Source organism: Cetorhinus maximus, chromosome 13, assembly GCF_964194155.1.
Source record: "Cetorhinus maximus chromosome 13, sCetMax3.hap1.1, whole genome shotgun sequence".
Taxonomy (NCBI): domain Eukaryota; kingdom Metazoa; phylum Chordata; class Chondrichthyes; order Lamniformes; family Cetorhinidae; genus Cetorhinus; species Cetorhinus maximus.
The window spans coordinates 58,479,845-58,624,023 of NC_135891.1; the positions used below are offsets into that span (position 1 = coordinate 58,479,845).

Sequence of the window (144,179 nt, forward strand, 5' to 3'; positions counted from 1 at the left end):
ATGAAAACTGTGGCTACAAGAGCAGTTCAGAGGCTATGAATCCTGCAGTGAGTAACTCACCTCCTGACTCATCAAAGCCTGTCCACCATTTACAAGGCACAAGTCAGGCAGCCAAAGCCAACGAGGGGGAAGCAGAAGAAATGCTTCGTGTCACTACTACCAAGGACACTTGCAACACTCCAATCACCATGGCCCCCAGTGAGAACAACGGGACAAAGGAGGACACAGAGAGAGACAAGGTGGAGGAAAAGATTGAGGCAGCAGACAGCCAATCAACAGCACTGCCCCCTGAACCTCCCACTCCTCAGGAGAGCGAATCAATGGAGGAGGAGGAAGCAGCAGAAAATCAGCAGGGGGAGTGGCAGCTGGTGAAGAGAGCCAAAAGGAAGAAGGGGCTAAGAAGGGACCAAGCCACTTCTCAGACAAGTAGCAAGAGGCGTCTCCCATCCGACACGGATGACAAGGGCAGCTGCTCTTCTGACGAAGAAGTGCAAGGGCGGCACCTACAGAAGAAGCGGCAAAGATCTAGGGAGTTGGAGGACGAGACACCCGAGCTCCAGAACATTGGAGACAATGAGGAGAGCAGCACACCCCAACTTTGCCCACAACTGGAAGAGGCCAGCGCACCCCAGCCCCAGGAATCTGGGAGCAGTGAGGCGCTCAGTGTACTCCAGCTCCGGGAAGCCGGAAGCAGCAACGCCCCAGAGGGGGAGAGGATTGGAGAAGCTTCTCCAACAGAGGACATTTCAAATCCTGTTCTCTGCACGAACCCCCAGATGCTACCTGAGCAGAACATTGCCAATGGGGACGTTCAGGACAGTTTCCTCAGCCCATCCAAAGTGAGGTAATTTGTGAACACTATGGGTATGCAGGAGCAGACCAAAGGTCTGGGACTCTCAGAGCTAATAGGTTTGGTAAGAGACTAAATGCTTTAAAATGGATGTAAAGATTGTATCCATAAATGTGCGTAACATTAAATCTACTACGTGATGTGTTGTGACCTTGGACTACCTTGCCAAGATCAAAGCTGACCTGTTGTTTCTGCATGAGTGTGTGATTCTGCACCTCAGCTCCTACAGGCAATGGTCACAATGGTGGTCCCATGGGCCATCGATCTGGTCGGGAGGAAATGACTCTCGTTCCTCTGGCCTGGGTATTCTGCTGCAGTGAGGCAACTTCACCGTCTCCGAGGTTAAGGAGGTGGTGGGCGGGCGCCTTGTAGCGGACGTAATGTACAAGAATGCTCCACTCCGGTTAATTAACGTGTACGCCCCAGTACGAAAGGCTTTTCAGCAGCTCCCACTGCTGCTGGCGACCTGCAGGCCGGTCATTCTGGGCGGTGACTTCAACTGCATCATCGATGTGGCTGGACGATCCGGCAGGGCCGACAGCAGATTGGATGCTACATCCAGATCCCTGATGGAAACAGTTAAGGATGCCAAGCTGCGCGACGTCTTCAGCAATCCTGCAGACGGAGCGCAACGTAGATACACCTGGTCGCGGCCAGACGGGTCCATCCGTTCCAGGATAGACTTCCTGTTTGTGTCCCGTGCATTCGCAGTCAGATCCACCGACGTCAAGCCGGTGTTCTTCTCTGACCACTGCCTCCTACTGGCTGACTGTCACTTAGAGAAAGACCAGAGGGTGGGCAGGGGGGCATGGAAGCTAAACGTGCAACTGCTGACCCCAGAGAACATTGAGGAGCTCAAGAAGGATACAAAGGTTGGAGAACCGTGAAACCCCTCTTTGAGTCCCTAACACACTGGTGGGAAGCGATCAAGGGAAACATCAAGAGGTTTTCCATCCTGAAAGGCGCCCAGAAAGCTAGAAAGGAACAGAGGGAAATGTCCCGACTCCAGAAAAACATGCAGAATCTGCTCCGGCTGCAGTTGATGGGTGTCGATGTCAAGGAGGAACTCCAAGAGATGAAGAGCCCGCAAGCCTTGCTCTTTGCCTCGGAGGCCTCCAAGATCATCTTCCGGTCCAGAGTCCGCTCCGTGGAGCAGGATGAGACGTGCTCACGTTTCTTCTCCCAAAAGGAACACAGAGAGAGCTCTGTGATCAGCAGCCTGAAGGAAGAAGACGGCTCAGTGAAGTCATCACAGTCCGACATTTTGAGGATCAACAAATGCTTTTATGCTGGATTGTAAAACGTGAAGCCCACAGACAGCACGGCCTCCAGTCCTTCCTGTCCTCTATCACGGAGGTCTTAGACGTCAGTACGCGGGAGAACCTGGACAAACCGCTAACTCCTGATGAACTGACTAAGGCCTTTGAGTCCTTCGAGAAGAGTAAAACTCCCGGAAGCGACGGCTTTCTGGCGGAGTTGTACTTGGCTCTGTGGGACTGGATGGGCCCAGACCTGCTAGAAGTGTATGAGAGTATGCTTTTGGCCGGCAGCATGTCAGAATCCATGAGGAAAGGCATCATCACCCTCATCTACAAGCACAAGGGGGAAAGGGAGGAAATTAGAAATTGGCGACCCATTTCACTGTTGAATGTGGACTATAAGATTCTGTCCAAGGTCATTGCCAATCGGGTCAAGTCCGCTCTGGAATTGGTGATCCACCCTGACCAGACCTGTGCTGTGCCCGGCAGGAAGATCTCTGACAGCCTCGCGCTGCCCAGGGATACGATTGCCTATGTGCACGATAGGGGTGTGGACACCTGCCTCATCAGCCTAGATCAGGAGAAGGCCTTTGACAGAATATTGCACACCTACATGGTGGATGTGCTCTCCAAAATGGGGTTTGGGGAGGGAATTCGCAATTGGATCCAACTGCTCGCCACTAGCATCAGTAGCACAGTCTCAATCAATGGGTGGGAATCAGATAGCTTTCCTATTAAATCTGGAGTCAGGCAGAGCTGCCCTATCTCCCCTGTCCTTTTTGTGTGTAGCATAGACCCTTTGCTGAGTCCATCAGGAAGGATCCAGGCATAAGAGGAGTGACAATCCCAGGCAGTGGAGGCATTCAGGTCAAAGCCTCCCTGTACATGGACGATGTCGCCGTCTTCTGCTTGGATCCGCTGTCGGTGCGCAGACTGATCCACATCTGCGACCAGTTCGAAGTGGCCTCGGGAGCCAAGGTAAATCGTGGGAAGAGCGAGGCCATGTTCTTTGGGAACTGGGCTGACCGATCCTTTGTCCCCTTCACGGTCAGGGCTGACGGCCTGAAGGTGCTGGGAATATGGTTCGGAGGGACCGGGGCATGCGTTAGAAACTGGAAGGAGCGAGTGTCTATGGTGAAAAGAAAACTGGGCATGTGGGAGCGACACTCCCTCTCCATTGCGGGTAAGAACCTGGTCATCAGGTGTGAGGCACTCTCGCTGTTGCTGTACGTGGCACAGGTCTGGCCCATTCCAGACTCCTGAGCGATGGCGATCACCTGAGCCATCTTTCACTTTATCTGGAGGTCGAAAATGGATCATGTCCGCAGGGACGCGATGTACAAGCCTCTAGATAAAGGGGAAAAAACGTGCCCAACATCGCCCTCATACTGATGGCCACTTTTGTGTGCGGCTGCATCAAGCTGTGCGTAGACCCTCGGTACGCAAACACCAAGTGTCAATATGTGCTGAGGTTCTACCTGTCCCTGGTGTTGCGAAGGATGGGTCTGGCCACGCTGCCGCGGAACGCTCCAAGTAGTTGGACCGTGGCATATCACCTGTCCCTTGTGGAAAAATTTATGCAGAGAAACACCTTTGACCACAAGTCCATCAGGCAGTGGTCGGCACGTAACATCTTGGAGACCCTGCGGGAAAAGGAGAGGGTGGATCCTGTGGGAAGGTTCCTCGAGCAGACTGTCAGTCATTTGGCAGAATGCCTCATCACCAGAACTTTCCAACAAGCACCAAGACGTAGCTTGGCTGGTGGTGAGAAAGGGCCTCCCCGTCAGATCCTTCGACACGCCAGGAGTCTCACCCCCTCGGCACGTTGCCCTCGAGGTGGCTGTGGTGGGGACGAGACCGTTGTTCACCTCCTTGTGGATTGTGCCTTTGCAAAGAAGGTCTGGAGAGAGATGCAGTGGTTTCTGTCGAGGTTCATCCCGAGCAGTTCTGTGACACAGAACTCTGTGCTCTACGGGCTGTTCCCAGGGACACACACCGAGACAAACATCAACTGCAGCTCGAGGATCATCAACTCAGTGAAAGACGCTGTTTGGTCTGCCCGAAACTTGTTGGTCTTCCAGCGCAGAGTTGTCCCAGACCGTGTGTTGCGGACTGGCACATTCCAAAGTCCAGGACTACGTGCTGAGGGACGCACTAAAGCTTGGGGCAGCCGCCGCAAAGGCGCAATGGGGAAAGGACACTGTCTAAGACCTTTCTGCCACAGTGCACCAAGGGACTGGGAACTGTTGAGAGGCCCTCGGGCTGTACAGCTCAAAATGAATGTATGCAGTGAATACTAAGTGTATTATAAATGTATTGCAGCACCTCAGAGTGCAACATGATGTATGTTGATAACTGCAATACCTTTGTCTGATTGTCTGCATTGACCATATTGAAATGATTGTAATATTCATTGATTGTATTGATGCACCTTTTGATACATGTGTAATAGTTGAATCTGATTGTACCTATGTGATGGTGATTTTGAAATGGTTTGGAATGTTCTTCCAGATATTTTATGAATAAAGTATATTTTTCCAAAAAAAAAGTCAGGTGTGTGATGAAATACTCTCCACTTGCCTGGATGAGAGCAGCTCCTACAACACTCAAGAAGCTCGACACCATCCAGAACAAAACAGCCCGCCTTAGCCAGTACCTTCCAAAGCCCACGGCCACTACAATCTAGAAGGACAAGGGCAGCAGATAGATGGGAACATCACCACCTGGAAGTTCCTCTCCAAGTCACTCATCAACCTGACTTGGAAATATATCACCGTCCCCTCACTGTCGTTGAGTCAAAATCCTTGAACTCCCTCCCTAACAGCACTGTGGGTGTACGGACGCCACATGGACAGCAGCGGTTCAAGAACAAAAACAGAATTACCTGGAAAAACTCAGTAGGTCTGGCAGCATCGGTGGAGAAGAAAACAGTTGACGTTTCGAATCCTCATGATCCTTCGGCAGAACTGAAGTATAGTTAGGAGAGAGGTGAAATTTTTTCTTCTCCGCCGATGCTGCCAGACCTGCTGAGTTTTTCCAGGTAATTCTGTTTTTGTTTTGGATTTCCAGCATCCGCAGTAGCTTTTTGTTTTTATCGGCGGTTCAAGAAGACAGCTCACCACCACCCTTCTCAAAGGCAATTCGGGATGGGCAATAAACGCTGGTCCAGCCAGCGATTCCCACATCCCATGAATGAATAATTAAAAACATCAACCGCCGACCTACAGAACTATTATCCAATCATATTGGAGTACTGGCAAGTCCCGCGGCCAAAATTGTTCCCACTGGTTGTCCTGTCCTCAGTCCCGCCCCAAGTAGGCGGAACTCCTCCCAATGGACCCGCCTTCGCATGACTCTGATTGGGTGGAAGAAGAATTATTGTGATGACTTCGCGTTTCTATTTCTGATTTGTTAATATGGATGTCACTCAGAAGGTCCCTGTTCCGGTTGGTCAAACCGTTGTGCAGACGAAATGGCGGCTGTGGGCCCAGTTGAAGGGCCGGAGGAGCAGAGTGGCCAGTTCAACAGCCCGGCCTCGGGGCCCAGGGGAGCAGGGCCGGGGAGACCACCCGGACAGCCTGACCCCGGGGAGCAGGGGCCGCTGTGTGAGTTCGCCCTTTCCCAGTGCGGATTTGCGTAGTGTGTTGGTTACCAGTGTCCTGAACTTGGAGAAACTGGAGCTGGATCTGTACAGGTGGGTCAGGCGGTGAGTGTGATCATGAATAACCTGTGAAAGGCTCTTCATCAACTGGTTACTGTCTGTGACATGGCACTGCCCAGCTTAGTGCAACCTCTCACTGGCTATGAGGTGAACTGCCATCTAACCAGATTGAGATGATGTCTAAATGGGGTCTCTTCTACAGTGGGGAGACTAAAGGCAGACTGGGTGACTGCTTTGCGGAAAACCTTTGCTTTGCAAGCATGACTGAGACCTTCCTGTAACTTGCCGTTGCAGCACCCCATCCTGCTCTCCTGTCCACATGTCCATCCTTGGCCTGCTGCAATGTTCTGGTGAAGCCCAATGCAAACTGGAGGAACAGCACCTCCATCTTCCGATTAGGCACCTTACTGCCTTCCAGACTTAACACTGAGTTCAACAACTTCAGACCATGAACTATCTCTTCCATCTTGACCTCTTTTTTTAAATCTAATTTTTATTTATTTTATTTTAATTTTAATCTTATTTTATTCTTTATCTATTTCATTTTTTAAAATCCTTTTTCCCAAACCCACCTTCTCCCACAGAACCATCTGCCACTTGTGTTTGCTTTCACAGACTGCTAAAATGAATGAATTAACGGCACAAATAGAGGTTGATGGGTATGATCTTATAGCCATTATGGAGACATGGTTACAAGGGGATCAAGGCTGGGAACTAAATATTCAGGGGTATGTTGTTATGAAGCTATTAGTGTATATAATATCATTGGAAAATATTTTTCATTTAAAGTAGAGGTTTAGTCTGTGGGTGTCTTAATTCGATTAAAGCCAGCTCGCCTGGGTGCTTTGATATGTACTAGTTTTAAGATGTAAACAGAGAGATAGAGTGCATTTGCATTTTTTGAATAGCGTATTCAAGAAGTGGAGTGAAAACTGACACCTATGTAGCAGCTACCAATCAATATGTTTATGCTACTAATAAAATTGGTACTATGAAAGGGGTTTCATTGTTAAAAGGTAGAGTTCAAAGAGGCTAGAGATACAGTGAGAGGTTGCATTCAATTGGTGGTGGAAGGTATAACTTTAGCAGTTTTCAGGTGTGCGGAGCAGAGGCAAAGAAAGATCAAAAGGCAGCTGCAAGCCTCCAACTGGCTCCACAGGAACCAAAGTGAAAAGAACCTCACTTTGAATCCCTATGGTGAAAATGCTTTGTCTGGTGTCTGGTTAAGTCTATGTGTTGCTGTTACCTTAATGGAGATTACTTTGGGAATTTGTTAGAAGTTATGATAGTAGTAATTTGAATCCATGTGTGCATGTATTTTAACCTGTGTAAATTAATGAAGTGTTTCATTTAGTTTAAAGTTAAGCCTCAAGAACTGGTGGTCTGATTCCTGAATTTAGAGTTGCGTCTCAAACATAACCCTTAAAATTATAGGTTATGACGTTTGTTTAAAGTTTCCCTCTGGAAATTTTAAATAACTCAGCTTTACCAACTGCACCAGTCATAACAATGTGACTTTTCGAAAGGACAAGCTGGAAGAAAAGGGTGTGGGGTAGCTTTGTTAGTACGAGATGGAATAAGTACGATAGCAATAAATGATCTTGGATCAGAAGATGTAGAATCCATATGGGTGGAGGTAAGAAATAACAAAGGGAAGAAGACACTGGTGGGAGTAGTCTATAGGCCCCCTAATAGTATTTATACTGTAGGACAGAGAATAAATCAGGAGATAATGAGGGCATGTAAAAAAGGTGGTACATTAATCATGGGTGACTTTAATCTTAATGTAGATTGGGAAAATCAAATTGGCAGAGGTAGCCACGAGGAAGAATTCATAGAGTGTATTTGGGACAGTTTCCTAGAACAATATGTTGTGGATCTAACCAAGGATCAGGCTATTTTGGATCTGGTAATGTGTAATGAAGCAGTTTAATAAATGATCTCAAGAGTAAAAGATCCCCTAGGAAACAGTGACCATAACACGGTAGAGTTTAGCATTCAGTTTGAGAGTGAGAAACTTGGGTCGGAAACAACTGTGCTAAACTTAAATAAGGGTAATTACAGAGGAATAAGGGCAGCATTGGCTGGAGTGGATTGGGAAAGGAGTTTAGCAGAAAAGATGATTGATGAACGTTTAAAAAAAATAGTTCATGACTCACAACTAAGATATATCCCAGTGAGGAAGAAGGATTCTAGGAAGGGGATAAACCAACCATGGTTAACCAAGGAAGTTAAGGATAGTATCAAATTGAAAGAAAAAACACACAATGTGGCAAAGATTAGTGGTAAACCAAAGGATTTGGAAAGTTTTAAAAACCAACGAAAGATGACCAAAAAATAATAAAGAGGGAGAAAATAAACTTTGAGGATAAACTAGCAAGTAATATAAAATACAGTGAGAGCTTCTTTAAATATATAAAAAGGATGAGAGTCCAAAGTGAACATAGGCCCCTTAGAAAATGAAGTTGGGGAAATAATGGGGAACCAGGAAATGGCTGAGGAGTTGAATGAATACTTTGCATCAGTCTTCACGGTAGAAGACACTAATAAAATTCCAAAAATACCAAATAATCAAGGGGCAAAGGGGGGAGGAAATAAATACAATAGCTATCACTAGAGGAAAAAATACTAGACAAACTAATGGGCCTAAAGGCCGATAAGTGCCCTGGACCTGATGGGTTACACCCTAGAATATTAAAGGAAGTAGCTACAGAGATAGTGGATGCACTGCCAGTAATCTTCCAAGAATCCTTAGATTCTGGAAAAGTCCCAAGGATTGGAAAACTGGCAATGTAACACCCTTATTCAAAAAGGGAGGGAGACAAAAAACAGGTAACTATAGGCCAGTTAGTTTAACATCTGTCTTTGGGAAAATGTTAGAGTCTATTATAAAGGATTTAATAGCAAAGCATTTCGAAATACATTAGTATAATCAAGCAGAGTCAGCATCGCTTCATGAAGGGGAAATCATACCTGACAAATTTATTAGAATTCTTTGAGGAGGTAACAAGCAGGATAGATAAAGGGGAACCAGTAGATGTAATATATTTGGATTTCCAAATGGCGTTCGATAAGGTAGCACAAATAAGGCGACTTAATAAGATAAGAGCCCGTGGTGTTGGGGGTAGTATATTAGCATGGATGGAGGATTGGCTAACTAATAGAGACAGAGAGTTGGGATAATGGAGCATTTTCAGGATGGCAGCCTGTAATTAGTGGAGTGCTGCAGGGATCAGTGCTGGGGCCATAATTATTTACAATATATATTAATGCCTTGGATGAGGGAAGTGAATGTACGATCGCCAAGTTTTTGGATGACACCAAAATAGGTGGGAGGGCAAGTGGTGTGGATGACACAATCTATGGAGGGATATAGACAGGTTAAGTGAATGGTCAAAAACTTGGCAAATGGAATATAGTGTGGTAAAATGTGAGGTTATGTACTTTGGCAGGAAGAATAGAGGAGCTGAATATTATTTAAATGGAGAAAGATTGCAGAAAGCTGCAGCACAGTGGGATTTGGGAGTCCTTCTGCATGAATCACAAAGAGCTAGCAAACAAGGTCATCAGGTAATAGGGAAGGCAAATGGAATGTTGGCCTTTATTTCAAAGGGAATGGAGTATAAAAATAGGGAAGTCACAAGGCACTAGTTAGACCACGCCTAGAATACTGTGAATAGTTTTGGTCCCCGTATCTAAGGAAAGATATACTGGCATTGGAGGCAGCCTAGAGAAGGTTCTCGGGGTTGATCCTGGGTATGGAGGGATTTTCTTATGAGGAGAGGTTGATTAGGTTAGGCCTGTACTCACTGGAGTTTAGAGGAATACAAGACAACCTTATTGAAACATATAAGATTCTTAAGGGGCTTGACAATGTAGATGCTGAGAGGTTGTTTCCCCTTGTGGGAGAGTCTAGGACCAGAGGGCATAATCTCAGAGTAAGGGGTCACCCATTTAAGACAAAGATAAGGAGGAATTTCTCCTCTCAGAGGGTAGTGAAGCTGTGGAATTCTCTACCAAAGACGGCTGTAGAGGCTGGGTCGTTAAGTATATTCAAGGCTGAGACAGATTTTTAATCAGTAAGGGAGTCAAGGGTTTTGGGGGAAAAGGTAGGAAAGTGGAGTTGAGGATTATCAGAACAGCCATGATTTCATTGAATGGCAGAGCAGACTCGATGGGCTGATTGGCCTACTTCTGCTCCTACGTCTTATGGTCTTGTTCTGCTATCTTTATGCCACTATCAGCACCTTCTTAGTTCTTATCACTATCGTTAACACTCTGTCTTATGTCCATGACATCTTTGTCAATCTCTCCTGAGCTCCCACCTATCCCTGACATTCTGTGTTGCTCCACCTGCTCCACCCCCTCTTAAATAGTATAAAATCCATCACATTTCCACATCTCTTCAGCTCTGAAGAAGAGTCATATGTGAATCGTTAACTCTATTTCTTTTGCCACAGATGCTGCCAGACCTCCTGAGATTTCCCAGCGTTTTCTGTTTTTATGTCTAAATGGGGGCGTATAGTCGGATGTGTCATCTTTTGAATTTCTGTATGCCAAAATAGAGATTAATTAGTAGTCTAAAGGAATGAAATTTTGGTGAAATGACTGAATAAAGTGACAGGTACATTGCTTATTATCAATTCTCCAGAAATTGTTTTTATTAATCAAATGTTAACCGATGTACGAGGATAAGTACCTGTTGAATTTTTGTTGTCAAACCAAAATTGTTATCCATAAGTAGAAGTATTGGAATTTGCAGGCACATTTGTTTATGTTGAGCTGGCAAATTACTACCAAGAAGGTGATGTTTTCAAGCTGCCCTCCCTGTCAGCTTTCTGTCTTGTGAAATTATAGTTTGTGCCTTGGCGGTTAACTATTCAGCAAAACTGGACTGTCTTGTCCAGGGCACAAGCCATGGATTGCCCAAATATCAGGGTCCCCCTCTTGACCTCCCTGGTTGGATCTAAAGGAATGCAGAGCACTACATTTGGCACTGGCTCGGTTGCAGGAGTTTCTAGAAAGATGACCAAACTTGAAGTAGGGCTTCAAACCAGGGTTGCAATTTTTGCCATCCTCTGGTCCCTTTTGGGTGGAGCATTTATGATGTTTATCACTGTTGAACACCAGCTGAAACTTGCCATGAAGGGTTATATATAAAGAATGGCCACTTGGTTAGGGTATGAGTGAGTGCTAGCACTAGTGTATTCTAGGCCCAAGCAAGACAGTATATTCAAGAAAGGAGGAGGGAAAAACACAAGTTGAATTGGGCAGATGAGTTTTTGAAATACAATAGGTATAAAAACAAGGATAACTTTAAAAACTGGGGAAGCTTAGCAATATTAAAATCAGTGGTGAATGAAGGTGAAGAATCCAGTAAAGGAAATTACAATTGATGTTGATAGTATTGTATTTTGTTTTGCGTAGCTCTGTACTGGTCTCAAACTATGTTTGAGGCTGGTAGCTTCATGAAGTTTGAGCGATGATTGAATTTCCAAATCATTTGAAAATAGTCTATGGAAACATCTTTAATCCCACAATGAAGACCACAAGGTAGAATATGTAGAAAATTGTACCATGATGTTACTGAATGAATGTGTTTGTGGTAAGCAATTTAAAAATGAGGTATTCTGTGATCCTTTCAAAAACAAAAAGTTTCAAGGTTTTATATTTTAAATTCTGATTGCATCACCCACTCTGTTTGCTGTTTTATTTCAGAGGGACACATCACTGGATCCCAAGGAGTCGCATGTTATTTGGTGGGCAGATTGTTGGCCAATCACTAGTAGCTGCTGCAATGTCTGTATCTGAGAATGTTTTTGCTCATTCATTACACTGTTACTTTTTGCGAGCAGGTAAGACATAAACCTCTCCACTGGTTAGTTTCTTTTCCTCCTTCAGCTGCTGTGAAAATTGAAGCCGACATTGCATCAGAAATTCAGTGCTAATGTAGAAATTCTCCGTCAGGATAAGGGATAGAGAGCAATAAGCCGCTAGCCCTAGGGCTCTCCTGATTGATTGCCGTAATTTTGGAAGATCCAATACAACCCCATATAGATGCAGATAGACCTGTTCTCCCCCATCCCCACCCCAGGAAATTCCAGGCAAAGGTGCTTAAAGGTGATGTAATCCACAGTGCAAACTGTCCTGGCACACACGAACGTTGCTCAATTTGTGGCCGGACTTGTAATTTCCCTATTCACTTTGAATTAATACTGTATATTCTGTGATGACTCCTTCAACTAATTCTGTCTGTCTGAAGTATTGAGTTTGCCAGTGTGCACATGTACTGGTGCCCACATAGCATATGGTGATCACCCATTTTTCCTTCTTAAAGCTCACCTCTTTAACTAACATCCCTGCTCCTGGCACTATGTCCATTTTCCATAAACTTCCAGTCCTGTGCTTTAGGGTATCTTTACATTAAAATCACAATGTAAATGGAAGCAGTTGCTGATCCCAGAAATAAATCGGGAGTAGTAAAGATGGAGAGCCAGGACAGTTGGCACTGTGGATTACATCACCTTTAAGCACCTTTGCCTGAAATTTCCTGGGGTGGGGACATGGGATGGGGGAGAACAGTTCTATCTGCATCTATGTGGGGTTGTATTGGATCTTCCCTTATCTGACAGATTTGAGAGCACTAGGAAAGCATTCATGACCTCTGTCTGACATGGAAAGATTTGTTAGTTAACTAATGTTTGATCTGTTGGGTCAGTTAACGTAGTTGCTGTTTATTCACTGAGCGTCAAAAATAATAAAATTTATGCTGTTTCATTTCAATTTACATTTAAAAAAAACACCAGGAATATCCTCTCGCTCCCAAAAGAAGAATGCCTGTTCTCCCTTCTTTTCCTGTGCCCATTCCCCACCACCATCAACAAGGATGTCAGCTTTGTTTGCAATTTGCAAGTTTTGTGTATTCTTGGAAGTAGTGCCATCCAATGGTGTTCTGCAGCTCAAAATCCATTAGAGAACTTGCTAAAATTGAACCTTTATATTTTGTGACATGAAAAATGAAATCGCTACATATCTTGGTCATTATGTATTACATACTGGCCCTTTTAAAGAAGGGATTTACATGTAGTGGCAAGCAGCTTACAAGGCAAAATACTAGATAGGGGAAAGATACGTATTTTTCACCTTACAGCTTTGCATGTGATAGCTATGCCATCTAGCAATTGAAATTACCATTAGTTGTCTAAGATGTGCTCTCTGCGGCCAGTGCTAGTTTTCTTCTGAGCATTTAGATTGGCTGTTCTGAATCTTATTTGTTGCAAATTATAATTACTTTCATGGTTAGTTCAAGAAGGATGAAATGTGCTTTACATATTTCCAAGCTGGTGTAGGAGACCCTATCCTTGTTTGTCCAGTCCATTAAGAATATTTTAAGCAGTTTGCAGTTGTAAGTAGCTTTTGGTGGTGAAAAGTGACTAAATAACACCCCACGTTCCATTTGACGTCTTTGTTATTAAATATTATGTGGTAAAATAAGAACAGATTTTGGTAGTACTCAGCAAGTCTGTCAGTAGCTGAAAGGGAAAACACAGACTAAAGTTTGTGGGACTGTTTCACAAGTGCCTGCATGTTCTCTCAAAACACTCCCTTCTTTTAGTATATACAATTCTTTAACTGCCAGTAATAAAGGAACTAAATTTTACACATCTCAAGGGGAGACGGTAGCGTAGTGGTAATGTCACTGGACTAGTGATTCAGAGATCCAGGCTAATGTCCTGGGAACATGGGTTCAAAGCTAGTCTCAGTAATGGTGACCATGAAACTATTATCGATTGTCATAAATGTTCACGAGGGAAGGAAATCTGCCATCCTTACCTGGTGTGGCCTGCATGTGACTCCAGACCCACAGCAATGTTGTTGACTCTTAATTGGCCTCTGCAATGGCCTAGCAAGCCACTAAGTTCAAGGGTAGTTAGTGATGGGCAAAAATGCTGACCTTGCCAGCGATGCCCACAACCCAAGAAAGAATAAAGAAAAAAATGTTATCCAACAATCCACTCATGACAAATCGCTCCTAAATGTGAAAATCACAGAATTATGTTAAAAGGATTGTCCTTTATTAAACCAGTTTTGCTGTAGTGCATAATTACATTTAGGCCTTTAGGCCTTGACACTGTTTTGATCTTACTGCAGGTGATCCCAATGTGCCAGTTGTATACAGAGTGGATCGTACTCGGGATGGTAAGAGCTTTTCTGTTCGTTCGGTGAAGGCCATCCAGCATGGGTACCCGATCCTAATTTGCCAAGCCTCTTTCCAGAAGAAAATGGAGAGCCCAATTCAGCACCAGTTTACCATGCCTGTGGTTCCTGCCCCTGAAAACATATTGACCCGAGGGGAACTCATTGAAAAATACTTGAGGTATAGCAGTTAACTAGCACTGAGATAAGATATGTTATTTTTAACTTCATGTACTAATGCTTCAGAATATTGTGTAATACACTTAGTATACTCTAAAAGACAGTGGTCTAAAGAGAAATTGCTATATTCTTAAGTAGTTAACATTAGCTTTTCCTTAACCATTATCTGTGCAGAAAATGGTTCCAAAAGTAATTTTATTTTCTGAATAGATTGTAATTGTAGTTTCACTTATAATGCCAATTTAATGCAAATATATTCCCTTAGTTAGGAAAGGTTTATTAGCTAGGCATTGTAATTTGTTTTACAACAAATTTTTACAAATCTTTTTTTATTCATGGGAAATGGGCGTCGCTGGCAAGGCCAACATTTATTGCCCGTCCATAATTGCCCTTGAGAAGGTGGTGGTGGTGAGCTGTCTTCTTGAACCGCTGCAGTCCACGTGGTGTAGGTACACCCACAGTGCTGTTAGGGAGGGAGTTCCAGGGTTTTGACCCAGCGACAGTGAAGGAATGGCAATATATTTCCAAGTCAGGATGGTGAGTGACTTGGAGGGGAACTTCCCAGGTGGAGGTATTCCCATCTATCTGCCGCCCTTGTCCTTCTAGATGGTAGCAGTCTTAGGTTTGGAAGGTGCTGTCTAAGGAGCCTTGATGAGTTCCTGCAATGCATCTTGTAGATGGTACATACTGCTGCCACTATCCATCGGTGGTGGAGGGAGTGAATGTTTGTGGATGTGGTGCCAATCAAGTGGGCTGCTTTGTCCTGGATGGTGTCAAGCTCCTTGTGTTGTTGGAGCTGCACTCATCCAGGCAAGTGGAGAGTGTTCCATCACACTTCTGACTTGTGCCTTGAAGATGGTGGACAGGCTTTGAGGAGTCAGGAGATGAGTTACTCACCGCAGGATTCCTAGCCTAGGACACTACCCTGAGGAATTGCTGCAGTGTGTCCTGGATTGAGATGATTGACCTCCAACAACCACAACCATCTTCCTTTGTGCTATGTATGACTCCAACCAGCAAAGAGTTTTCCCCCTGATTCCCATTGACTCCAGTTTTGCTAGGGCTCCCTGATACTATACTCAGTCAAATGCTGCCGGATGTCAAGGGCCTTGGAGTTCAGCTCTTTTGTCCCATGTTTGAACCAAGGCTGTAATAAGTCCAGGAGCTGAGTGGCCCTGGTGGAACTCGAACTGAACATCAGTAAGCAGGTTATTTCTAAGAACTGTTGATAACCCTTTCCATCACTTTACTGATGATCAAGAGTAGACTATGGGGCGCTAATTGGTTGAGTTGGATTTGCTCTGCTTTTTGTGGACAGGACATACCTAGGCATTTTTCCACATTGCTGGGTAGATGCCAGTTTGTAGCTGTACTGGAACAACTTGGCTAGGGGCGTGGCAAAATGAGTTATGAGTTAGCTCCTCTGATCCTCAATGAATAGACGTTGCTGCTATAGTACAACAGTAGGCAGACTGACGGGTTCCATGTTCAACTCCTGGTCTGTGTTGAGCTAACTGATGTCAGCTGGTAAAGCAACTGGATGTGTTCTCAACTGGCCTCAAAGCTGTGGCCTAAGGAGGGGTAAAAGTATCTAAGGTGCTTTCTCCTGATTTCTCTTCAGTTATTTCTGCTAGAAAGTATGTTTGCATGAACGTCTGGCAAGGCCAAAACCACGCTTGATTGCAAGCCCCTGCATACTCGAATAGGTTTCCAATACTTTTTACCTGGGGACTCACAAAGAAGGCTGCTCACTTGATGAGATACTTTGAGTATTGGCATCATAGAACCATACCTCATTTGTTCCAGTCCACACTGTGTCTCTCTGATGTTGCTGAGGTGGTTTTCATAAGTGGGTTGATTTTTCATGTGAACTGAAACTTACTTTTCCTTCTCGAGACTTTTGCTCATAATCTAGTGCACTACTGTATTATTGGAGGTGCTAGCCTTGTGAAGCCCTGTCTTCCTTTGTAGTTTTACTAAGGCACGGTAATCAGATTTCCTGATATCCTGGTCAACATTTGGCTACCACCACCAATAACCAGTCATCTCAATTATTAATGAGATCCTGTTCTACATAAACTAGCTACCATATTTTCCAATGTGACTCACTGTAATTCAGAAGTAATTCACTGTATGCATAAATATGATTGCATTGTTCCATGATTTTATTTATTTTTTTTGTTTTGGTTTCTTCCTTATTTTTAGAGATCCAGATTTAACGGAGAACTATAAAATGGGTCTGACCAAAATATTAGCTGACGAGGTTCCAATTGAAATCAAACCCATAAATCCACCAGATTGCTACATACGTGTACCCATGGAGCCTGTACAGCGGTTTTGGGTCTGAGCACGTGGTTACATAGGTAAGATTCAGAATTTGCTTGCAGGATTATTTCTGATTACGTGAGTAAGCAGAGTAAAATTAGATCCCTTTTGAAATTTGCTCATATTCAGCCTGTTTCCAGAGAAAAGTCTAATCTGCTGGACAGCACCAGGTTTGAGGGCAGACTAGGTGATGAGATTGTGTGATGCCTGTCACTATATCATGAAGCCTACCTGTATGAGGCGCAGGGAAGTTTCATGAAAAAAAAAGTGAACAATATTGGGCAGAGCATCAATCAGTCAATATACATGATTCTTCCTTAAAAGTTATCCATGGAAAGACAAGGTACAGTTAGAAACCATGATTTGATCGTAATTCGCTCAAATCTATATGCTCCTTGTAAATGTGTCAGTTTCCAATTCCTGATCTGCTTCTTCTGTATTCATACGAAAAATCTAAAGTTGGTAAGGCTTAATACAAAATAATGAATCAAACGAAGAGAAATCGTACTTAAAACAGCTTGTGACGTGCATTGAAGTCTTGTTTGCTCTGCTGCATTGGCATTAGTGTCAAAAATTTCAAAGCTGCATCTTGCTATTGCTGTGCGCAAACTTTGTCTTCGTAACAGGCTAGTCTTAATGCTAGGTTGCTCTTGACATCTTTCCTGATTGGTGCCTTGCCCTGGGCACAGTTGCCAGTATCAAGGACTAGGGGCATGCGAAAGACTATAACCACATTTGGTTGTAATATGCCTGAGGTTTGAGAATCATCTCTCGAGATGTACATAGAGTGTTTCCTTTTGCCTAGACCAAAGCCTTGGCTTTCTAATTGGTTTACTGTCGAATTATAACTTATTTGTCTGCTGAGTCAGCATTTCCACTGTTTCTCTAGGACTTTTTTTTCACTAATATGCAGTTACCCAGTTCAATATGATAGTTGAGCAAAGATATATAAGTCTCAAATTGCTTCTAACATCTTCTTGCTCCTCTAACTATCCATATTGCTTGTTCTTGTGGCCTCCTGATCACTGGATCTCCACCCTGTCTTACTCCTAGACCTCAATACTACCATCATTTATCTGGCTTCACCCTTGACTTGTGGGAGAATAGATACTTGTGATACTTGGAAAAACCAGAAGTATGTAGTGTTGAGCAGAACTATGTGATCATTGCAAAACTGATGCTGCCATGAGAAGGAGCCATAGTTCTAGGCTTATTAAAGTATGCTCATTGTGGAAACAGGCACTGTAACTTAAGTACACCAGATGGAACAGCTTGATGTTATAAGTTCATGGACCTAAGCTTTGTTTTAATTGTATCACGTAATAGATTTGTGAGCAAAATTAATGCCTATGGGATTAAAGGGACTGTGGCAGAATGGATACAACATTGGTTAGGGGGCAGAATGCAGAACGCAGTGTCAATCAGTTATTTTTCTGATTGCAGGGAAGTATATGGCAATACAAAAATAAAAATACCTGGAAAAACTCAGCAGGTCTGGCAGCATCTGCGGAGAGGAACACGGCTAACGTTTCAAGTCTGTATGACTCTTCGACAGAACTAAGAAAAAATAGAAAAGAGGTGAAATGTAAGCTGGTTTGGGGGGCGGGGGGTGTGGGTGGGACATGTAGAGCTGGATAGAGGGCCAGTGATAGGTGGAGATAGCCAAAAGATGTCATAGACAAAAGGACAAAGAGGTGTTGAAGGTGGTGATATTATCTAAGGAATGTGCTAATAAGTGACATTAAGGGTAGAAAGCAGGACAAGCAAGGTACAGATAGCCCTAATGGGGGTGGGGTGGGGTGAAGGGATCGAATTAGGCTAAAAGGTAGAGATAAAACAATGGATGGAAATACATTTAAAAATAATGGAAATAGGTGGGAAGAGAAAAATCTATATAAATTATTGGGGGGGAAAAATAAAGGGGGGGATTGGAAAGCGGGTGGGGATGGAGGAGAGAGTTCATGATCTAAAATTATTGAACTCAGTATTCAGTCCGGAAGGCTGTAAAGTGCCTAGTCGGAAGATGAACTGCTGTTCCTCCAGTTTGCGTTGAGCTTCACTGGAACAGTGCAGCAGGCCAAGGATGGACATGTGGGCATGAGAGCAGGGTGGAGTGTTGAAATGGCAAGTGACAGGGAGATGCGGGTCATGCTTGTGGACAGACCAAAGGTGTTCCGCAAGGCGGTCACCCAGTCTGCGTTTGGTCTCTCCAATGTAGAGGAAACCGCATTGGGAGCAGCGAATGCAGTAGACTAAATTGACGGAAGTGCAAGTGAAATGCTGCTTCACTTGAAAGGAGTGTTTGGGCCCTTGGACGGTGAGGAAAGGAGAAGTAAAGGGGCAGGTGTTGCACCTTCTGCGGTTGCATGGGAAGGTGCCGTGGGGGGGGGTTGAGGTGTAGGGGGTGATGGAGGAGTGGACCAGGGTGTCCCGGAGGGAACGATCCCTGTGGAATGCCTCCAGGAGGGGTGATGGGAAGATGTGTTTGGTGGTGGCATCATGCTGGAGTTGGCGGAAATGGCGGAGGATGATCCTTTGAATGCGGAGGCTGGTGGGGTGCTAAGTGAGGACAAGGGGGACCCTATCATGGTTCTGGGAGGGAGAGGAAGGTGTGAGGGCGGATGCGCGGGAGATGGGCCGGACATGGTTGAGGGCCCTGTCAACCACCGTAGGTGGAAAACCTCAGTTAAGGAAGAAGGAAGACATGCCAGAGGAACTGTTTTTGAAAGTGGCATCATCAGAACAGATGCGACGGAGGCGAAGGAACTGAGAGAATGGGATGGAGTCCTTACAGGAAGTAGGGTGTGAGGAGCTGTAGTCGAGGTAGCTGTGGGAGTTGGTAGGCTTGTAATGAATATTGGTGGACAGTCTATCACCAGAAATTGAGACAGAGAGGTCAAGGAAGGGAAGGGAAGTGTCAGAGATGGACCATACGAAAATGATGGAGGGGTGGAAATTGGAAGCAAAATTAATACATTTTTCCAGGTCCAGACGAGAGCATGAAGCAGCACCGAAGCAATCATCGATGTACCGGAGAAAGAGTTGTGGGAGGGGGCCGGAGTAGGACTGGAGCAAGGAATGTTCCATGTACCCCATAAAGAGACAGGCATAACTGGGGCCCATGCAGGTACCCATAGCCACACCTTTTATTTGGAGGAAGTGAGAGGAGCTTAAGGAGAAATTGTTTAGTGAAAGAACAAGTTCAGCCAGACGGAGGAGAGTAGTGGTGGATGATGATTATTCGGGCCTCTGTTCGAGGAAGAAGCGGAGAGCCATCAAACCATCCCGGTGGGGGATGGAGGTGTAGAGGGATTGGACGTCAATGGTGAAGAGGAGGCAGTTGGGGCCAGGGAACTGGAAATTGTTGATATGATGTAGGGTGTCAGAGGAATCATGGATGTAGGTGGGAAGGGACTGGACAAGGGGAGAGAGAATGGAGTCAAGATGGCTAGAAATGATTTCCGTGGGGCAGGAACAGGCTGACACGATCGGTCTGCCGGGACAATTATGTTTGTGGATTTTGGGTAGGAGGTAGAAGCGGGCCATCCGAGGTTGGGAGACTGAGGTTGGAAGCTGTGGAAGGAAGATCTCCAGAGGAGATGAAGTCAGTAAAAGTCTTGGAAACAACGGCTTGATGTTCAGTGGTGGGGTCATGGTCCAGGGGGAGGTAGGAGGAAGTGTCTGCGAGTTGAGTGTCAGCATCCGCAGTTTTTTGCTTTTATCTAAGTATATGGCAATGTTCCCCAGAAGTTGACGTTAGGATAACTGATCATTTTCATTTATATAAATAACCTGGATTTGGGTGCAGGACAGAATTTCAAAGTTTGCAGGTGGCTAAACTCCAAAAAGTAACGAACGATGAGTAAGATAGTAATACACTGCAGAAGGACATAAAATTGGTAAAATGTCAGACACATGGCAGCTCCCAGAAACTCTTTGTATCTTATCACACAGGCAAGGTAGCAATGTTTTGGGTGTTGCAGTCATTGACAGAAAATCAATCAGTGATTTGCACTGGGTCTTGCACACAAGGGAGTCCTTTTCCCAGTGCGCTCTTGCACCCAGCAGGTTTACTTTGAGCTGGTTGTGAATGGTGGTACTGTATTTTCAAACACTTGTGTTGGTCCCATTTAACTTCACATTAAGTAAATAAAAATAATAAATATGCATTTGATAATACAGAAAAATATTTGTTAGATTGTTTGTAGAATCTTTGTAATGTGGGAGAGGAGCCTTAGAAGCAGAAAGATTGAGAACCCCTTTTTAACCTTAGCTGTAGTATTGTTTGATTCTGGGCACCACACTTCAAAAAAGATTTACTAGAATGGTACCAAAGATGAAAGACTTCAGTTATTTGGAGACTGGAGAAGCTGTGTTTGTTCCCCTTTGAGCGGATATTTAGAGGAGGTTTGGTAGAGGTGTTCAAAATCATGAATTGTTTTGATAGAGTAAATAAGGAGATTGGTTACTGACCCTTCTGCCACTGAAAATAAAGGACACAATGACATAGGAAACAGTTTGAACACAGTGAGTTGTTGTGATCTGGAATGTACTTCCTGAGAGGTATATAGAAGGAGGTTCAGTAACGGATTTCAAAGGGAACTGGATAAATGCTTGAAGAAAAAATATTTACAGAGCTGTGAGGAAAGAGCAGGGGTGTGTCACTAATTGCATAGCTTTAAGAACCAGAACAAGCATCATGGACCAAATAGCCTCTTTCTGTTTTCATCATATTTTGAATAGTTTTAAACTGTCAATCAACATTTTCTTGCACAATTACAGTGACCGCATTCAAACTTGTTGTGGTTATCTCTTTGGAATCATTGCAGTAAACAGAAATTATAGTAGAAAACTTGGATAAACATTTCAAATGGAAAGATTCAGGGTTAGAATGAAAATAATCTTGTTTGTAGTGTGGAGTATTATATAATTATACAAGTTAACTTTTCTCCACTAAGTTTTTTTTACAGATTGCTTCTATAAACATTGTAAACCAAATTGTCTTAATGGACTGAACAAATAAGGACAGGGCCTCCCACACCAGCTTGGAAACATGTAACACATATTTGATCTTTCCTGCACCTTTCACAGATTCAGGACATCCCAAAATGCCTTACAGGCAATGAAGTAATTTTTGAGATATAATTATTGTTGCAATTTGGAGAAACATGGCAGCCAATTCATGCAGAGCAAGGTTCCACAAAGGTAGAAATTATTAGATGATCTATTTTGATGTTTGTTGAGAGATAAATGTTAGGACACTGGAATCACTTCTGATCATCTTCACTAGTGTCATGGAATCTTTTACATCATCTGAGAGCAGACGGGGCCACGGTTTAATGTCTCATCAAAGATGGCACCTCCACATATAGCATTCCTCAAGCCCCAAACCAGAAATTTGAGTCGCTAATCTAGGCTAGTGAGGGAGTGCTGCTTTCTAGAGGTGCCCCCTTTTCAATAAGATGTTAAATTGAAACCTTAGGTCGGATTTCCATGGAGGAGGCAGGAAGGCCAAGCCAGGAAACTTCCTGACCCGGCAGACCCATTCCCTTTAAAAGGGCACCCCTGCCAGCTGTATTATCATGTCTAGGAAGGCCTCCACCTGCTATAGTTTTGTCAGGTTTGCCACCTCCAGGGACAAGCCCGAGGCAGCAAAGGAATTGGGTGGATAGCAAGACCAGCAGGTTAGAATGCCCACCTACATTTACTGGGACATTGGTCCAATTTTAACAATGAACGTCAGGACTTCAAACCCTGTCCCACACATCCGCCCTGGCCCCACCCCCCATGGATCCTCTCATCGCTCCCTCATGCCCCGTTACCCCTCTCACTGCCCTTATACTTTGTCACCATAATTTTAACATTAAGATGCCAACCTCCTGATACAACAGTACAGAATTTTCTTTTCAATTGTTTTGTAGGTGATAGGAACATGAAATTGCATTGCTGTGTTGCTGCCTACATCTCCGATTACTGCTTCCTGAAAACTGCATTACTGCCTCACTTGCAGTACAGGGTAAAATTCACAGCATCCCTCAACCACTCCATGTGGTTCCATGCCCCTTTCAGGTCGGATGAATGGATGTTATATGAATGTGAGTCCCTGGTCTGGTGAGTTTTCTACATTGTATTTTATAGTTCAGTTTGCATAGAACTGGACAGGTATGAGTTATTAACTATTGGAAGTTGATTGGGGGGGGGAAAAGTCAGTGAGTACACTGCACATCTGTGCTAGGATACTTTCTGCTTTAGCACGGTGGGACCAGCTTTTTGCGCACCGTTCCCTACAGGATTAGTTCTTGATCTTACTTAGCTATGCTATTCAGAAAAGTGCTAGACAGAGGCCAGATGTGTTCCCTTGCCACTTAAAAATTAAAACCTGAGCAATTCTCATGCTTCTGCTAGCAGTGAATAGCATTGACAATACGCAGGGGCAGGTGTTTGCCCATCCTGTTAGCTGGGTAGTTTGTATGTATGGCTGTGATTTTCCAGCTTTTGTTTGTTCTGAGAGTCACAAGGACACCTGCAAATATGGAAATACACTCAGGGAGTCCTGTCCTCACTTGTGATTATCAGTGTTGACTGCCCAATGAATAATGTAGTATGTTGCAGCAAAAAAACAGTCAATCAACACAAAATTGCACAAATTTGATGCTTTATAATCCGCCTGGGCTCCCTTGGGAAGATTCTAGGATCCTGGAGAGAAAAGGTGGAGGAAGAGAAGGATTTGTCTCTTTGTGCTCAGAAATTCTAATAACAGTAGCACCAGGTGATTTCTGCCTAGCTCATGATCTTCTCACTTTTGTGTGTAGGTGGCTGCCGGGGCCTGGTACAAGGTCGTCTCTGGAAGCAAAATGGAGTCTTAGCAGTTTCTTGTGCTCAAGAAGGAGTATTTTATGTGAAACCAACACCCAACAAAAGCAAGTTGTGACCAAATAGGTTAATTGCTAATTAACCTACTTCATGCATTTGTAGCATGTCTTCAATCTAATGTACTGTGTAATTTGTCAAGAGGTAATATAACATCTGTAGTATATTAAAAATCTTGTGTGTACACTTTCTGGAAAACTTTTCCATTAATTCCTGTGCTCACATTTACAATGAAAAGTGCCTATGTAAAATAGTTATATTGTAATTACATCCTTTTTGCCAGTGGTGACAATTTGTCCCTTCCAGCTCTTCAGCCTGTACAGCAGATAAACTCCTCTGAGTCCCAAATGTTTAACCGTGATATAAATATTTAACTGTGATTTAAAATTGAAGTACTACATAAAGGGTTCAAAAATGTGTGGGACTTCTGGTGTTGGGGTGCAGCTGAAGGCACATGAATTAAGCCATGACTCAATATGCCAGATCCTGCCATCCGTTGTATCGTTCCTGGAGAGCCTGTTTGAAGAAGAACTTCTGTCTACCCCAAAGATGGTCCCATGCACCTGAAGTATCATAGCCAGGGCAGGGGGATTGAGTGACTGGAATTTTTTGGCTCCAACCTGTGTTACGTTAGTGGTCAGTACACTGAAAGGCAATCTGGCCTCCCTGCTGACCGATACAGGGCCCAGTAGGGATCTTGCCATAGTTTCCCAAAGACTTGTGCCTGCTTTTGTATCCAGTCAGGCCCTGTTACCTGCTACCAACTGAGCTTCAGTTACCTAGGCCCCAAGCTCTAGAATTCCCTCCTTACACCTGGCTGCACCTCTACCTCACCATCCTCCTTTAAGAAAGTCCTTAAAATTACCTCTTTGACCAAGCTTTTGGTCATTTGTCCCAATATCTCATACGTGGTTTGGTACTATATTTTGTTTTATAATATTCTTGTGAAGCATCTCTGGGTGTTTTATTATGTTAAAGGTGCTATATAAGTTGTTATAAGGGGCTGATCAGCCTTGCAGCTTTCCATTACATCTCGAGTAGCTGTAGACTTCGAGTCAAAACCAGAAACAGAAATGTTACTTAAACTTCCCCCTCCTTAATCTTCTGTGTTCTGCACAGGAGTGGGGGTGGGGTGGAGAAATAATTTATTTTTTGTTTTCTTAACTATAACCTCATTAATTTCTTTCCATGCCCCTAATGTTTTTAAGTGTATCTTTTAGGTGTATGAAGTGTTTGAGTATTTTCTATTAAATTCTTGCCTCCTAACCTGTGTTCCTGGGGCTGGATGGGTTTTGAACATCATCCTCAGCTCCATTATCATACAGAGCAGGAAGGGGCCATTTGGCCCGTTGTGCCTGTGCCGGCTCTTTGAAAGAGCTGACTAATTAGTTATAGTCCTCTGCTCTTTCCTCATAGCACTGCAGACTTTTTCTTTATATAACCAATACTGTTTTGAAAGTACTAATCTGTCTCCGTCACATTTTTGTTCAGAGCGGATTAGTGCTGAACGTGCATCTTTTTTGGTTATATTACAGCTCTGGCACAACCTTTGGCTCATCAGTTGCTGTTGATAAATCTGCTTCCCTAACATTTTGTTTTCCTTTGGAGTAAGAAGGTAGAATTTCAGCACTGCATTATTTGCTATATCTCTACTCTCTCTAACCCAAAATATCAACATTTACATTTTTCTCTCTCATTCAATCAGAGATTACAGGTTGATTGAATAGAAATGTTTTAAAATTGAGAATGGGACAAGATTTAATAATTGTGATGCTAGGGAAACCACCAAATTCAGCATAACAGCTGGAACAAAATTCTCTGATTTTTACCTTGACTTTTCTGCATTATCGAGTCAATCAGTCAAATTTAAATTAAATATTCATGTATCAAATAACTACTTGGAACTTTTTTCATCTATTTTTGCCACCTTTTATACATCAAGCACCATACAGGTGTTGAATAGTATATAAATCCATTTATACAAAATATAGAGACAATGATTTGTGGAAACAGAAAACTCCAAGTCGACTGAGACATACAGAAAATACTGGATACAGGGTATTTAGTAACAGAAAAGACTAAACAAAAAAGTTAACACTGAGGAGCAGATCAGCACACTGCTATGAGGCATTTTCAATATGTACCTTAGTTCAACTCTGTTTCCACTTACCTTTTCTAAAGTGTTTTAATAAGCTCGCAGACAAACATAATTCTTTATATTTAATAAAAAGAATTGAAAATATGTTAATGACAAAGTTATTCAATGTCTTGTGTAATTTGCAAAGTATTTAATTGAGACCTTTTGTATAAATCATTAAAGTCTACTACATTTGAGACTTAATAAAACTCATTAATGTGCCTGTTAAACATAGTTCCCAATATTATCATTTTTCCTTAACATACAGAAATTGACGTGACAAGACCTAGCATGACTTTGGTTTAAAATGTTTGGAAAAAGCTAAAGGCAGACAGGAGAACATCTGTGTTTAAAAGTCAATTGCTAGGAAAATCCAAAATATGTCTGAGTATAGAAAGAAAGAAATTGCACCTCTTGTCCACACAGGATGTCCCAAACTTTTGAAAGTTTTAGGGAAACGCAACAGTGAATTTGCAAACAGTAAGGTCCCACAAACAATGACATAAATGACCATCATCTATTGTTGGTTGAGGGACAAATGTTAGCCAGGAGAATTCCCCTGTTAACTGCAATTTTGCTGAATGTTTGCATTTTTGTTTGATGCAGCAGTGAGTTTCCAGAAACAAAAAGATCATAGCTGCTGTTAATGTCACATTCCTTGCTGACACTAGAAGTGGGCATTGTATATGGAGTCTGATCTTAAACAGGAAAATGCATCCAGGTGGCATGAAACTAGCAGCACAGAAAATGTAGTTAGCACATAAAGTAGAATTATAGGGGGAAAAAAATCTTTGGGAGAGCAAAAATGTGTCAATATTCTTTAAAGGAACAGTAAGTTTGCGAAGATAAAAATAAAAATGAATCAAATAATTTAAACAATGAACAGGAAAGTAGAACGCGGCTCTACCCTCCTGTGACTAGCAGTTTTAAATTTAAATGGTCATTAAAATAACAGCAGCAACACATTAGTGTGTATTAACGTCAAATGCAACCACGTATGAAAATTTGATCTCTTATTTCTAATTAGGATGGTAGCTATTTGAATGGCCTGTATACTGAGTGTAGTTATACAACTAGTTTTGCATTTATGAAAAGTGGTGTGGGTGCACTTCAAAACAAAAGTGACTTGTGAAAGCATGAAAGACAAAATTTGTGTGACCCTCTCCAGGAAGCTAACTCAGTACTTTGAATTCACATCAGTTAGAGCATAATTGCAACTCAGTGCAAAGCAATGTTTAAAAAACGCGCAGGTGGTTTGTTTATCCTTGTGGGAAGTTTGAAAAGCATATTGGTAATCATTTTGAACTTTGTGCACTTCTGGAATGAAAAGTTAGCCACTTGATATGTGAAAAACTACACATTCATTTAAACATGTATAAGAGATGCATTGTAACTGACCTGAAATGGCCAGTTAATTATACCTCTTATCTGCTGCCTGAGTAATACACTCTACAAACAATGTCAGAGAAAAGTAGTTGTACTATAACTTAGTTTTAACATATTTTGAAGTAAATGACTACTGGCCATGGATCGTTTAAAAAGTGCTGTCTTTTTAAAAATAATTTACATAATTGCAATGTGTCATTTTTAAGGACTGGGTTAAAAGTGAGATACCTGCCTCTGATACATTTACTGAATCTAGTCTAACTCAAATACAAGAAAGGAGGCATTGTAAAAGGGCCAAGGAAACAAATTGGGTGCAATTCTGCAGTTAATCCAAATGTAAATCACTGGACCCTATATCAAGGCATTAATTCACAATCTTGATATATTTCAAAACTCATCCCACTGACCCTCTTTAATAAATTTCACTAATTGATCAATCAGGCTATTGGAACAATGGTGACAAGGGAGTAAAAATCAAAAATCACTTTTTAAATCTATAACTCATTAGAAACTTGATTGGAATAGATATCTGGAACTGTGTTACAAGAGGGTAAGACAGCCAAGGATTTAATGTTGGTATAAACTGCATGATACTATCCAACTTTACTGTTAAGTTTTTATGATTGCAGACAGTACATTGTTACTGCCATTAAGGGAGAATTTTCTCTTGTGGCTTTGTGCAAGTTTAAATGAAATGCAAGATTAGAATTACAAACTAATGGGACTTTATTAGGAGATGTATAGTGTTTCGCTAGGAAGTGACAAACCCTGGCTTGTGACAGATTTTTTAGTTCAGTGCAGTGGCAGCTAGATCTCTGATAACTCAACTACACTGACTTCAGAGATAAAAACAAAAAACCACTGCGGATGCTGGAAATCCAAAACAAAAACAAAATTACCTGGAAAAACTCAGCAGGTCTGGCAGCATCGGCGGAGAAGAAAAGAATTGACGTTTCGAGTCCTTACGACCCTTCAACAGAACTGAGTATAGTTAGGAGAGGGGTGAAATATAAGCTGGTTTAAGGTTGTGGGGGGCAGGGGGGAGGTGGTTGTAGGGACAAGCAAGCAGTGATAGGAGCAGATAATCAAAAGATGGCACAGACAAAAGGATCAAAGAGGTGTTGAAGGTGGTGATATTATCTAAGAAAATGTGCTAATTAAGAATGGATGGCAGGACACTCAAGGTCCACGTGGGGTGAGACGGAGACAGTCACTGAGGAAGGAAATATGGCTGAGAAAGCAGGTTTTAGTAAACACCTTGTCAAACACCAGGAGAGAAATGGAAAGCAATGAAGGTGAACAAGGCAGAAGAGACAGACGGAAATCCTGTCGGAGAACAGAGCATTAGTTCTTCGAGGTAGGCATTTCTTGAAGAGGAATGGCAGTCAATTAAACACAGAGATAAAAACAAAAAACTACTGCGGATGCTGGAAATCCAAAACAAAAACAAAATTACCTTGAAAAACTCAGCAGGTCTGGCAGCATTGGCGGAGAAGTAAAGAGTTGACGTTTCGAGTCCTCACGACCCTTCAACAGAACTGAGTATAGCTAGGAGAGGGGTGAAATATAAGCTGGTTTAAGGTTGTTGGGGGGGGGGCAGGGGCGGTGGTTGTAGGGACAAGCAAGCAGTGATAGGAGCAGATAATCAAAAGATGACACAGACAAAAGGATCAAAGAGGTGTTGAAGGTGGTGATATTATAAACCCCCCCCCTCAACTTCTCTCTCCCCACCCCCCACACAACCTTAAACCAGCTTATATTTCACCCCTCTCCTAACTATACTCAGTTCTGTTGAAGGGTCATGAGGACTCGAAACGTCAACTCTTTTCTTCTCCGCTGATGCTGCCAGACCTGATTTTTTCCAGGTAATTTTGTTTTTGTGTTGTACACTGACTTCAGGCTGCATTTGGACCACTTGTGCAAATTAGTCTGATAATACAGTACAGTAGAAAAGCACTAACTTTTAAATTTATTATTGCACAGCCTTCTTTCAGGGTACATTTAATTGGCTTTTACTGCAAACTCATGGCTAATCTAGCGCTTTGTAGTATCAGGTCCTGAATGATCTTGACAAGCTGAGTGAGTCCAGAACTGGGGGGCACTGTTTTAAAATTAGGGGGTTGCCTTTATAGCACAGAGATGAGGAGAAATCTTTCTCTTGGGGTTGAGCGACTTTGGAACTCTCTGCCTCAGAAGGCGTATATTTTTAAGGCAGAGGTAGATAGATTCTTGTTAGGCAAGGGATCAAAGGCTATCAGGGGCAGATGGGAATGTGGAACTTGAAACACAAACAGATCAGCCGTGATCTCATTAAATGTCAGAGTGGTTCAAAGGGCTGAATGGCCTACTGCTGCTCCTACTTCGTATGTTTATAATGATAGAGTTGGCTGATACTATTCTCCCGGAAGTTTAGCAGCGATTTATTAAGCAGCAGCCCAAGTTTTGAATATATTCAGTAAAGGAAGTCAATTTCAGAACCGCACAATCTATTGCTTATTGATTAGCAATCTTCCACACAATGGAGCTCTATATCCAAGGTTCCCCATGCAGTGACCTCCAGGTTGCTGATTTATCATGGATAGGTTCTGCTCAGGGGGGTCAAGCACTTCTGTTCCAGGAAAGGAAAGTAACTTCCCAAATTGCTGCATGCAAATGAATGACCCAATTCACTACTAAAATATATGGACCAATTGCTGGTCTGCATTGATTTAACTGCTTTCAGTCAGTGCAGCAGGTTGGGAATTACAAATTAGTCATAGTGGCATGGGATGGGGAGTAGTTAAAAATAAGCCAGCTCTTCTCCCTACTTCTGATTACTACCTCATGGCTTCTGTTAAAAAGCATCACCTGTGGAGGATGGAATCAGGCTTGGTTCTGATGCCACCTATTATTAAATAGCTTTCTGACAGTCACTGAATTATAACCGTTTAGCTGAGTAAGTCACCAGCATAATTGAATTTTACAGAAGCACTGGACACATGTCCACCACTGCACCCCCCACCCCCAACCCCAGCTGCTGAAAGATCAGGGGATGAGCCTACGACTGTGGGGCTGGGAACTCCAGAGCTGACTCTTCAGCCGTTGGGCCATTAATTGGCTCAGGACAAAACTTCCATTCCCATCTGGGGATATGTCCCACCTCCTGGAGCTAGCAGCCAATCAAAACAGCCAGCAGCCCTGAGTTTCAGCAATGCCACCGGGAACAGTGGCCACCAATTGGATTGCCGTCAGTCCACAACAAACAGCATCACTGGAACAAGGTGAGTGGGGGGCTTTCCACCACAGCCATTAATTGGCTACGTAAGGGCCTCAATTGGTCCGAGTGTGAGAGCTGTCCAATACCTTCCCTGCCACTCATAAAATTCCAGCAGAAGTGGCTAGGTGACAGGCCTGCACCGCCCCACCCGCCATGCCAGCCAACTTTATACCCCACTTAACAGCCTATTCTCAGGATGGAGGGGCCGGGTGCTAAAATTCTGGCCAGTCTTTCAGACATGCAGGGTGAACATCAAATGGGAGGAAAAAAAAGTGCAGAGAATGATTAGGATCATACACTTCTTACACAGAATGCCGCAAGCAACACTGGCACAGGACTGAGAGTAGCTTGCCTGTCCCCCACTTAATTCCTGACAATCAGGAAGGGCTGAAGAAAGTCCAGTTATATCAGTCCTGAATCCTATCTGTCAAGAATAAGCAATTTTAATTCTTAACTGTCTTGAGCCCTACTTGTACATTAAAAATTGCAAAAAAATGGGCACCACTGCAGTTTAATGATGCATCAGCAATAAAAGGAAACTAGAATACAGATAGAAATAGTTAACATAGAAATATTTACAAGCTCTTTTTCATCATTCAATTGACTGGCCTCTCACTATAAACACTGGTATATTGTAATATCTCCAATATAAAAATGCCATATGTTGCATGATGCAAAGAAAACATCCTCTTCCTTATACTCTGTTGATAGAAAGTTCAGGTTCAGCAGTCAAATACATGGTGTCCAAGTGGAGCAGGTCTTTTTTACAGTCACTGTTAGCCCTTCCATTGTGAAGTTTTTCCACTTTCTTTCTGCCTCGACAGCTGCAAATATTTAAACATGCATGAGGCTGTCTTCACTTCGCAGGTTGTAACTTATATTTGTCAGGGTCAACTGAAACAAGCTCCAAAAGCACATGTCTGCCTTCCACTCAATTTCCCTTGAAGGCCAACATCTCATGTTGGGCTATAGCTCCACAGGCCAGCAGGTTTTCATTACTTCACTCAAGGGGCAACTTTACATGTGAGCCTAACTACTGAGTGTTTTCAGGCTATTCAGCAATGACGGTATTAACAGTGTCCAACCCTATCCTTATCCAATGTCTAAAGCTGACACTATGGCCAATTATGGCCCCAGCTGTGACTAGCTACTTCCATGCAGATGGAAGATGAAACCTGGTGCCATCTGGTCAATTTAGCTCAGTACCAGTACTTGCCTTTACTTCCTTCCTCTGGAAATAACAGCCTCAAATGTAGCAGTATCCTAACATATTGCACTCTCTGTCCCCACTGCCCAACCAGCCAAATTACACTCTACAAAAGTTATACTCAAGTAGTTTTGCTCACTGTGAAGAGCAAAGAATGTACAACAACTACTGAGAATTAGAAGCAAAGTTTAGACAGTAGGCACATCAATAAATTGACTGTGACCTCCAAATCATTGAAAGAGATTGAATACATGTTACTGAACAGCTCCTAAGACTAATATTTCTATCAGGAATTCACCCAGTATTGCAACCTTAACCTGTTTGGTTTTGAAAGAACATAGAAATCATGCTACACCTACAACAGCCTGGGGTGCACTGCCAAATGTGTTCTTTGAATCATCTGAGATTAAGATTAGAACCACAATATTATAGGGTGAATCACCAGTAAATCTTCCTGTTAGGGTGCACTGTGCACTGTTTTACATCACCTACATTATGTCATAACTCTCCTGATACTAGGAAATGTGCAACTATTTTCTGTAACATTATTCAGAGGTGCTGCATACAATACACAGGAACGTGGAGCTTGTTTGACTAAAATTTGGTTCCTTTTAAAGTTCTTGCAGATATGAAACTATACGTTTTAATAAAAACTGAAATTTGCCCAGAGAAGCCCCTCCATCCCTCATGTAGCATCAAGCTGTGTCTAATTCACTCTAAAAAATCTTTAATAAGATGTTCTTTAAGACTAGGTTGATTTAAAACATCTATCCCTGCTTCTTGGACTTGCTGGAGTTTGGCTTCGGACTGACGTTTGTCTTTAGCTATTTTCCAGGAGAGTCTGATGTTGGAATGAAGTAAAGGCACTAATAGTGGATGATTTTCCTGGTTGTCTATTGTCTGTAAGGCCCGTTCACAGTAGGCCTGGGCCTCTTCCAAGCGATCCAGTTCTTGGTAACAAAGAGAAATAGAAGCTTGAGTGAAAAGTAAGTGCTCAGTATCCCAGGAGCACAGCTTCTGCTGCAAATGAAGAGCATTGACCAGCATCTCCATAGCATCCTCACGCATACCCCCACGCAATAATCCCTGACCTGCTTTTAAATCTCGGAGATAAAAGAACTCCAGGAATACTTTGGACCTGCGAATGTCCATGATTGAGTGGATGTGCTGGAGATACTGTTCAAAAGCCCGGCTGCGTTTGGCTATGGTTTCGTGTGTGAAGTTTTTCCGGATTACCTTCTTTGGAAACACCACATTGCCCATCTCCTCTTTGAAATATTTGTGGAGTTTCTCATTCAATTTTGCAAAATCTGTGTAACGCCGAACAATAAGTGCCTTGTCATCATCGAAGCTGCCCGACTTTATTACATGTATGGTGTAGGCCTGTGGGAAAGGGAGGAAAGCTGTTAACTGTATTCTTAAAAGGCACTCACTGCAATCTTTAACAATGTATAAACTATGTTTGCAATATATGAGGCAGTTTTGCAATGTATATGATACGTTTGCAATGTGTAAGGTACATTTGCAATACCTGTCCTCAGCACACAGGCACTATGATCACTCCTCAACCCTATTGGTGGCACTCTTGCCTCTGAGTTTAAAGTTGTGAGTTCAAGTCCACTCCACGGACTTGCCCTCAAAATCTATGCTGATATTGCAATGCAGCACTGAGTATCATGTGTGTGTAGTTTTGCAGGTGAGGCGTAAAGCCAAGACCTCTTAGAACCATAGAAATGCTACATCACAGAAAGAGGCCATTCAGCCCATTTTGTCTGCACTGGCCAAAAAAGGAAAAATGAAAAAACTAGCTGCCCATTTTAATCCCACCTTCCAGCACATGGGGCAGAATTTTCTGCCTGACGTGCAGGGGGTGGGCCCCGCACGTCAGCGTGTAAAATGACGCGCTGTGACATCAGGCAGGTGTCCCATCACTGCGCGCCATCGCGATATTTTGCTGGGCGGGCACGCAATGAAGTTTGACGCGCGCCCGCCATTAATTAACGGGTTAGTTAAGGCCCTTAAATCGTCAATCGACAGTGATTTTCAGCCACCTATGCAATCTTTGGGTCAGCGCATGGGTACAACAGGCAGACGGGTAAGGGACTTTTTAATGAAACTCATCCACGGGTGGGATAAGAGGGCTCAGTGGGGTCATCAATCTGGTCTGTGAGTCTTTATCGCAGAAAGTTTTTTAAAATTGCCTGTGTGATCTGTAGCAGTTCAGGATGAATTCCAGCAGCTTTCTGTGTATTTTGAACCTTCAGGTCAGCACTCTGCAGTCAGTAATCTTTATCGGGCCCGCAGCTTTCTGGAGGCCTCCCTTTGGCCTGGGTATGGGTTCTGAAATGTCCACTGGAGGCAGCTCCTTTGAGGAGGAAGGGAGGACTAGAAAAAGGAGGAGGCCAGGAGTGCACAATCAGCCTCCAGGGGAGCCACCTTTGGGAGTACAGGCGCATGCACAAGGGGCGCAGGGCCAAGAGGTAGTCTAAGGTGGAAGGGGCTGCAGAAGACGCCGCTATCCTGCTGCCAGGGTATACAGGTGGCGAAGCAGCTACCTCAATATGACTGAGCTGCAGTGCCGAAGGAGGCTCTGACTGTCAAGGGAGACAGTCAACTACATCTGTCTGATGATTGGCCCTGAGATTTCTCTTAACTGTGTGGGCGGACACTCCATGCCAGTGGCTCTGAAGGTCACAGTTGCCCTCAACTTCTATGCCTCTGGTTCCTTCCAGGGCTCAGTGGGTGATCTTTGCGGTGTCTCCCAATCAGCTGTCCACACTTGTGTCAAGCAGGTTACAGACGCTCTGTTCAGGCGTGCATTGACCTTCATCAATTTCCGCTGGGACCAGGTATGCCAGGCACAGCGAGCCAGAGGTTTCACGGCCATTGCTGGCTTCCCCCGCATTCAGGGTGCAATAGACTGTACACATGTGGCCACCAAGGCGCCAGCAGGTGAGCCCGGTGCCTTTGTCAACAGGAAGGGCTTCCACTCCATGAACGTACAGATAGTGTGTGATTACAGGATGCTGATTCTACAAGTCTGTGCCAGGCACCAAGGCAGCTCCAATGATGACTACATCCTCAGACACTCCCAGGTGCCGGGGATCTTCAGTGTTCTGGCTCGGCTTGATGGATGGCTGCTGGGTGACAAGGGCTATCCCCATAGAAGGTGGCTCATGACTCCTCTCTGCCATCCAAGATCAGAAGCTGAGCAGCGGTACAATAGGAGCCATGCCTCCACAAGGGCTGTTGTGCAGGGAGCCACGGGTCTTCTCAAGATGCGCTTCCAATGCCTGGACCGCTCAGGGGGCGCACTCCAGTACTCCCAGATCGTGTGTTGGTGATAGTGGTTGCATGTTGCGCTCTCTAAAATCTTGCACTGGAAAGGGGGGATGCATTGGACGATGAAGACGTTGACGCAGTGGATGCGGCTGCACACGATGAGTCCAGCACTGATTCTGAGGATGAGGAAGCACAGGGGGATGCTGAGGGACTAAATGCTAACCCGGGACTACACCAAGGAGGCAGGGACACCTGGGACACTTTAATCCAATGAACCTTCAGCTGGCTCCACACAAATAGATCAGCAGGACCAGCCTTGTCTGGCGCTTCCACACTCGGCACTCAAGTGCTAAATCTGCCAGGTCATCAGCTGCAACTAAGGGTTTTGGACATAAACTTCAATGTTGACTCAAACACTCATGACATGTATCTAAAACATACAAATGCAGAACAAAGGAGCCACCCTCAGCCATGGTAACACATCTGGTTTTAATTTTCACCATCAGAAGTTCTCACAAATTCAAAGCAAAACTTTAATCAAGCAGAAACAAATAATAAGGACCTAATCCAGGGCCAAAACAAAAGCACTAGTAAGAAACCCATGGTGTGCCTAAGGTGCCTCTTGCTTACGTTTACGGGTGCTATGTTTTGATGTCGCCCCATCGCAAGGAGTGGCATCTGAGACAGCCTGCTGACTCTGCTGTCCTGTTGGCCTCGATGACCTTGGCGATTGTCCTCTGGCCTTTGGAGCCTATGCTGGGCCTGCCTGGGAGGGATCTACCAGTTCCACAGCTGGCATCACCCCAGTTATCGCAGCCTCACCTGATGAAGCGGTCACTGGAAGAGGGGTGGAGCAGCTGGTGCCCTCATCCAGAGCGCCGTGAGAGGAGCCTGCAGATATGACAGGCAGCTGCTGCACTAACGTGAGGTCGCCCCGGACCTCCCTGCTCACCGTCAATGGATGGGCAACGAGCTGGGAAGCTTGAAGCCCACACCATCTCCCACATTGGCAATGACCAGCTGTGGCCACTGGTTCGGTGAGGGATTACAGGTCCAAGCGTAATCCCAGGAGAACCTGATTGTTCTCCTGGAGAGGTCTCTCCATGAGAGTCGCCACTCTCTCCATGGAGGAAGCATGACACTCTGCCATTGCATTAGTGATGCTCTGTGTGAATTCCTCCACCACGGATACCAAGCGAAGCATAGTCTCACGTAACACTCCCAGATGGTCCCGCACACCCAGCCACATTCCCTACAGCTGCTGTGTCGCGGACGACTCCAGAGGCACATCATCACGCACCGACTGAGCATGTGCCTGGTCCCCTGCAGTCCTCTGACTGCTGGCACCATTGGCACTCTCTGTCTCTGCCAGCTCCTCCAGCGATTGTGAAGTGCCCTCTCCACTGTGCCCCAGGACACTAGCCAATGTAGCAATGCCCGAGGTGCTAGTATCTGCGCTGGTGCCTGCCTCGCAGAAATGGTGTGATGCAGGTGACGCTTGAGGGCCCTCAGGTGTGGGAGGAGGCATCTGCAATTCCTCCTGGCGGCCAGGCTCTGATGATGCTGAAATGAACAACAAGGACAGTGGATCAGTTAGCGTGTGCACAGTGACCACTTCATCCTTTTCCCCCAACTAATTATGTGCTCACTCTTCCAGAACCTATGGAGACGAATATTGGTGGGGTGGCAAATAATGAGGATGATACCCTTACATTACGGCGGATATAGATGGGCTGGTCAGATGGCCTAAGGAATGCCAAATGGAATGATATGTGGATAAGTGTGAAGTGATGCACTTGGGCAGGACAAACAAGGCACGGGAATACACGACGAATGGTAGGACTGTGAAAACTAAGGACGATCAGACGGACCTTGCTGTGCATGTCGACAGGCCCGCTAATGTAGCGGGACACGTACATAAAGTGTTGAAAAAGGTAAATGCCATACTTGCCTTTATTAGCCGAGGAATAGAATATAGGAACAGGGAGGTCATGTTCCAAGTGCAGAAAACGCTGCATAGGCCACAGCTATAGTTCTGCGTGCAATTCTGAAATGCGCTTCACGGGAGGGATGTAATTGGAGTGGAGAGAGTGCAGAGGTCACTGGCTGGCCTGGAGAGTTTGACTTATGAGGAGACATAGCATAGACTAGGGTTAAATCCCCTGGAGCAGAGGAGATTGAGGGTGACATTATTGAGGTTTATAACATTATGAGAGGCATAGGTAGGATGGACAGAAAGGAACTTTTCCCCTTGGAGGAGGGATGAGTAACCAGGTGGCATAGATTTAAGGTAAGGGGCATGAGGTTGACAGGTGATGTGATGAGCAACTTTTGCACACAGAGGGTGTTGGGAATGTGGAACGTACTGCCTGAAAGGATGGTGGATGCAGAAACCCTCCCAACATGTAATAAGTTTTTGGATGTGCAGTTGCGATGCCATGGCATACAAGGCCATGGGCATAGTGCTGGGAAATGGGATAAGGTGACTTTTGAAAGTGTTTGACGCGCACATCTTCGAAGGGCTGAAGGATCTTTTTCGATAATCCACACCTCTGACTCTATCACTCTGTGACCGAGCAATGTTGCAACAATAACAAATCAAACAATCATCAGTGCTATGGATGTTGGGAGGACATAGCGGATCTCACTATTGGTCTCAAATACCTGGCTGTTCCACCCCAGCCTCACCAACGCCAGTTGACCTCCTCCCATCCTGGGGGACCAACACCTCCCACCATGCTGCCACCTCCTCGAGGAGGGCAGCAAGGCGGTCATCAGAAAAGCGAGGGTCGCATTGGCCCCCCACTGGCCTACCCTGCTCCTGCGGCAGACCCTGCAGCCTGTCTTCCTCCTCTGCCCTTCCCTCCAGCATGCCCTGCTCAGCCGACTCCCTGCGGTATGACCTGGAAGTGGCCATTGTGAGCAGCCTACAGGAGGCTGTCAGGTCTTCTTTTAAACAGACTGCCAGATCGCCATTGGACTCAGCTCTTCACGGGAGTCGGGAAATGCACTGGGTGGGTGCAAAATGGTGGCGCGGACCCGATCGTGGGCATCGATCGGGTCCGTGCCCACCCGCGCCCGCTTCTGCTCCGCCCGCCCAGTGAAAAATTCTGCCCCTGGTCCGTAGCCTTGAAGGTTACAGCACTTTAGGTACAGATTGCCCCTTCAGGTAAATGGAAGAGATTCCAAAGTACTACTTTGAAGGGGAGTTCTCCCTGGTGTCTTGTCCAATATTGATCCCTCAATCAATAGCTCAAACAGATTATTTGGTCAATATTGTACTGCTGTATATAGAGCCTTGCTGTGTGAAAAATGGCTACATTTCACACCAAACATAACACACTATAAAAATACTTCATTAGTTGTTAAGCATTTTGGAACGTTATGAAGTCGAGAAAGTACTTCATAAATACAAGCCTTTCTTCCTTTTCATCAGTGCAGCTGGACTCCAATTAGTTCCCTCAAGTATTTGATACTATCAAGTGTAACCAGATACTTAAAGCACAGAAAAAGGCCCTTTGGCCCATCAAGTCTGCGTCGGTCAAACAGGTACCTTGTTTGGTACCTAATCCCATTTTCCAGCACTAGGCCCATAGCCTTGTATGCCATGGCATTGCAAGTGCATATCCAAATACTTCTTAAATGTTATGAGGATTTCTGCCTCTACCACCCTTTCATGCAGTGAGTTCCAGATTTCCACCACCATCTGGGTGAAAAAATTCTTCCTCACATCCCCTTTAAACATCCTGCCCCTTACCTTAAATCTATGCCCCCTGGTTATTGATCCCTCCACCAAGGGGAAAAGTTCCTTCCTGTCTACCCTATCTATGCCCCTCATAATTTTATACACCTCAATCATGTCCCCCCTCAATCTCCTCTGCTCCAGGTAAAAAACCCAGTCTATCCAATCTCTCTTCATAATTAAAACTCTCCAACCCAGGCAACATCCTAGTAAATCTCCTCTGCACTCTCCCTAGTGCAATCACATCCTTCCTATAATGCAGATTCCAGAACTGCATGCAATACTCTAGCTATGGCCTAACCAGCATTACCTCCCTGCTTTTATATTCTATGCCTTGTCTAATAAAGGCAAGTATCCCATATGCCTTCTTAAGCACCTTATCTACCTGTCCCGCTACCTTAAGGGACCGGTGGACATGCACACTAAGGTCCCTCTGATCCTTGGTACTTCCCAGGGTCCTACCATTCATCATGTATTCCCGTGCCTTGTTTGTCCTGCCCAAGTGCATCACCTCATACTTATCCGGATTAAATTCCATTTGCCACTGATCAGCCCATCTATATCCTCCTGTAATCTAAGGCTATCCTCTTCACTATTTACCACCCCAACAATTTTCGTGTCATCCGCGAACTTACTGATCAACCCACCTACATTCAAGTCTAAATCGTTTATATATACCACAAACAGCAAGGGACCCAACAGCGATCCTTGTGGAACCCCACTGGACACAAGCATCCAGTCACAAAAACACCCCTCGACCATCACCTTCTGCTTCCTGCCACTCAGCCAATTCTGGGTCCAATTTACCAAACTGCCTTGGATCCCATGGGCTCTTACCTTCATTATCAGTCTCCCATGCAGGACCTTATCATAAGCCTTGCTGAAGTCCAGCGAGACTACGTCAAATGCACTGCCCTCATCTACACACCAGGTCACCTCTTCGAAAAATTCAATCAAATTGGTCAGACATGACCTCCCCTTAACAAAACCATGCTGACTGTCCTTGATTAATCCCTGCCTCTCCAAGTGTAGATTAATTATGTCCCTCAGAATTGCTTCCAATAGTTTTCCCACTACGGAGGTTAGACTGACTGGCCTGTAGTTCCCTGGCTTATCTCTGCCTCCCCTCATGAATAACGGTACCACATTGGCTGTCCTCCAGTCCTCTAGCCCTCTCCAGTGGCCAGAGAGGTATTGAAAATTATTTCCAACGCCCCTGCTATCTCCTCCCTTGCCTCACTCAACAGCCTGGGATACATTTCAGGGTCTTCTTTCCCCGCTGATTCTGCCAAGCCCATTCCCTTGGCTGTGGTTTCACTAGATAGTAGGTAGGGACAGTGGGAATCTCGTTTATCCATTCATGCAGGTCACTAATTAGATGACGAGGCATTTGTAGCCATAACCTAATACATTTTAAATGTAATTCAGTGTGTAAACCACCATTGGTTCAGGGAAAAGCAGTTTATGCTGTTTACAATCAAAATTTCCAATTTCAGACAAAAAGGAAAAAGGTTTGATTGTTACATAATGGTTGGTAAACACTGGGAGGTACCAGTAGACTGGATACAGGCTACAGTGTAATGCCCATTTTCAAAAAGGGGAAAAAAGGAGATGTGAGGAACACAGGTCCATTAGTTTTACTTTCATCCCATGTAAAATAATGGAACTGATCAGGAATGAACAACTGTGAGCATGGCTTCTGAAAGGAAGGATTCTGCCTGAACAACTTCTAATTCCATTGAGAAAGTGATAACCCAAGTCAACTGTGCTAAATTCTACAAAACTGTTGACTCAGCCTTCCAGAAGACATTTCATCAACTTCCATGAGCAAGGTTACCAGTTCAGCAGAAAAGAAAATTTACTGAAGAATGGAAAACAACAGGTACTGTTTAGAAGACTAATGTCAGGTCAGGAGTGTCAGTGGGAACAGTACTAAGTGGGATGCCCCAAAGATTGGTGTTTGAGCTAATACTGCTTTCAAGCTATATCAATAACTTAGGGAAAGCTTTACATAACTGCACCCCCCACCCCCAACCAAACCGCCCGGCATGTTTTCAGTGAGAGGCATGTGAAATAGGGAATGTGGGTAGCCTACTACTTCCCCGCCTTCCCGTCCATCCCTGACCCAGTCTCCCACAATATAGAGTGGGGAGGGGAGGAGGAGTGGATAAGGTACCACTAGGCTGCCCACCCTTAGGCCAGTCAGGCCCTTAACTGCCCAATTAAGGACCTCAATCCACCTCCACTGCCATAATATTCTAGGCAGTGAAAGTCACTTTTTTCACTGAAGTTGGTGAGAGAGCAGGAAGTGGGTGGTACCTTAATGAGTGCTCTGTGCACATTGGGGGCATTCCCCCTAAGACTATAACTATCTCGCCCCCTTTGTGTCTCCCCACCTGGCCTCCAAAACCCAGCCCCCTCCCGTCCCCCATCCAAGAAACTCCAGACTCACATTGTGTGGTGTCTGTTGGATCCTGGTCACCAGTTTGTTGGGACTTATGGATCCAGGTTGCAGGCTTGTTTTGGGATGGCTGAGTTGGTACAATAGACAGAGTTGATCAGCAGACAGTTCTTAGGCGGAGCACATTCTGTTTATTTACGAAGGTACTCAGCAGCTACACTTGTGCGCTTTCAACTCAAACCCCGTCTCCATACTATTCCTTACTAACTCAGAATACTGACTACAGGGGTAGTCCACGCTACTCCTCAATTGGTTACACAAGATCATGTGATCTTCCTTTATAACATCCTTCTTAAAGGTATACTACACATTACATAAAACCATAATTACCAGTGTCCATGACACTTCTGCGTGGGCCTCCTTGCAGTCCCAGCAGCACCCACTACTCTGCCCTGGCACTGCAGGGACTGCAAGAGCTGCCGGCCAATCAAATTGACTGGCAACTCTTGAGGGCAGGACTTCCTTCTATTAAGGGGCGGAGGTCTCATTTTCTGCTTGTTAAGACCATCCGCAACTTGTCATCGCTGTGGGGTGGCCTATTTTAAAGTCAGCCAGTCTGCACCTGACTTTTCTTCTGGGAGGTGGTGAGCAGTACCCTCCCCCAAAAAATATTCGAGTGGTGACCCCGACACCAGGGTAAAAAGTGGGAACCAAGCCCTGCACCTGCTGGCGGCGGAACGCATTCAGCAATCTTACCGCAGGCAGCCTCCTAATTGGTTGCCCAGTCATGAGGTAGTCAGCTTTGAAGCCTCAGCAGCGCCGCCGAGAGATATGGTCGCTGCTGAGAAATGCAGGAGACCTTGGAATCACAGACAGGTAAGAAATAAAAAAATAAAATTCACGGGGCCAAGGGTTAGAAGGGAAACCCCTCCAGGGAAATCACTGGAGCCACGCAGACTGCCTTCCCTTCTTTGGCCCCGGCCTGGTGCTGGGAATCTGCCTCCTTTTAGCTGGAAATCGCCCTGCCATCGGCAAAATGCTGACAGCATGGTAAAATATCCTTTAGAAGGGCCTTTGATTATGGAAATTGGCTACCAATCTTCTTGGGATGGGACCGTGTCGGGGAGCCAATCCAACCTGGCACCTCCGTGATTTTACCGGCCTTGCGGGGGCTGGTAGAATTCAATGAAGATCGGTCCAATTTGCAGAAGACACCAACCTAAGAGAAAAAGTGAAATACGAGGATACGATTGGTCAAAACATGGGCAGAACATAAGGAAAAAATGTTGAAAAATGGGAAATGGGTTGGAATAGCTGAGGACGAGATTGAAAAAGACCCAGGAGTCTTAGTGGGCTCAATACTTTGCAGAGTGGCAATCAACAAAGGCAATAGAATGTTGAATTGCATAGTCAAAAATGTAGAATACAAGTGACAGGAAGTCTAAATCAAAATGTACACTGCTTTGGTTAGATCAGACCGAGCACTGTGCCTAATTCTGAGAAAAAGGGAAGCAAGTGCTGATAGAGAGCAGAGCCATAGGGAGAGCTATTAGCATACCTACCACCACTCTGTCCCAGCCTGTTTCTCCTTATGAATTTAACCCCTTTATGAGCTAAATTTTAACTTGACAGTAGCACATTAGGAATATTCCTATCAAGATCCTTTTGTGGTGTATTTGAGAGAAATCCTGAAGCATGACAGAGTTCTGAATGTTCCATGTCCTAATAGTGCTGGTAAAGTATGCACTGTGTAGAAAGTATCAATGAAAGGAATATCTTTTTGAAGTGGTACTCCAGCTGTATTAGAGATGTACACTTTGTACGTGTGATATTTATGAGGCTGAGAAAAATAACTACAGGCTCTGCCGTCACCAGCACAGTCTGTACTCCTGTCGAATAACAGCCTTTCTACTTAAGACAGAGTCATTATGTGCCAGATATTGGTGACATGTGCTTTCCCTTTGTTCAGATCTCTTATAATCTCAAGGCAGATCGCAATCAAGAGTACATGAATAGATCTGCTCCCTAGTGAGCATGCAAGATGAAGCACCTACTATTGTTTCTCTTTAACTCAGTGAAGTACTGTCAGGTTTCCACTCAGCATCTTCTCTGATACCACAGCCATGATCAGGAACAAGAGGAAGCAAAGGACCAAAGTACATATCCTGCCATTCCTGTAATATGTTGAAGCTGGATGAACCAAACTTCTTCTCGTGCACCAAATACTTACTTTTAGTTTTTTTCCCTAAAGGTTGAAGGTTATCACATGATTTCTATCCCCTTGCATTCTAGTCTTCTAGCGATGAAAGCCAACATTCCAGTAGCTTTCTTGATTATTTTTTGAACCTGTCTATGATATTTTAATAATCTATTACATGGACCCATAAGCTTCTGTGGACTAGCACTGATTTTAGCCTTTCATCATTAAGAAAGTACTCTGGTCTCAAGTGGATAACCTCACACTTACATTGAAATCCATTCATCGCAATTTTGCTCATTCCATTACTATCTCTAATTTTACACTTCCATCTACACAGCTTACCATGCCTACCTATCTTTGTGTCATTTGCAAAGTTGGAAATATGGATCTCTATTCCATCATCCATTAATAAATACAGTGAATAGTTTGGGGCCCATCACACATACCACTTATCACATCCTGCCGCTCAGCCAATTTCCTAACCAGGTCAATAATCTGCCTAAATTTCAATGGTTTCAACTTTAACTGTCTCTTATGAGGTCTTCAGGTAATCCATAGAATAACATCCATAGATATTCTCATTTCCACTACTTTAGTCACCTCTTCAAAAAGCTCAATCAGGTCCATCAGGCATGACCTACCTGCTACAAATCTATGCTGGCTGTCTCTGGGCAGCTGAAGATTTCACTTACTCTATTTTTACAAGTATTCTTGCGAGTGTCCTGATAAGTACAAGATGAAAAGCTTAGACATGTCTCTTTTATCAGCAATACTCAAGTCACTCTATTGTTAATTATAGACACGAGTAATTTCCCAACAACAGATAATAGGCTAACTGTCCAATAATTCCCTGGTTTCCCTCTCTAACCTTTAAGTAGCAGAGTGGCATGTGCAATTTTCTAATCTAAAGGAATGGTTCATGAACAGAAAGAATTTTAGAAGATTATAATTAGGGCATCTGCAATGTCCTCAATTACTTCCTTTAATGCCTTAGGTTAAAAACTCAGTCCTGGAGCTTTCTCATTTTCTAGTACCATTATATCATTACAACATCACTATTGTCAGTTTTTAACAAGTGTAAATTGCTCTTGACCATCCTCTTTTTCCCAATAGAATTTTAAAACCATTGTATTAATTTTGATATCCCTTGCAAGTTTCTATTCATGTCGCTCTTACAGTTTGTTTTGTCACATTTTGCTGTTCTTTGCGCACACCCTTTCACCAAGTTTTGTAATATTTTGTGCATTTTTTCTGCTTTTTCTGAAATTTATGTTGTCCCTTACCTCTTTAGTTGTCATTGACTGCTTTTTCCTTCACAAGTAGAGCTCTTGCCCCTTAGGGGTATAAATTGGTCCTGTATCACTTCAAAATCTTTTTTGAACACTTCCCACTGATTTGTCATTTTATCTATTAATAGATTTGTCCAGTTTACTATAAATAGCCTCTGTGTCATCCTGTAAAAGTCAGTCTTACTATATCTGGAATCTTGGAAGTCCTAATGACTGGTATCAGTCATCCTTCTTTAAGCTGCTCCTGGCTCAGTACTGCAGATTGACAGTGAATCATCAGTAATACAGTATAGCCACTCCCTGGGGTTTTTCTTTCTGCCTTAATGAACAACTCTAGCACTGTTAGAAACTGCTGGAAGCCCATTTGTAAAGGGGAGGCTAAATTGATACAGCATTATGTAATGAGTCATTTGTGAGCCAACCAACAATTAAAACTAAGATAAAAACAAAAAACTACTGCGGATGCTGGAAATCCAAAACAAAAACAAAAACAGAATTACCTGGAAAAACTCAGCAGGTCTGGCAGCATCGGTGGAGAAGAAAAGAGTTGACATTTCGAGTCCAATGACCCTTCAACAGAACTGAGTGTAGTTAGGAGAGGGGTGAAATATAAGCTGGTTTAAGGTGGGGGTGGGATGGGGGGAGAGAAGTTGAGGGTGGGATGGTTGTAGGGACAAGCAAGCAGTGATAGGAGCAGAGAATCAAAAGATGTCACAGACAAAAGGATCAAAGAGGTGTTGAAGGTGGTGATATTATCTATGAGAATGTGCCAATTAAGAATGGATGGCAGGACACTCAAGGTACAGCTCTAGTGGGGGTGGGGTGGAAAGATTGACAAGGTATTAGTTGTAGATTTAAAAATAATGGAAATAGGTGGGACAAGAAAAATCTATATAAATTATTGAAAAATACAAAAGGGAGGGGGAAGAAACGGGGTGGGGATGGGGGGAGGGAGTTTAAGATCTAAAGTTGTTGAATTCAATATTCAGCCCGGAAGGCTGTAAAGTGCCTAGTCGGAAGATGAGGTGCTGTTCCTCCAGTTTGCGTTGGGCTTCACTGGAACAATGCAGCAAACCAAGGACAGACATGTGGGCAAGAGAACAGGGTGGAGTGTTAAAATGGCAAGCGACAGGGAGGTTTGGTTCTTTCTTGCGGACAGACTGCAGGTGTTCTGCAAAGCGGTCGCCCAGTTTACGTTTGGTCTCTCCAATGTAGAGGAGACCGCATTGGGAGCAACGAATGCAGTAGACTAAGTTAGGGGAAATGCAAGTGAAATGCTGCTTCACTTGAAAGGAGTGTTTGGGCCCTTGGACGGTGAGGAGAGAGTAAGTGAAGGGGCAGGTGTTGCAGCTTCTGCGTGGGCATGGGGAGGTGCCATAGGTGGGGGTTGAGGAGTAGGGGGTGATGGAGGAGTGGACCAGGGTGTCCCGGAGGGAACGATCCCTACGGAATGCCGCCAGGGGGGGTGAAGGGAAGATGTGTTTGGTGGTGGCATCATGCTGGAGTTGGCGGAAATGGCGGAGGATAATCCTTTGAATGCGGAGGCTGGTGGGGTGATAAGTGAGGACAAGGGGGACCCTATCATGTTTCTGGGAGGGAGGAGAAGGCGTGAGGGTGGATGCGCGGGAGATGGGCCGGACACCCACAGCTACCTCGACTACAGCTCCTCACACCCCGCTTCCTGTAAGGACTCCATCCCATTCTCTCAGTTCCTTCGCCTCCGTCGCATCTGTTCTGATGACGCTACCTTCAAAAACAGTTCCTCTGACATGTCCTCCTTCTTCTTTAACCGAGGTTTTCCACCCACGATCGCTGACAGGGCCCTCAACCGTGTCCGGCCCATCTTCCGCGCATCCGCCCTCACACCTTCTCCTCCCTCCCAGAAACATGATAGGGTCCCCCTTGTCCTCACTTGTCAACAATTAATACTGTTGCCTAGACCTCTAGAGAACATGACAAAAATTTTGGCACAGGAAACTGCTTAGAGAATGACAGGTACTCCATATATAATTACCAGATACTAATAATCAAATGTGTTTGAGTATGTGTGTGAGAATTACCATTATAATGAGCAGCAGCAGCAAAGTGAACACACACCACATGTAAATGGGTTCCATTCCAATGTAAATGAATGCCCAACCGTTCGTTCATTTAGATTCAGACCGAACCCCAAATGAGTTTGCAAAAACATGTTTCAGGTTTTATCCAATCAGGTTAAGAAATTAAGCCACAATGATTCAAGTGGACAGAACAGCAAACTATCCCTAGCTGCTGATTCCCAGTTCCAAGATACCTGAGATGGGGTGTCTTGGTCTGTTTGCCACTTAACAAGTTAAAAAATAATTCAGATGCTCTGCATTCTTCGAGCTTTCATTGGTGGGTTCTAGATTGAACATCGAATGATTTGCAGTGATGTCAAATTTAAGGTTTTGGGGGAGGGTTAAGGAGAAAATAAAACTACATTTTATTTTACAGAACAGGAACAGGCCATTCAGCCCAACTACTCTATGCGGTGTTAAGTCTCTACATGAGCCTCAACGCACCATACTTCAACTCAATCTTTTAACAACTCCTTCTATTCCTTTGTCTCCCATGTTTTCCTAGTTTTCCTTTAAATGTATCTATGTTATTCACCTCAACTACTAGAATATAATAATAAGTGCAATTTTTGAGACACAAGTGCTTCCCACCCAAGAAAATAATAAGATGTATCTCTTCAAAATAGACAGACCTCCACAATGATAAACACTCACCACGTATTTAGAGGATGAGTCATGGACCACATTGGCACTAGTGACCTCAAAAATCAGCTTCTCGATGATGAGGTTCCCTCTAGATTTCTTCCAATTTTCCTGCAGCTGTTTAGTGAGCATGTTGCATGGTTTCAACTCACCCAAGAGATTCTCTATAAAACAGATAAGGTGAATGGTATAGTGCAGTCCCTACAAAATTATTACAGTAGATGATGCAGTTATAGTCAGTAATAGCTCTGGGCACAGGTGCACAACATGGCCGTCGCCTGTTTCTATCTGTATTGTGGCCTCAATGCAGAAATGTCTTTCTTCACTAATACATGGATGGGTGGGAAACTGCACAACTGCGTGGTTAGCTCCTAGTGGTTAACTAAAGAGCTCCATTGACCTGGATACAGGTTGCCTGTTCTGGCTTCTTGAACTTTGAAGTACAAGGCTTGGAGAGGTATCAAGAGGTGATTCAGTAAGTGAGGAGCTGAAGATAAAGAATTCTACACTCGAGAACAGATATAACAAATAAACAAAAAAGATCGGTAGTAACCTCAAAACAAACATTTTTAAAGAACCTTTATTGCTCTAATTAAAGCCTTTTTTAAATTAAATGGCAAAGCATTCAGAGATTAGTACTCAGTGCTCCCATACCATAATCAGAATGTTCCTTTGTTTCTGTTTTATTCTGTTTATATGTTTAATAATCAAGGATGGAAATAATGAATCATAAGATCATAAGAAATAGGAACAGGAGTTGGCAATTCGAGCCTGCTTCACATTCAGTGAGATCATGGCTGATCTGATTGTGGCTTTAATTCCACTTTTCTGCCTGTCCCCATAATAAATCAAAAATCTGTTTAACTCACTTTTGGATATATTCAAGGACCAAGCCTCCACTACTCCCTGTGGAAGAGAATTCCAAGGACTAACGACCCTCAGAGATTTCTCCTCATCTCCATCTTAAATGGGAGACCCATTATTTTTAAACTGCGCTCCCTAGTTCTAGATTCCCCACCAGGGAAAACATCCTCTCAGCATCTACCTTTAATGTAGCGACTGCAAATCTAAATACACTACATTTATTCATACCCTTTTATCTACCCTGCTTGTTACACCCTTGAAGGACTCCACTAAATTTGTCTAAAACAATTCCCCTTTTACAAAACCATGTTGATTCTGCCTGACTGCTTTATGATTTTCTAAATGCACTGTTACTACCTCCTTAAAAATGAATTCTTGCGTTTTTCCAATGACAGATATTAAGCTAACCGGCCTATAGTTTCCTGCTTTCTGACTCGCTCCTTTCTTGAATAGAGATGCTATATTTGTGGTTTTCCAATTCACTGGATCCTTTCCAGAATCTAGGGAATTTTGGAAGATTACAACCAATGCATCCACCATCTCTGCAGCCACTTCTCTTAAGACCCTAGGATGCAGGCCATCACTCCAGGGGACTTGTCCCATTAGTGTTCTTAGAATATTTTCTCCATTAATAATGATTGTTTTAACTTCCTCCCTCCCTTTTGCCTCTTGATTTTCTACTATTCTTGGGATGCTTTTTGTGTCTTCTAATGTGAAGGCAGATACAAAATATTGCTGAAAAAGACAAATGTTGTCAAAGCTTTTCATCTTGCACTCATCAAGGTAATTCACAAGGATAACAAATGTAAAGGGAACGACAATTTATACCTGAAATATAAATTGTTCCCTTTACATTTGGTATTCTTGCAAGTTGTCCTGATGAGTTCAAGATGAAAAGCTTTGACAAAGTGTTCTTTTTTTTTTAGCAATTATCAAGTTCTGTAATACCAAACAACTATCTGTATACCTGAGACAGAGGTACAACAAAGATACAAAATATTTGTTCAAAGTCCCTGCCATTTCTGTTTCTCATTATTAACTCCCCAGTCTCACCCTCTCAGGATCCAAGACACACTTTAGCTACTCTTCTGCTTTTTATATACTTGTAGCAGCTTTTATGTCTGTTTTTAATTTTCTTTCCCATTTTCTCTCATACTCCAATTTCTCCCTCATTATTATTCTTTTAGTCATCCTTTGCTGGTTTCTAAAATGTTCCCAATCTTCTGCTTTACCATTAATTGTAATTAGTTTCTAAGCATTCAGCAGAATATCTCATCTGTTATATGTGTCCCAAACATTTCCTAATAGTCAGACCTCTGTCCCACTTTGGCCTCTTAAGATGAAAGGGCCTAGATTATGCTGTGAAAGAGAGGTGGGAAGTTCCAGCAGAAATTTTGTATTTACAGCACCGTCCACTGAAATCTTTAACGGGACGAGTCCCAAATTATGGCTAGTCCCTCAATGGTCACTTATCAAATGTGAACCTAACAGTGAATATCTGAATGTCCTCACTGGATGTCTGCACCCAAGCACTTCCAGCAGAGGTTGTTGGTTAGTGATCAGGAGCTGAACTCTGTGCAATATACCTGTACCTAACCTGGATTCTGAAGCCAATTGTCAATCCAATCTTGCCACCCTGACTGAGATCTGGTAACTCAACATGGACCAAAGAGATTCAATCTGGGGCCGTCTTGGACTTTTTTTTGCACAGCAAGACAGTGCAGTGCAATGCAAGTGTAAGAATTACTATTGGTAATGTTAGCAGATGAACAGTTAACAGGTTTATGCAACATTTACCTGTCCACAACTGAGGTAACAAATCCAGTTAAGTGAACATGGAAAGTTAATGCTACCTTTAAAACAATGGACGAAGGAAGATCATGAATGCACTGAAGCATATGCTACCTAATCTTATCCATGTGTTGTTCACTGAGCCTTCTTGGGAGAGAGAGAGCCATAGCAAGACAAAAAGCTGGAAATGGACTGAGCAAGAAGCACCATCATCCCTTTCCTCATTTAATCACTCTGGCCCTTCACTCTATCATAGACCTTCATATTTGTTTTCTTTTCAACTCTGTTCACTCCTCCTACTCTCTCCTCCCCTCCGAACCTAACTTGTCCCAGCCACCTCATTTTCCCTGGCTCTGTATTTGCTTAAAAGTTGTAAAATCTGTAACATTTTTAGTTCTGTTGAAATATCACCATCCTGAAATGTTAACTCGGTTTCTCCCTCAACACATATTACCTGCTGAATGTTTTCCATTCAGATTCCAACATCTCCAGCATTTTGCTTTTGTTTCAAAAGTATTTCATTGGCCGTGAAGCGCTTTTGGGACATCCTTAGGTCATGTAAATGAAAGTCTTTCTTTTAATGAATACTTAATTTTCACCACAGTACATAAAATTACAAAATATGGACTAAAAGTGATTGCCAAATCTATATAATTTCACAGAAACACAGAATCGTTACAGAACAGGAGACCATTCAGTCCATCATGTCTGCACTGGCTCTCCGAATAAATAATTCGGTTAGTGCCATTCCCTTGCCTTCTTTCCATAATTCTGAAGATTCTTCCTTTTCAGGTAACAATCTACTTCCCTTTTGAGTGCTTCAATTGAATCTGCCTCCGTCACACACACAGTCAGTGCATTCCAGACCCCAAACACTGGCTGCGTGAACAAGTTTTTCCACGTCACTTTTGCTTCTTTTGCCAATTACTTTAAATCTGTGCTCTCTCATTCTTGACCCTTCATGAGTGGGACAGTTTCTCCTTTTCTACCCTGTCCAGACTCCTCTTCGTTTTGAACACCTCTATCAAACTTCCTCTTAGCCTTCTCTCCTTCAAGGAGTTGATGCACTGGTTTTAATTTTCCAAAATTCCTAGATTCGGGGAAGGTTCCAATAGATTGGAAAATAGCAAATATAACTCCTTTATTCAGAAAGGGAGGGAGACAGAAAACTGAAAAATATAGGCCAGTTAGCCTAACATCTGTCATAGGGAAAATGTTAGAAGCGATTATTAAATATGTTATAGCAGGGCACTTAGAAAAATTCAAGGCAATCAGCCAAAGTCAACATGGTTTTATAAAAGGGAAATCATGTTTAACCAATTTACTGGAGTTCTTTGAAGGAGTCACATGTGCTGTGGATAAAGGGAAACCGGTGGATGTACTGGACTTAGATTTCCAGAACGCATTTGATAAAATGCCACATCAAAGGTTATTGCAGAAAATAAAAGCTCATGGTGTAGGGGGTAACATATTGGCATGGATAGAAGATTGGCTAGCTAACAGGAAGCAAAGAGTTGGCATAAATGGGTCTTTTTCTGGTTGGCAGGATGTGACGAGTGGTGTGCCACTGGGATCAGTGCTGGAGCCTCAACATTTTACAATTTATATAATGACTTGGGTGAAAGGACCGAAGGAATGGTTGTCAAATTTGCTGACGACACAAAGATAGGTAGGAAAGTAAATTGTGAAGAGGATGTAAGGAGGCTACAAAGTGACATAGATAGGTTAAATGAGTGGGCAAATATTTGACAAACGGAGTATAATGTGGGCAAATGTGAAATTGTTCATTTTGGCAGGAAGAATAAAAAAGAAGTTTATCATCTAAATGATGAGAGATTGCAGAGCTCTGTGATTCAGAGGGATCTGTGTGTTCTGGTGCATGAATCACAAAAGGTTAGTATGCAGGTACAGCAGGTAATTGGGAAAGCTAATAGAATGTTATCATTTATTGTGAGGGGAATTGATTACAAAAGTAGGGAGGTTATGCTTCAGTTGTACAAGGCATTGGTGAGACCACATCTGGAGTATTATGCATAGTACTGGTCTCCTTATTTAAAGATGTAAATGCATTAGAAGCAGTTCAGAGAAGGTTTACTAGACTAATACCAGGAATAGGCTGGACAGGTTGGGCTTGTAGCCACTTGAATTTAGAAGAATAAGAGGCAACTTAATTGAAACTTATAAGATCCTGAGAAGTCTTGACAGCGTGGATGTGGAGAGGATGTTTCCTCTTGTGGGAGAATCCAGAACTAGGGGTCATTGTTTAAAAATAAGGAGTTGCTCATTTAATTCAGAGATGAGGAGAAACTTTTTCTCTCAGATGGTTGAGAGTCTTTGGAACTCTCTTCCTCAAAAGGCCGTGGAAGCAGAGTCTTTGAATATTTTTAAGGCAGAGCTAGATAGATTCTTAATTAGTAAGGGGGTGAAAGGTTATCGGGGGTAGGCAGGAATGTGGGATTGAGGCTACATTCAGATCAGCCATGATCTTATTGAATGGCAGAGCAGGCTCGAGGGGCCAAGTGACCTACTCCTTCTAATTCTTATTTCCATAAGGAAAACAACCCCAATTCTCCAATCCATCTTCAAAACTGAAGTTCCTGGAGCCGCTCTCATGAATCTTTTCTGCAGTCTTTCCAATGCCTTCACATCTTTCCTAAAGCACCCAGAACTGGACACAATATCCCAGCTGAGTCCGAATCAGTGTCTTATACGAGTTAAACATAACCTCCTTGCTCTTATGTTGTATGCCCCTATTAATTAAGCGCAGGATACTTTATGTTTTATTAACTGCTCTCTCAACTTGTCTTGCCATCTTCCATGACTTATGCACACATACAACAAGGTCCCTCTGCTCCTGCACTCCCTTTAGAATTGTGCCCTTTGTTTTAGATTGTCTCCCTATGTTCTTCCTACAAAATGAATCGCTTCACATTTCTCTGCATTGTACTTCATCTGCCCCGTCTGCCCATTCCACCAACTTGTCTATGTCCTTTTGACATTCTACACTATCTTCCTCACAGTTCACAATACTTCCGACTTTCGTACCATCCACAAACTTTGAAATTGTGCTCTGTACACCAAGGTCCAGGTTATTAATATATATCAGGAAAAGTGTCCCAACACTGACCCCTGGGGAACTCCACTACAAACCTGCCTCCAGCCCGAAAAACATCCATTAACCACTAAACTCTGTTTCTTGTTACTCAACCAATTCTGTATCCATTTTGCTACTGTCCCTTTTATTTAATTCATAGAGAATGAGAGGGGAGGGGAAAAGTGCATCTATTAACATTTATAATGCAGCAAGAGTTAGAACTTTTGTGGAAATCATTATGTCTCAGTTGGATATTTGAATAATCATGAATTTAATGTTATTCAGAGCTCTGAGTCAATTTCTGTTTTGTTAACAAACTGAAACCACAACTCTGGGATTTTATTTTTCTTAAATTTTTGTTCCTGTATAGTGATGCGAATCAAAAATGGAAAAAAAACAAGAATTGATTGAAAATTTTAAAAAAACTTTATACTAGAAAAGTGACTACATTGTCTAAAAAAGGGAATATTCTTTCATGTAACAGAATAAATGCTCTCTGTTTCAGTTTATTAAAAATCAAGAGAAAAGAAATGGTTCCTGAGATAGCAGAGAATTTACTGGCCAATATATCAGCATATCATGCCCTTTGATCAGAGCCCTGTAACACATTCTCCTTTAGCCTACGTGCAGGATTGGAAAGGATGTTGATCTGTACTTGCACAGTAAGTGATTCATCAGCCACAAATGACGACTGAGAGCATTTTCCTCAGCTTGGAAATCAACATGACAAGCCACTGGCAGGCTTCAATTCAATCAATAAGCTTCTGCTTATCTGTAGAACAAATGTTTTCCCTTTCAATAAACTACTGATGGACCTCCTGTAGCGTAGCTGATGCGTTGTCTGCAATCTGGAAAACAGTCGTCATGTTTGCTGCTTATATAGTCTGCTCCTTTCAAGGCTACTGCCTGAACATTCCTTGTAAGAATCCAGGTAATTATAGTTCCTTATAAATTCCTGACGTCAATTAAATTAAATTAAATTTCAAGCTCCAGATCATTAGAGGTCTGGGTGAAATGGCTGGCCTTCTATTTTATTCCCAAGATAAAAAACATTGCTTATTCTTCATCATAGCCTTATCTGTATCACCTTTTAATTCCTTGAAGACTGTTTTCTCTGCAAGGTCTGTCCTTGGCATCCTGATTTTTCATTTATCCCCTTTTCTATTCCTTACCCAGCAGCCCAAATTCTTTTCCGGAAGAATACTTCTCTACACCTTTTCCACCTACCACTCTATTACTTCATGACCCCCTCCCAACTCTTTACCACCTCCCTGATTCCAGCCCCACCTGCCTGAATCCTTCTTCTTCATGTATCATTACTCATTCACTCTGTCATTCCACACCAACAAGCATCCCAGATCATTGTCTCTTCTCTCAATTCCAACATTACTCACCCGCACAGATAGAGACTCCGACCTTGCCCAATATTACAATGCACCCCTGCCCTCGGCCACAGGTAACACTTCACTCCTCAACTCTGCCTCTAAATTCATCTAGGAAACCAGAACTTTTCAATGAATGTCTTGGTTCCTTTCAATATTTCAGTCATCTTTCTTGCTGTTCCATTTAACAGAGATATTCAGGTTAAAACAGGTTAAATAAGTTAAACATATTAAAAACTAAGATCTGCATCAGACACACCCACAAACACACAACTCTACAGATCAATCTCAGACACTCTGGCAGAGAGGTTAAAATGAAAAAAACCTGGAACAGAGCCAATGCCACCTGAACCAGCACACTTCCTGTTTGTACAAAGGTGGGACGAAGGATGGGGAACTATTCTACTTGTGAGAAGAAGAGTGGTCAATTAAATATTACAATGAGGCTCTGTGCCTTCATTTTAATAGCTATTCTATTATTAACCACAGGCAGCTGAGTTTCCCAGGACTTGGGGAAACGCAGCAGCTGAATCCATGAGGCAAGTGCCTTTACAACACTGCTTGTGGGCCAGGGGGAGCAGAAAAGCATTTCCTCCAGACATAACATGCTACCCAGCAATCACCACACACCACAGCCCCCCTGCTCCAACCACTCCATGTTTGGGACACCCCGGAACAGCATCCAAACCTCCCCCAACAATCCAGACCCCTCCCAGCGATCAGGATTGTCCCAGGCCACCAACCATCCCAGCCCTGGATTCTAAAACCGCCTTGAAATCTCTCTCACTCTCCTGCTTTCATAGGCTTTGGGGTCCTGTGAAGCAGACTGCCCACCCAAAGAGCCTCCAACCCATTAATCAGGCTGGTTGTGGGTAGGAACCCATCGTTAAAATCTGCAGGACACTTGGGAAATCAGCTCTTCCAGATTTCCCGACCTCACAACAGTCACTAGCCAACCCCCCCTAACGCCTCCTCTCAAATCCACACAAGATTTGTCTTCAAGCTAAAATCCTGGCCTTTGCTTTTTTTAAAAATTCCTTTCATGCAAAAGGGAAAGTTCAAATAAACTTACTGAATTTGATTCAGATACAGGTTGTGTGATTTTATTTAAGTAGCCACAATCCAACAAAGTGTTCAAAAAACTGCATTTATGTTGCGCCTCGTCGTGTCTCAAAGCGCTTTAAAATTAATAGGTTACTTTTAAGGTCTAGTCAACAACAACAGCTTGCATTTATGCAGCATCGTTAATGTAATATGATGTCCCAAGGTGCTTTGCAGATTTTATTAGACAAAATTTGATATTGAGCCCCCAAAGAAGATGTTAGACCAGATGATGAAAAGCTTGGTCAAAGAATCGCTGTTAGATGAGCAAATTTGTACACAGCAAGTCCCACAAACAGCTTATTGCTGAACGACTAGATCATCTATTTTGGTTGAAAGGGAATTTTTGGCCTGGGCACCTTCTTCAAGTCATGTTGTGGAATCTTTTACAACCATCTGAGCAAGCAGAAGAGACCTTATTTTAGCAGTTCACCTGAACAAGGGACCTCAGACAGAGTAGTCCTCTCAAGCACTGCTCTGTCAGTACAATGTGTGCTAATGCTTGAACCCACAACCTCTTGACTCGGAGGCAAGATAGCTACCAACAGGATCAAACACCTGAAAACACCAGTCATATAAAAAGTGAACAGGCTCAATGTGAAAATTACTGAGGAATATAACGATATTAAAACACATCTGAAAACACTTATGACAGTGAAAAACTTAAAATAAAAAGAATAATTCCTTGGGAGAAACTGTACCTTATGCTGACATATGAAAGAGAAATAGAGTTAAACAACAAAGTAAACATGGTTTGATAACTGTCTGCAAGCAGCACCAAAGATAATTAATTTACTTAGTAAAGAGAAAAGTATTTCACATTGGAAACATTGAAAAACAATCCTTCCCCTCTCCTCAAGAGACTGTTTCTGTAAATACAAACAGCTATACAAAGATACAGGTGTGCTCTGTTATAAAGATACAGGTGTGCTCTGTTACAAAGATACAGGTGTGCTCTGTTACAAAGATACAGGTGTGCTCTGTTTACAAAGATACAGGTGTGCTCTGTTACAAAGCATGTTTCATTCACTTGCATGTATTTTAATACAAATTCTCCCATCTGCCCAAACTGCCATCTTATAACAACACACAACCACTGGGAACAGGCTACATAATTCAGTTTCACAAAGATTAGTCCACTTCCTCCTTTACTGCAAGACTTCCTCCTTGGCTGAGGAAACTGTACATCGCACTGTCACATATTGAGTAGAATGTCAAATACCTGCATTGCTTTATAAATGAGTGATGAGCTGCAGAATACAAGACCATGTACCACTTCACCTTTTATGCACTGTTTTGTTGTCTTGCTTCCCCTTTCTGCTACAACCCAGTTTGCAAAGAACAGCACAAAAACTGAGAATTCTAGCTGACCTGCAACCATTGGTGGTCTCTACAAATAAAATAAAATGACTTGCAGCATAATCAGAACAAAGAATTCAAACATAACCAGACGAAGTTGTTGAGCATGAACCTTCAATATACAATAATGCAACTTTTTTTTTTAAAGCAAACTTCTGATCATCTTTCCCTCCCTTCCTGAACTTATTATTCATGCTAGGATATTGTTCCAGATACATAGCTTGTTCTCTCATGTCTGACCCAAGTTGATGACATTCATACATGCTTTGGCAGCAAGTGTCAGTAGGTTGCTTAACCATGGAGTGGAGGAGGGGACAATCACAACTGAGCCCAATGCTGTCCTCACTTATGTCCATGTACACACACCTCAACAAGGACCACTAGTGCACAATCTAAGTAAGAACTCTCCAATTTGGATGATGACGCCAGTAGATGCCCTGCCTCAGATTATTTAATGCAGTACAGGCCAGGGATCAAACCAGCTAATTTGCTTTGCATCACTCAACTGCCTTCTCACTGAGCCACCAGGGAGTTCCATATACTGTATTTTACATGACAGCACTTATTTATAATTGGGAGCCTGCTCATATGGTAGTTTTCAATCCTAGGTCATTAGGTTGTGGTTTCAAGCCCCCACCTCCTCCTTCTGGGAAATGAGCACACAATCTTGGCCAGCAATGCAGTGCAGTTCGACGGGGTGATGCATTGGTGGTGATGCCAGTTTTTGAATGAGATGTTACACTAGGGTCCGAAAAGCCCATTCCTGTGGTGAATGCTAAACGTCCCACGAAGAATGGTAATTCTCCCGGTCACCTTGGCAACATTCCTTCCTTGATCAACAACACAAAAAATAGATTATTGTCTACGGGAGCTTGCTGTGGGCAAACTAGCTCTGACATTTGCCAGTATAAAAAACTGACTACGTATCTAATAAAGCACTATGTAAATGTAGCTTCTTTATAAACTAAACTTTCCAACAAGTTGGTCAATCTTATTGTGCATCTATTTTCAAACACAGAAGAGTAGATACACAAGGCAGTATTTACTGATGATCCTGGTACATAAACTTCATCACCAATACCTTTGTGACAAATGAATTCATGTTAACTTAACAATGACCAAGATAAAAACAGGCCATATCCTGCAATATTCATGATCTGTTCTCAAATCTGAAACCAGCATACTCAATAACAGCATCAGCAACCCTCATATCATCTATATTTTTACAGGCATGTTTTTCTCTCTTCCTCACCTCTCCACCCCATGTGTGATTCCCCAGCCAGACAGTAGGTGGGTGATCTTCATTACTGCTGTTTTTTGATCCTGTTATGTAGAGTGAAAAAGCTATTTGGAGTGTCTGTCTCTGATTTCCTTTGTCTCCATAGCACTCCACTTATGAAGATTCCGTGAAATTATTCGTGGAAAAATAGGAAAGTTCTGCAAAATCTTGGCCAATATTTATCCCTCAACCAACAGTACTAAGATAAATTTGATCTCATTGCTGTTTATGGGATCTTGCTGTGCACAAGTTGGCTGCCACCTTTCTCTACATTAAAACAGCAATTATACTTCATAAGCATTTCACTGGCTGTGATGTCCATCTTAGGAGGGATGCTGATTAAATGCAAGCCCTTTCTTGTAAGTTAGATGGTGGGGATCCACAAAGAGAGATTAACTCTCATTATTTATCATCTCACATGAGCTTCAGCGAGATCACTCTGCATGATATTTATCAGGGGACTCTACGGCTATTTATCACCTACAGATTATTTCTTCCATCGATCTCTAGCAATGCTTTACCAGCCTCAGACCTGCAGGATGAACACTGCCCACCAATATTCAGCAAGTTACAACTGTTGGCACCATTCCTTACTGAATGGAAAAAAATCTATGTGTCAAAAAGATTTAAACAATGGACCATAAATACGTGGTTACATTCTGTTTATTATCAGTTATTTGTACATATTGTACACTCATTCTGTTGGCAGCCCTACATACAGTATCTAAGCACTAACGCCATTAACCAATCTCTGGCAATGTTTGTATTAGGTGATAAGAGAATGTAAAACTGACTCATTGAACATATTAGCATTCACTCTCAAACTACAGAAAACAGGAAGCCATAAAAAATTCTTTCAGTCTCTTTGGCTAAGAACCGTGTAGCTTTTAGACCCTTGTAGGCTGAGTGCAGAAAGAAGAATCCTGCTTTCAGTATCAACAGATCTCAGTTGGTCTTTCCTTTATTCAGATTCTGTATGGGTTAGTTGGTTTATCATGTTAAAGCTGATTTCTGTAGCCTGCCTCTGGGCCATTTCTGGTCAGGGCCCTGACATCGGGATCAAACCTGGGTCCGATCCTGCACCGACTGAGCCAGGACTGTCACAAAAATCAAGTTTGGACACTGGATGCAAGAGCACTGGCATAAATAAAGGAAACTCAAAGTTCAAAAGATTCTAGGGTGGCTCATGGAAAGCACCCTTAAGGCTTTACTGTTAGTGTCAAACAGGCAGTCAGCTCTTCGCTCAATGTTTCACCTGCATTTGGAGGGCATCTTGAGATTCTCTCCAATAGCAAGTGCACTGATGAAAGGTCATTACAAACATACAAATTAAGAGGAGTAGGCCACTCAGCCCCTCAAGCCTGCTCCACTATTCAGTAAGATCATGGTTGATCTGGTTGTAACCTCAACTCCACATTCCTGCCTATCCCCATAACCTTTCACCCCTTTGCTTATCAAGAATCTATCTATTTCTGCCTTAAAATACTCAAATACTCTACTTAAACCGCCTTTTGAGGAAGAGAACTCCAAAGACTTACAACCATCCAAGAGAAAAGATTTCTCCTTGTCTCTGTCTGACATGGGCAACCCCTTATTTTTAAACAGTGACCCCCTTGTTCTAGATTCTCTCACATGAGGAAACATCCTTTTCACCTCTACCCTGCCAAGACCCCTTAGGATCTTATATGTTTCAATCAAGTATCCTCTTACTCTTCTAAACTCCAGTGGATACAAGCCTAGCCTGTCCAACTTTTCCTCATAGGACAACCTGCCCATTCCGGGTACTAGTCTAGTAAACCTTCTTCGAACTACTTCCAATGTATTTACATCCTTCCCCAAAAAAGATCACCAATACTGTACACAGTACTCCAGATGTGGTCTCATCAATGCCCTGTATAAGTGAAGCATACCCTCCCTACTTTTGTATTCAATTCCCCTCACAATAAATGATAACATTCTATTAGTTTCCTAATTACTTGCAGTACCTGCATACTAACTTTTTGTGATTCATGCACCAGGACACCCAGATCCCTCTGCATCTCAGAGCTCTGCAATCTCTCACCATTTTGATAATATGCTTCTTTTTATTTTTCCTGTCAAAATGGACAATTTCACAGTTTCCAATATTTTCACCATTTGCCAGATTTCTTCCATTCACTTAATCTATCTATACCCCTTTGTCCTTCTCACAACCTATTTTCCTACCTATCTTTGTGTCATCAGCAAATTTAGCAACCATTCCTTTGGTCCCTTCATCCAAGTCATTTATTTGAATTGTAAAAAGTTGAGACCCCAGCACTGATACCGGTGGCACTCCACTTGTTACATCTTGCCAACTAGAAAATGACACATTTATGCCTACTCTGTTTCCTGTTAGCTAGCCAATCTCCCATCCATGCCAATATGGTATGATATCATGAGCTTTTATTTTCCCCAATAATCTTTGATGTGGCATTTTATCAAATGCTTTCTGGAATCTGAGTACAGTACATCTATCTTCTTTATTCCCAGCACATGTTACTTCTTCAAAGAACTCCAATAAATTGGTTAAACATGATTTCCCTTTCACAAAACCAAGTTGACTCAGCCTGGTTACCTTGATTTTTTCTAAGTGCCTTGCTATAACGTCTTTGACAATAGCTTCTGACATTTTCCTAAAATAGATGTTAAGCTAACTGGCCTTTAGTTTCCTGCTTTCTGATTCCATCCCATTCTGAATAAAGGAGTTACATTTTTTATTTTCCAATCTAATGGAACCTTCCCCGAATCTAGGGAATTTTGGAAAATTAAAACCAATGCATCAGCTATCTCATGGGCCACTTCTTTCAAGACCTGAGGATGAAGTCCATCAGGACCTGTGGACTTGTCGCCTGCAGCTCCAACAATTTGCTCAGTACCACTTCCCTGATGATTGTAATTTTCTTAAGTTCCTCCCTTCCTTCCGTTTCCTGATTTACAACTATTTCTGGAATGTTTATTGTATTCTCTATAATGAAGACTGATGCAAAATATCTGTTCAATTCATCTGCCATCTCCTTATTTTCCATTATTAATTCCCCAGTCTCACTTTCTATAGGACCAATACTCACTTTGTTAATTCTTATATTTTTTAAATAGCTATAGAAACTCTTACTATCTATTTTTATATTTCTAGCTAGCTTTGTCTTGTACTCTAATTTTCCCCTCCTTATTAATCTTTTAGTCATTCTTTGCTGTTTTTTATATTCTGTCCAATCTTTTGGCCTGGCACCCATATTTGTGCAATTATATGCTTTTTCTTTAAGTTTGATACTATCTTTAATTTCTTTAGTTAACTTTTTTTGTTGATTTGAAATTTTAACTGTTTCTTCCCCCACAAATGCCAACTGTATGACTCTTTATTGTAAGCTTACTCTACTCTAAAATAGATGCTGGTGGAACTGAAGTATTAAGGTGGCATCAGGTCTGCTCCGGAGTTGGTGATCCAACCTGGCAGGAAGATCTCTGACAGTCTTGCGCTACTCAGGGATATGATTGCCCATGTATGGGACAGGGGTGTGCGCACCTGCCTCATCAGCCTGGACCAGGAGAAGGCCTTTGACAGAGTATCGCACATCTACATGATGGATGTGCTCTCTAAAATGGGGTTTGGGAAGGGAATCCACAACTGGATCCAACTGCTCTACACAAACATCAGTAGCGCAGTTTCAATCAATGGGTGGGAATCAGAAAGCTTTCCAATTAAATCTGGAGTCAGGCAGGGCTGCCCACTCTCCCCGGTCCTGTTTGTGTGCTGCATAGAACCCTTTGCTGAGTCTATCAGGAAGGATCAGGGCATAAGAGGAGTGACAATCCCGGGCAGTGGAGGCACTCAGGTTAAAGCCCCCCTCTACATAGACAATGTCACCGTCTTCTGCTCGGACCGCTGTCGCTGCGCAGACTGATCAACATCTACGACCAGTTCGAACTGACCTTAGGAGCCAAGGTAAATCGTGGCAAGAGCGAGGCCATGTTCTTTGGGAACTGGGCTGACCAATCCTTTGTCTCCTTCACCGTCAAGACAGATGGCCTGAGGGTGCTGGGCATATGGTTCAGAGGGACCACGGCATGTGTTAGAAACTGGAAGGAGTGAGTGGCTATGGTGAAAAGAAAACTGGGCATGTGGGAGCAACACTCCTCTCCATTGTGGGTAAGAACCTGGCCATCAGGTGTGAGGCACTGTTGGTGTTGTTGTACGTGGCACAGGTCTGGCCCATTCCTCACTCCTGCACGGTGGCGGTATGCAAACACCAAGGGGAGAATTTTCTCCCCGTCAGGCGGGCTGAGCAGGAGCCGGCGGATGCGCAGCCGATTGCTGCCCGTGATCGGCTGTGCGCCGCCATTTTACGTGGGCGGGCCAATTAAGGCCCGCCCAGTGTGACATGCACCCGGAAGCGCTCAGCGCTACCTGTGCGGGCAGGGGGAGGAGGGAGAATCAGGGCCTGCGATCTTTCGCGCATGCGCATGCGCGAAAGAGCGCAGAAATCTCCCTAAGGCAGTTTCATGCCTCAGGGAGATTAAGTTTAGCTCAAAGCATGTTTAAAATAAAGAAATAAAATTATGCAGACATGTCCCCTCATGTGACAGTGTCACATGAGCTGGGACATGTTTATGAATTTTAATAAAAATTTTTATTTAATTTATAAACCCTTCATGAAACCTCATCCCACCCATGGATGAGGTTTCATGAGAAATGCGAAGGCCGCCTGGGCTCTTCGCCTGCCCAACCCCAAGGCTGGACGGGAAGCCCTGACAATGACTTTAATTCGGTGGTTAATGGCCTTAACAGGCTTTTGGCAGTTTGGTGGACGTGCAGCCGACTCCGGTGCATGCCTGCCGAACTGAAGATCAGAATGCCGGGCGGTGATGTCGGGACACACACCTGACGTCACCGCACGTCATTTTACGCGTCGGCATGTGGGGCCCGCCCCCACATGCCGAACAGAAAATTCAGCCCCAAGCATCACTATGTGCTGACGTTCTGCCTGTCTCCAGTGTTGCGAAGGATTGGTCTGGCCGCGGAACGCCCCAAGTAGTTGGACTGTGCCGTACCACCTGTCCCTTATGGAAATATTTATGCAGAGAAACACCTTTGACCACAAGTCCATCAGGCAGTGTTTGGCCCGAACTGGACACTGAACCAGTACTCCCTAAAGAGGGCAAAGTCCCATTTAAACACGCCAATCTCCTGACAATCAGCCTAACCACAGTCCTTGGGTTTGAACCGCTGATCCCACAGGTTACCAAGGTGGACAGACGGGAGCTAAGCTGGACAAGAGCAGCTCAGTCCTATGATCAGAAGGTCTGGCACTCACCGAGTGAGATACCCAGTATTCCCTTGCAGACTGCCCAGAGAAGCTTGACCATCACTTGTCTCCTGAGTGCTAACCACCCTGTAAAACCTCCAGACCCTTTAGAGGACACTTAATCAGGAGTTGAACAGGTAGAGTTCTGAAACTAATGGCTTTGGTTAAGTGTGATTCCCAACAGAGGAAAATTCAGAACTCTAACTCTGAATAGACTTCCTCAAAAGATGGACTTTGAATATTCCCAGATCACCTAAACATTCCACATCCCTGGCATGGACAGTATCCTTGCTGATGCACTAACTCAGGTTTAAACCTCACTGGCAAAACTTTGTGCCCTGGTATTCCAGACACTGCCTCTTTAACAAAAGATATAATCAACAGAGTAAAGAGAAAGTCACACTTAGGACATTGTTAACCATTAACTGAAACATGTCAGACCAAATACAAACCACATTGTCTTACATCATAGTTGTAATTCAACACCTTGATTTAGTTTGCTTTGAAGGAAACCTCTATTGCAGGTGTTTCAGTGTTGCCATATGCCCACCCTCAATACTATTGCCAATCTAACATAATCAAAAAGAGCCCAATCATCCAAAATACACTTGTGGATTACAGAAAGAAATTTAAAACAAGGTGAAGATGCAGAAAATTTGGATTTATTTTAAAGCGCCAGCCAGGACCAGCAGCTGGGGTGCCAAAGCATACACAGACAATCACAGCCTTACATGAAAGCTAAAAACCTGTACAAAGGGCTCAGCTGTAAATTAGCAATTAGGAAATGGGAGACACACGGGCGGGGAAGCCATTTCACACCACCTGATAGCCTTGAACCACATCCAGTCAGCCCCTGTAATCTTTTTGTATCGAACAAACATACATTCTTTGCTATATTCAAAAGGACAATGCTTAGTCTCTGCACTGCAATTACTGTACAAGAACACAATTATCAGCCCACTGTGCTGTGGCCTTTGTCTAACTAACACCATTAAGTTGTAACTGATAGTAAAAGATATATAAACGGTGCTCATTTGAACCTCAGTGAAGAAGCGCCTGGATTGCCCAGCGTTTGCTCCCCGCATGCGTAATAAAGGAACCACTTGAATATTGCATCTGAACTCCAAGTATTGAAATTTTGTTCCAGAGTATTCCTCAGACCTTTCAAAGGCAATCACTTTTGAATGATGCACTGTACACAGGAAGAAACAACTATTTGGAAAGGGTGAACAAAGTGAGTTAAAAACAAAAAACTACTGCGGATGCTGGAAATCCAAAACAAAAACAGAATTACCTGGAAAAACTCAGCAGGTCTGGCAGCATCGGTGGAGAAGAAAAGAGTCGACGTTTCGAGTCCTCACGACCCTTCAACAGAACTGAGTATAGTTAGAAGAGGGGTGAAATATAAGCTGGTTTAAGGTTGGGGGGGGGGGGGGGGGGGGGGGGGAGGAGAGAGAGAAGTTGGGGGGGGTGGTGGTGGTTGTAGGGACAAGCAAGCAGTGATAGGAGCAGATAATCAAAAGATGTCACAGACAAAAGGATCAAAGAGGTGTTGAAGGTGGTGATATTATCTAAGAAAATGTGCTAATTAAGAATGGATGGCAGGACACTCAAGGTACAGCTGAGAAGAAAAGAGTCGACGTTTCGAGTCCTCACGACCCTTCAACAGAACTGAGTATAGTTAGGAGAGGGGTGAAATATAAGCTGGTTTAAGGTGGGCGGGGGGAGAGAGAAGTTGAGGGGTGGGGTGGTGGTTGTAGGGACAAGCAAGCAGTGATAGGAGCAGATAATCAAAAGATGTCACAGACAAAAGGATCAAAGAGGTGTTGAAGGAGGTGATATTATCTAAGAAAATGTGCTAATTAAGAATGGATGGCAGGACACTCAAGGTACAGCTCTAGTGGGGGTGGGGTGGAAAGACTGACTGAACAAAGTGAGTGTTGGTTCTATAGAGTGTGTGTCTGGGGAACTGATAATGGAAAATAGAGAGATGGCAGATGAATTAAACAGGTATTTTGCTTCAGTCTTCACTATAGATGACACAAGTAACATCCCGGAAATAGCTATAAATCAAGAAATGGAAAGGAAGGAGGAACTTGGAAAAAATTATGATAAGCAGGGAAGTGATACTGAGCAAATTGTTGGGGCTATGGGCTGACAAATCCCGAGGTCTGGATGGACTTCACCCTAAGGTCTTGAAAGAAATGGTTAGTGAGATAGTCGATGCACTGGTTTTAATTTTCCAAAATTCCCTAGATTCGGGGAAGGTTCCATTAGATTGGAAAATAGCAAATATAATTCCTTTATTCAAAAAGGGAGGGAGACAAAAAGCTGGAAACTATAGGCCAGTTAGCCTAACATCTGTCATAGAGAAAATGTTAGAAGCTATTATTAAAGATGTTCTAACGGGGCAGTTAGAAAAATTCAAGACAATCAGGCAGAGTCAACATGGTTTTGTAAAAGGGAAATGATGGTTAACCAATTTATTGGAGTTCTTTGAAGGAGTCACATGTACTGTAAACCGGTGGATGTACTGTACTTATATTTCTAGAAGGCGTTTGATAAAATGCCACATCAAAGGTTATTGCAGAAAATAAAAGCTCATGGTATAGGGGGTAACATATTGGCATGGATAGAAGATTTGCTAGCTAACAGGAAACAGAGAGTTGGCATAAATGAGTCTTTTTCTGGTTGGCAGGGTGTGACAAGCGGTGTGCCACTGGGATTAGTGCTGGGGCCTCAACTTTCTCCAATTTATATAAATGACTTGGATGAAGTGACCGAAGGAATGGTTGCTAAATTTCTGACGACACAAAGGTAGGCAGGAAAGTAAATTGTGAAGAGGATGTAAGGATGCCACAAAGTGAAACAGATAGGTTAAGTGAGCCGGCAAAGGCCTGGCAAATGGAGTATAATGTGGGCAAATGTGAAATCGTTCATTTTGGCAGGAAGAATAAAAAAGAAGTTTATTATCTAAATGATGAGAGATTGCAGAGCTCCGAGATTCAGAGGGATCTCGGTGTTTTAGTGCATGAATCACAAAAGGTTAGTATGCAGGTACAGCAGGTAATTGGGAAAGCTAATAGAATGTTATCATTTATTGTGAGGGGAATTGATTACAAAAGTAGGGAGGTTATGCTTCAGTTGTACAGGGTATTAGTAAGACCACATCTGGAGTTTTGTGTACAGTACTGGTCTCCTTCTTTAAAGTAAGATGTAAATGCCTTAGAAGCAGTTCAGAGAAGGTTTACTAGACCAATACCAGGAATGGGCAGGTTGTCTTGTGAGGAAAGGCTGGACAGATTAGGCTTGTATCCACTGGAATTTATAAGAGTAAGAGGTGACTTAATTGAAACCTTTAAGATCCTGGGGGTCTTGACAGGGTGGATGTGGAGAGGATGTTTCCTCATGGGAGAATCTAGAACAAGGGGGTCACTGTTTAGAAATAAAGGATTGCTCACTTAAGACAGAGCTGAGGAGAATTTTTTTCTCTCGTATGGCTGTGAGTCTTTGGAACTCTCTTCCTCAAAAAGCAGTGGAAGCAGAGTCTTAGAATATTTTTAAGGCAGAGCTAGAATAATTCTTGATTAGCAAGGGGGTGAAAGGTTATTGGGGGCAGGCAGGAATGTGGGGTTGAGGTTACATTCGGATCAGCCATGATGTTATTCAATGACAGAACAGGCTTGAGGGGCCAAGTGGCCTACTCCTGCTCCCAATTCGTATGTTCGTATGTTGTACAAGAGACTGAAATATAGAAGTGGGGGGAAAAATTAAAAAATCAAAAATTTAATTAAAAATTGCAAAGATGTAATTATTTAAAATGTAAAATTAAAATAAAACGCAGATATGTTTCATCAACATTAAGTTGCAATGTGCTAATTACTGGCTTTGAAGTTAATATATAGTGACTGCTTGTTAAGCCAAAACAAGTGTCTCCAAGAACCATTCTGAAGCAACAGTAAATCCTTTTTATGGCACACTGTTACCCCTTGAGCCCAAGGCTCATAAATCCACAATAATATCTTTCTTTCCAATGTAATATGAATCTTATGTTCCTATAACTCAAATTGATATATCATTGGGTAGAGTTAATTGGGTAAATGTTAGGTTGAATGATGCACTCTGGTCCTTTGTGTAGTTTAATGTGTGATTGTAACTAGCCAATTGTTGTGTGGGACAAGTTGTGAGTATTTGTGTTTTCATTCATCCCTTCAAACAAATTTCTAAATACTCCTTAAAATTAAAACAAAAATACCATATTTGGTGTAAATATAAAGTTAGATATATGTTTCATGGAACTTCACATCTCAAGCAAAGACTACAATCCCTGCTCACAACTGGTGTCATATCAGAGAAGCACACATACACAGGTTTACATATCCACATAAGGACAGAGAAGCAAGAGATTAATACATCTGGGAGTGAAACACAACAAGCAATACAATAAAACTCACCAAACACACCTTGAGGAAAATGGGGAAACAGTTCAATGATGGATCCATTCCACATTAATATTCCAACTGAGTACTTAATTCATTTCCTAAATCTCATGTCTTAGGAACACTACCTATTATAGCAGAACTAACACAATTCACTGCTTCATTCATCTTAGTCTACCCAACAGTAGAGTACTCTCTTCCCCTTCACTTCCTTCTGACCCCACCCCTTCCTCGAATCTCACCTCATGTTATGTATGTGTGATACCCCCCCAACCTTCCACCCTCTGATGCTGAATGATCTGGAGTCAGCAAAGGGCTCAGCTATATTTCTCTCCCACCTCATTGAATTTTGAGCTGGGCTTGACTTTGAGCTCCTCTTCTGTTGCCTTTGCCTCTGTGTCCACTTCTTTGGCCAGGAGTCCTCTGCCCACTCAACGGTCTCTAGTGTTCTGCCTCCACTGGACCCCTCCCTCTGACCTCTTACCCACTCTTGGTCTTTTTATTGAGAATTGCCAGCATGACACTGGCTGTCTCAATTCTTCTACTCACTCACTAAAACCTGTCTCCCTCTGAACTTGCTGCACTCTGTTCTTTCAGGTCTAACTCTGACATGATTATCAAACCTGCTGACAAGGGAGAGGTGCTGTTGTTGTTTAGTGAACTGACCGCTACCTTGCAGAGGCTGAATACCAAATCTCCAACACTTCCTTCCACCTCCCCCTGGACCATGACCCCACCAATGAACATCAAGCCATTGTTTCCAAAACAATCACTGGCCTCATCTCCTCCAGTGATCTTTCCACCTCATGGTTCCCCAACTTCATACAGCTCACTTCTATCACCTTCCCAAGATCCATAAAATAGTACTTCCCTGGTAGACCTATCATTTCAGCCTGTTCCTGTCCCAATGAACTGATTTCTTCCTACCTCAATTCTATTTTTCTTCCCTTATCCACTCTATCCCTACGTGACTCTTCTGATGCTTTCAGTCACTTTAACAGTTTCCAATTTCCTGGTCCTAACAGTTTCCTCTTCACCATGGGTGTGCAATCACTCTACACCTCTATCCCTGCACCTGGACAGTCTGAGGGCTCTCTAATTCTTCCCGGAATGGAGGCCCAACTGGTTTCTACTGACCACCGCCATCCTCTGATAGGCTGAACTTATTCTATACAAAAACAGAATTACCTGGAAAAACTCAGCAGGTCTGGCAGCATCAGCGGAGAAGAAAAGAGTTGACGTTTCGAGTCCTCATGACCCACTTATTCTATCACTGAACAACTTCTCTTTTAACTCATCCCATTTTCTCCAAATAAAAGGTGTTGCGATGGGTAGCTGAATGGGTCCCAGCTAGGCCTATCTTTTTATGGGATATGTGGAACATTCCTTGTTCCAGCACTACTCTGGTCCCTTCCCTCAAATCTCTTTCCAGTACATTTGATGACTTTATTGGTGGCATGCCCTGCTCTCACCCTGAATTAAAAAACTTCATCAACTTTGCTTCCAATTTCCACCCTTCTCTCAGTTTCACTTAGTCCATTTCCAACTTTTCCTTTCACTTCCTTGATGTCTCCGTCTCCATTTCTGGTGATGGGCTATCAATTCCCATTCTTACCGCAACTACACCTCCTCACACCTTGCAGCCTGTAAGTATTCCATTCCATTCTCCTAGTTTCACATTCTCCGTCACATTTGTTCCGATGATGCAACCTTCCACAACAGCGCTTCTGATATGTCATCCTTTTCCATCAGCCCGTCTCACCCCACCATAGTTGGCAAGACCCTTGACCATGTCCACCACATTTTCTGCATGCCTGCTCTCACCTTTCCCTCCCTCCCAGAACCTGGATATGGTTCCACTTACCCCCACCTTACATCCCATCAGCCTCCATATTCAACAAATTATTTCTATCATTTCTGCCACTGCCAAGCACATCTTCCCCTCCCCTCCCACTTTTAAGAAAGTTTCTGATGCAAGGTCCTTGACCTGACATATTGGGGAGAATTTTCACCCTGTCAGGGGGTGCTGAGTAGGAATGGGCGCACAGCCGATCGCCTCCCGCAATCGGCTGCGCGCCGCCATTTTACGTGGGTGGGCTAATTAAGGCCCGCCCAGCGTGACGCGCACCTGGAAGTGCTGAGCACTCCCTGTGCGGGCAGGGAGAGGAGGCTGAGTAGGGGCCTGTGATCTTTCGTGCATGCACACGAAAGAGCACAGAAATCTCCGAGGCACCTCTAATTTCATTTTGAAAAATTTAAATAAAGAGAAAAAAAACATTTTCAGACATGTCCCCTCATGTGACAGTGTCACATGAGCTGGGAGACGTCAATGAATTTTAATTAAAAAATTAATTTGATTCATAAATCCTTCATGAAACCTCATCCCACCCGTGCATGAGGTTTTATGATAAATGCAAAGGCTGCCTGGGCTCTTTGCCTGCCTGCCAACCTTAAGGTTGGACGGGCAGCTCCATTATTTATTTTAATTAGCTTTTAAATGGCCTTAATAGGCCTTTGACAGTTCGGCGGGCGCGCAGTCGACTCCGGTATGCGCCCACCGAACTGAAGGTCGGAATGACGAGCGGTGACGTTGGGACACACGCCTGACGTTATCGCACGTCATTTTACGCATCTGTGAGCTGGGCCCGCCCCCGCATGCCGACCCTAAGATGCTGGCCATTAACTCTATTTCTCTCTCCACGGATGCTGCTTGACCAGCTGAGTGTTTCCAGCATTTTTATTTCAGAATTTCACCACCGGGAGTATTCTGCTTTTTGAGGAGAATACAGCTCTTCAACCTAGACCACAAATGTGGTCGATACCCACCTCCAGGAAGTCATGAGGATTATTCCTGGAACACTGAGACCACCACACTCCAGTGGCGTCATGTGCTAGCACACATTGAACCTCCTGATGTCCGCAAGGAAAATATCCTCCTCAAAGAACACCATCAGCTGACAGCTAATGAAGCATTCCTACTGACACAGAGCCTCCAAAAAAAAAACACGCTGCCATCTGAAATGCCACAGGCTGTACTGGAACACACTCCACACCCTACAAACTGATGACGTTTCAATGGTGCACCTCCCAGTTGACTGCAAACACCATCAATGACAACCTGGTTACTGACTCTAGTGGTTCGGTCTCGGATCTCAACCTTCCACGGAAAACCTGGACAATCCTCCATCCCTTGAGGATGGGCCAGGGAAGATGTGGCCATTTGCTCCACAAGTGGAACGTGAGGAAATCCAGGTCAGACTGAAGTCCTGTCCTGAGAAACCCATTCCTGGTGCATCACACAATTCACAGTGTGTCAGCTAAAGCCATTGAATGGATTGTTAACCTCAACATCAAACTATATGTGCTTCTCCAACCATACGAACATATATTAACTACTACAAAAGCAAGGAAGTTATGTTAAACCATTAGAAATCACTGGTTAGGCCTTATCTAGAGTATTGTGTCAAATTCTGGGCATTACATTTTAGGAAAGATTATTTCTTCATTTTCATTCAAAGGATGCGTGTGTTCAAAATAAGGCCAGAATTTGTCTTTTCCTAATTGCCCTAAAGAAAGTGGTGGCGAGCCACCTTCTTAAATACAACTGAATCACTTGCTAGGCTATATTAGAGCATAGTTAAGAGCAAACTACATTGCTGTAGAGCTGGAATTACAAATAGGCCAGACCATGTATGGATAGCAGAGTTCTTTCCCTAGAGAGCATCAGTGAACCAGATGGTTTTTAAAATAATCTGCTAGTTTCATGGTCACCAATATTGATACTATCATTTTTTAATTCTGGATTTTATTTAAAAAATTAAATACCCCAACAGCCTTCACAGGATTTCTGCTCAAATCACTGGATCATTTGGCTGGTAAAATAACCACTATGCTACCATAACCTTGATCTTAGTCTTGGAGAGGGAGCAGAGGAAATTTAAGATAATGATATGAGGACTGAGAGGTTTCAGCTGAAAGAAAAGACTTGGGTTTATATAACTCCTTTCCTGGCCACAGGTCATTCCAAAGTGTTTAACAGCCAATTTAATGCTTTTGAAATGTAGTAATTGTAATGTAGGAAATGGCAAGGCACGAGAAGCTGTGATTGTCTTCCTTGGTGTAGAATGGTTTAAGGCAAGTTTTAATAAATAAGGAGAAATGTTTTTTCACTTGGAGGTGAATTGGTAACCAGAGGACACAGATTAAAGCTTACTGGCAAAAGAACATGAGGCAAATGAGGAGAAATATTTTTAAGCAATGAGTTATTTTCATCTGGTATGCTTCACTTGAAATGGCAGTGGAAGCAGATTCAATAGTAACTTTTTAAAAAAGGAAACGTGTAGAAAGAGCAAGGTAATGGAACTAATTGGATAGCTGCTTCAAGGAGCATAGACACAATATGCCAAGTGGTTTCCTTCTGTGTTGTAAGATCCTGTGGTTATTTGTTTCGACAAATAAGGATCTGTATTGTACCATGTAAACAGTATACAGTACTATAAATATAATGTAGGTGAACGATTTGTAGCTTTAAATTCAAATTGCTGTAAAAGTGATAGAATTCTAAAATAAAGTAACTGCGTTAGTAGTTACCAGGGTGCGTAAATGAAAATCACTGTACAGAAGCACAAATCAGCTCTGTGATGGAAGAAGCAATTAGGGAAAGTTATACTTCTGACAATTATATTCAGAAAAATTTATTTTGCACCTTCAAAATTTTTCTCAAATACAGCCCCATCAATGCACAGTGCATAGGTGTACCAAGGTGGAAATGTCTGATGAGGTCAAACAAAAAAATAGCTAAACACAAGTTTTCTTCCAGGAATTAAAGCTAACATCATGGACTAGATTTTGTGGTCATCATGGTGCTCATCATTGACCTCGAAGAAAGATGCCCACATGGATCTAGTGATCTCTGTGGCATGGGCTCCCCCTTTCCCAATGTCAGTTTAAATCTGGTGTCAAGTCAGGGGATCTCCAGACGCCAGCAGCAGTGATGTCAGCAAATGGGTAAGCAGCCAGATACATTGAAGTATTTTCACAGACAGCAAACTAGGAAGTTAAAAGCTTTTCAGGTAGCAAAATAAATGTTAATGGTTAGATTAAGATAGAAGCTAAATTAAAGATAATCAAGCTTTTAAGAATTAATTCAAAAATATGTGGAGTTATTTTTTAATATAATGGAGAAATTTGACATTTCACAAATACAAAATTAGCTCTTCAGGGCCAGTGAGGTTGTCTAGCTGTAATTATGAAGTTAGTACACCATTAAATATTTAGTAACACCTCACTCAACAAGGTCTAACATTTCAAGGATTTTTACTTCGAGACTAACACAGTAAAAGTGGAAGTTTTCATCAATTTACTGATTGCTTAGGGATTATTGTCTGGGCGAACCTCAGCAGTGCACCCTGCAGAGAAGCATAGAATCACTGACAGGAACTTCTTGATTTCTGTGTTATTCTAAACTTGTGCGAAATTCCAAAGTTGCTGTCAGCTTCAGTGGGGTAATGACTGTGACAAACAGTTCTGCCATCATTACCATTGCAAAATCCAGGCCATTGTTTCATTTGCCATTCCATGTTTCTCTAGTTGTTCTACTTGGCTTAAATTTCTGACACTTGGGAATCATACTTGTGATTATTCTCTATAATGTTTCTGGTACCTGAAAATCTCTCGTGTTTAGGTGACCAAAATCAAACATAGCAGTTGTTACTCAAGTTAAGGTCAGAGCACTGCACAGTTTCACAGATTTGAATGTCTCTGACTTGAGTTCTGTTGCTTTGATGATGTAGTTGAACATTCTGTTTGCTGTGTTGATTACTGCCTTGCAATGTTTGGTCATGTTCTGTGACAAGACCCACAGTTCTCTTTCCACTTCATCCATTGCTATTCTCAGCACAGGCCCAATAGGCTGAAATGACTTATACGGCACAGCAGGAGGCTATGATTTCAACATTATTTAAGCAATATAGATATCTGCAGAGTGTGCAGTACTTCGCACTTGTTTGTATTGAACTGCATCTGCTACTGTTCTGCCCACTTACATATTCAATCTAACTCATTATATAATTTCTGAGCTACCACAGTTTGGTATCATCTCTAATTTGGACCACATTGCATTGAGTTTCTGAATCAATATTTTGTGCACATTAGAAACTGTAGTGATCTCAAAACTGAATTCTGGGGCACATGACTGAGTTTTCCTGACTAATTACACTCACTAACACCTCTAATTATTTTCTACGTTTGAGCCAATATCTTATCCATTCCAATAATCTACCCTGAATTCCTACAATTTGGAGTTTAATTGTTTCTCATATGGAACTTGTTAAATGCCTTTTGCAAGTTTGGGTGTGGCATATCATAAAGTTTTCCACAGACTACTTGAATTGTCACTTCTTCAAAGAAGTCACATGGTCAGATACCTTTTTAAAAAAAGAATGGAACCAAGATTAATTGTTCTGAGTTTCCAGGTTCTCCCTTGTTTGAATATGCTAACCTATTCCCCAATCCATAGGAAGAGCAATTAGTTGCGACAAATTACGGGAAATGTTTGTGAGAACCAGAATGTTATCGTAATGGGAAAACGCAAGTGGTTTTGAGTTAAGAGTTGATAAAAGTAGTACATGATTGCGTCACGACCTAATGCATCAAGGAAGCCATAAGGTTGAGTAGTGATCTAACGGAGGTGATTAAAATGCTAAAACAGTTTTATAGAGTAGACACAGAGAAGTTGTTTGCTCTTGTGGGGGAATCTAGAACAAGGAGTCATTCGAAAATGAAATTAGGAAGCATTTTTTTTCATATCAAGGGCAGTGGAAATACTTGGAGGATGCATTATGTAGTATGCCAACAATCCTTCTCCTGTCCCTGAAAGAGAGTTTGGGCTAGAACAACTATATATTTCTAAAATAAGAAATTATTAAATGTACTAAGTGATCTACTAAAAGCCCTAACTTGACAGAAACCTAAATAGTAAAATACTGTCTATCGATCATATATATTTTTATTTAAAACATAGAGGTGAGTCCAGAAGTAAGACCTTCCTATACATAATTTTTATCTTTCACTTTAAAAAAAAATCAACTCACCCAGCCCTTCCTGCACTGCACTAATTTCGAGTGAGGCAGAGCAGTATATATCTGAGCTCACTAAGCCTGTCATTGTACAACAAACTGCAAAGGACATGAGGCCAGTAGTAGCAATGGTCTTCCTCCATTTTGCCTTAAACAGAAGATAATAGTGCTAATAATTCATGCTCAAGTCTGTGCAGCTCACCAATGTGTAACACATTTTCTACAAAAGATAAACTTGTAAATTATTATGAGGCTATCACAACTGTTAATCCTTGAGCGTGAATGTCAGTACATCATCACCAGTAATGCTCTATCGGTTCTAGTGCTCACTGACAGATAATAATGTCAGAACCATCAGTAGGAAACTACTATGAGTTCACAATGACAGATAGAAATGCCAGAAAAAAATGGGACTGAATAAAATCACTAAAGATCAAACAGTAACACTCATATAATCTGCCACAGTTTCAAATCATTAATTTGAGGGATTATAAATCATCCAAATATTGCTTTACCTTGAAGGTATATTGGCTTGGATCTTGTGGTCAGCGGTGAAATTTGAGTGGGCTTTTGCATGGCAAATTATGCCAGTTAGAGAGTCATTTTAGCACGCACTATTGACAGGGCATTTGGGACACATGTGAACAGCGAAAGTATCAATGTGTCCCTTCAAATAATCAGATTGCAGAAAGCTGACTGAGCCACAGAGGGGGGGAATTTAATCGTGGCGCTGTTGCTCCCAACGCTGTGTCAAGAGGGCGGCGGCAGTCTGGCATGGGTCTCCTGTGGCCCAACGAATGCGATCACGTGTCAACCAGCCAATTAATGGAAATTGAGGGGTGGGAGACGGTTGACCGTGCAGTGGGCATGGGGTTACCATTGTAAGCCCTTAGGAGTATTTCTTGGTGATGGTCAACTGATGTGTAACCTTACGCATGGTTTAATGGGCTCGACCACCATCTTTCCAGTAGCAATGGCCTGAATTCTACCATAGAGCCTAAACTAGGAAGTATAAATCAGAATATTTAATTCAATGTAAAATCATATACGCAAAGTGAAATGAAGAAACAAAGAAAGGATTAAGAGTGATAAAAGAACAAAGGTTAAAAAATGTTTTTCAAATCCTCAACAATAATTAAATATGAAGAGAATGAAACACCACACTTGTAAAAGTCAATTTTCAGTGCATTGAGGTTATTTGGCAATAATTCATACTTATCAGACCATTCGTAATTCATCTATACCTGAATGGGCAAACCTTAACTTTTTCTAAGGGATCATTGGGTATCTAATGGATAGGTACTACAATTTCATGCATTTTCATGCTGACTCTCTCTGGGAGGTGCCAGAGTGCTGAAGCTTGTGGAGGCACAGAACAATTCGGACAGCAACTTCTGGAATTCAGCGTTTAACTGCATTTATGCCAATGCTGCAAGTTCCTGTCTGATTTACTCCATATAACAGTAAACACAGAGCCTTTGCATTATTCCCACCTCAAAAATCAATGTTTCAACCTGTCATTCAGATCAGCTCCATCATATGAATATGTGATATCATCTATTCATTTTTTTAATTGAATGGATTCAAAATCTATTCAATTTTTCTCCCTGTAAACCCACTAAATTTATGAAATGGCTTTTTCAGTAATAACTTCGTTCAGTACTCTCATGGTTTGGTTCACAGTGCTAAGTTTAAATGCAACTGATAAAATATTCATATGCACGGTGTATGCTGTTATATTATTTAGTAGTAACCATAACAATGGCATGAAAAATTGGAATTTTAAGAACTGACAATCCAAATTTTTAAAAGGAATATTTACCTGTATATTCAAACCCATCACTCTCAAAACTGTGTAAAAAGTCAGGCTCACTGTTCGTTGCAGTTGTTTCGGCATAGTCCTCATCTGTCACATCTGCATCTCCAAAACTCAATGTTCCACTCAGACATGCAGATAATCCCTCAGTGTCATCATCAAGTTCTGATCTTTCAGGAAAATCTTCCGCTGATTCTTCTGTTGTGTTGACTTTTCTAACCTTCTTTTGAAACCTGCGTAGGATTTTCGATGCCATGCCAAACTCTGCAAGGCACATGAGAAAAACTAAGACACTTTTCCTAGTCAATGCTTACAGAGCGTCACAGTACAACATTGAAGGTGAAGTCCATAACTAATTCAAACGTCATTATAAAGTGGACAGGAAAGGCAGCAACCAGTGAGAAGGAATATTGTAACATAAAACACAGAGTGAAAGTTACCTGTTCCATTTAAGGAGTGAATTACAATAATGCAACATGATGGGGGGAATCACAGTAACATACCGTACTACTCATGGGGGAATCACAGTAACATACCGTGCTACCCATGGGGGAATCGCAGTAACATACCATGCTACCCTGGGGGGAATCACAGTTACATACCATACTACCCCAGGTAATCAGAGTAACATACCATAAAATCCTGGGGAGAATCACAGTAACATACCGTAACATCCTGGGGAGAATCACAGTAACATACCATAACATCCTGGGGAGAATCACAGTAACATACCATAACATCCTGGGGAGAACAAGAGTAACATACCGTAACATCCTGGGGAGAATCACAGTAAGATACCGTAACATCCTGGGGAGAATCACAGTAACATACAGTACTATTGGGAGAATCACAGTAACATGCTGTACTACCTTGGGGGAATCACAATCGCATACCATACTATCCTGGGGGGAATCACAGTAACATGCCATACTATCCTGGAGGGAATCACAGTAACATACAATACTCTCCTAGGGGGAATCAAAGTAACATATTGTACTACCCTGGGGGGAAATACAGTAACATACCATATTATCCTGGGGGGAATCACAGTAACGTACCATACCATCCTGGGGGGAATTACAGCAACATACCATACTACCCTGGGGGGAATCACAGTAACATACCATACTATCCTGAGGGGAATCACAGTAATATACCATACTATCCTGGGGAGAATCACAGTGACATACCATACTAACCGGTGGGAGAGAGGGGTGGAATCACAGTTACATACCATAGTACCCTGGGAAATCACAGTAACATACCATACTACCCTGTGCTTGGGCCGGGTGTGAATCGCAGTAACATACCATACTACCTTGGGGAATCACAGTAACATACCTTACTACCCTGTGCTTGGGCTGGGTGTGAATCACAGTAACATGCCATACTACCTTGGGGAATCACAGTAACATACCGTACTACCCTGGGGGTATCACAATGACTTACTGTACTAACCTGTGAGTTGTGTGGGGGGGATGGAGAATCGCAGTAACATACCCTTCAACAGCACTTTCCAAGCCCTCTACCACTTAGAAAGACAAGGGCAGCAGATGCAGGAGAATACCACCACCTGCAAGTTCCCCTCCAAGCCACACATCATCTTGACTTGGAACTATATTGTTGTTCCTTCATTGTCGCTGGATCAAAATCCTGGAATTCCCTTCCTGACAGCACTGTGGGTGTACGTACACCACATGGCCTGCAGCAGTCCAAGGCAGCAGCTCACCACCACCTTCTCAAGGGCAATTAGGGATGGGCAATAAATGCTGGCCAAACTACCCTGGGTCAAATCACACTGTTCCCAGCCAGGATAACCAGGTTATCAATCAGGACTTACAACACTGGCTGAGTTCCATTTCCGTATCCACTATCACTAAGCCCTGGTCAATGTCCTGGCTGAGATCAGGGCAGGGCACTGAGGAAGCAGCTATTGTAAATGATTTACTACCGCACTATGGAATGGATTTCCCCACTGAGGCATTCGGAAAACCACATTCTCAATAATGGTGCCACAAAATCTTATTAAGAAAACATTTGACTTTTGAGTGGAGGATTGAGAAAAGAGCCTTCAGAAAGCCTGTTTATGGTTGTCACAGGTATGCAGCAAAAATGATACCTAATCCAAAGTGCCTCTCTGGCAGATTGGAACAGTAAACATCCAATAGCTCTGTCGAAACTCAAAACACATTCCCATGAAGACACTGCTGTACCTTTAACTTGAAGATACAAATAATCAGAACCCAGTGGCCGGGTTACATATTATGAACTCTCTATATATGACAGGTTGCCCAACATCCCGCAAATAGTGAGGCCCTCGAGTAGTGAGGAATTCAAGGAGCCTGAGCTTTGTGAACTGAGCCAAACTTCGACTGCTCGCACCGCGTATCTCCGGAGAAAGGGGGAAAAAAATCGCTGCTGGTTCTCGATGGCGCCACCCAGATTCCCGGCCCGTTCGTATTGCACAAAACTACAAAGCAGCCAAATGTTCCATGTCAGCTCCGCCAAAATCAGCTCCCTCAGGATTCGCAGTGACTTGGACTCTCAGATAGAGTGAGAAACAATCCTTTCCACTGGCCAGCGAAAAAATTTAAAAAGTTAGGAGAGGTTGCAATCGTTTGAAGTAACTTTTGACTCGTTTGCCAGCGGTGAGCAGACACGACAGGAGTTTCCCAGTGAACTTTCAGCTGGTGCGCTGCTGCTGGGCGGCTCCGTGATCTCCAGCGAGTTCCCGGGATAGGGCTGTTCCTTCACGCTGCTCTCTTTTTTCTCCTCTGCTGCCGAGCACTGACACCGACTGGCCCAAGGGCGGCAGGGCAGGAATGGGGCTGAACACAAGCGGGCAAAAAAGGCGAGAGCGGGGAGAAAGAAGGGTAGGTGAAATTAAAGACTCCGAGGGAGAAGGGCAGGAAAACCAGACACATGAGAGAGTGCTCGGCGGAGTAGAATCAATCCAGAGCAAAAATTGGAATCAAACAGCGAAAAAATTGAACTGAAACTTAAGTCTTGTACAGAGCAAGTTCATTAACAATAAACTCGGACCCTATAGTTCCAACATGAAGTAAAAATAGTTTAAATAAAACGCTCCTTTGGTGTTTCTTTTACCGTGTGTCTGGAGTTTGCTGGCAGATCAGCCCGGGCGTTGTGTGGACAAGTCCTACAATTTGTGTGGGCCAGTAAAATCGGTGCCAACTCGGATTATTAATGGTAAAATGCATTTATACAAGTAATGATGCTATTTAATGGACGTTCTTTGTGTCTCTTAGTTTCACCCTTTGCCCTTGACACGTATGCAGGAATTTTCTTTGACGCTTGGTGGTGGGAGAGGAAGGGAAGAGTTTGGATATGAGTTTTCCAGACCAATCAAAACTACTAAAAAGTCATGTTTTGCAAATAACTACAATAATATAACAGTTCGAATAAAGCAAACAAAAAGAGACGGAGCTTGACAGACAAAAACTCTGAAGCACAAATTCCAAGCGCTAGATATGTGTTAGTTCATCACTAACTTTGTCACCATGCATTGTCAAATCCTGGTGAATACTTAGAAGTGTAAACTCGATTAATCATTTTTCGCTGGTCAAAATGCAGCCCTGCAGAAGTATCTTTTGTTTCTACGTTCTTTAAAATGATCCAAGGAATGTTCTTTTGAAATAAAAAATGGATTTTGGTTTGGCCTGAATTAGAGTACTGTGTCCACTTTTGGACTCACATGGTGGCTGATATTGAGGCTATAGAACGGGTGCAGAGGAGGGACACTAGAATAACTTTCAATATAAAACATCTTAGTTGTCAACATAGGCTAAAAGAGTTGGAACTACACTTTACAGAAGAGTAGATTTAGGGACGGTCTGATTGAGGTTGAGATTGAGATAATGGAGGGAACACTTTATTTCATAAAACCTTAATCTTTAAGCTTGAAAATCTAAACGGGTGACTCCCTGTTCTGTTTATATTTCCACCCGGTGGTTCCCCTATACTTTCCAGGATCTTGAGGGTTTCTTCACTTTTTCTGATGCCAAACCAAAGTGTGCCACAGCTCTCAGGAATTCACTTTGATCCTCCTCAGTATTCCTGCCATTCTCTGAGGTATGAGATTTCTTGGGAAGGAAATGACACTCCAAATCATTTTAAACACCTCATAATTATGGATACCCTATATCAACTATGGGCTTCACTGCCTTCTTCCTTCGTGGTCTACAGCTCCTGGCAGCTTTCTCTTTCTGCCTATTTCCAAGCTGTTCCCACTCCAGACATAAAATTGCCTGCTTCTGTGAGAAAACACACAGATAAAACTCAATCAAAAAATAGAAATGCCTCCCGGCACTGTTACGCACCTGGGATGCCCAGGTAGAGATTCAAACTAATCACACACAGTTCCCAAACCTGTCCTTTGATCTGAAAAGTATATGGATACTCGAAGACCTTCCCTTGTTTATCGGTTGCTTTTCAACCTTTCTTTGATCTGGACAAATTACATGAATAACTTATACCACTAAAGGGGACAACTGCAATCTTACCAGAATCCTTGGTTCTATTATGAAACTAAGAGAGAACCATCTATCGTTTATTGTTTTCATACCTCTAACTTTAGCCCCTTTAAGTAAACATGAACTTTCCTTTGAATGGAAAATATCTTAGAGGTGTTTATCAGTTTCTCAAACCTGTGTTTTTCCCCATTTATCTTATATTTAAAAATTCAAATCCCAACACATGAATCATAAAATTAGGCATATTCACAACAACAGATACTTTTGGATAGAAGGACTGAAGTGGTGAAAGCTTGTGGATTTAAAAATTAATGTAAAAAAGACAAACATTATGAAGATTGAAAGAAGAATGTTGGAAAAGCAGAGGTCAAGATAAATGGTCAACAGTTGGAATAGATATCACAATTCAAGTACCTGGGAAGTACTTTAGCAGAGGATGATTACTGCCATAAATAAATCAGAGTTAGAATAGCAATGGCAAAGAATGCTTTCTCCAAACAAAGAATTGTTCAGCATAAGAATGAGTAGAGACCTTAAGAAAAAAAATTGTCAAGACTGATTTGGAGTGGCTTTTTGTATCAGGCTGAAATATGGACCTTAAGAAAAGCAGATATACAAAAAGCAGAAAGTTGTGAAATGTGGTCCTGGAGAAGGATGGAGCAAGTCAGTTGGAGAGAACACAAGAGCAATGAAGATGGGCAGTGTCGTAGAGGAGGAAAGATCATTAATTAATATAGTCAAGAAAAGCCAACAAGGTTGGACTGGCCATATCCTAGGATATGAGAATTTGCTGACTGAAGTGATTGAAAGAAGAGTAGAGGGATATAGACAAAAGGGAGAAAGAGAATGAAAAACAACTTGAAATTGAAAATGGGAGGTTCCTATGAGCAAATGAAGAGGAAATTGCAAGACTTGGAGCAATGAACAAAAGACCAGATCACTACTATACTGCAATGTACAAGGCATTGCGGTTGTGCAGAATAGGTTGGATGGACCAGAGGCCCTTTTCCTGTTGTCGTTGTATATTCTTTTAAAAAGGGATAGAAGTTTCAAGGAGTGTTTAAGCTCACTGAATGCCTGTACATAATCTCTATAAGTATACCTATATTTATTACCTTTTAATCCCAGATTTTTTCCCCCCCACTATCTGCTATGGTGGGATTTAAACCTGGAGTATTCCCCTGGGTCTCCTAGACTACTAATTCCAGTGATAATACCACTATGCCACCACCTCTCCATTACTGATTATGTCAAATTTCTTGAATCTGGTTTGAACCCAAAGCCTTCTGACCCAGAGGCAAGAGTGTTACCATTGAGCTAAATTTATCACTTGGAGAATGGGTTGTTTTAGAGATTTTGACATTGCTGGAAATTCCCTCCACTTCCTTGCCCTGTCATACCACTGAAGCAATGTTATTCCTCATTGGAATTGGCAGCAATAATTTATTTCTTGCATTTTCTTCTCTGCTGTCCTGAAGGTTCCTGTTAGCATACCATTCCCTTGACACCTACAGCCCTGCATTATTACACCCAAGTACACATTCTATATGCTTAAACAGTTTGGCCTGAAGCCTTGGTTGGTTTTCCCAGTGCATTTCACCAGAAATCAGCAAAGCCAATGTAAAGATGTCAGATATGCTAGCACAAATTACTTAACTGTACAAATCAAGGTGCCACGGTCTTTTGCACTGGTTTAAAACACATCACAGGTAAGCAAGCAGCTGCAGCAGGCAGTAAAGAAGGCAAATGGTATGTTGGCCTTCATAGTGAGAGGATTTGAGTACAGGTCCAAGGGCCCAAACACTCCTTTCAAGTGAAGCAGCATTTCACTTGCATTTCCCCTAACTTAGTCTACTGCATTCGTTGCTCCCAATGTGGTCTCCTCTACATTGGAGAGACCAAACGCAAACTGGGCGACCGCTTTGCAGAACACCTGCAGTCTGTCCGCAAGAAAGACCCAAACCTCCCTGTCGCTTGCGATTTTAACACTCCACCCTGTTCTCTTGCCCACATGTCTGTCCTTGGCTTGCTGCATTGTTCCAGTGAAGCCCAACGCAAAATGGAGGAACAGCACCTCATCTTCCGACTAGGCACTTTACAGCCTTCCGGGCTGAATATTGAATTCAACAACTTTAGATCTTAAACTCCCCCTCCCCCCATCCCCACCCCGTTTCTCCCCCCTCCCCCTTTTTTTTCCAATAATTTATATAGATTCTTCTTATCCCACCTATTTCCATTATTTTTAAATCTAAAACTAAAACTTTGTTAGTCTTTTCACCCCACCCCCACTAGAGCTGTACCTTGAGTATCCTGCCTTCCATTCTTAATTAGCACTTTTCTTAGATAATATCACCACCTTCAACACCTCTTTGATCCTTTTGTCTGTGACATCTTTTGATTATCTGCTCCTATCACTGCTTGCTTATCCCCACAATCACCCCACCCTCAACTTCTCTCTCCCCCCGCCCCCCTACCTTAGACCAGCTTATATTTCACCTCTCTCCTAACTATACTCAGTTCTGCCGAAGGGTCGTGAGGACTCGAAACGTTAACTGATTTCTTCTCCACCGATGCTGCCAGACCTGCTGAGTTTTTCCAGGTAATTCTGTTTTTGTTTTGGATTTCCAGCATCCACAGTAGCTTTTAGCTTTTTGTTTTTATATTACAGGAACAGGGATGTCTTGCTGCAATTATACAGAGCCTTGGTGAGACCACATCTGGAATATTGTGTGCAGTTTTGGTCTCCTTATCTGAGGAAGGATATTCTTGCTATAGAGGGAGTGCACTGAAGGTTTACCAGACTGATTCCTGGGATGGCGGGATTGACATGTGAGGAGAAATTGAGTCGGTTAGGATTTTATTCGCTGGAGTTCAGAAGAATGAGGGAGGATCTCATAGAAACCTATAAAATTCTAACAGGACTAGACAGCGTGGATGCAGGAAGGATGTTCCCGATGGTGGGGGAGTCCAGAACCAGGGGTCACAGTCTGAGGATACGGGGTGGACCATTTAGGACTGAGATGAGGAGAAAGTTCTTCACCCAGAGAGTGGTGAGCCTATGGAATTCGTTACCGCAGAAAGTAGTTGAGGTCAAAACATTGTATGTTTTCAAGAAGGAGTTAGATATAGCTCTTGAGGTGAAAAGGATCAAAGGATATGGGGAGAAAGCGGAAGCAGGCTATTGAGTTGGATGATCAGCCATGATCATAATGAATGGAGGAGTGGGCTCGAAGGGCCGAATGGCCTACTTCTGTTCTTATTTTCTATGTTTCTATGTTATCACCGTAGGAGGCGGCACTGCCCTCAAAACTGGTCACGTCCTCACATCGAAATGATCATGTCCATTTGCAGAGGTCTTAAAATATTAAACTGTCTTTTTATGCAAAACGAGATGAATTGGCTTATCTTAAAACCATTTATTTTTTAATTTCCTAAGAAACTGACTAATTTACATCAATATAACTTGTAAATAGTGCTGTAATTTTCAGTTATTTAAAATTGGGGTTTTCACAATGGTGGACTAGACGCTGATTAAAAATGTTTATTTCTGCGATAAACCCAATTTTAAATTAAATGGTACTGCGTTACTACTTGCTTAAAGCTATGTTCTAAACCGCTGTCTGATTGCACTCATTCGTGGCAGCTTTTACGTTCCATGACAAGCAAATGAGTTGGAGTGGAAACGTCGGAAAAAATATCACATCTCAGAACTAGCACGATTTCAGGCGTAGTTTGTGCCGGATCGCCGATCGCCTTTAAGCTTCCCAAGTATATGTGTAAAGTAGCATGCAATTATCTCCTTAAGGTGATCTCACAACACTCAATAAAATGCAAAGTACTGCCAGCTAGTAACTGCACATTAAAGTTATGCTGCATATTTTGTATTAAAATGAAGCCAAAATTGCCGTTAACCCGTACAAAGCCTATATAACTGGCCTAACAGTTTTTCTTGGTTGTGCACATGTGGATGGAGTTAAAACAATTATGTGATTGGTTACGAATATTGTTGCGTTACTCATCACACCCGACAAGGAACTTTCCCAACAGCACAAAATAAAAATGAGTTGAAAACGTAAAATATTTTGGCTGCCATCCAGTGGTGGTTTTCACTTTCGAAGGGCAATTATTTTGTACGGATTGACCACCAGTCACATTTGGGTGATTGGGAACCCAGATATGGATAATTGCACTTTTGATCAGTAAATTAAATTTGAGCACTAGACACAGTCCTTGGGCGTGTGGTCTCAGTACCTATATTCACATGGCGTATGTGAACTTTCACCTTTGGTGCATGGCAAGATGAAAAACATATAGAGTGTTTTTTGCTCATTGTGTGTGAATTACTTCTTTGATTACTGAATGGTGGTATTTGTTGATGAAGTGAGTACACGTATGAAGTACGTTTACCTGTAGTGTGTAAAAGTATGTAAGGTGTTCTGTACTAAAATTAGTGCATGCGAGTAAAACACCATGAAAAGAAAGACTTACATTTATATAGCATAGCTCCTTTCATGACCTCAGGACATCCCAAAGCATTTTGCTGCCAATGAGCTACTTTTAAAGTGTATTCAGTGTTGTAATGTAGGAAAGGCCCAGCCAATTTGAATACAGCAAGCTCTCATTAACAGCAATATGACAATGACTATGTAATCTTAGCTATATTCGTTGAAGTTGAGGTATAAAATATTGGCCATAACACAGGGTAAACTGCCCTATTCTACTTCAAAACGGTGTCATAAGATATTTTACATCCACTCGAGAGAGTAAACCGGGTTTCACTTTGATGTCTCATCCAGCAACCCCCTTAGTGCTCCACTGAAGTGTCAGGGTAGATTTTGTGCTCAAGTCTTTGATGTGGTGATTTGAACGCACACCTTCTGACTCAGAGGCAAGATTGTTATCAATGAACCACAGCTGACAAAAGATCTCCAGGCAGATTTTTTAAATATATAGTCCTATGTATATACTGAATGGCTGATCAGAAATAGGAATATTTTGGAGTCATGTATGAATCACCCTTACAGCCAAAGATATTGTATAAAAATTCCATAGTATGATAAAGCACTTTGCAGAAATATAATTACAAAGGCACTTTACTGTCTAAACAATGACATTTATGGCTTAATATTCTTTCAGTAATTAATATACATAAATATTGAAAACAATCGCAATTTTTCTTATAGTAAACCTAAAGTAAATCCAAATAAATTATTGGAGGACTGAGCGGCTGAAATCTATTGTCACTTAAGATCTGTCACCACTTTCAACATAATCAATAGCCTTCAATTCATCTTTTCGATTTTTAAGCTAAAATAATTATTCACAATCATTTTCATCTCTGATTTATAATATGCGCCTGATCTCACGCTGACAAATTTATGACGCAACAAATACACTGGTTTCACGTGGTGCTGTTTTCAGAAATTTATCAAAATTAATTATACAAAGTTTTTCAGTACTGTAACTGATTCACCCTTAGATAGCTCTACCCTGGTCGGACGTTGACACCAGTGCTAACACTGAAATTTACGTTTAAGGGAAAATCACAGCCAAAGAGGAACGGAAGGCAGCCCGCAACAGTGGTGGTGAATTTTCTCATCATTTTCCCTTCTCCATTTCTCGAAGAAAGTGGGTGTGAAGATCAACATCAAAGCAGGATCTACCTTTGGACACGATGGGGAAAGAGTCTTGTATGATGGAATAATCATATAACAATCGACTTCAGTTCAACAACCAGTGCAGAAGTGACGATGATCGTCACAGTTTCCGGTTATCAACGTGTGACAGAAACGAACCTTGACAGACCTATAACACCTGTGTGACTTAAGTCTTACGTACGTATGGTTTCCGAAACACAGATATATACTAGATCCACAGCCGTAATCAGACTTGCCGCCGGAAATTGCACTGAGATCTGCCAGGCAATAACCTTCTCAGATCCTTCTTATCGCTTCTTCTTCCTCAGCAGAGATCCTACATTTCAATAAAACACACTTGCGCAACATCTGTCATCGATTATCTAGCCGTTCATCCACCCTCTCATCCGCATGGGGTCGTACAAGTCCTCCAAGAAATGCAACTTAAGCAAACGTAAAAGAACACGCAAATCCCGTTCGAACTCCCGCTACGCAAACACTTGCTCCACGCCCGGTACTGATGCCCAGCAAATCAACAAGGGAGGTCATTGCTTCACCGCAAACGTCGTGGGGGGGATTTGCAGCCGTTCCAAAGTAACAGCCTCGAAATCCACCACGGAGGCATGCTGCATCAGTGCGCCGCAGGCATCCACTCACTCTGAAAAACCTACTTCGAGGAAACGCAAGAGGACTTCGAAACCCATCACGGAGCTATGCTGTGCGGTCACAACCCCTGTGCTGGAGGCAGAGTTGCCTGCTCCCAACGTCACTCGCAAAAGGCGCAACACTCGAATAACTGCTCCTGCGCAATTCAACCGCACAATGTCAGTCCCGCCGACTTTCAACACTCCCACGCCTGTCACTAGCAAAATCAAAAAAAACTCAAGACCCGCTGCTGCGACAAGTCAAATCAGAGTAAACGCTAGACAAGGCACCTGCAATATAAAGAGAAAATGCTGGAAATCCTCAGCATGCAAGGCAACATCTATGGAGAAAGAAACAGGATTAACATTTCAGGTTGGTGACCTATCGTCAGCACTCAACCCGACGAAACTGACAAGAGAAGTGTATTGTACCAGCCTGACCTCCCACACAGAGCCAGCTACGTGTTCCATGCAATCCACTTCAAGAAAACGGAAGAGAACCCCGAAAGCTGCTATTGAAACACGGTGTACCCCTGAAACATCTCGTGCATCACCATCATATATCAATGCGAAGAAGCGGAAACTAGCCACAGAATCAATTGGAGAAATTCAGTGCAATACCAAACACCCAGAGACAAACATTCCCTTCGAGAAACCCGCACGAAGGCGATATAAAAAAACAAAGAAAATCCCATTGAATAAGTGCCGCCGTCGGCCAGATTCTGCTCCAGAACCATGCTCTTTCTTTCCAGATCCTACTGTGCAACTATGCTGCATTGTTCCAGATTCTTCCATGCAACTATGCTGTATTCTTCCAGATCCCACCATGCAACTGTGCTGTTTCCTTCCAGATCCTGCCCCAAAGTCATGCTGCCACTCTCCAGATCCTGCCCCAGAGCAGCACTGCCACTCTCCAGATCCTGCCCCGGAGCGGCGCTGCCACTCTCCAGATCCTGCCCCGGAGCAGTACTGCCACTCTCGAGATCCTGCACCGGAACTGTGCTACCACTCTCGAGATCCTGTCCTGGAACGGTGCTGCCACTCTCGAGATCCTGCCCCGGAGCGGTGCTGCCACTCTCCAGATCCTGCCCTAGGGCGGTGCTGCCACTCTCCAGATCCTGCCCCGGAGTGGCGCTGCCACTCTCAAGATCCTGCCCCGAAACCACGCTGCCACTCTCGAGATCCTGCCCAGGAACCATGCTGCCACTTTCGAGATCCTGCCCTGGAACCATGCTGCCACTCTCAAGATCCTGCCCTGGAGTGGTGCTGCCATTCTCGAGGTCCTTCCCCAGAGTGGTGCTGTCACTCTCGAGGTCCTTCCCCGGAACCACGCTGGCATTCTCGAGATCCCACCTCGCAATGGTGCTGCCACTCTCGAGGTCCTTCCCCGGAACCATGCTGGCATTCTCGAGATCCTGCCCCAGAGTGGTGCTGGCACTTTCCAGATTCTGCACCAAAGCGGTGCTGGCACTCTCAAGATCTTGCCCCAGAGCCATGCTACCACTCTCGAGGTCCTGCCCCGGAGTGGTGCTGCCACTCTCAAGGTCCGGCCCTGGAGTGGTGTTGCCACTCTCGAGGTCCTTCCCCGGAACCCCGCTGCCACTCTCAAGATCCTGTACTGGGGCCATGCTGGCACTCTCCAGCTTCTGCACCAAAGCCATGCAATCATTCTTCAGATTCTGCTCCAAAGCCATGCTGGCACTGTACAAATCCTGCCTCAAAGCCATGCTGCCATTCTCCAGATTCTATACTAAAGCCGTGCTGCCGCTCTCGAGATTCTACCCCAGAGCTGTGCTGGCACTCTCCAGAATCAGGCCTGGAGCCATGCTGCCAGTCTCCAAAGCCAGCTCCAGAACCATGCTACTTCCTTGCAAATCCTACCAGGCAACTGTGCAGCATCCTTCCAGACCCTGTCCCTGAGTCTTTCTGCATTCTTCCAGATCCTGCCCTGGAGCCATTCTGCATTCTTCCAGATCTTGCCCCAGAGCAGTTCAAAATCTTTCCAGTTCCTGCCCCGGATCCATGCTGCATCCTTCCAGATCCTGCCCTGGATCCATGCTGCATCCTTCCAGATCCTGCCCCGGATCCATGCTGCATCCTTCCAGATCCTGCCCCAGATCCATGCTGCATCCTTCCAGATCCTGCCCCGGATAAATGCTGCATCCTTCCAGATCCTGCTCCAGAGCTATGCCACATCTCACCAGATCCTGTCCCAGAGCGGCGCTGCCTCTCTCCAAATCCTGCCCTGGAGCTGCGCTGCCCATCTCCAGAATCTGCCTTGCATCTGTGCTGCCACTTTCCAGAGCCCATCCAAGAGCCATGCAGCTCATCTCCAAAGCCTGTGCTGAAGCCGAGCTGCTTCTTTGCAAATCCTGCTCCAGAGCCATGCTGCTGCTCTTCTGAACCTGCCTTGGAAGACAGTTGCCATACTTTGAACCCTGCCCTCATACCATGCTGCTTCTTTTCAAACACTGCTATGGAGCCATTCTGCATTTCCCTACAGCCTTGCCATCTGCCTGTAAAAGATGCCTCAGAATTCTATTATCTATCTATAAACTGTATTTCAGAACCATGCTACCTCTCTTTAAATACCATCCTGCAGACATGCTCCATTTCCTCAAATACTGATCTTGAGGTCTATTGCCTCTCTCTAAACCCTGACTTCGAGTTATGCAGCTTTCATATAAGTGATGCCTTGCAGGCAATCTGCATCTCCCCAAACTCTATTCAGTACCCCAGCTGCCTGTCTGTAAACTCTGCCCTGGAGATGAGCTGCACCACCACAAAATCAATTCAGAAGAAATTTCGCACCTCTGCAACATGCAATGCAGTTCAGCAGATAAGCTTCACTTCTACAAAATCCTCTTTTAGGAATCCAAACACAGCCACCAAACCCACCCCAGAGGAACAGTGCAATTCTGCAAAATCTGTCTCTGAGGAATACTGCAATCATACAATGGCCTTGACAAAGCCATGCTGCATTTGTCCAATAACTGATTTATGTAGCACAACCCCAAGGCTCCACCATGTAGCACCTCATATCTCTTGCATGTTGACATACAGCACATCTTCAAATCTCAGCCAAGCAATATGCCACATTTCTTTAAGATGCTACATGGTGACATGCAGCATATCTCCAAGACCTAGCACAGTAACACATAACACATCTTCGAGTCTCTGTGAGATAACTTACAATTCCTTGAATCTTGTTGCAGAAAAAGGCCTCACATCACCAAAACCCATTCCAAAAAAATTTTGCCATTCAACAAAACCCATCAAAAAGACATCTTGCACGTTCCAAAAAATCATCCCCAAACCCTCCTTCATTTCACCGAAATCTACTCCAAAAACATTCATCAGCTCACCCAACCATGTCCAAATACTCTTCCATTTACCAAAATCCACTGAAGGGACAACCAGCACTCCTCCAAAACCAGAGCCAATCTGCACCTTTCCAAATTCCACCACGGACATTTCCCTGAATCAGACCCCTGGGAAATGCGATCTCAAACAGATAATCTTCCTAATTATACAAGACTCCCCATCAAAGTCTTGTAATGATGATGAAGATAAATGGAAAAGGAAACCCAGACCACTGTGATTACAAGTGTAATATGATTCCCAGACAGGGCTGCATCTGGACTTTAAGAGCTCAAGCTAAGAACAAAGTCCAACCCAACAAAGGCAAAAGCTCACCTTTTTTGTGACTTTGATTTGGAAATATGTCCTTGAAATGTACTCAAGCTAACAGTGTCTGAAATTTCTTATGTTTCACAGTACAGAATAAAATAACATCATTAATTTGGAGCTGAAATACAATGCAACAATGCCTATTACGACAACATAGTAAAATTGAAACTTGGAAACTGTGCAGTTATTCCAAATTTATATTTGTGCAAAGTTAACCAAATTGCTCTTTAAACAAGAGTTGTTAAACATTTTCAGTTTTGGATGCATTTACAGGATGCAGACTTAACATAAAATAGTACGCAGTGGATTCCAGAAAATAAACAGTTAAATGACATTAGATTGTATAAATTGTATATCTTGCATGCGTGATAGCATATTGGCTGCATTGTTGGGGGCTTGTTTTCCATTTGATTTTACTTAGTCAGTGTGGTGCTTTATAGCTGAATAAGCTACTTAATTTAGCATATTCTTGTTTCATCATTGCTGTGGTTTTGTAAAGGTGAAGAGTTATGCTTATAACATGTGTAACATTTCTTTTTATTGAGAATATTGAGCTATTTGAAAGCTTCCTGGTGGTTAAATGAAGCAGAGGAGTCTTATCTGTATTATGTGAGGTCCTATATGCATTTGAAAATAGTGTGGTGGAGAGGACACAATATTTTGAAATGGTATTTCATGTTGTACGTGTTTCTGTGTTTCAATACTATCAATTAGTAGCCTGAATGGTTACACTGCAGAACATACTATTGAGAGGGAAAGAGCTATTGAGCGGTAAGTGCCAGGAAATGAATGTGGAGAAAAGGAAAACTTTTCAGATAATTGGATGGAAGGATAAGGAGAGGGAGAAAGCATATCACAGTAAATTACTGCGCAGTATTTTACTACTAAATTTATTTTAAACCTTATTCACTCATACTATTAGCCCGGTAGCAGCCAAGAACAAATGGAAAGCCTTTTTTTGTAATCCACTACAAACAACAGATCACTTGTATAAATTAAAATTAAAACACCTGTTTTATATCTCTGCTGACATTGTTCATCAACTGACTTTGAAACTAAATGGAAGAAAATCTGAGGTTAACTACATCTTTGATTGTCCCTTTCTTCCTCCCTGTGTGGAAGAATATTATTTCTGTTCCTCACTGCCAAAGTAAGATTGTGAATTCACCATATGGAAATTGTGACACAGGTTGTTGAAATATTTTTTTAATTACTGTAGTCTAATGTAGAGGATTTTGTAAGAAATGTTCACTGACATTTTAATAGACTGCATTCATAAAAAAAAATCAACTTCAATTGTATAGTTAGAAAAGTCAACCCTGCCATACATTACAGAATATTGACACAATATATGCCTTCTATCCCACTGTTATGCATCATGGGTCTGCATTGAGAGCTGGTGAGTGAGAGTTTTAAGGGTTAATTTCTATCTAAAATCTAGTTTTTAAAAAATTTATCAATTAACTAAAAATTACTCCTATTAAGAGAAGTTACATTTTATTCCAGCCTTAAAACAGGGGTATACAAGCTCTCTGAGGGCAGCTGCAGCTATTTAATTAAGTCGCTAGCTTAAACGATTTTCAGAAGCTTGAATCAGTTGTTTTTCAGAAAGTATAAGAATGTCTCATCAGTACTGTTTTGTCTGCACTGAAAGTGCTGCTTTGGGTGTACAGAGTGTAAGGTGGGAGCTTGTTGAGTGAGAGTTCAGTGAAGAGGGCAAGGAGATGCTCCTTTTTTTCCTCTAGCTTTTTTCAGTCTCCAATAGCTGGCTCTTACTTTATTACAGGGGAAGAAGCTGATTGATGAGTAATTGGTAAGTTATTCTAATTATTCCAATTGTAATGAATAGTTTTTAAAGTTACGGTATGGCAGGTCAGCTTGGCCAAGTGGAATGTACATCATGTGGTATGTGGGAAGTCATGGGTGCACCATGTGTTCTAGATGAACATATGTGCAGGAAGTGTCACCAGTTGCAGAAGCTTGCGCTCAGAATTTCAGAACTCGAGTGGCGGCTAGAGTCGCTGTTGTGCTTCCACGAGGCAGAGGATTATGTGGATAGCATGTTTAGGGAAGTGGTCACACCACAGGTTAGGAGCGTACAGTTAGAGAGGGAATGGGTGATCGCCAGGCAGTCTAAGAGAACCAGGCAGTCCCCTGAGTCTATTTTGCTTTCTAATCAATTTTCATTTTGGATACTGGTGAGGGTGATGGTTCCTCAGGGGAGTGCAGCCAGGGCTAAGTCCATGGCACCATGGGTGGCTCAGCTGCACAGGAAGGGAGGAAGAAGAGTGGAAGAGCAAAAGTGATAGGGGATTCAATAGTCAGGGGATCAGCCAGGCATTTCTGCGGCAGTAAATGTGACTTCAGGATGGTGTGTTGCCTCCCTGGTGGCAGGATCAAGGATGTCATGGAACGGCTACAGGATATCCTTCTGGGGGAGGGTGAACAGCCAGAGGTCATGATCCACATTGGTACCAATGACATAGGTGGGAAGAGGGATGAGGTCCTGAAAGAAGATTTTAGGGAGTTAGGAAGGAAATTAAAAAGCAGGACCTCAAGAGCAATAATCTCAGGATTACTCCCAGTGCCATTTGCAAGTGAGCATAAGAATAAGAGGACTGAGTGATTGAACACGTGGCTGGAGAATTGGTGTAGGAGGGAAGGCATCAGATTTCTGAGGCATTGGGACCAGTTCTGGGGCTGGTGGGACCTGCACAAGATGAACGGGTTACACCTTAACAGGACAGGGAGTAATACCCTCACAGGGAGACTTGCAGATGCCATTGTGGAGGGTTTAAACCAGCTTGTCAGAGGGATGTGAACCTGAGAGGCAGCTCAAATTGGAAGGAAGTAAACCTGGTAACAGGAAATAGAAATGCAGCAAGTGAAACTAGAAGGCAGATGAAACAAAGGTGAGTATCAACTAAATTTAGGACGTGGAATAATGTCAAAAAGACAAAGTTAAGGGCACTCTACCTGAATGCACGCAGCATTTGCAACAAAATGGATGATTTAAAGGCACATATAGAGGTAAATGGGTATGATCTCATTGTCATTACAGAAACCTGGCTAAAGGGACTGGGAATGCAATATTGAAGGATATTCGACATTTAGAAGGGACAGACAAAAAGGAAAAGGAGGTGGTGTTGTGCTGATAATAAAAGATGAGATCAGAGGATCTTAGATCGGCAGAACAAATTTTTTTTATACATTCGTGGATGTGGGCATCACTGGCTAGGTCAGCATTTATTGCCCATCTCTAGTTGCCCTTGTTCAGAGGGCATTTAAGAGTCAACCACATAGCTGTGGGTCTGGAGTCACATGTAGGCCAGACTAGGCAAGGACAGCAGATTTCATTCCCTAAACGACATTAGTGAAGCAGATGAGTTTTTACAAAAATCGACAATGGTTTCATGGTCTTCATCAGACTTTTAATTACAGATTTTTTTTAATTACATTCAAATTTCACCATCTGTCATGATGAGATTCAAACCTGGGTCCCCACAACATTACCCTGGGTCTCTGGAATACTAGTCCAGAAACAATACCACTATGCAACCGCTTCCCCATGTGGCGCTAAGAAACAGCAAGGGACAACAAACATTGGTAGGATCCATTCTTAATTAGCACAATCTCTTAGATAATATCACCACCTTCAACACCTCTTTGTTCCTTTGTCTGTGACATCTTTTGATTATCTGCTCCTATCACTGCTTGCTTGTCCCTACAACCACCACCCCCCCACAACTTCTCTCCCCTCACACACCCCCCCCCCACCTTAAACCAGCTTATATTTCACCCCTCTCCTAATATTACTCAGTTCTGTTGAAGGGTCATGAAGACTTGAAACGTCAACTCTTTTCTTCTCTGCTGATGCTGCCAGACCTGCTGAGTTTTTCCAGGTAATTCTGTTTTTGTTTTGTTTTTAACATTGGTAGGAGTTGTTTATAGGCCATCAAACAGTAGTGGTAGTGTGGGACATGGTATTAATCAGGAGATTAGAGAAGCATGTAGCATGGGTAATACAGTAACCCTAGGTGACTTCAATCTGTATGTAGACGGGTAAGATTAGTGAGCACATGCTCCAGAGGACAAGTTTCTGCAGTGTGTTAGGGATGGTTTTCTAGAGCAGTATGTTGAGGAACAGACTATAGAACAGGCTATTTTTAATTTATTATTCATTCAAGGGATGTGGGCTTCGCTGGCTAGGCCAGCATTTATTGTCCATGCTTAATTGCCCTTGAGAAGGTGGTGGTGAGCTGTCTTCTTGGACTACAACAGTCCATGTGTAGATACACCCACAGTGCTGTTAGGGAGGGAGTTCCAGAATTTTTCCCCAGCGATAGTGAAGGAACGGCGGTATACTTCCAAGTCAGGATGATGAGTGGCTTGGAGGGAACTTCCAGGTGGTGGTGTTCCCATGTATCTGCTGCCCTTGTCCTTCTAGTGGTAGTGGCAGTGGCCCAAGAAGGCAGCTCACTACCACGTTCTCATGGACAATTAGGGATGGGCAATAAATTATGGCCTAACCAGCGAAGTCCAGATCCCTTGAATGAATAATTTTAAAAATAGCCTGTTTTATAGTCGGTTCCTCAACATACTGCTCTTGAAAACCATCCCTAACACATTCCAGAAACTTGTCCTCTGCAGCATTAGTGCTCACTAGGTTTACCTGTCTACATGCAGATTGAAGTCAACCATGATTACTGTACTACTCATGCTACATGCTTCTCTAATCTCCTGATTAATACCATGTCTCACATTACCACTACTGTTTGATGGCCTATAAACAACTCCTACCAATGTTTAAAAACAAAAAGCTAAAAGCTACTGCGGATGCTGGAAATCCAAAACAAAAACAGAATTACCTGGAAAAACTCAGCAGGTCTGGCAGCATCGGCGGAGAAGAAATCAGTTAACGTTTCGAGTCCTCGTGACCCTTCGGCAGAACTGAGTATAGTTAGGAGAAAGGTGAAATATAAGCTGGTCTAAGGTGGGGGGCGGGGGGAGAGAGAAGTTGAGGGTGGGGTGATTGTGGGGATAAGCAAGCAGTGATAGGAGCAGATAATCAAAAGATGTCACAGACAAAAGGATCAAAGAGGTGTTGAAGGTGGTGATATTATCTAAGAAAAGTGCTAATTAAGAATGGAAGGCAGGATACTCAAGGTATAGCTCTAGTGGGGGTGGGGTGGAAAGACTAACAAAGTTTTAGTTTTAGATTTAAAAATAATGGAAATAGGTGGAAAAAGAAGAATCTATATAAATGTTTGTTGTCCCTTGCCGCCTCTTAGCACCACATGGGGAAGCAGTTGCATAGTGGTATTGTCATTGAACTAGTATTCCCGAGACCCAAGGTAATGCTGTGAGGACCCAGGTTTGACTTCCATCATGGTAGATGGTGAAATTTGAATTAATAAAAAAAATCTGTAATTAAAAGACTAATGATGACCATGAAACCATTGTCGATTGTCATAAAAACTCATCTGCTTCACTAAAGGTGTGTTTGGAAGGTGCTGTCTAAGAAGCCTTGGTGAGTTTCTGCAGTGCATCTTGTAGATGGTACACATTGCAGCAACTGTGTGTCGGTGGTGGAGGGAGTTAATGTTTGTGGATGGGGTACCAAGCAAGTGGGCTGCTTTGTCCCGGATGGTGTCAAGCTTCTTGTGTTGTTGGAGCTGCACTCATCCAGGCAAAGGGAGATAATTCCATCAGAGTCCTGACGTACCTTGTAGATTGTGGACAGGCTTTGGGGAGTCAGGTGGTGAGTTACTTGTCGCAGGATTCCTAGCCTCTGACCTGCTCTTGTAGCCACAGTATTTATATGGCGAGTCCAGTTCCGTTTCTGGTCAATGGTAACCGCCAGAATGTTGATCGTGGGAGATTCAGCGATAGTAATGCCATTGAATACAAGAGGCGATGGTTAGATTTTCCCTTGTTGGAGATAGCCATTGTCTGGCACTTAGGTGGCATGAATGTTATTTTGCACTTGTCAGCCCAAGCCTGAATGTTGTCCAGGTCTTGCTGCATTTGGACATGGACTGCTTCAGTACATGAGGAGTCGAGAATGGTGCTTTACATTGTGCAATTATCAACAAGCATCCCCATTTCTGACCTTCTGATGGAGGGAAGGTCACTAATGAAGCAGCTGAAGATGGTTGGGCCTAGGACACTACCCTGAAGAACTCCTGCAGCGATGGCCTGCAGCTGAGATGGCTGATCTCCAACAACCACAACCATCTTCCTTTGTGCTAGGTATGACTCCAACCAGTGGAGAATTTTACCCCTGATTCCTGTTGACTGCAGTTTTGCTCGGGCTCCTTAATGCCACACACTGCCAAATGTGGCCTTGATGTCAAGGGCAGTCACTTTCACCTTACCTCTGGAGTTCAGCTCTTTTGTCCATGTTTGAATCAAGGATGTAATGAGACCAGGAGCTGAGTGGCCCTGGCGGAACACAAACTGAATGTCAGTAAGCAGCTTATTGCTAAGCAAGTGCTGCTTGATAGCATTGTTGATGACCCCTTCCATCACTTTACTGATGATTGAGCGTAGACTGATGGGGCGGTAATTGGCCGGGTTGGATTTGTCCTGCTTTTTGTATACAGGACATACCTGGGCAATTTTCCACATTGCTGCAGATATAGCATTATGTAACAAAAAAGGGCTAATTAATAACCTTGTTGCAAAAGAACCTTTAGGGATGCTCTCAAGAAGAGTGGTACAGACTTTAAGCATTAACTCTGTTTCTCTCTCCACAGATGCTCCCAGAACTGCTGAGTTATTCCAGCATTTTCTGTTTTTACTTTAGGGATGAGTGACCATAAAACAATATAATGTAACATTCTGTTTGAAAGAGAGGTAGTTCAATCTGAAGCCAGGGTGTTAAATTTGAACAAAGGAAATCATGAAGGTATGAGGGAAAAATTGGCTGAAGTGGATTGGGAAAATACAAAAAAAGGTATGATAGTGCATAGGCAATGGATAGTCTTTAAAGAATTATTAAAAATCTTACAGCAACTAAACATTCCTTCAAGGCACAAAATCCCAAAAACAAAAGTCAATCAACTGTGGCTAACAAAGGAAGTTGAGGGTTGTATAAGATTAAAAGAAAAGGCCTATAAATTTGCCAGAATTGGTAGTAAACCTGAGGACTGAGAGGCATTTAGAATATAGCAAAGGAGGACCAAGAAACTGATAAAGGGAAAATGGAATATGACTGTAAACTATCAAAAAACATTAAAACAGACTGCAAAAGCTTCTATAGGTAGGTAAAAAGGAAATGTTTGGCTAAGACAAATGTGGTTCCATTACAGACAGAGTCAGGAGAATTTATAATGGGGAATAGAGAAATGGCAGAGAAGCTAAATGATTACTTTTCATCTGTCTTAACTGAGGAAGATACAAGAAATATCCCAGAATTAGAGATCCAATAGACTAGGGAGAATTGAAGGAAATTAGTATTAGTAAGAAGGTTGTATTGGAGAAATTAATGGGACTGAAGGTTTCAAAGTCCCTGGATCTGACATTGCACATCCCAAGTGTTGAAAGAGGTAGCCATTGAGATATGGTGATTATCTTCCAAAATTCTATAGATTCTGGAATGCTTCCTGCAGGTTAGAAGGCAGCAAGTGTCACCCCACTATTTAAGAAGGGAGGGAGACAGAATACAGGAACCTACACACCTGTTAGCCTTACATCAATAGTAGGGAAAATGCTCGAATCTAAATGGACGCTTGGATAATAATGATCTGATTGGGCATAGTCAACATGGATTTATGAATGTGTTGGACTTTTTTGAGCAAGTAACTAACAAAATTGATAAAGGGGAGTCAATGGATTTTTCAGAAGGCTTTTGATAAAGTCCCCACAGGAGGTTGGTTAGCAAAATTAAAGAACATGGGATAGAAGCTGATATACTGGTATGGATTAAGGATTGGCTAACAGGCAGAAAACAGAGTAGGAATAAATGGGTCATTCTCACGTTGACACGCTATGACTAGTGGAGTACCACAAGGATCAGCACTTGGGCCCCAGCTGTTCACAATATATATCAATGATTTAGATGTGGGGATCAAATGTAATATTTCCAAGTTCAAAGCAAAGCTAGGTGGAAATCTGTGTTGTGAGGAAGATGCAAAGTGGCTTCAAGAGGAATTGGACAGACTTAGCGTGTGGAATTTACCCAGATTTGCACTAAGTGCAGGAGCGGGCGGGCAAAATGGCATCCTACATGCCGATGGCAGGTTTTCGTGCCGTATTGTCCCAAACCCGGGACAATTTATGCAGTCCCGGGAAGCACGCCATTCCCATGGTGGGCAGGGTCTCATTTGCCCACCCGCCATCACCCCGCTGTTGCATCATGCCAGTCGTTATGTTTAAAAGGCAGCTGCCAGCACAGCACTCATCGCCACCAGCTCACCACTGCTGCCTAGGAGACATGGCCAGTAAAGGAAAAAAGACTGCAGCACCCCCGGTTCAATGATGGGTCCCTTGAGCGACTGCTGGATGCCATGGAGGCCCACCAGGGCGTTCTGTACCTCCACTCTGCAGGATGGGCAGCAACATCACCAACCTGGCTTGGGAGGTGGTGGCAGCGGTGGTCAGTACAAACGTCCTTCAGAAGAGGACAGCCACCCAGTGGCGCAAGAGGATGCATGATCTTCTCCATTCTGCCAGGGTAAGTCACTCTTTTCATCACTCTCAACTCTCACACTCGCAAACCCATCACACATCCACAGGGCCCTCATTCACTACCAGTTCAAGGGACATCACCATTCACTCCTTCACACACACATGCCTTGTCCTCAGCCCATCCATGGGACTACGCACCACCCACACATGCCAGGCACATGTATCATCTGGCCCAGCAGGCACCCTGATACACTCTCTCCATCTCTATTCATGCAGGACAAACTGGCACACAACAGGAGGGAAAGGTCACAGACTGGTGGAGGAATGCCGGAGTTCAAAGTCCTTAAGGAATTTGAAAACCGAGCCATCCAGCTGGCCAGCGATGATCGGGACATCCTGTGTCCTGTGATGACAATCAGGTTGGTGCTGCTCTACCAAGTTAGGATCCAGTAGTGCAACATCCATCAGACAACCATGCTGTGAGTAATGTGTTCCGTGCCATGGGCCACTGCCATGCACTAATTAGATCCCCTTGCTTCCACAGGCCCATCGCTCCAAGAGCTGATAGAGTCCATGACCCAGGGCCTCCAAGCCAGTTCGGAAGGAATATCCGAAGAGGAACCGAATGCAACCCCCTACAAGTTCCATCGCTCACTCACATCCTCCACCAGCACAGAGACACACATCTCAGTGGGACTTAACTCTGGAATAGGCACGGGATCACATACTGGTGAGCACAGTTCACAGTCTGATCCACAGCAGGCAGCGGCAGGGACTTCCCAGGCCCCCGGCATTTGGAGGGCTGCTGGAGGCCAGGAACCTGTTGAGTCTGAGTCAGATGACGAGCCTCTGGACTCGGTCATGTCACAGTTGCTGGATCTGCAAAGGCAAGCTCGGGAACATCAGGAAGGGATGTCCACTGCGCTCTTCAGATTGCAAGGCACGGTGGAAGTGTCCGTCCGTCTTCAGGCTGAGGTGATAGCGCTGGCATTGCAATGCACGGAGGTCAACATTGGCAGGATGGTGGCCGCCATGGAGACCTTGGTCCAGGACATCGCTTCTGCAGTGCTGCACGGGCTTATCTCCATCGCTGATGCCATAGTTGGCCTCCAACAGTGTGTATGTGAGAGGGGTGCCAGGCAGCTCAATCTCACTCCAGCTACTCCTTCCCATCATGGAGTCAGCCAGGGGCCCATAGGCACCCATAGGGAGGAGGATCAACATGTGCATATTCCAGGGACATTTACCCAGGTGACTCCATGAGTGCCCAGCCTGTTGAATCCCCTCTTCCTGTGACCTCTGCAGCTCCAGCTTCACAGGCAGAGGAAGGTGCCACTGCCGCACAGCAGGACTCCGAAAGCAGGCTGGGGCCCTCCAAGTCTTGTTCCTCCAGAGGACGCCTGCCAAAGTCATCACAGACAGGGCATCGCAGTCAGCAGGCTGCCTCGACCTCTGCTGTGGATGTCCAAGGAACACGAAGACATAGCAGCAGGGTTAAGGCAGTTAAGGAAAAGTAGTTGCACAGCCTGGGCACAGGTGTTGGTCACTTGTACATTCAGTTCACTATTGTCAATAAATTCCTAAGAATGTCTCCCTGCCTGTGGCTCCTTGTTCTGATGAGAAGTGCTCTTGTCACTCAGATGTGAAACCTTTCTACATAAGATAAGAGGCAGGTGTCTCGGTCCAGGGCCTCTTCCCTGTGTTCCGTGCAGCCTTCAGACAACAGTGATGTTCCAGCCTCACACTCCCTGGAAACATTACTGATGCCTGCCCCTCGGCCGTGCTGGTCATTGCTGCTAGAACGTAGTGGGCAGGTGCCAGAGTTCTTGCATTCTCTTTGTGTGCTTTCAGGACATTTAAGGTGGAGCTGGCCCCCATTGTATCAGTGTCTGTGACCATTGATGCTGTGCACCAGCTCCTGAAGGGCTCAGGTGGTGAAGGTGGCAGACACAGCATCAGATGCATCTTAAGTTTTGTTTTCTTTTATTCATTGGTTGTGGGCACCGCTGGCCAGGCCAGCATTTATTGCCCATCTGTAATTGCCCTTGTTCAGATGGCATTTAAGAGTCAACCATATTGCTGTGGGGTTTGGAGTCACATGTAAGCCAGACTAGGTAAGAGCAGCAGATTTCCTTCCCTAAAGGGCAGTAGTGAACCAGATGGGTTTTTACAACAATCGACAATGGTTTCACGGTTATTATTAGACTTTTAATTCCAAATTTTTTATTGAGTTCAAATTCCACCATCTGCCATGGCGGCATTTGAACCCAGGTCCCCAGAGCATTACCCTGGGACTCTGGAATATTGCCAGCAACAATACCATTACACCATCGCCTCCCCATGGCTGCGTCACTATGAGATGGCCCTGATCATGAAGTGCAAGTGAGCTGTCCTGGGCCAAACAGGAGTCAGATATTCACAGAAGCTATGTGAAGATTCTTGGAGTGTCTCATTGCATGTTGTCATCATCCTCCTGTGATCAAGCGACTATTCGGGCCTTCACTGTGCCTCCATGACAGGAGCATTCTCACAGAGGGTATTGGCACTGACTTAAGCCAGACTGGAGTCAAACCTTCACAGCTGCAATGTGAGGATCTATGGGGACTCCTCACTGCATGTCGCTATCATCTCCCGCAAATCTGGCAGCTATGAGGGCCTCCCGAACGTGCCTGCCTCACCTAGCCAGTACGAGAGCCTCATCCCCGTCATTGTCACCACCAAGGACCTCTTCACCCTCATCCTCACTGCCGTCCTCCTCATCCGAGGAGACCTCCAGCTCCTCCTCAGCAGGTCGTATCCCGTTGGAGCATCAGGTTATAAAGGGCACAGCAGATGACGATGATGCGTGACACCCTCTGTGGACTATATTTCAGGACACTGCCACACCGGTCCAGGCACTGGAGCCGCATCTTCAGCATCCCAATGGTCTCTCCACCAAGTTACGAGCTGCAGCATGAGCTTCATTATACTGTCACTCTACTGCAATCTGAGGCCGCCGCTTGCGTGTCATCAGCCATGGGTAGCCTTTGTGCCCGAGGAGCCATCCCTACAGTCTCAGTGGACCCTGGAAGACTGCAGGGATCTGTGAATGACTGAGGATGTTGGCATTATGCACACTCCCTGGAAACCATGCACACACCAGCAAGATGCATTTCAGCTGTACATTCAGTGAGTAGAAGCCCTTGCAGTTGATGTAGTCCACCATGTGTAGCGATGGAGACCTGAGCGCCACATGGGTGCAGTCAATCACACCCTGCATCTGTGGGGATCCCGAAGTCTGGGTTGAATCCAATGGCCCTTGCATCCTGGCTGTCCCGGTCCTGGGCGAAATGCATAAAGTTGTGTGCCTTTGAAAAGATGGCATCTGTGACATCATGGATGCATTTGTGGGTGGAGATCCCAAAAAGGTCACCTGTGGAGTCCTGAAAAGAGCCAGTAGCATAGAAATTGAGCACCACAGTCACTTTCCACAGCCACTGACAGCGGATGCCCTCCAGCGGGAGGAGAGCCGGGACTTTTACAGTTTAAAAGTGAGACGACAGCTGGAATTTTTACCGTTTAAAACAGCAAGAGGAGAGCTGGGATTTTCACAGTTTAAAACAGTGAGAGGGGAGCCAGGATTTTCATAGTTTAAAACAGCGAGAGGAGAGCCAGGATTTTTACAGTTTAAAACAGAGAGAGAAGAGCCAGGATTTTCATGGTTTGAAACAGCGAGAGGAGAGTCAGGATTTTCACACTTTAAAACAGCGAGAGGAGAGCGGATTTTTACAGTTTAAAACAGCGAGAGGAGAGCCTGGATTTTCACAATTTAAAACAGTGAGAGGAGAGCCGAGATCACACGGAGAGCCGAGAGCACACGGAGAGCGGGCCTGCATGAGAAGGGCGGGAGATAAAAACCGGCAGCAGAGAGCCCCTTCAACCTGTTTCTACCTGTCAGAGCCAAAGTGTGACGTCACAGGAGAACAGGTGGGCGATTGGTGGGTATCTCTTCCATGTCTCTTTTGATTGGCCTAGTGGTTTAAATCAGGAGACATTATTATAACTGTAGAATACTGTTAAGAAATTCACTTATAAAATATCTGATATCCGAATTAATTAATTAAATATAATAGAGATGGCTGGGCAGGCGATGTGTTGCAGCTGTAGTATATGGGAGCTGGTGGATGCCAGTGCGATCCATGGTGACCACATTTGCAGCAAGTGTTGGCTGCTTGAGGGACTTTGGCTCAGAGTTGATGAGCTGGAGTCTGAGCTGTGGACAGTGCGATACATCAGGGAGCGGGAAAGTTACCTGAACCCTGTGTTTCAGGAGGCAGTCACACCCCTTAGATTAATTACATCAAATTTGGACCGTGGTCAGGGGCAGGAGGGTGTGACTGCGGGTGAAGCAGGTCTGGGGATCCAGAATTTAGCTTTGGAGGAGCCTCAGCCAGTGCCCTTGCCCTATAGGTACGAGGTTCTTGCTCCCGGTGTGGATGAGGGCACAGACTGCAGGGAGGTTGAGCAAACTGGCCACAGCACTGTGGTACAGAGTGCCATTCAAGTGGGGGGAAAACAGAAATGTAGTAGTAATAGGGGATAGCATAGTTAGGGGAATAGATACTCTTCTATGCAGCAAAGACAGAGAGTCTAGAAGGCTGTGTTCCCTACCTGGTGCCAAGGTAAAGGACATCTCTACTGGGCTGGATAGGAACTTGGAGTGGGAGGGGAATAATCCAGTTGTTGTGGTCCACGTAGGTACCAATGACATAGGTAGAATGAGGAAAGAGGTTCTGCTGAGGAACTATGAGCAGCTCAGGGCTAAATTAAAAAGCAGAACCACAAAGTTAATAATCTCCGGATTACTACCTGAGTCACGTGCAAATTGGTGTAGGGTAAATAAGATTATAGAGGTAAAAGTATGGCTCAAAGATTGGTGTGGGAGAAATGGGTTCCGATTCATGGAGCACTGGCACCAGTAATGGGGAAGGAGAGAGCTGTTCTGTTTGGACGGGCTTCATTTGAACCATGTTGGGACCAGTGTCCTGGTGAATCATATAATTAGGGTTGTAGATAGGACTTTAAACTAATTATTGGGGGAGAGGGTTCAATTGAAGTGAAGTATAGAAAATCAAAAATAACAAGAGAGCAGAGGTGCAGGGTATTGAAGAGGCGAACGATAATCAAGTGTGACAGGAAAGGGCAGAAAATATAAGGAGAAGAGTGCAGCAGAAATTAGAACCAGAATGAGTAATAATGGTAAAAGTCAAAGCTTAAGGCTCTTTATCTGAATGCACACAGCAGTTGTAACAAGATGAGTTGACGGCAGAAATAGAAATAAATGGATATGACTTGATAGCTATTACAGAGATGGGGATGTAACGTGACCAAGACTGGGAACTCAATATTCAAGGGTATTTGACGTTCTGGAAAAATAGGCAAAAAGGAAAAGGAGGTGGGGGTAGCTTTGTTAATAAAGGAAGGTATCAGTGCATTGGTTAGTAGTGATATAGGTGAAATAGATCGTGATGTGGAATCAGTTTGGGTGGAAATAAGGAATAGCAAGGGGAAGAAGTCACGTCTCTAGGCCCCTGAGGAGTTGCCTCACTGTCGGACAAAGTATAAATTGGGAAATAATGGAGGTGTGTAAGAAGGGTACTACAATTGCCATGGGTGATTTTAATCTGCATATTGACTGGACAAATCAGATTGGCAGGGGTTACATGGAAGACGAAGTCTTAGAGTGCATCAGGGATTGTTTCTTAGAGCAATACATTACAGAACCTACCTGGGAACAGGCTATTTTAGATCTAGTAATGTGTAATGAGGTAGGATTAATAAGAGATCTCATAGTTAAGGATCCTCTAGGGATTTGCAATCACAACATGGTAGAATTTCAAATTCAGTTTGAGGGCGAGCAACTCGGATCTCAAACAAGTGTCCTCAACTTAAATAAGGGCAATTACAGAAGTATGAAAAAAGAGTTGTCTCAAGTGGGCTGGGAAAATAGACTAAGGGGAAGGTCAGTGGATGAGCAGTGGCAGACATTTAAGCAGATATTTCATAATGCTCAACAAAAATTTATCTCGGTCAAAAAGAAGGACTCGATGAGAAGGATGAACCACCTATGGTTAAGAAAGGGGGTCAAGGAGAGTATCCAATTAACAAATAAGGCATACAAAGTAGTGAAAATTAGCGGTAGGCCAGAGGATTGGGAATTTTTTAGGAACCAGCAGTGGATGACTAAAAAGCTAATGAAGAGGGAGAAAATTGATTATGAAAGTAAATTGGCAAGAAATATAAAAACAAACAGCAAGAGCTTCTATGGGTATATAAAAAGAAAGACAGTAGCTAAAGTGAACACAGGACCCTTGGAGGATGCGACTGGAGAATTGATAACCAGGAACAGGGAAATGGCAGATAACTTAAACCAATATTTTGCATCGGTCTTCATGGTGGAGGACACTGTAAACATTCCAAAGATATCAGATAAGCAAGGAGCTAACAGGAGGAAAGATCTTGTAGCAGTCTCTATCACGAGGGACAAAGTATTTGAGAAACTAATGAGACTAAAGGCAGACAAGTCGCCAGGACCTGATGGCCTGCATCTAAGGGTTTTAAAGGAAGTGGCTGCAGAGATAGTGGAGGCATTGGTCGTAATATTCCAGAACTCACTAGATTCCGGGAGGGTCCCAGCGGATTGGAAAACCGCTAATGTGACACCCCTGTTCAAGAAGGGAGGGAGACAAAAAGCAGGAAACAATAGGCTAGTCAGCCTAATGTCTCTCATTGGGAAAATGCTAGAGTCCATTATTAAGGAAGAAATAGCAGGACATTTAGAAAAGCTTAATGAAATCAAACAGAGTCAACATGGTTTTGTGAAAGGGAAATTATGTTTGACAAATTTGCTAGAGTTCTTTGAGGAAATAACAAGCAGAAGTAATAAAGGGGAACTGGTAGATGGTATATGGATTTCCAGAAGACATTCATTAAGGTGCCACATAAAAGGTTATTGCACAAGATAAGAGCTCACGGTATTGGGGTAATGTGTTAGCATGAATTGAGAATTGTTTAACACACAGAAGACAGAGAGTTGGGATTAATGGGTATTTTTCAGGTTGGAAAGACATAACTGGTGGAGTGCCTAGGATCAGTCCTATGGCCTCAATTACTTACTATCTATATTAATAACTTGGAGGAGGGGCAGAGTGTAATGTATCCAAATTTGCTGATGATACAAAAATAGGTGGGAGGGCATGTTGTGATGAGGACATAGGGAATCTGCAAGGAGATATAGATAGGTTGAGTGAGTGGGCAAAAACTTGGCAGATGGAGTTTAATGTAGGAAAGTGTGAGGTCATGCACTTTGGTAGGAAAAATCAAAAGGCAGATCATTATTTAAATGGAGAGAGACTCCAAAAAAGTGCAGCACAGAAGGATCTGGGTATTCATGTGCATGAAACACAGGTTTCATGCAGAAATGCAGGTGCAGCAGGTAATTAAGATGGCAAATAGAATTTTGGCCTGTGTTGCTAGGGGGCTGAAGTTTAAAAATAGGGAAGTCTTGTTACAACTGTACAGGGTGTTGGTGAGGCCACACCTGGAGTACTGTGTACAGTTTTGGTCCCCATATTTAAGAAAGGATATACTGGCATTGGAAGCAGTTCAAAAGAGATTCACTGGGCTGATTCCTGGGATGAAGGGGTTGACTTAGAAAGAACAGCTAAACAGGTTAGGCCTTTATTTATTAGAATTTAGAAGAATGAAGAATTATCTTACTGAAACATGCAAGATTCTGAGGGGGCTTGACAGGATAGATGTTGAGAAGAAGTTTCCACTAGTGGGGGAATCTTGAACTAGGAGACATAGTTACAGAATAAGGGGACAGTCATTTAAAACTGAGATGCAAAGGAACTTCTCTCAGAGGGTGGTGAATGTCTGGAATTCTTCACCTGAGAGGATTGTGGAGGCTAGATCACTGAAAGTATTTAAAGAGGAGGTAGATAGATTTTTGTAAATTTGGGGAGTTGAGGGCTATGAGGAGCTGGCATCAAAGAGGAGTTGAGGCCTGTGGCAGATCAACCATGATCTTACTGAATGACACGGCAGGCTTGAGGGGTCGAATGGCCTATTCCTGCTCCCATTTCGTATCTTCTTATGTCCCCTTGGTGCCAGGTCCTGCAGTAAGTGGCAGATATGAGCAACCAGGTCGCTAGACATTCGCAGTCGTTGGCAACACTGGTTCTTGGTCATCTGCAGGATTGACAGGCAGCGCCGATAGAGCCTGGGTGTCACTAAAAGCCAACTAGCCATGGCTTGCTGTCGCTCCTGGGCAGTGTGTGCGGGAGCCCCAGCAGCCCCTTTCTCCTGAGGTTGCTGCTCCTGCCTTTGCACAGCCAGGAGCTTCAGTCACTCTCTCTTCCATCTTCTTCACTCTCTGTAGCACATCAGGCATTCAGCTAGGTCACTAGAATCCATGATCCTGACGTGGTCCTCCAGCAGCATGAAAGACAGAGAGAGAGACATGGTTAGAATGGGTGTGCTTAGCATTCTTTCCTGGCCGTGTGTGACCGCTTCTTAATGCTTCCCGGAGAGTGATGGCCATCCCTCAGATGGCCACAGATGAGTGTGTTCCATGGCTGTCCTGTCAGCCTGTGACATAGGGGAGACAGCTCCTAACCAGGTTGCTGAGATTGCAAGGGGCTGTGAGCAGTGACTGCTATGTGGCCAGCGTTATCAAGGGGATTGTACAATGTGTGCAGTCCAATTGATCCGTGGTCCAGTAAAGTGGTTGCGGACTCGTAGTATGTGCCCGGGGTGGAGGGTGGTAGGGGGGGCTGGGGGAGGGTAAGGTCTGGAGTGCTTGGTGCCTCTGCATTGCTTGTGTGGGCAGGCAGGCTAGGAGCCCAACTCTAATCATATCACTGTGGCTGCGCCTGAACTGTTTCAGTTGCAGGAGAATGGTCAGTTTATACAGGTGCCGCTACTGCATGGCCATTACCATCGCCTACCTTGCCCCCCACCTCAATTTCTTGTGCACAGGATCCAATGCCATGGCAGCAATTGCCCACCCGCCCGACAACAGTCGCCTCCGAGGCAGGGCAGCAATTCACCCAACCACCCCGTCACCACTGATGCCTGCAAAGCAACAGGCAACCCTAGTAAGCTGTGGAAAACAATGCTGTTCACTCATCTCAGTTCCCCCAAAGTGAAGGCACTGACCTCAGGTGGTCAGTGTCTGTGTGGGAGATGGATGAGGCATCCAAGTGTACGTTGCCTGTGTGCCGTTGTGAAGCACGCTAACATGGATGGACAATCCGGAGACTGGCGGGTTGGCCTTTCAATGAGATGCTGGTGTATTACAATGATCTTCCCGCTGACACTTGGTGGAAAATGCGGCTCGCCACCGGTGGGCTGAGCGGACAATTGCGACTTGCCTTACTGCCGTCGTGAACCAGATTGCGCCATACTGTCCGCGCCCACCATGTATCATGCCTGCTGCCAGCGGGCACGGAAAATTCCACCCAGTGAGTTGGCAAGAATATGGCAGATGGAATATAATGTGGAAAAATGTGAGATTATCTACTTTGGTAGGAGGAACAGATGTTCAGAGTATTTCTTAAATGGTAAGAGATTTGAAAGTGTAGATGTACAAAGGGATCTGGGTATCCTCATCAATAAGTCACTGAAAGTGAACAACCAGGTGCAGCAAGCAATTAGGAAAGCTCATGGTATGTTAGCCTTTATCACAAGAGCATTTGAGTACAGGAATAGTAAAGTCTTGCTTTAATTGTATAGAACCTTGGTTAGACTGCACCTTGAGTACCGTGTGCAGTTTTGGTCCACTTACCTTAGGAAGGATATTATTGCCATAGAGGGAGTGCAATAAAGGTTCACCAGACTTGTTCGTGGGATGGCGGGACTGTCCTATAAAGAGAGGTTAGGGAAACTGGGCCTGTATTCTTTAGAGTTTCAAATAATTAAAGGTGATCTCATTGAAACCTACAAAATACTAATGGGATAGACAGGATAGCTGCAGGTATGATGCAGCATTGTCGAGGAGATTGTACAATGTGTGTAGTCCAACTGATCCACCGTCCAGTAAAGTGGTCGCAGACTCGTAGTCTGTGCCGGGGGTGGAGGTAGTAGGGGGGCGGGGTAATGTCTGGAGCACTTGGCGCTTTGGTGCCTCCGTGTTGCTTGCGTGGGCAGGCAAGCTAGGAGCCCTCTTACCAGAGCCCTCTTACCAGCAAGCAATTAGGAAGGCAAATGGTATGTTGACCTTCATTGCAAGAGGATTTGAGTTCAGAAGTAGGGATGTCTGACTGCAGTTATACAGGGCCTTGGTGAGATCACACCTGGAGTATTGCATGCAGTTTAGGTCTCCCTATCTAAGAAAGGATATACTTGGCATAGTCAGCGTGCAGCAAAGGTTCACGAGGCTGATACCGGGGATGGCAGGACTGTCGTATGAGGAGAGATTGGTTCGGCTGGGCCTGTATTCACTACAGCTTTGTAGAATGAGAGGGGATCTGATTGAAACATACAAAATTCTAACAGGGCTAGACAGACGAGATGCAGGGAGGATGTTTCCCCTGGTTGGAGAGTCTAGAACCAGGGGCCACAGTCTCAGGACACGGGGCATGCCATTTAGGACTAAGATGAGGAAAAATTTCTTCACTCAAGGGATGGCTAACCTGTGGAATTCTGTACCACAGAAGGCTGTGGAGGCTGGGTCACTGAGTATATTCAAGAAAGAAATTGATCATTTTTTGGATATTGGGGCATCAAGGGGTATGGAGAGAAAGCGGGAATATGGTGTTAAGATACAGGATCAGCCATGATCATATTGACTGGCGGGGCAGGCTCAAAGGGCCGAATGGCCTACTATTGCTCCTAGTTTCTATGTTTCTATTTCCCCTGGTTGGGGTGTCTAGGACCAGGGGACACAATTTCAAAATGAGGGGGAAGCCACTTAGGACCATTATGAGGAGAAATTTTCTTACTCAGGGGGTTATGAATCTTTGGAATTCTTTTCCCCAGAGGGCTGTGGAAGCTCAGTCATTGAGTATGTTTAAAGCAGAGACTGATAGATTTCTAAATATCAATGACATAAAGGTATATGAGGATAGAGTGGGAAAAAGGCATTGAAGCAGATGATCAGCCGTGATCATATTGAATGGCGGAGCAGGATCAAGGGGCTGAATGGCCTACTCCTGCTCCTATGTTCCTATGTTAGCTACAACCATTTCAAGGTCAAACAAATAACAAACCTGAACCTCTAAATCTGTTACTTTACCAATATTATTAAGTTAATAAAATATACTAGTGCAGTGAAAACTGCAAATTACAGACACACAAGGGACTGGCATCATCTATCCATTTTTTCAAGTGTTTTTATTTCCAGAATGCTCACTATATGTACTGTTCAACAATCAGCTGAGATTTTGACCAGCACCTAATCAGCTGCAACAATGCTAAAAACTTAAGTTAAGCTGTAGCAACGAAATCCTTCCTATAATTACAGTGAAACTTATTTCTAATAACACTGTTAGACAACAACTGTACCGTGTAGGTTTAGGTGCAGGTACATGCATTTCTGGGCCAGTGTGTGGTCAGGTACATGCACGTCTTCTGGTGCATTACCACAAGGTTGCTTTTGGAAGCAAGGACAGAAGGTGCAGATGTTGAGGCATGGACAAAAAATGGAATCTGCTAACAGTCCATCAATCACCATGCTGGTCCGACTCAGATACAGCATGTACTTTGAATATTTGAATATGTGATGTCAGGCTGTGTCCCATATTTTAAGGTGTAAGAGGTGATATATTGAAGGTTGTCCCTGGTTCAGAATTTTGAGTATGCCTGGTTTCAGAGTGGCCCCTGTACATTTTACAATGCAAGTTATTTCAATCTCTTAATAAGTATCCATTTTTTGAAGTTGTTTTTATTGGGAATGTCCATCATATAGGTTTCATTGTCAATCTTTTGTAGCAATACTCATCGTGAACAATGAAGATACATTGTTTTAAAACGCATGGAGTCCCAATAAAAGCTGTGTTGTGGAATATGTGAAAATAAGGAAGTAAATGCAACAATTATAATAAACATTGAGTATAGAAAAGAGTTAATATATTAAAAGTCTGGGAAAGGAAATAAAAAGTAGCGCTTCGGAAGTGGATTGGGTTTTTGAAGAGTGGTAAGAAAATGTTAGGGATAAGGAAAGAAAACAAAGATGGATGGTAGAAAGCAAAATAATTTAATTGGAGGGAAGGGAACAAAATTATGGGTGGCAAAAATAAATAAAGTAGTGAGGAGGGAAATAGAAAAGCAGTAGGGGTGTAGAGTTAGGTTTGAATGGCAGGAAGTAAAGTTGATAGGATAATCCTGAATATGATCCAAGTCAAGGGATTGTCCCTTTGTATGGTGGGCCTGACCTAATATCTGGATTCTTGGCATCGGTCACATTCATCAAAAGTTGGTAAAATAAAAAAGATAAACTATACAGGTACTTACTAATACTTAGATTTTATTTACTGCTACTGCTGTTCCCCAATAACTGGCACCTCTTATTCTGAATCATTACATCAACATTTATAGAAACATGAGTAAGTTATTCAGTCCCTGAGGCCTGTTCTGCCATTCAATTAGATCATGCCTGATTCATATCTCATCTCAATTTTGTGTCCCTCCATATCCCTTTCTTATACCGAATAATAATTATCTATTTTAGGGTCTAGGCAGCAGAAGGCAGGGCCACAATTGAAATGTGATTAAGTGGCAGAGTGATTAAAATTAGGGATAAGTAAGAGGCCAGAATTAGAGGAGCACAAAGACAGAAGCAAAAAACTGCGGATGCTGGAAATTCAAAACAAAAACAAAAATACCTGGAAAAACTCAGCAGGTCCGGCAGCATCTGCAGAGAGGAACACAGTTAACGTTTTGAGTCCGTATGACTCTTCAACAGAACTAAGTAAAAATAGAAAAAAGCTGGTTTGGGGGGGGCGGGAGGGCGGGGGGGTGGGGGGGTGGTAGAGCTGGATAGAGAGCCAGTGATAAGTGGACATAGCCAAAAGATGTCATAGACAAAAGGACAAAGAGGTGTTGAAGGTGGTGATATTATCTAAGGAATGTGCTAATTAAGGGTAGAAAGCAGGACAAGCAAGGTACAGATAGCCCTAGTGGGGGTGGGGTGGGGTGAAGGGAAGGGATCGCAATAGGCTAAAAGGTAGAGATAAAACAATGGATGGAAATACATTTAAAAATAATGGAAATAGGTGGGAAAAGAAAAATCTATATAAATTATTGGGGAAAAAAAAGGGGGGATCAGAAAGGGGGTGGGGATGGAGGAGAGAGTTCATGATCTAAAATTGTTGAACTCAATATTCAGTCCGGAAGGCTGTAAAGTGCCTAGCTGGAAGATGAGGTGTTGTTCCTCCAGTTTGCATTGAGCTTCACTGGAACAATGCAGCAGACCAAGGATGGACATCTGGGCATGAGAGCAGGGTGGAGTGTTGAAATGGCAAGTGACAGGGAGGTATAGGTCATGCTTGTGGACAGACTGAAGGTGTTCTGCAAAGCAGTCACCCAGTCTGCGTTTGGTCTCTCCAATGTAGAGGAAACCGCATTGGAAGCAACGAATGCAGTAGACTAAATTGAGGGAAGTGCAAGTGAAATGCTGCTTCACTTGAAAGGAGTGATTGGGCCCTTGGACGTTGAGGAGAGGGGAAGTAAAGGGGCAGGTGTTACACCTTCTGCGGTTGCATGGGAAGGTGCTGTGGGAGGGGGTTGAGGTGTAGGGGGTGATGGAGGAGTGGACCAGGGTGTCCCAGAGGGAATGATCCCTGCGGAATGCCGCCGGGGGGGGGTGAAGGGAAGATGTGTTTGGTGGTGGCATCATGCTGGAGTTGGCGGAAATGGCGGAGGATGATCCTTTGAATGCGGAGGCTGGTGGGGTGATAAGTGAGGACAAGGGGGACCCTATCATGGTTGTGGGAGGGAGAGGAAGGTGTGAGGGTGGATGCGCAGGAGATGGGCTGGACATGGTTGAGGGCCCTGTCGACCATTGTGGGTAGAAAACCTTGGTTAAGGAAGATGGAAGACATGTCAGAGGAACTGTTTTTGAAAGTGGCATCATCAGAACAGATGCGACGGAGGCGAAGGAACTGAGAGAATGGGATGGAGTCCTTACAGGAAACGAGGTGTGAGGAGCTGTAGTCGAGGTAATTGTGGGAGTCGGTGGGCTTGTAATGAATATTGGTGGACAGTCTATCACCAGAAATTGAGACAGAGAGGTCAAGGAAGGGAAGGGAAGTGTCAGAGATGGACCATGTGAAAATGATGGAGGGGTGGAAATTGGAAGCAAAATTAATAAATTTTTCCAAGTCCAGACGAGAGCATGAAGCAGCACCGAAGTAATTATTGATGTACTGGAGAAAGAGTTGTGGGAGGGGGCCTGAGTAGGACTGGAACAAAACTGGAGCACAGAGATAGAGCTGAACAAGATTACAGAAATAGGGAAGGCTGAGGCCTTGGAGGGATTTGAAAATACAAATGGAAATTTTAAAACCAAAGTGCTTCTGGATTAGGAGCCAATGTAGTTTCAAGAGCAGAGGGATAGTGGACGGAATTTCTTTCCAGGTAGGGGGGTGCATTTCAGTGTGCAAGTGGCCATGCTTAGATTTTATTTAGAGGAAATCGGATTCTCCTCCTCATTCCGAGCCCTGCAACACTTTCTTCTGGCCTTTTTGTAGCTCGTGAATGCCTAGGGCAGAATTTAATAACCTTCCCCATTGTGAGTTTGGTTACAAGGAGGACATTTACTTGGTCAGGTGGACCCCGTCATTTTCCCAACTCTGCCCCAATTAAGTCCGGGGCAGGGCAGCCTGTGGATGGCTTCATGCCCCACCACCAATTGGGGGCCTTAAGAAGGTAATTAACACCCACTTAAGGGCCTCATCGTGCCACCACTGATAGCAACTCAACAGCAGGAGGGGTCTCACCATACAGGTAGCATGACAAGCAAACCCTGGTTTGTTTGCTTTCTTGCTCCTGGGAGGTAGGGTGGTTCCTTCATTCAATGCCACTGAGTGCCTGATTGAGGAACCCCGGCATCAGAAAGGGGGGTTCGCCCTCTTAGAGGCAACCCCCAACTTTGCTGCTGACACTCCTTCCTGCCATCAGTCACCTATGGCTGGTGTCCATCATGGTTTTAGGCCTCAGGTAGCAGCTGTCACTGCCTCTCCCAGTACCACAGTGGTTCAATAAAGCTGCCAGCCTCTGATTGGCAGGCAGCTCTCAGTTAGCGGGACTTCCAACCCAGGGATCCTTTATCGCAGGGAAGGCCCACCACTGTCCTGTCCAGTGCCTGAGTGGCCCTTGACGTGGCGAGCCTACGAACATACAAATTAGGAGCAAGAGTAGGGCATTTAGCCGCTTGAGACTGCTCTGCCATTTGATAAGATCATTGATAATCTGATTGTAGCCTCTACTTTCCTATATACCCTCTATACCCTTTGACTCCTTTGTCAGTCAAGAATCAACCTAACTCAACCTTAAAAATAGCCAATGACCCTGCCTCCACTGCTCCCTGGGGAAGAGAATCCCAGCCCACAGACCATCTGAGAGAGAAAAAAGATATCATCATTTCCATCTTAAGTGGGGCTCCCCTTATTTTCAACTGTGTCTGCTAGTTCTAGTCTCTCCCACAAGGGGAAATATCTTTTTAGCGTCCACCTCGACAGGTGTCCTCAGGAACTTATATGTTTCAGTAAGATCACCTCTCATTCTTCTGAACTCCAGTGGTTACAGGCCCAACCCCTTTAACCTTTCCTCATAAGAAAACCCCTTCATCCCTGGAATCAGTAAAGTGAACCTTCTCTGCACTGTTCATAATGCAATTATACACTTCCTTAAATAAGGAGACCAAAACTGTACACACTACTTGAGATGTGGTCTCACCAAAGCCCTGTACAACTGTAGCAAAATTTCCCTATTTTAATATTCCATTAACAACAACATCCCTTTTGCCGAATCATTTGCTGCACCTGCATACTAACCTTTTGCAATTCATATACCAGGACACCAGGATTCCTCTGTACCACAGAGTTTTGAAATCTCTCTCCTTTTAAATTGTATGCTGCTTTTCTATTCTGCCTGCCAAAGAGGGCAAGTTCACATTTTCCACATTATGCTCCTTCTGCCAATTTTTTCTCCATTTACTTAACATATCTATACCCCCTGGTAGACTCCTTATGTCCTCTTCACAACTGACTCACCTACCAATCTTTGCATCATCAGCAAATCTAACAACCATATATTTGGTCATTTCATCCATGTCATTGATATGGATTATAAATAGTTGAGGGCCCAGCACTGAACCCTGTAGCAACCCAAAAATGACCAATTTATCTTTACTTTCTGTTTCCTGTTAGCTAACCAAAGCCCTATGCATGCTAATATGTTACACCCCCCCACCACCACCACCACCCGTCTCACCCCATACCATGAGCTCTTATTTTGTGTAAGTTACAACCTTTGATGTGATACCTTGTCAATTGTCTTTTGGAAATCTAAGTAGATCACATCTACAGATTCCTCATTATCCATGTTGCTTGTTATTTTATCAAAGAACTCCACCAAATTAGTCAAACATGATTTTCTTTTCATAAAACCATGTTGACGCTGCCTGACTGCATTAAGATTTTTTAAGTGTCCTTAATAATAGATTCTTGCATTTCCCCAATGATAGCTGTTAGCCTAACTGGCCTTTGATTCCTGCTTTCTGTCTCCCTCATTTCTTGAATACAGAAGTTACATTCGCTGTTTTATAATCTGATGGGACCTTTCCAGAATGTAGGGAATTTTGGAAAATTAAAACCACTGCATCTACTATCTCAACAGCCACTTCTTTTAAGACCCGAGGATGAAGTCCATCAGGACCTGGGGACTTGCCAGACTTTAGTTCTAATAATTTTCTGAGTGCCCTTTCTCTGCTAATTGTAATTGTTGTAAGTTTCTCCCTCCCTTTCACCTCTTGATCGGCAATTATCTCTGGTATGTTATTTATGGGCGGAATCATCCCAGAGTTGCAATAAGTGCAGTAGCAGGTGGGTAAAACAACGTTCTACCCACCAGCCGCGATGGGGGGTTTTCACACCGTATCATCCCAAACCCACCACATTATTTATGCATGCCTGGAAAACATGCCATTTTGATGGCAGGCGGGCTCTTATTCGTCCACCCGCCATCACCTCGCTGCCTCATCACGCCGGGTGTCATATTTAAAGTCCAGCTGCCCGCACCACATTTCAGTGATTACAGCCCTCGACTGCTGCAGGGAAGATGTCCACAAAAGGCAAGAAGACTGCAGCCCCCAGGTTTAGTGATGTATCACTGGAATGACTTTTGGATGCCATGGAGACCTGCTCCACCCCCAATTTGGCCGCAGGATGAGCAGTGACATGACCAACCAGGCTTGGGAGGCGGTGGCAGAGGCGGTCAGTGCCCTTCAAAAGAGGACAGCCACCCAGTACCGCAACAGGATGAATGATCTCCGTTCTGCCAGGGTAATTCACTCTTCTCATCATTCTCAACTCTCACAGTCACAAACCCCCATCACACATCCACTGAGTTCTCACTCACTGCCAGTTCAAAGAACATCACCATTTACTCTCTCACAGGAGCAGAAGTAGGCCATTCAGCCCAATGAGTCTGCTCTCCCATTCAGTGTGATCATGGCTGATCTGATAATCCTCAACTCCACTTTCCTGCCTTTTCCCCTTAACCCTTACCGATTAAAAATCTGTCTATCTCAGTCTTGAATATACTTAACGACCCACCCTCTATAGCCATTTGCGAGAAAGAATTCCACAGATTGACTAACCTCTGAGAGAAGAAATTCCTCCTCATCTCTGTTTTAAATGGTCATTGTCCTCATCCCATTGATGGGTCCACTCACCACCCATACATGCCAGGCATACTTATCATCTGGCCTGGCAGGCTTGCTGCTTACCCTCTCTCCATCTCTATTCATGCAGGACAAGCTGGCACATAACAACAGGGAGAGGTCACAGACTGGTGGAGGGATGCCTGAAATCAAGGTCCTCACAGACTTTGAAAACAGAGCCATCCAGCAGGTCGACGACGATCTGGACTGGTCCTATGCTGATTGTGATACAGCAGTGCAACATCCATCAGCCAACCGTGCTGTGAGTGATGTGTCCTGTTTCACAGGCCACTGCCATACACTAATTATCTCCCCTTGTTTCCGCAGGCACATCTGGGAAACAGCTGATGGAGTCCCTGACCCAGGGCCTCCAATCAAGCCTTGAATAAACCTCTGAAGAGGAATCTGGAGGCACCCTCCTTGAAGTCATGTCACAGTGCTCACTCACACTCTCCAGCAGCGCAGAGACACACATCTCAGTGGGACCTACCTTTAGAATAGCTTCGGGATCACAATCTGGTGAACACATCGCACTGTCTGATCCACAGCAGGCAGCAGCAGGGACTTCCAAAGGGGCCTGGCAATTGGAGGACTGCTGGAGGCCAGAAAATTGCTCAGTCCGAGTCAGATGACGAGCCTCTGGACTTGGTCATGTCACAGTTGCTGGAGCTGCAAAAGAAAGCTAGGGAACATCAAAAAGGGATGTTCGCTGTACTCCTCAGATTCAGAGGAGTTCATCCGCCTTCACTCTGAGGTGATAGTGTCGGCATGCCAATGCACTGAGGTCAACATTAATAGGATGGTGCTGCCATGGAGACCTTGGTCCAGGACATTGCTCCTGCCCTGTTGCATGGGCTCAACTCTATCGCTGATGTCATAGCTGGCCTCCAACAGTGTGTACAGGAGAGGGGTGGCGGGCAGCTTGATCTCACTCCAGCTACCCCTTCTTCTCAAGGAGTCAGCCTGGGGCCACCAGGCACCCATTAGGAGGAGGATCAGCAGGTGCACACCCCTGGGCCATCCATCCAGGTGACTCCAGGAGTGTCCGGCCCATCCGAATCCCCTCTTCCTGTGACCTCAGCAGCTCCAGTTCCACAGGCTGAGGAGGGTGCCACTGCCACATAGCAGGACCTCGAAAAGTGGGCTGGAGCCCTCAGGTCTCAGTCCTCCAGAGGATGCCCACCCATTGTCATCACAGGAAGGGCATTGCAGTCAGCAGGCTGCCTCCACCTCCACTGTGGACGTCCAGGGAGCATCGGAGTAACAGCAGGGTTAAGAAAGTTAAGCAGAATTAGTTGCACAGCCTGGGCATGGGTATTAATCACTTGTACAAACTGTTCACTATTGTCAATAATCTCCCAAGAATGTCTCCCTGCCTATGTCTCCTTGTTCTGATGAGCTGTGTTTGTGTCACTCAGATGTTAAACCTTTCTGCACAAGATAAAGGCAAGTATCTCAGTCCAGGGCCTCTTCCCTGTGCTTTGTGCAGCCTTCACACCAAAATGATGGTCCAGTCTCACACTCCCTGGACACATTACTGATGCCTGCACCTCAACGGTGCTCGTCATTGTTGCCAGAATGTACTGGGCAGGCATCACAGAGTTCCATCATACTCTTAGTGTGCTCTCAGCACCTTTAAGATGGGCTGGCCCCCATCTCCTCAGCATCTGTGACCAGTGATGCTGTGCTCCTGAAGGGCTCAGGTGCTGAAAACAGACTAAGGATCAGATGCTTTTAAAGTTTCATGGCTGCGTCTCAATGATATGACCCTGATCACAAAGCGTAAGCGAGCTGTCCTCAGCCAGACAGGAGTCAGACATTCTCAGAGGTTATGTGGATATCTATGGAGTACCTTACTGCATGTCATCATCATCATCCTACAATCGAGCAACTTTTAGGGCCTCCACTGCGTCTCCATGACAGAAGCATTATCACAGAGGTTATGCACGCTGCCATAAGCCAGGCTGGATTCAAATGTTCACAGATGCGGTGTGAGGATCTATGGGGTCTCCTCAATGCATGTCATCATCATCCTCCACAAATCTAGCAGCTATGAGCGCCTCTTGAGTGCACCTGCCTTGTCTAGCCAGTGTGAGGGCCTCATCCCAGTCATCATCACCTTAGAGGACCTCCTTGCCCTCATCCTTATCGGTATTCTCCTCATCGGAGGAGACCTCCAGCTCCTCCATCTCCTCCTTAGCCAGCTCCTCCCCCTGTTGCAGCGCCAGATTGTAAAGGGTGCAGCAGATGACGATGATGCATGGCACCCTCTGTGGGCTATATTGTTGGGCTCCAGCAGACAGGTCCAGGCACCGGACCTCATTTTCAGCATCCCGCTGGTCTGACCCATCGAGTTTCAAGTTGCAGCATGAGCATCATTATACCTTTGTTCTGCTGCAGTCTGAGGCCGCTGCACAGGTGTCATCAACCACGGTCTCTGCGGGTAGCCCTTGTCCCCGAGTGGCCATCCTTGCAGCTTCTCTGGACCCTGGAATACATCGGGGATCTGTGACAGACTGAAAATGTTGGAGTCGTGCACACTCCTGGAAACCATGCGCACACCTGCAGGATGCGTCTCTGGTGCTCGCACACCAGCTGCACATTCAGTGAATGGAATGCCCTGTGGTTGATGTAGTTGACTGTATGTTGTGGTGGAGACCTGAGCGCCACGTGAATGCAGTTGATCACACCCTGCACCTGCGGGAAACCCGAGATCTGGGCGAATCCAATCGGTCTTGCATCCTAGCTGTCCTGGTCCTGGGCGAAATGCAGAAAGTTGGCAAAGCTTGCAAAGATGGCATCCATGACCTCATGGATGTATTTGTGGGTGGAGGCTTGTGACATCCCACAGAGGTCACCTGTGGAGCCCTGAAAGGAGCCACTGGCACAGAAATTGAGCACCACTGTTACTTTCATGGCCACTGGCAGTGGATGCCCTCCATGTCCCCGTGACGCTAAATCCTGCAGCAGGTGGTAGATGTGACTGACCAGTTCCTAGACATGCGCAGTCTTCGGTGACACTATTTCTCGGTTATCTGCAGGAATGAGAGGCAACGTCTATAGATCATGGGTGTCGCTAGTCACCGACGAGCGACGGATCACTGTGGCTCTTCAGCGGTGTGTGTGGGAGCCCCAGCTGCCCTTTCATCCAGAGGTTGCTGATCATCCCTCTGCGCAGCCAGGAGCCTCAGTCACTCTCTCCTCCTCATCTTTGCTCTCTGTAGGTCATCAGGTATACAGCTAATTCGCCAGGCTCCATGCTCCTAATGTACTCCTACAGGATGAAAGAGAGAGACACGCGGGTTAGCATGGGTGTACTAAGAACTTGCCCTGGTTAAGTATGAAGGCCCTTTAATGCTTCCTGGAGAGAGCTGGCCACCACTTGGAGATTAGTGCGCTGCTTCGCTGCCCGAAACCTCACCCACCTCTGCCCCACTCCGCTCAACTGATTGGCTGGCAGCTTTGCCCGTTGGACTGCATGCTATGCTCTCAGCTCAGGTACAGGCATTCTCCTAACCTGTGCTGCAAGGCAGCGCTATTAGCTTGAGCCATCGGGCAGACTAGTCCAAACCAGGATGCTGATGTTGCAAGGGGCTGTCAGCATCTCCACCAATGACTGCTCCATGGCCAGCTTTAGCAAAGAGATTGTACAACGTGTGCAGTCATTCAACTGTTCCACAATCCACTGAAATGCTCATGACTTCGCAGTCAGTGTTGGTGGAGGGGAGTGGGGGGGTTGAAAAGCTCTGGAGCACTTGGTGGCATTTTGATGCCTCTGCGTTGCTTGAGTGGCAGATAAGGTAGAAACCAGACTCAAATCATATTGATGGCTGTACTTGAACTGTTTCAGTTGCAGAGGAATGGTCACTTTATATAAGGTGTCCCTAATGCTTCCATCTGCTTCCATCTCCCACCCTACCCCCACCCCAAAAGCTTGTGCGCTATATTCAACCATGAGGCAGCCTTTGCCTCCCCACCCACCCCCCCACAAGTCACCTCAACAGCAGGGCTGCCCTTGCCCCTCCCACCCACAATCACCTCAACCACAAGGCAGCCCTTGCCCCTCACCCCCACAAGTTGCCTCAACTGCAAGGCAGCCCTTGTTCCCCCCTCCCCCTCAGTATTCGCCTCAATGGCAGGGCTTCCCTTGCCCTCCGCAATTAGTCACCTCAACCACAACGCAGCCCTTGACCCCTCAACCCCCCCGCCTTCACAACTCGCCTCAAGCTTGAAGTGCAACAGGCGAACCTGGCGAGCACTGCACATTGTTGCTGTGTACTCACCTCTGAGTTTCCTTCAAAGTGCAGCCCATCAAGTGCATGCCTTTTATATGCTGTTGTGAAACATGTCGACGTGCTTTCCTGCTGACGTGGACAGATGACTCAGCGGCGGGTGGGGGGACAATTCTGGTGGCCTGCTCTAATAAGAGAGATGTATTACAATGAGGTTCCTGATGTCCAATGGCGGAAAACATGGCCTGCCATTGGAAGGCTTAGCGGATGATCGTAAACTGGTTTCACGCCATTGTGAAACCGATCATGCCACATTGTCTGCTCATGCCACCAAACCCGCTCGCCGCTGTCGGACGCAGAAAATCCCGGCCTCTGTCTTCCACATTGAAGACAGACACAAAATATCTGTTCAACGCATCCGCCATTTCCTTATTTCCCATTACTAATTCCCCAGACTCAGTCTCTACAGGACCAATGCTCAATTTAGTCACTCTTTTCCTTGTTAAATACCTGTAGAAACTCTAAATCATACTTTGCTAGTTTTTATATTTTGTCCAATCTTCTCACCTGCCACTAATCTTCACGGAATTGTATGCTTTTTGTTTCAATTTGATGTTATCTTTAACTTCCTTAGTTAGCCATGAATGATGCTTCCTTTTCCTAGAGTCTTTCTTTCTCTCTGGAATGTATTTTTGGTGACTGTTATGAAATATCTCCTTAAATGTTTTCCATTGCATCTCTACTGACCTACCCCTTAACTTAATTTTCCTAAAAGGGGTGACGTAGGCTCTTGCTGGCTGTCCAGCCAGTGGGCAAGATCCCCATCACCTCCATTAAATACTGCCACTAATGTGCAAAATGCACACGCACCCCCAATGGGTTCAGGTTCTCCATTTTAAATGGGGGACGAAAGTCAAATTTCCTTTGACACAACATTTTAGTGTGGTGGTGCAGAGTTTTGAAAGCCCATTAAAAGCATGCCAGGCTTGAGAGTTTGTGATGAAAATGGAAAGCCTGCAGAGGAGCATATTAAAAGGTAAGTGTAACATGTTTTCACACCTGCAAATGTCACTATTAGGTGTTGTACAGTAAAGTAGATATGTTTTTAAGGCACTGGTTCATCATAGGGATTTGTCTTTAAAAGATAAGTTGATCCTTGTTTATTTTTTCACATGCATTACAGTGCTTTTCCAATGGAGAAAGTATCATAATGCAGTGAAAAATGTTACATGTCCCATTAGTATGTGCTGTCATCTTTTCTCCAGTGATTTAAATATCACAGCTAAAAAACATCTGGTTGTGACACTTGAAAAAAATCTACACTCTACTTTGAAATTGAAATGTGCACTTGCTGTTCTTTCCTTCCCAGAGAGCCATTTGAACATATGAATTGGGAGCAGGAGTAGGCTATTCAGCCCCTCAAGCCTGCTTCGCCATTTAATAAGATCATGGCTGATCTGATTGTAAGCTCAATTCCATATTCCCACCTATCCCTGATAACCTTTCACCCCCTTGCTTATCAAGAATCTATCTAGCTCTGCCTTAAAAATATTCAAACACTCTGCTTCCACCACCTTTTGAGGAAGAGAGCTCCAAAGACTCACAGCCCTCTGAGAGAAAAAAATTTCCTAACCTTGGTCTTAAATGGGCAACCCCTTATTTTTAAACAGTGACGCCTAGTTCTAGATTCTCCCACAAGTGGGAATATCCTTTCCACATCCACCCTGTCAGGAACCCTCGGGAACTTATATGTTTCAATCCAGTTGCCACTTACTCTTCTAAACTCCAGCAGATACAAGCCTAGCCTGCCCAACCTCTCCTCATAAGACAACCTGCCCATTCCAGATATTACTCTAGTGAACATTCTCTGAACTGCTTCCAATGAATTACATCCTTCCTTAAATAGGGAGGCCAATATTGTACACAGTACTCCAGATGTTGTCTCACCAATGTCCTGTATAACTGAAGCATAACCTGTCTACTTATGTATTCAATTCTCCTCTCAATAAATTATAACAATCTATTAACTTTCCTAATTACTTGCTGTACTTGCACACTAACCTTTTGCGATTCATTCATCTACTGTTTGGAAGCTGTGGTCATTATCAATGCTTGGCTGATTTTCAAGTGCTAATTTGTTTCAATACAGCAGGTGTGCCATTCATCTAAGCATGAAGGACAGTTTCAACAGGTTGTAATAAAAGATTGTCCCTTTAATGTGGCTTTTGGTTTGCTTACACAAACTAATAGGATTACAAGTAATAGAAACCATTTTTCCCAAATGGCAGAATGTATTTTTTCTCAGAATAAATTATATGGAGGCTTTTATTAGATGGTAAGAGGTTTATTTTTTCCAAGAATTCTTAAATATTTTCCATTGACATTGTATGGAATCTGAGGACATTACATAGTGCATAGTGAGTGAGTGGTGAGTGGCTGCGGATGATACATGGGACACGTAGAGATGGCATGGGAAGAAATGGGTGATCTGAGGGGATATGGAGGATACATAGGGACTCATGAGGTGAGTTACACACCGCAACAGGGAACTATAGGCTCCGCTCATTCCCAGGTAACTTAAGAAAGGTGCAAGGCTTGAACATATTCCTTTAGTTTGCAGTGAACGGGTCACTGTGATTGTATATATATTACTTTTAGCTAGCATAAATGAGCCACATTATGAGCTCAACTGCTTATCTTAAATTGGTTGTTAGAGTAGTTATTAGTGCACTCAGGATTGTTGCTTTCTCCATGGCAAGCTGCATCCAATCAGATTCAATTTGCCAACCAATCATCCTCCTTTTCTCCTGTAGTATAAATTATTGTGATCATTTAAAATTTGGCATTCTTGCATTTGCCCTAATGAGTGTAAGATGAAAACCTTCAGCAACATGTCTCTCTTTGCTGCAATATTCAAGCTCTGTACTAGCAAGTGACTGTTTGAACCACAACCATCATCCTTTTCATGCAAGGACAGGAAATGTAATACCTGCCCTTTTACCTCCTCTCTCCTCACTGTCCAAGGCCCCAGACACTCCATTCAGGTGAAGAAGTGATGTCCATGTACTTCTTTCAATTTCAAAGCAGTGTCCGCTACATTGGGAAGATCATATGCAGATCATATGTGATCACTTTGCGGAACATTTTCGTTCAGTCCACAAGCATGACCTCAAGTTCCCCAAGGGAGTTTAGTTTCCTCCCTGTGATTCCCGTTGACTTCAATTTTGCTAGGGCTCCTTGATGGCACACCCAGTAAAATGCTGCCTTGATGTCAAGGGCAATCACTCTCACCTCACGTCTTGAGTTCAGCTCCTTTGTCCTTGTTTGGTCCAAGTTTGTAGTGAGGTCAGGGCTGTAGTAGTGAAAGCTTGTACTCCAGAACTTGCTATATCACTAGCCAAGCTAGCCATGTTTCAGTACAATTACATCATGTATAAAGTGGAAAATTGTGCAGATATGTATTATTCACAAAAAGCAGGGCAAATCAAATCCAGCCAATTACTGCCTCATCAGTCTACCCTCGAACATCAGGAAAGTGATAGAAGGTGTAAAGGACAGTGCTATTAAGCAGCACTTACACAGCAATAAGATGCCCACTGATGCTCAGTTTGGGTTTCACAAGGGCCTCTTGGCCCCTGACTTCATAACCCTTCACTGGTTGGAGTCATACGTAGTACAAATGGTTGTGGTTGTTGAATACCAATCATCTCAGCCCCAGGATATTGCCCCCACGAGTTCCTCAGGGTAATGCCCTAGAGCAACCATCTTCAGATGCTTCATCAATGACCTTCCCTCATCTTAAGGTCAGAATCTGGGATATTTGCTGATGATTGCACATTGTTCAGTACCATTTGTGACTCCTCAGAGAGGGTACAGTGCTCAAATGATCCAGCTCAAAGAATGCGCAGGAATCACAAATCCAAGTGCAGAAAGCCTGCAGGGCTTACTTACATTGCATATTTCAGAAAATGCACCATGCTCTATACTATCAGAGAATGCACTGCTAACAGACCTGACTTCAGAGAATACACAGAGGTCAGGCTGCTGACTTTGGAGAATGCACAGCCCTCACACTGCTGAGTTTAAAGAATGCAGGGTGCTCACACTGTCAAGTTCAGAGAATATACAGCACTCACATGCCCAAGTCCAGAGCTTACTCTGAGTTTAGAGAACAAACAGCTCACACATCAACTTCAGAGGATGCAGACAGGGCTCAAACTGCCAAATTAGAAAACATAAATGTGCCCACAATGCTCAGGTCAGGGATTCTGACTTTCTTCCCCGATCCTCACCATGCCCCCAGTTCCTGGCCTTCCCCTCTCCTTGAGTTCTTGGCTTCCATCCCGTCTCCCCCCCCCAGTTTCTGATCTTCACCCCCTCCAAACCCATTATCCATCATTTTTGGTGCCACATAATCGCATTGTACCCAGGTTTTACCTCTGTTTGGACATTTGACATTTTCATCCTTGTTCGAACAGCAGGATTATTTCCCTCACCCAGTGACTTCCTGATTTTCATGCTATAGTTCTCAGGAAAGGTAGTTTCTGGAATAGGAACAGAAAATGTTGGAATTACTCAGGTCAGGTAGCATCCCTGGAGAGAGAAACAGAGTTAATGTTTCAGGTTGTGACATTTATTAGACTGGGAAAAGTTAGAAATGTATTATTAGCATTTACGTGGATGAAATAGGGGAGGTTGTTAAAAAACCAAAAGGGAAGGTCTGTGATATTGTAGAAAACAGGAGACATTAAATGAGTTGGGAGGGAGAGCCAAAGAGATTAGTAATGGGACAAATAAAGAAACAAAAGATGAGTGTAGAGGAGGTAAGAATGGCATAATAATGAACAGCTGCCATCTGAAATCAAAAATAAGGCTGACACATGCAACGGAAAGAAAACAAAATGGAGGAGCAGACATTACAGTCTGCAATTGTTGAACTCAATATTGAGTCCAGAAGTAAGTATAAAGTGTCTAATTGAAAGATGACGTGTTGTTCCTTGAGCTTAATTGGAACACTGAAGTAGGCCAAGAACAGAAATTTCAGCATAAGATCAAGTTGTAGAATTAAAATGGCAGGCCACCAGAAGCTCAGGATTAGGCTTGTGAACTGAATGGAGGTATTCTGCAAAGCAGCCACCCGATCTGCATTTGGTCTCCCCAGTATAGAGGACACCGCATATTGAGCAGTGAATACAGTATACTAAATTGAAAGAAGTACATGTAATTCACTGCTTCACCTGTAAGGAGTGTTTGGGGTCTTGGAGAGGAGAGAGCAAGTAAAAAGGCAGGTGTTATATCTCATTTGCTTGAATAGAAAGGCGCTATGTAAAAGGGATGGGGTGTGGTGGTGATTGAGGATGGACCAGGGTGTTGTGGAGATAACTGGTTTTTTGAATGCTGGGCGGGAACAGAGGAGGTTTTTTGGTGGTGGCATCATGCTAGAGCTGGCAAAAGTGGCAACGAAGGATCTGTTGAATGTGGGGGGCTGCTGGTGGAATGAAAGTTGTGGACAAGGGGAACCATATTGTGGTTCTGGAAGGGAAGAGAAGGGTTGAGAGCAGAATTGCAAGAAATGGGTCACACATGGTTGAGAGCCCTCTCAACCATGTTGGGGTGAGGCAGGAGGGAAACTTGGTTGAGGAGAAAGAAAGACATATCAAAAGCGCTGGTATGGAAGATTGTGTCATCAAAACAGATGTGGTGGAGACTGAGAAACTGGGGGAATGGAAGGGAATGGAATGTAATCCTTAGGGGTTACAGGGTGTGAAAAAGTGTAGTTGAGATAGCTGTAGGAGTCAGTCTTCTTATAGTAAACATTTGTCAACAGCCTAGCCCCAGAAATGGAGACAAAGAAGTCAAGGAAGTGAAGAGAGTCAGAGATGGACTATGTGAAGTGAGAGAAGGGTGGAAATTGGAAGCAAAGTTGATGAGGTTTTCCAATATGGGGCAAGAACATGAATTGGCACTGATACTGTCATCAATGCAACAGAAAACAAGTTCAGGAGGGAGCCTGAGTAGAATTGAAATAAGAAATATTCCACATACCAAAGAAATACAGGCGTAGCTAGGATCCATCTCATACTCATAGCAACACCTTTTATTTGACTGATGTGAAATTAATTAGAAGAGAAGTTGTTCAATGAGAGAACAAGTTCATCCTGATGGAGAAGAGTGGTGATGAATAGGGACTGGTTGGACCTCCTTTCAAGGAAGAAGCAGAGAGCTCTCAGGCTATCCTGGTGGAGGATGGAGATGTAGAAAGACTGGATGTCCATAGTGAAGAGGAAACAGTTAGAATCAGGAAATTTGAAATTGTTAAAGTGACAGAGGGCATCAGAAGAATCACAGGCATAGTGAGGAAAAGACTGGATAAGGAAGAAAAAAAAGAGTCAAGATAGGAAATCAATTCAGTGACGCAGGAGCACTCTGAAATGATTGGTGCACTAGAGCAATCCTGTTTATGGATCTTGGGAAAGATGGAGAAGTAGGCTGTTGGGGATTGGGGGACTATGAGGTGGGAAGCTGTGGAGGGAAAATCTCCTAGAGGAGATGAGGTCAGTGTCTGATCTGGAAACAATAGCTTTATGTTTGGTGGTGAGGTCATGATCCAGTATCTTTCTAGAGCAGAAGGAGGCCATTTGGCCCATCGAGTCTGCACTAGCTCTCTGAAAGAGCATTTCACCTAGCCCCCTGCCTTATCCCTGTAACCTTGCACATTCTCTCTTTTCAGGTAGCAATCCTGTTAAAATAAAATCTACACAATTCAATTAAAACTTAAAGCTTTGTAGCGAGCTCAATTGATCTTAATATATGAAATCACATGAAAGTCTAGTGCAGTCTGTGTTTATCAGTTTATTAGAAATGGTTGTATTTCTGATAGCAGTAGGTCATTCAGCTCCTTGAACCTGTTTCACCATTCAATAAGATTATGATTGATCCCAACTTCATCCACACGCCTTGGCTCCATGTCCTTTAATAACCTTGGTTAGCAAAAATCTATTCGATCTCAGATTCAAAATTAATTAAGCTTACCATAAGCTTACCATCCTTTATGTGAAGAGGTATTCCTTAACATCTCTTCTGAATAGCCCAACTCTGATTCTAAGATTATAGCACCTTTTTCTAGGCTCCCCACTGGCAGAAAGAGTTTCTCTCCATCCATTGAATCAATTCCTTTCAAAATCCTAAAATACTCAATCAAATCACCTTTTAACCTTCAATACTCCAGCGAATATTCCAAGGTAGTTTACAACTTTAACAAAAACTTCCTCCCCTTTATATACTGGTCCTCTAGATCTAAAGGTTAACATACTATTAGCAATTTTGATTATTTTTTATACCTGACTGTTATGACCACAGCCGGTGTTAATTGCTGCACAAATCAAATCCCAGAGGGAAACTTGGCTTATGGGCCATAACGCTTTTTTTTTGTACACTGGAACCGAGAAGAAGACATACTGACCTCAGCAGTAAGAAGTCCAGTAACACTTTTAGGATTTAAAAAAATTAAAAGTAAAAGTTTTATTAACAAAAATGAAAGAAAACTTAAGCACACAAGATTACATTACACAATTAAGGTCAGTCTTGCAAAAAGATCCCCCAAAACTCTCAACTTGGTCAAACCCACAAGTAAACACCTTCCAGACAACACTCCCTTATAGATGTCTACTATGAAATCCAGTAATATTACACAAGGCAAACTGCTGTAGCTTCAATAAAGGTGTACCATATGACCTTTACCCTCTTCCACACTGTGGTGGAATCCACTTCAGAATAAAACTGCTTGCTGTAGCGCAAAGCTTTTCTGGCTTGACTGGATAGATGATTCAAACTGCCTCCTCTCCCAGCCCAGAGCCTTTAGCTCAACACCTCAAACAGCTCCAGCTATGTCTAGGTCAACAGCTATCCACGGTAGCTCTGATATACCTTGTTTTCCCTTTCATCTCCATTCCATTGTTCTCACACCGGCTGTGAAGCTCAACCCCTTCCAAATATAAGATCTTTCATGTTTCCATCTTGTCATTGCTTTTGGGTCAATGAAATATAATATCCCCACTACTGCTTACCTATGGAACTCCTGCAAGGTGCAAACATGTTTCTTTCTACCTCTGACTCCTCTTTGATATTTAAACAAACTCTCAACTTATCTAAAAATACAAATGTTTACTTGTACCCCAAACTTAACACTCCTATCTCTTTCATGTTTCTAAACCCCCAGACAATCTGACTTAACATTGATCTTAAATCTTAACAATGTTAAGACTTAACATTGAGTTCAATAACTTCAGACCATGAACTCTCTCATCGATCTTCACCCCTTTTATAATCCCCTTTTTTATATAATTATTTTAAATTTTTATTCGCTTATTTTCATTTTTATTCATTTATTCATTGTTTTATCCCTTTTTATCCCTTTTCCATCCTTTTTCCCCAACCACTCCCCCTCCCCCCCACCCCAAAAGGGCCATCTGTTACTTGTTCCATGTTGTTCTTTCACAGGGTGCTGACCCTTGTTCTGCTATTAACACATTCGGCTTTCTTACCTTTATGCCACTATCAGCACCTCCTTTAGCCCTTACCACTACTATTAACATTCCCTTTGTCTTTTTGTTCATGACATCTTTGTCAATCTCTCCTTAGCCCCCACCTATCGCTGGCCTTCTTCCCAGCTTCACCTGCTCCACCCCCTAAATAATATAAACTTAATCACATTTCTACCTCTCTTTAGCTCTGAAGAAGGGTCATACAGACTTGAAACATTAACTCTGTTTCTCTCTCCAGATGCTGTCAGATCTGCTGAGTTTTTCCAGCATTTTCTGTTCTTAATTCATATATCCATGTTGGTTTTATCTAATCCATTCAAATTCCTTTAACTGCTCAGTCACTCTGTCCTTAACTATAGACTCTAATAATGTCCCCACAACAAACATTAGACTAACAGGCCTATACATTTCTGGTTGCTCTTTCTCACCTTTACGGGTGAGTGTTGGTACACAGCAAGTTACAATGGTAAACATTGACATAGTGCGATCAAAAATAATGGCAAGAGGAAATAAGGTTTGTAAGCTAGAATTGCACACCCAATGGAAGGCTTTTAGTATATTTTATGTAAAATAATTATCGGGCTCATGCTCATTTTGATATTGACTACATTTTGCCTTCATTGCATATTTGTTCAACGTGCTAATTGAATAGATTTAAAATCATGTAAATGTGAATTAGAAGCATTCTTTGATTTATTGGCCACTTTCAGTTTATAGATTTTTTTCATCATACAAGATGATGATGGAGTTGGGAGTTATTTCCCATAAAGTAGGTATAAGTACCAGATCATTTATCAAATCCAAATTAGTCTGGAGGTTTAACAAAATCTAAAACTTGACAGTATTAGATTGCATTTATTTGCACGTTTTGAAAATGAAAAATCCAGTCTTTTAGTGCCTTCAGTTTTGTGCATGTGTGTGGGAGAACTTCCATCTCAACAAAACAAAAATAATTTACATTTATATTGTGCCTTTAATGTAAAGAAAACATCCCAAGCATTTCAAGGACCATAGAAAAGTTATGGCACAGGAAGGGACCATTCAACCCATTGTACCCGCGCCAGCCAAAAAAGAAAATATAAAAAACTACCCGCCCATTTTAATTTCACCTTCTAGCACCCAGCCCATAGCCTTGCAGGTTACAGCACTTTAGGTGCAGATCCAGGTACCTTTTAAAAGAATTGAGGGTTTCTGCCTCCACCACCAAACCAGGCAGTGAATTCCAAACACCCACCACCCTCTGGGTGAAGAAGATTTTACTCATGTCCCATCTAATTCTTCCACCAATCACTTTAAATCTGTGCCCCCTGGTGATTGACCTCTCTGTAAGGGGAAACAGGGCAGGAAATGTCAGAAAGTTTGCATTCGGCCTCTGCTAAGTAGAGGTCGGTATACCAGAAACAACAGAACCGCCCTTGTCAGCAGGTCAGATAACAATGATACTATCTTACCTGAGTGCTGTAAACTCAAAGGAAGAAAGGTTAGCATGGACGAGGGAAGCAGAGAAATTGAGATGGCCAATGTCATGGCAACAGTTCTTAATGAAAAGATCAAGAGAGGGTAAGGGGCCAGAGGGAGGGGTCCAGGTGGAGAGAGAATATTGGAGATGGGTGAAAAGACTATTGAGTACGGGGAGGACTCCTAGCCAAAGAAGTGGATGTGGAGGCAAAGTTGGCAGAAGATGAGTTCATTGTGCTGAGCGTTAAGTTAATTGAAGTGGGGAATAAAGGGATAAAGCCGAGTCCTTTCCTAAGGACAGATCAATGAGCATCAGAGAGGAAGATGGGAGGGTATCATGAATGCATGGCAAGAGGCAAGATTAGATAGGGTCAGAGGGAAGTGAAGGGGAAAGAGAGATGGGGCGTTGGTACCCATGATCCGAGGTGTCAGCTGTGGCTCAGTTCATAGCACCCTCGCCTTTGAATCAGAGGGTTGTGGGTTCATGTCCCACTCCCGGAAACCAAGAAATGTGATTGTACTCGAAAGAGTTGCAATCTGTGACTGTTGATAACTCGAAAGATCCTTAATACCTGAAAGGAAGAGAAAACATTTTTTGTTTGTGGCTCTGGCTTTGATCTTTGGGAGAAAGTTTGCTTTGCCCAACTCCTCACCTGACTCCTTTTCACTAGACGAGTTTTGAACTCTTTCGGCTTTGTATTTTTCCCCTCTCCTAATGCGAAGGAAACTGGATTCCTCATCGGGCTAGCCGCCCTCTTTTTTTTCCATTTTGAGGGAGAGTTCAACTTCAGTCTGTCAACCAGCACACCATCACTGGGTGAGTGAGGTGAGTGTAATCCGTTCCCCCCAACCCTCGCAACCTGTCGGATATGTCTAATTGAAAACGTGCTTTTGATTACATATGTGTTCAAGATCGTGAAGGCTGAAGGCGAGGGGTATTAAAAAGCAACCGCACCGGTGGAAAGCACCAACCAGGCTGCGGACAACCTGCGAGAGGTCAGCGTTCAAAACCGAACTGAACAAGCGCGAGCGGGCAAGAGCCAAGCTGTGATTGGAGGATGGGGGAGAGAGCGCGCGGCCGGCCGGCTGTGCCGGCCAGGGCAGCGAGACAGCTTGAGACAAGGAAGGCGGGGCCAGCAGCGAGCGGTCTTTGAGCCCCTGGGAAGACTAGCTTCAGAAAACGAAGAATATTCCAGAGTTTCGGGGACATCTCTCGACAAGCCAAGAAGCCTTGCAGGCAGGATGTCGGTGAGGCCGTATGTTTTTATATGACCCTAACCCCCGTCTATTGCACGAAGCCACAGCTACATTAGGAAGGGGGAACTGTAGATGGCTAGGATCAAAGGGAAATCTCCAGGACTAATAAATCCTCGGACTGCCAGTACACATCTCCCTCCAGGTAGCATGCCCTAAGAGGATGTTGGCGTCAATGTAATTGTACTGGATTGGTCCATGATTATGGTTGGCAAAATACGGCAGTAGTTTCACCATTGTCTTCTGCAGTATTGCTGACCAAGAAACGCTCCAACTCGCCGTTTTGGAAGGATTTACAGGCTGATAATCAACCTGTTTGGCCACGTTATGAGCACACCTTCGGTTACCATCACGTCCTGAAATGGGACTAAAACCCGGAGCTTCTAGCCCAGAGGTAGGGACACCACCACTGCGCCACAAGACCTCCCACACATCTATCTACATGTTTAAACAACACCATTCAATCTCCTGTGGTATTGCACACTTCAGGGTTAGAAAGTAGTGAACAATAAAGAATGTGGGCACAATCAATTACCATTTTAAACTTATTCTTATTTTAAACTTAGTATTCTTTATGTAATTATAAGTAATTCTTTGAATTCATATTATTTATACTTAAGTAGCTTCTTGGGAAGCAGAGTTGTTTGGAGCATAGCAGTTTCTCTGCAGCACAGACTGAGCAGTTGGGAAATGCCTGTCTGAGGCACTATTACAGGAGGGTTTAATTACATTGTGACAAGTTTGCACAGTTTCCGTTACAAATGTTATCCATATAAACTTGCAATGGAAAAAGGTGACTGAAATTAAAGACATTACAAGACATGGTGCAATCTGTTTACGTGCAAATCTTGATATTGTTACTTTTTGGGCAGTAACAGTTGGAAGACACTTAATTACCAAAAGTGAAACACAAATGCAGAAAACATAAACATTTTGTTGAAGACAATATATAAAGATAAGCAAATGGGATTGAACAATATACACTGCCAGAGGGTGTGGTACAGGTAGATTCTCTTTCACAAGAGAATTGGACAATAACCTGAAGAGAAAAAATTGCAGATCAATGGAGAAAAAAGCAGGGAGTGAGACAAGGTTAATTGCTTTTGCAGAGAGCAAGCACAGACACAACAGTTGCAATGGTCTTCTTCTGTGTTGTAACCATATTATGATTCCATGATAAAAGAGCAGAGAAGTCTGTTATTCAGCAGCGTATCAATCATGCCAGCAATGTTTACCAAGAGAACATTACCCATTGGCGTATTTTTAATCATTTGCATCTATTTTAGTATATTCCGATGCAAAGGAGAAGGTTTCCCTTTCAGTATTTGTGGTGATCTGTATATTTTGAAAGATAGCTTCACAGCAAATATAATCTTCTTACTGGTGTCAGTGGAAGTGACTTCTGTGCGCAATGCCTATTCATCAACATCTCACAGACTTCCATCATAGCAACTGTGAACATGACTCAGCAACAGCCTGAGGAATGGTACAAGTCACAGCTGCTTTCCTTGGGTCATATTAGTTCTTTTATGGAAAAATAGAAAGATTTCTGGCACAGAAGGAGACCTTTTCACCCTTCCTGTCTGTGCGTGCTGAAAAAGAGCTATCCAGTCCAATCCCACTTTCCAGCTCTTGGTCCATTGCCCTATAGGTTACAGTATTGCAAATGCATATCTAAGTTTTTTTTTAATGTGATGAGGATTTCTTTCTCTACCACCCCTTCAGGCAGTGAGTTTCAGACCTCAACCATCCTTTGGGCAAAAAATAAAATGCTCAACTTCCCTTGAACCTGTCTACCAATTATTTTAAAGCTATGCCCTTCTGGCTATTGACCTCACTGTTAACAGGAATGGTCCTTCCGATCCATTCTATCTAGGTCCTTCATAATTTTCTGCAGATAAATTAAATCTCTTCTCAGCCTTGTGTTCTAAACAAAACAACTGTACCCTATCTAACCTTTCCTAAAATTCTCAATTCCTGGCAATATCCTGGTAAATCTCCTCTGTACCCTCTATGGTGTCATCTGATTCTTCCTGTAATGTGGTGACCAGAATTGTACACAATACCCCAACTGTGGTCTAATTAGTGTTTTATACAGTTCCAGTATAACCTCCCTGCTCTTACACTGTAGGGCTCAGCTACCAAAGGGAAGTATCCCATATACCTTCCTGACCATCTTATCTTCCTCTCCAGCTTACTTCATGAATCTGTAGACATACACTCCAAGGTTCCTCGATTCCTCTACACTTCTCAAAATGCTACCAGTTATTTCCTTGATTTGTTAGGAGTCCCCAAATATATTACCTGATGTTTCTCCAGGTAGAATTACATTTACCACTTTTCTGCCCACCTGACCATTCTATTGTTATCTTCATAAAGTCCACAGCTTTCTTTTTCATTATCAAAAACACAGCCAATTTTTGTATCATCTACAAACTTCTTAATTATGTCTTCTACATGTGTGTCTCAATTACTGATATATACCACAAATAGCAAGGGACCCAGTACTGAGTTCTGTGAAACCCTACACTGGAAATGGCCTTCCAGTCACAAAACCAGTGATAGAAGACCTCACATCTCCCCCTCCCTCCCCCTTGTCCCCCTTGTCCTCACTCTTCACCCCACCAGCCTCTGCATTCAAGGTATCATCCTCTGCCATTTCCGCCAACTTGAGCATGATGCCACCACCGAACACATCTTCTCTTCACCCCTCCACCACCGCACCGCCGCCCCCCCCCCCCCCCCCCCCCCCCCCGCCCCTCCCACACCCATCAGCATTCTGTAGGGACCTTTCTCTCCGGGACACCCTGATCCACTCTTCCATCACCCCCAGCACTTCATCCCCTTCCCACAGCACTTAACCATGCAATCACATAAAGTGCAACACCTGTCCCTTTACCTCCTCCCTCCTCACCATCCAAGGGTCCAAACACTCCTTTCAGGTGAAGCAGCACTTCACTTGCACCTCCTTCAGTTTTGTCTACTGCATTCATTGTTCCCAATGTAGTCTCCTCTACATTGGGGAGACCAAACGCAGACTGGGTGACTGCTTTGCGGAACACCTCCAGCCTGTCCGCAAGCATGACCCAGACCTTCCTGTCACTTGCCATTTCAACACACCATCCTGCTCTCATGCCCACATGTTCATCCTTGGCATGCTGCAATGTTCCAGTGAAGCCCAACGCAAACTGGAGGAACAGCATCTCATCTTCCGATTAGGCACTTTGCAGCCTTCAGGACTTAACATTGAGTTCAACAATTTCAGACCATGAACTCTTTCCTCCATCCTCACCCCTTTTTTAGTCCCCTTTTTTCTACATTCATTTTTATTTTTTATCCACTTATTTTAATTTTAATTTTTATTCATTTATCCATGGTTTTATCCCCTTTTTCATCCCCCCTTCTATCCCATTTTCCATCCTTTTTTTCCCCACCATCATTTCCTCCCCCACCCGATCCCCAAAAGGGCCATCTGTTACCTGTTCAGGTTGTTTTTTTCAGAGTGCTGGCCCTTGTTCTGCTATTATCACATTCTGCTTTCTTACCTTTGCCACCACTAGCACCTTTTATAGCCCTTACCACTACCATTAACACTCCCTTTGTCTTTTAGTTCATGACATCATTGTCAATCTCTCCTTTGTCCCCAACTATCGCTGACTGTCTATCCAGCTTCACCTCCTCCACCCCCTTGAACAGTATACATTTAATCACACTTCCACTTCTCTTCAGCTCTGAAGAAAGGTCATACGGACTCGAAACATTAACTCTGTTTCTCTCCCCAAGGATGCTGCTATACCTGCTGAGTTTTTCCAGCATTTTCTGTTTTTGTTTAAAATTCTGAAGGGGTTTGACAGGGTAGACACTGAGAGGTTGTTTCCTCTGGCTGAGGAATCTAGAACATGGGGCCACAGTCTCAGGAGGAGGTGATGATCATTTAGAACTGAGATGAGGAGAAATTTCTTCACTTGGAGTGTTGTGAATCTTTGGAATTCTCTGCCTCAGAGGGTTGTGGATACTCCACCATTGAATGTATTTAAGGCTGAGATGGACAGATTTGTGGTCTCTCAGGGAATCAATGGAGCGGTGGGTAAGTGAAGTTGAAGCCCAAGATCAGCCATTATCATACTGAATGACGGAGCAAGCTCGAGGGGCCAGATGGTTTACTCCAGCTCCTATTTGTTTTCATATTCTCATGTTCTTAAAGCATCTGTCCACCATAATCCCTCCTGCCACTGAGCCAATTTTGGATCCAACTTGCCATTTTCCCTTTGATCCCCTGAGCTTTTAGTTTTCTGACCAGTTTGTTATATGGGACCTTGTCAAAAGCCTTGCTAAAATCAATGTAGACTACATCAAACACACTACCCTCATCCAACCTCGGTATCTCTTCAAAAAATTGAATCAAGTTAGTCAGACACAACTTTATCTTAATCAATCCACACTAACTGTTCTTAATTAATCCATGCCTCTTGATTTAAACTGTCCCCTCAGAATTTTATTTCCCAACAATTTGCCCTTCACCAAGGTTAGGCTGACTGGCCTGCAATTACTCGGGCTATTCCTTCCTCCATTTTTAAGTAATGGTACAACATTAACAGTCCTCTAACATCATACCTGTGGCCAGAGAGGATTGAAAAATGATGTTCAGAGACTCTGCTATTTCTTTCCTTAGCAGTTTTGGGTACATTAAACTGAGTGTGGTGATTTATCCACTTTCAAGGATGCTAAAAATCTTAATATTTTCTTCCTTATTATACTTATACAATATTTCACATTCCCCTTTAACTAAACTGTCTGCTCGTTCCTCTCCTTTGTAAATCAGACACAAAGTATTCATTAATGTCCAAGTCTTCTGTCTCCTTGCTAATCATAGATCTCCACACATCTCAATGCCATGATATAACAATGGGGCAAGTAGAAGAGGCCGGCCACAAGTACTACCTCAGTCGACGTGGGGACTCAACCCAAGCCGCTGGTGTTATTAAACACTACACTCTAGTTATTAGAGCTAACTGGCCCTACCATTTGGCCCTACCCTATCTTACAATGTTCACAGGCCAGAAACATTGAATGTAACAGACATTCTTTGCCATGGATTACAGTTAGTATCTGTGATTATATACGCATGCAATCTGTGCCCCAATTAATATATACATGTTTGCCCCCAATCAATACATACATGTCCATATTGAGAGGCAAGATTCCCTAGTCTGTAAAACAAGGAGGGATCTGTAATATGCAAACACGAACATGGATATGGGTAATAACTAACCCAAGCAAAAGACCTTATTATCTATTCCTCAAATCCATTTTTATTAACATAAGGAAGGAGCACAATGTCTGATGGAGGTACTTTCAGGGTTGCCTAAATATAGGCCTCCTGGTATTTGGACCAGTGCCATTCGGGCACTGGACATTTCTCCACAGAATTGGTGCATTTTACTCCTAAAAATCAAGGGCAGAAATGTCCAATTTTATCCCCAGTATTCCTTTAACTTATTTCATACTGTGAAGACCAAAGTGACTACTGGATAACAAAGCAACTGCAACAGAACTTCACCTTTCACATTTCTATTCTGTACCAGCACAGAACGTTATGGGATTTTCTTTACATGACACTCTTTCCCTTCCCCTCCCTAGCTAATTGAGGGATTACATCTTTACTTTAGAATAAGTGCAGTACTCAATCCCCCAATTACTGACTACCAATAAATCTAGAAAAAAATTTCATGTTTTAAAAACATTACACTGTATTTAACGTAATTTTGTTTTTAAAGCGAAACATCAATTGTCTCGACTTGAAAGTAACATCGGAATATTAACAATTAATACTTTCATTGATTTGTTGCCTTTTGGTGTATGATGTTTTTCTATTTTTTTTGAAAAAAATACAATTAACGCTTGAACTTATTAAACAGTAGTTTATTTCATCACAGAGGTATGCAAGCGTATGTGATCTCATGCTTACAAATCTGTGGCGTAAGGAACTGCACTTGTCCGGAGTCCAGCCCTTTTTGAGGAAAAAGCCATGAGCTCGTGATCTATACAAAGCGGGCGTAAAAAAACATGGGTGATGATGAAAACAGGGTCTTCTTTGGCCGGGATTTTGATAACTGGATGCAAGCACAGAGATTACAAGCACAATTAGAAGGCAGGGGGTTGCCCAAGTTTTCCCTGTGTTTAAATCTGGGGGATATCCCTCCCGAGAATGTGCAGGTGTCGATTACAAACAGGGTCGTAACAGTCTCTGGATATCAAAAGGAGATAGCTGAAGACGACGATGGGATGATTAGGGAAACCTTTCATGGATTTTCCAACGAATTCGGTCTCCCAGAGGGCGTGGACGCAAATACTGTAACAGTCACTGGTAATCAAGATCAAAGTATAACGATTGAAGCCGACTATTACATTCCCTCCGGTGCGCCCCAAGGGGGTGAAGGCTCCCCCATGGTATGCCAGAGAGCACCGTCAGTGTCACCTGCCATTTCGCAGCGGGAGAATGGTTTGGGTGTCCATGATACCTCAAAACCGATGAACTTCCTCCCATCGTTAACCATTCCTACTCTCATTAACTCCCCTCGGAGGGGATCGATAACTCGTTCCAACTCACATGATGCTTCAGCATTCCGTTCGCTTCAGCCGGAAGCTGTACGGAACATTCCAGAAACCCCTGCAAATATCACCAACAGGATTCCATCCCACTTTGATGTTCCTACCACATTCTACCCCAATCAGACGAAGAACCAGCAGGATAACATGATGTACTCTGAGAGTACCAGTTGTGGACTACCACCCCAAAACAGCTTAAATGAGATGAAGGCCCTGCAAAATACCATGCCCCCCTTCCCTGAGAACAACGCTGCAAGTTTTACTCAATTTAATTCTACTGCACAACTCAGTCAAATGCTACAAAGCAATTTCCCACCCTTTGCAGATAACGGTGATATGCAATGCAGATTGAATTATTCAGGCCAACCAAACCAGGAGCTCCAAACTACAATGTGCCCCCGACCTGACAACAATAACATGTTTTCCCCATCCTCTCCTGCAGTACAACTCAGCCTTTTTCAGATGAAGGCCCTACAACAAAGCCAAGTCTCATCTGCAGATAACAACGATATGAAATGCAGATTGAATTATCCAGGCCTAACAAATCAGGATCTCCAAACTCCCATGTCACCCTCACCTGACAACAATATGATTTGTTCCTCATTCTCTCCTGCAGTCCAACTCAGCCCTTGTCAGATGAAGGCCCTACAACAGAGCCAAGCTTCCTGTGCAGATGACGGCGATATGCAATGCAGTTTGAATTATTCAGGCTTACCAAACCAGGGTCTCCAAATTCCCATGTCAGCCCCACCTGATAACAATATGATATTTTCCCCATTCTCTCCTGCAGTCCAACTCAGCCCTTGTCAGATGAAGGCCCTACAACAGAGCCAAGCTGCCTGTGCCGATGACAGCGATATGCAATGCAGTTTGAATTACTCAGGCTTACCAAACCAGGGTCTCCAAACTCCCATGTCAACTCCACCTGATAACAACATGATATTTCCCCCATTCTCTCCTGCAGCCCAACTCAGCCCTTGTCAGATGAAGGCCCTACAACAGAGCAAATGCTCCTCCGCAGGTAACAGCTGTGGAATGCCACCAAATGGCACTTCTGTACTCAGTCCCTGTCGGAAAAATGCCCTGCAAAATGGCCAACGATTGGCTGCAGAGAATAATTACAGCAATGGGACTGGTTCTTCCATCCATCTCAAAACAACTTGTCCCCTTCGACAGAGCTACAGAGAAAAACACAGCAATGTAGAAACCCCTTCACGCAACATATCAAACAGGCCCCTATACTGCCAAGCAAGCCGCTCCTTGTTAAAACCTGGGACACGGTGTGAGGCATCCACTTCTCTTTCTTCTCCAAAATATGACTACAAGGTACCAGGTACACGTTGCCCTCAGTCAGCACAGTACCCAGGTGAAACCTGGGTGGAAAATCAGCCACAGTATTTTCATAATGCAAGCGTTATGAAGAATGCAAGTTTTCCTGGACTTACAAACAAGCCATGGTAAAACCAATGGCCACATCATCACAAGATAAAAATCCTCTGGTAAGAGATGGGAAAGAAGGCCAAAGTTCTTGAAGTGTACTGACAGAAGGAGTTTTTGAAATTATTGGAGCACTTTGTTCATGCCAAAAACTAACCCTGTGTTCATTTCCTGCTAGAAGTACCAACCATTTCTACATTCTCCAACTGTATATGTGACAATGTTTCTTAAAGGTTAAGCCTTTTGGTTTAGTCAGATTGAAGACCTGTCCTTATGTTAATTTGGAACTGGAACGATAATTCCCAAATCTGCAGCTGCTGAATAAAATCCTGGCTTCACATTTTTTTGCAGTTGTCCAAATTATTTGACCATTTATGTGCACGCAACTTGAAATTGCTTGCCATGTTACATAGTGTATATTTGGTCCTTAGAAAATAGTAAGATGTGAGTAACCTTGGCACAAAATTGGTCTGGACAACTATTGCAGACATTGGCACACCAACATGCTGCTTTAAAAAATCTATTGTGCCATTATAATACAAAATAGAATAATTAAAATGTAAAGACAAAATGCCTTCCTCCATCTATCTCTAATAACATGCAATTCTTTTTCTCATTCTGTCTACCTTTGTCTTTTTACATCTCATACTCACAAATACACTTAGGCCTGGGAACTTGATGGTGCTGCACTCGTTTTTTCAGGTGCAAAATGGGTGCCTCAGCTTTCAATATGGCAGTCTGTGAGTACATTTATTACAAACCAGAAGTATGGCATCAACTGTATTGATGAAATTCTCTGTATGAATTGATGGCACAGGCTAGAACTATTTAAATCAATTCATGAAATGTTCAAATTCGGGTTCAATTTTTGCTGTTGGACTAATTTTTGGTTCTTTAGCTTCTTACAACCCCTGTGGGGAAACTGTAAGCCAAAAGAACCAAATTTACTGAATTACCCCCAAAGCAAGAGATTTACCAAACATTGTTTCACTTTTTGTAAAGCAGAATACTGTGGATCCTGGAAAATTGAAGTAAAAACAGATAATGCTGGAAGAATGCAGCAGGTTATGGCAATATCCATATGCAGAAGTGTGGGAAATGGGTTGGATATGGTCGAGGGCCTTGTCAACCATGGTGGTGGTGGGGGACAGGGGGATTCTTGGTTGAGGAAAAAGGACGACATATCAAAAGTGCTGTTGTAGAAGCTTGTATCATCGGAACAGGTGTGACGGAGAATGAGAAACTGCGAGAATGAAATAGAATCCTTACAGGGTACAGAGTCTAAGGAAGTGTAGTTGAGTTGCCTGTGGGAATCAGTAGCTTACAATGAACATTTGCTGATAGCCTATCCCCATAAATGGAGACAGAAAAGTCAAGAAAGCGAAGGAAAGAGTTGGAGATGAAGCAAGTGAAGTGAGAAAAGGGTGAAAGTCGGAAGCAAAGTTGGTGAAGTTTTCCAATACAGTGCAAGAACAGGGCAAGAAACATTTCTGCAGCCGTAGACGTGACTCCAGGATGGTATGTTGTCTTCATTGTGCCAGGGTCAAGAATATCATAGAGTGGCTGCAGGACAATCTTAAGCGGGAGGGTGAACAGCCAGAGGTTGATGGTTCACATTGGTACCAATGACATAGGTAGAAAGAGTGATGAGGGCCTAAAAGCAGATTTTAGGGAGCTAGGCAATACAGGACCACAGAAGTAGTAATCTCCAGGCTACTACCACGTGCTAGTGAGCATAGAAATAGGAGGTTAGAGTTGATGAATGCATGGCTGGAGAGATGGTATGGGTGGGAGGGATTTAGATTCCTGGGGCATTGATCAAGAAGCTTGCAGATGACACAAAAAGTGGCCACATGGTTGATACTGAGGAGGATTGCTGTAGACTGCAGGGAGATATCAATGGACCAGTGGGCAGAAAAGTGCCAAACGGAATTGAACCCAGAGTAGTGTGAGGTGATGCATTTGGGGAGGTCAAACAAGGCAAAGGATTACACAATAAATGGGAGGACGCTGAGAGGTGTAGAGGAAATGAGGGACTTGGAGTGAATGTCCACAGATCCCTGAAGGTAGCAGGAGAGGTTGTTAAGGTGGTTTAAAAGGCATAAGGATTCCTTTCATTTATTTGCTGAGGCATAGGATATAAGAACAGAAAGGTTATGCTGGAATTATATAAAACATAAGTTAGGCTACAGCTTGAGTTCTGTGTGCAGTTCTCGTCACCTCATTACAGAAAAGATGAAATTGCATTGGAGAGGGTACAGAGGAGATTTATGAAGATGTTGTCAGAACTGTAAAATTGCAGCTATGAGGAAAGATTGGATGGGCTAGGGCTGTTCTCCTTGGAACAGAGGAAACTGAAGGGAGATTTGATTGAGATGTACAAAATTGTAGGGGGCCTGGATAGAGTGGATGGGAAGGACCTATTTGCTTTAGCAGGGAGGTCAGTGACTAGAGGGCATAGATTTAAAGTGATTGGTAGAAAGATTAGAAGGGAGGTGGGGAAAAATGTTTTCACCCAGACAGTTGTAGGACTCTGAAACTCACTTCCTGTAAGGGTAGTATAGGCAGAAACCCTCAACTCAATTAAAAGCTCTCCGGATATGCATTTCAAGTACCGTAACCTGCAGGGCTATGGAGCAAATGCTGGAAGGTGAGATTAGGCTGGGTAGCTCATTTTTCAGCTGGCGCAGACACGATGGGCCAAGTGGCTTCTTTCTGTGCTGTAAACTTTCTATGATTCTAACAGAAAGTGGTGCTGATCCTGTCATCAATGTACTAGAAAGCAAGTTGAGGGGGGCCTGAGTAGAATTGAAACACAAAATATTCCACATACCCCAGATAGACAAGCAGAGCTAGGATCAATCCGGGTACCCATAGCAACACTTTTGAAGGAACGAGGTGAGTTCAAAGAGAAGTTTTTCTTTAGGAGGACAAGCTCACACTGACAAAGGTTGTGGATATGAACTGGTTGGATCTTCTTTCAAGGAAGAAGTGGAGAACCCTCAGGCTTTCCTGTTGGAGGAATGGATATATAGAGAGATTGGACATCCATGGTAATGAGGAGATGGTTAGACCCAGGAAATTGGAAACTTTTAAAGTGAGGGAGGGCAACAGGAGAGTCA

The 144,179-nt window shown here is 43.6% G+C and overlaps 2 protein-coding genes and 1 long non-coding RNA gene across 6 annotated transcripts; 2 read left to right on the forward strand and 1 right to left on the reverse strand.

The window, feature by feature from the left end:
• Window positions 1–5,525: 5,525 nt before the first annotated feature.
• Window positions 5,526–23,530, forward strand: acot8 (acyl-CoA thioesterase 8). Its single transcript, XM_078554719.1, is given in 7 exon segments — window positions 5,526–5,803; window positions 11,489–11,625; window positions 13,922–14,147; window positions 16,352–16,509; window positions 22,393–22,570; window positions 22,572–22,582; window positions 23,284–23,530. Coding segments are annotated over 7 exon segments (1,107 nt in total). The 3' UTR covers window positions 23,403–23,530.
• A 7,085-nt stretch (window positions 23,531–30,615) lies between these two features.
• On the reverse strand, window positions 30,616–79,753 carry snx21 (sorting nexin family member 21). 4 transcript variants are annotated; one of them, XM_078555418.1, is made up of 5 exons: window positions 78,721–79,606; window positions 76,514–76,771; window positions 46,995–47,146; window positions 40,804–40,882; window positions 32,535–32,710 (listed from the first exon to the last, which is right to left on the reverse strand). In XM_078555418.1, the coding sequence occupies exons 2-5, from the start codon at window positions 76,761–76,763 to the stop codon at window positions 32,670–32,672; spliced, it is 522 nt and encodes a 173-aa protein (XP_078411544.1). In that variant the 5' UTR covers window positions 76,764–76,771; window positions 78,721–79,606; the 3' UTR covers window positions 32,535–32,669. The 4 variants fall into 4 exon arrangements, with proteins under 4 accessions (XP_078411543.1, XP_078411542.1, XP_078411546.1 ...); XM_078555417.1 differs by lacking the exons at window positions 40,804–40,882; window positions 78,721–79,606 and adding an exon at window positions 79,613–79,753 and having other exon boundaries at window positions 30,616–32,710; XM_078555416.1 differs by lacking the exon at window positions 40,804–40,882 and having other exon boundaries at window positions 30,616–32,710.
• Window positions 78,202–80,189, forward strand: LOC144688626 (uncharacterized). The gene is made up of 2 exons (XR_013578451.1): window positions 78,202–78,328; window positions 78,412–80,189. It is a non-coding gene; the product is annotated as an uncharacterized LOC144688626 (long non-coding RNA).
• Window positions 80,190–144,179: the final 63,990 nt, after the last annotated feature.

What these genes read in the sequence shown, in the direction of transcription:
- snx21 (XM_078555417.1), bottom strand. Translation starts at nt 76,763, where the DNA reads ATGGCATCGAAAATCCTACGCAGGTTTCAAAAGAAGGTTAGAAAAGTC. An exon ending in TGATGGGTTTGAATATACAG is followed by an intron (nt 47,147 to 76,513) that starts GTAAATATTCCT and finishes TCTGTTTTATAG; the next exon opens with AGAATCTCTTGGGTGAGTTG. An exon ending in ACTCATCCTCTAAATACGTG is followed by an intron (nt 32,711 to 46,994) that starts GTGAGTGTTTAT and finishes CCTTTCCCACAG; the next exon opens with GCCTACACCATACATGTAAT.